The sequence below is a fragment of the Leucoraja erinacea genome, chromosome 2 (genome assembly GCF_028641065.1).
Source record: "Leucoraja erinacea ecotype New England chromosome 2, Leri_hhj_1, whole genome shotgun sequence".
NCBI lineage: Eukaryota > Metazoa > Chordata > Chondrichthyes > Rajiformes > Rajidae > Leucoraja > Leucoraja erinaceus.
This window is the reverse complement of record NC_073378.1, coordinates 128,110,205-128,254,383: the sequence shown is the minus strand read 5'-3', so window position 1 is coordinate 128,254,383 and position 144,179 is coordinate 128,110,205. Positions and strand designations below refer to the sequence as shown.

At 45.1% G+C, this 144,179-nt stretch overlaps 1 non-coding gene across 1 annotated transcript; it reads right to left on the bottom strand.

Annotated features, from left to right (window-relative positions):
* Positions 1-58,771: 58,771 nt before the first annotated feature.
* Positions 58,772-58,845, bottom strand: trnai-aau (transfer RNA isoleucine (anticodon AAU)). Its single transcript has one exon. It is a non-coding gene; the product is annotated as a tRNA-Ile (tRNA).
* Positions 58,846-144,179: the final 85,334 nt, after the last annotated feature.

Below are 144,179 nucleotides of genomic sequence, written 5' to 3'. Positions count from 1 at the left end.
AGGCAAAACACCTCGTAACCTTAATGAGGTAGAAACATAGAAACATAGAAATTAGGTGCAGGAGTAGGCCATTCGGCCCTTCGAGCCTGCACCGCCATTCAATATGATCATGGCTGATCATCCAACTCAGTATCCCGTACCTGCCTTCTCTCCATACCCCCTGATCCCCTTAGCCACAAGGGCCACATCTAACTCCCTCTTAAATATAGCCAATGAACTGGCCTCAACTACCCTCTCTGGCAGAGAGTTCCAGAGATTCACCACTCTCTGTGTGAAAAAAGTTCTTCTCATCTCAGTTTTAAAGGATTTCCCCCTTATCCTTAAGCTGTGACCCCTTGTCCTGGACTTCCCCAACGTCGGGAACAATCTTCCTGCATCTAGCCTGTCCAACCCCTTGAGAATTTTGTAAGTTTCTATAAGATCCCCTCTCAATCTCCTAAATTCTAGAGAGTATAAACCACGTCTATCGAGTCTTTCTTCATAAGACAGTCCTGACATCCCAGGAATCAGTCTGGTGAACCTTCTCTGCACTCCCTCTATTGCAATAATGTCCTTCCTCAGATTTGGAGACCAAAACTGTACGCAATACTCCAGGTGTGGTCTCACCAAGACCCTGTACAACTGCAGTAGAACCTCCCTGCTCCTATACTCAAATCCTTTTGCAATGAAAGCCAACATACCATTCGCTTTCCTCACTGCCTGCTGCACCTGCATGCCTACCTTCAATGACTGGTGTACCATGACACCCAGGTCTCGCTGCATCTCCCCCTTTCCCAATCGGCCACCATTTAGATAATAGTCAGCTTTCCCGTTTTTTCCACCAAAATGGATAACCTCACACTTATCCACATTATACTGCATCTGCCAAACATTTGCCCACTCACCCAGCCTATCCAAGTCACCTTGCAGTCTCCTAGCATCCTCCTCACAGCTAACACTGCCCCCCAGCTTAGTGTCATCCGCAAACTTGGAGATATTGCCTTCAATTCCCTCATCCAGATCATTAATATATATTGTAAATAGCTGGGGTCCCAGCACTGAGCCTTGCGGTACCCCACTAGTCACTGCCTGCCATTGTGAAAAGGACCCGTTTACTCCAGGTCAAGTGAAGAGAGAGTTAGATTTAGCTCTGAGGGCAGGGATGGGAGATTGCAACCTTCATGTGGCCTATCCTGTTTCGACTAATGCAATCAACCCGACGTGCACAAACAAATAGATCAAATAGAACAAGTTGTCCTACAACTTTAGCCTGTGCACGCCATACGCAAGAAGAAGAAGAAGCTCTCAGGGCTAACGGAATCAAGGGATGTTGGGAGAAAGCAGGAACGGGGTCCTGATTTTGGATGATCAGTCATATAAAATTCTTAAGTGATTGGATAAGCTAGATGCAGGAAAAATGTTCTTGATGTTGGGGGAGTCCAGAACCAGGGGTCACAGTTTTAGAATAAGGGGTCGGCCATTTAGGACCGAGATGAGGAAAATCTTTTTCACCCAGAGAGTTGTGAATCTGTGGAATTCTCTGCCACAGAAGGCAGTGGATGTTTTCAAAAGAGAGTTAGATTTAGCTGTTCGGGCTAAGGGAATCAAGGGGTATCGGAAAAAAGCTGGAAAGAGGGAATGATTTTGGATTCTCAGCCATGATCATATTGAATGGCGGTGCTGGCACGAAAGGCCGAATGGTCTACTCCTGCACCTATTTTCTATGACTATGTTTCTATGTTCAAGTTCCAGACAGGCATAAAATGCTGTAGTAACTCAGCGGCGCAGGCAGCATCTCTGGAGAGAAGGAATGGGTGACGTTTCAGGTCGAGACCCTTCTTCTCTCGAACTTCCACAGGTGCACAGTAGAGAGCATGCTGACCGGTTGCATCGTGGCTTGGTTCGGCAATTTGAGCGCCCTGGAGAGGGAAAGGCTAGACTGCCCAGTCCATCATCGTCTCTGACCTTCCTTCCATCGAGGGGATTTATCGCAGTCGCTGCCTCAAAAAGGCTGGCAGTATCATCAAAGACCCACACCATCCTGGCCATACACTCATCTCCCTGCTACCTTCAGGTAGAAGGTACAGGAGCCTGAAGACTGCAACAACCAGGTTCAGGAATAGCTACTTCCCCACAGCCACCAGGCTATTAAACCTGGCTCGGACAAAACTCTGATTATTAATAACCACTTTCTGTTATTTGCACTTTACCAGTTTATTTATTCATGTGTGTTTATATTTATATCATGGTATATGGACACATTTATCTGTTTTGTAGTAAATGCCTACTATTTTCTGTGTGCCTAAGCAAAGCAAGAATTTCATTGTCCTATACAGGGACACATGACAATAAACTCACTTGAACTTGAACTCAGACTAGAGTCAGGATAAAGGGAAACAAGAGATATAGATGGTTATGTAGAGAGACATAGAACAAATGAATGAAAAATGTGCAAAAAAAGTAACAATGATAAAGGAAACAGGTCATTGTTAGCTCTGGGCTAGGTGAGAACAAGAAGCTGGTGTGACTTGGGTGGGGGAGGGATGGAGAGTGAGGGAATACAGGGGTTACTTGAAGTTAGACATATCATTATTTGTACCACTGAAGTAACTCAGCGGGACAGGCAGCAGAGGTGGAAAACCCGGGGTGGGGGGAGGGGGGCAGGGGGGACATGTCCCCCCCCATGTTTTGAGAGGTGGGGACATCATCCCCCCAAGTTTTTGTGAACCCAATTTTAATATCTCCGCTATCCGCGAGGCAGTGGGGGTGGGACTACTGATCCTGGGCGCGATGATTGGAGGAGGGAGGAGTGGGGGGGGGGTGGGGGGGGGTGGGACCGATGATCGAGGGCGCGATGATTGGAGGAGGGAGACGTGGCACAGACCTGCGCCTCATCCGCAGGCAGGATCGATCCCGGCCGGGTCTCCGGCGCTGTCCAGAGTGCCCCCCCCCCACAGGCGGCCAGAGCAGACAGACGCGAGACGTTAACCTGCCTGGGCTTGCGGGAAATATGGCCAGTGTGGAGAAGCAGCGCCGGTATCCCCTCAGTCTAGACAGGGCTGTAGTTAACCCGGTGAGACAGGCAGAGTTGAGCTGCATTTGGCGCTCGATTAAGCCTGAGAAGCCTCGCGAGTGTGTGTGTGAGTGTGCGCATGTGCGTGTGGCCACCAAAGAATTGTGTCCCCCGTCCCCTCCATGTTTTGATAGCGAGTTCCGCTCTTGACAGGCAGCATTTCTGGAGAGAAGAAATGGGTGAGGTTTCGGATCGAGACTGTTCGTCAGGCTGTTTGGGGTCGGGAACCTTCTTCACGTTCCAGACCATTGGCTTCATCCCTGAACCGCGGGGAGGGGGTTCCAAAGTCGACAGCATCTTCGGCAACTGAAAGGAAACAGATTGCAAAGTAGTTAAGCACACTCCATGTCTCCGTCGTGCCCCATATGTTTTCTTTACAATTTCCTTCAGATTATCTCTGCCTGCTCAATACCATGTGAAATCACCTGAGCATTTTGCTGCTGAAATACACAAAGTAAATGCCCCCCCCAGGACCACATCTGCCAATTTATGTTCGTGATCTTTTTCCCCTAACCCTCGGCCTTTTGACTAATTCAGAGTAACAGGGCATGTCATTTTAAAATAAATGTTGCCAATTCCCTGAAAGAGACTGCATTGTATCTTTTTTTATGAGTTCCACATGCTCTGTGTTTAAACGATCAGAACACAGATCTATTGCACATTCTTCTGTCTAAACGCCCCAGTATTTTCAACTTATTCAGGATATTTTCAATTCTCACTTGGGCCGTGATGGCTGACCTCAACTGGGCTGGCCGGGGGATTTCAGTATTTGCGGCAGGAAGACAAGTAAAATCAAGGTTACTGGCCATTCCCAGTGTTGGAGCGTGTGGATGTCTAGTTAAGTCTGTGGCGTGTCCATCAGGGTGGCACAGTGGTGCAGTGGTAAAGTTGTTGCCTTACAGCACTTGCAGCGCCAGAGACCTGGGATCGATCCTGACTCTGTTGTGCTGTCTCTACAGAGTTTGTCCGTTCTCCCCGTGACCGTGCAGGTTTTCTCCCAGATCTTCGGTTTCCTCCCACATTCCAAAGACGTACACGTTTGTACATTAATTGGCTGGGTATAAGTGTAAGTTGTCCCTAGTGTGTGTCGGATAGGGTTAATGTGCGGGGATCGCTGATCGCTGCGGACTAGGTGGGCTGAAGGGCTTGTTTCCGCACTGTATCTCTAAACTAAACAGTCAACTGTCCCATCAGCAGTTAATTGCATAGGCCATTTATTTATTGCTCATATTCTATGTCGCTCTTCTAGGGAGAGGCTAACTGCATTTCATTGTCTCTGTACTGTACACTGCACTGTGACAATAAATTTGAATCTGAATCTAAGGTTGGACTCATGGGAGAGGCAGAGGCAGAGGAAGGTTGGTGTGGAGCCAAAATTCTGCATGACTCATACCTACAGCCGACAAGAAAAGAAAATGGGGAGTAAAACACATTCAGTTCAGTTTAGTTTATTGTCACGTGTACTGAGGTACAGTGAAAAGCTTTTTTGTTGCATGCTAACCCGTCAGCAAAAAGGCAATACATGATTTACAATCGATCCATTTACAGTGTTTAGATGTATGATAAGGGAATAACCTTTAGAGCAAGGTAAAGCTAGCAAAGTCCGATCAAGGACTTATTAGTCCGAGGGTCACCAAAGAGGTAGATAGTAGTTCAGAACTGCTCTCTGGTTGTGGTGGGATGATTCAGTTGCCCGTTAACAGCTGGGACGAAACTGTCCCCGAATCTGGAGGTGTGCGTTTTTACACTTCTGTATCTTTTACCTGATGGGAGAGGGGAGAAGAGGGAGTGGCCAGGGTGCGACCCGTCCTTGATTATGCTGCTGGCCTTGCCGAGGCAGCGCAAGGTAAAAGTCTTGCTATTACAGTTAGCCTTTCCTACACACATCTCTTTCAAACTGAAGAACACTCCAATGGCATCTTCTTATGATGAACTCTCCAAGTGCACTTTAGATATCTGGATGTGCAATATATAGCAAAGCTGCCCCGTTTTACTCTTGCACTCTATTTTTGCTTTTTTTAATTATAATGTTATTTTTTATTGTCAGCTGCATCGTGTGTTTTTACCATGTGCGAGCAAAAGCACCAAGTCAAATTACTTGTACGTGTACATACAAGGCCAAATAATTGATTCTTTTTTTTTATTTTATTTTTTTATTTTTATTAGCAGTACAGTCAATCACATTAATACATCACATATATCTTATTAAATTATGTTGTACCACTTCATTTTTTGAGCTTTAAAAAAGATAGAAATAAAAGAAGTAAGGAAAGTAAGCAAGAATCGTAAAGGTGCAGGAAAGTGTTGGGAGAAGAGAACCCCTTAGAGAAGGAAGTAAAGAAAAGAAATAAGACCCTAGAGAGAAAAGAAAAAAAAAGAAGAAAGGAAAATCAATCGCTCTATTGTAACACAAAACTCCGCAAAAAAGGATATACCAACCGTGTTTTTATTAAAAATTTATTTTATATCCCCCATTACCAGGTCCTGGTAGCCTTTATGTTTTAACTTATTATTGCACCTTTTACTTGTAATAGTTCCATAAATGCAGACCACGTCTTTTGATTCTTTTGAAAATAATTGATTCTGATTCTGATTATCCATGCCTTTTTCTCCAATCTTATAATTGTGTTTTATTTGCTTAATCAACACATCGCTGAAATGGTTTAATCCGTTTTAGAGAGGGTGGGGATCCTTTCAGCGGTTTGTAAAATTGTGCCTGAAGAAAACCTTAGGTTAGACGATTTGTTTCCTTGTGTATTTTGACAGCTGCCTTCGGAAAAGCCGTGCAAATAATTAAAATAGTCATCGAGCCAAATGGCATAGAGGCGGGCCCTTCAGCCCAGCAAGTCCGTGCTCACCATCAAACCCACATTCGATTCTCCCCACATTCCCTTCCGCCCGCCTCCAGTAAGGAGCAATTTGGATTGGCCAATTAACCTACTGACCACACATCTTTGGGACGTGGGAGAAAACCAGAGCACCCGGAGGAAACCCATGCAGTCACAGAGGAAACGTGCAATTTTCACCCCCAGCACCCGAGATCAGAATTGAACGCAGGTCGCTGGAGCTGTGCAACAGCACCGCCATAGTTGTATCACTCTGCTGCCCTTATTGTATGTAACATTTTGATATTGGTGTATGTAGCTGATCTAAAGAACTTGCCACTGCATTGTTTGTGGACAGATTGCATGTTGGTAAAATACGCAGGGGCAAGACACCACACCGGGACCTCACTCCGGGAAAGAGAGAGCAAATGGAATCACTCTCACATGAAATATAGAGGGGTGTGTTACAAACAGCACATTGTCATTTTAACCATATAACCATATAACAATTACAGCACGGAAACAGGCCATCTCGGCCCTACAAGTCCATGCCGAACAAATTTTTTTCCCTTTAGTCCCACCTGCCTGCACTCGTACCATAACCCTCCATTCCCTTCTCATCCATATGCCTATCCAATTTATTTTTAAATGATACCAATGAACCTGCCTCCACCACTTCCACTGGGAGCTCATTCCACACCGCCACCACTCTCTGCGTAAAGAAGTTTCCCCTCATATTACCCCTAAACTTCTGTCCCTTAATTCTGAAGTCATGTCCTCTTGTTTGAATCTTCCCTATTCTCAAAGGGAAAAGGTTGTCCACATCAACTCTGTCTATCCCTCTCATCATTTTAAAGACCTCTATCAGGTCCCCCCTTAACTTTCTGCGCTCCAGAGAATAAAGACCTAACTTATTCAACCTATCTCTGTAACTTAGTTGTTGAAACCCAGGCAACATTCTAGTAAATCTCCTCTGTACTCTCTCTATTTTGTTGACATCCTTCCTATAATTGGGCGACCAAAATTGTACACCAATTGTACACCAAAATTTCCCCAATCCATTTTTTCTTATATTAGCTCTTTGCCTCACTGAGTTTCCTTCTGAGCTTTCTCTAATCAAGCTGGTTCACATTTGTTGTCAACCATGCATCTGCCACCTACTCTTTTTTTTCTTCTCTATTGCTGTGGTCATTCTAACATGGAATTATTGACCATAATTGCAGTTTAGTTTAGTTTAGTTTAGTTTAGTTTAGTTTAGTTTAGTTTAGTTTAGTTTAGTTTAGTTTAGAGATACAGAGCGGAAACAGGCCCTTCAGCCCATCGGGTCCACACCAACCAGCGATCCCCGCATATTAACATTATCCTACACCCACTAGGGAGAATTTTTTTAATTTACCAGGCCAATTAACCTACATACCTGTACGTCTTTGGAGTGTGGGAGGAAACCGAAGACCTTGGAGAAAACCCACGCAGGTCACGGGGAGAACATCCAAACTCCGTACAGACAGCACCCATAGTCGGGATCGAACCCGGGTCTCCGGCGCTGCATTCGCTGTAAGGCAGCAACTCTACTGCTGCGCCACCGTGCTGCCCTCAATGGCCACCGTGGCCAGTTGTCATCTGACCATGACCAGTTGGTTAAAATTAAATCAAGGATCAAACCCAAGACCATTTATGTTGGTGCTTATAGTTTTAATTCATCTCCCTGCCAACTTAACATCCTGAGACCAGAGAGCAGTACTGAACTACCATCGGACTATCTTTGATCGGACTTCACTGGCTTTACCTTGCACTAAAACGCTATTGCCTTGTCATGTACCTGCACACTGTGAATGCCTCGATTGTAATCATGTATTGTTTTTCCGCTGTCTGGTTAGCACTGAACACACGTTTTTTTTCGCTGTACCTCAGTACACGTGACAATAAACTAAACTCTGATGTATGAGGCATGTAGTTCCTGCAATATTGTAACCAGTACATACGTGACTCAATTGAGAGATTGTAATTTTACAATTCAGTACTTTTGATCCATTATAACCTGCAACCTAGACCAATCTCTTTAAATAAAAGTTTCTATTTTGCACGTCATCCAGAGGCATTGCAAAGTGCTTTGTGCAGGCTGAAGTGTTTTGAGTGCGCTAACTGTTATGTGGGTACCGTCCGAGTAGTAGACCATCTTGATGCACTAAAAACATATTTTGTTCCACATTTACAAGGTTAAAAAAAAAAATCATCATATTTCACCGGTGTAAATAATACTCATGAGATTTGGATCATTTGAAGTTATGTGGAAAATGGGCTAAAGCAATTTGCTGTCACCTCTGGAGCACAAAGCGTAGGCATTTCGGAATTACTAGTCATTGCAACAAAAATATCTGAAATATTCGGGGGCGAGCAGCTATCACAACACTTTAACGTCTGTGCCTGTCCTGCAAAATATTCCTGATGGATGATTAATACATGGGCGTCAAACAGCTTATTTCTTCAACAAGAATGTGTTGCATTGATATACTAATGCACTCAAGAATGGACAGTTATAATTGGCCCTGTAGATAACTTAGCTCAGAGACTGTCTGAGCTGTGAGAAATGATTCAAGATATACAGTACTTACTTTTCATTCCCAAATGCCTAACCAATTTCTTCAGTGAAATAGATTGGCAATTTTGCCTCCCACTTGTCCTTTCGCAGCAGATGTAGGGGGTGATTATGTCATCATGTCCTAATGATAAAGGTGGCTTTTTTTTATGGAAGGAATGGTATATCATTAGACAACCACACCTACAGCATTCTCCTGTCAGGCCATAATTTAAAAGCAATTTTATGCAATCTATTCATAAAGGATTCTGAAATGATGTCAATGGGCCAAAAATGTATTCACACAATTCGGAAAAATAGGGAGGTGTAATGTTGAAAATTGACGCAAGCCAGATTACAGCAATTTTACCCAGATTTGTACAGTGGCTCAGCGATAGAGTTGCAGCCTTACTGTGCTTGCAGCACCGGGGACCCAGGTTCGATCCCGACTACGGGTGCTGTCTGTACAGAGTTAGTATGTTCTCCCTGTGACCTGCGTGGGTTTTCTCACAGATCTTCGGTTCCCTCCCACACTCCAAAGACGTACAGGTTTGTAGGTAAATTGGCTTGGTGAAAGTGTCAATTGTCCCTAATGTGTGTAGGATGGTGTCAATGTGCAGGGATCACTGGTCGGCGCCGACTCAGTGGGCCGAAGAGCCTGTTTGCGCACTGTATCTATAAACTAAACTAAATTTCTAAGTGTCCAATTTCCCGGTGGGAAACATTTTTTGCTAAATTGTCATTTCCATGGGACATTTTTTCCAATGTAAAACTCCTCCTGGCTATTTCATTTGTATACAACTTGCAAGATTCCTCTGCTGTGAGATTTTTAACTTCACGTGTCTGAAAATAAAACCGTTCTTATTTACTCAAATGACGAGCGCGATTTAGTGGTTACATGTGCCTTGAAACCATACACTTTAAAAGACTAACCATCAAACTAGATTCCCTGTCTTTTCATGGAGACCAATGTCCTCAATAAGATGCTTGTGATCGTCCACACTGGAATGCTGGAACATGTGAAACATGGAACTGCAGATGCTGGTCTACAACACAAATTCCTGGAGTAACTCAGTGGGTCAGGCAGCATCTCTGGAGAACATGAACAGTTTCAGGTTGGGACCCTTCTTCGGACTAATAGGTGATGTTTTTGGATCAGGACAAACGGTCTGAGGAAGGGTCACCCATCCAATTTCTCCAGCGATATTGACTGACCTGCTGAGTTACTCCAGCACTTTGTGTCAATTCCTAGGCCGACTTATTTTGTGAAAGCTTGTGGCTTTTATATATCTGATCAGCACTGTCCCAGCCTTGATTGTGTTCTTTCCATCAATGTGCTCACAGAAATCATACTTTGTCTATGCTTATTCTCGGGTGAGGGCCCCTTTGCTTCACCACTTGTGCTTGCCTGTTATGTTCAGCACTTACATGTCACAATTCATACAGAAACTTGTTAAATTAATGTAAGTTTGGCTCAGCCACAAAAATGATTAAAAGCCTTCTTACCAATTCCTCAGGCATGCACAATGCTCACCCTTGTTCACCACTCAACCTCCAGACGCTACACTCACATCCCGGCCTCCCCACACCTCCCAACTGCTTCACTCCCCATCTTGCTTTATTCTAGTTTGCATTAGTTGAAGATAGACAAAACAATGCTGGAGTATCTCAGCGGGTCAGGCAGCGTCTCTTGAGAAAAGGAATAGGTGACATTGTGGGTCAAAATCCTCCATCAGAGCCTTCAGCACATGGATAGGGCAGGTTCAGAGGAATATGAGCAGCTGGGACTAGTATAGATAGGTCATGTTGGTCGGTGTGGGCAAACTGGGCCAAAGGGCCTGTTTCCACTCTGTATGACTGACTTTATGACTCTCTATTGATTTAGTCACCTTTTTGGCGACTACATGTGTGACAATATCCATTTAATTTATGCATATGAGCTGTACTCATTATCGCTCATGCTCAGTAAATCAGTCAGTGACCTTTGACTTGGAAATAAATCATTCCTGTTTTTGATTCCAACATGAGTGTGTGTGCAGCCATCTTTCTCTGTATATTATGTACTTGTTTACTTATTTTATACGCAGACAGATATCAAAACATGGTGGCAGTGGTGAAAATGAACATTTGTGAATCAAATAGACACTATGATGATTAGAAAAAATGTTTTGAAAAGCTTTCAGGAATCAATGTTTCAACGTTCAGCGACCGGGCTAGCTGTATGCATGAATGAATGCAGGTCAGTGAACACACAAAGATAAGACGCTGCATGTAAATCAGCGGTGTGGAAGTCAAAGTTTAAAACAACGTGCTGTGAGAGTCTGCTGAAAGATAAAATAAGTTAGTAAGAGCGAGGGAATACGCTGATATTTCAAAATGGCGCAGACCAGTCCATCTTTCCACGTGGCACCTCCACGCAATCTAAAGCTCAAAGAGAACAGGGTGGAAGAGTGGTGAATGTTTAAACAAATGTATGAAAGTTATGCATTGATAACAGAACTGGATAAGAAGGACAAACAGTATCAAAAAGCAGTATTCCTGCCTACTGTTGGGCCAGAGGGCATGTAAATCTACAATACCATAACGTTCGAGACGGTGGCAGATGAGACAGATGTGAAAGTCATCATTGACAAGATGTCTACCATCATCATAGGAGAGACGAATGAAAACTATTAAAGATTCGCTTTCAATAAACGAGACCAGAAACCAGGGGAAAGCATTGAATCGTATGTTGCAGAGCTGAAGGAGTTTGCTAAAACATGCAACTACTGTGAGTGCCTGAGAGAAAGCCTCATTCGAGATCGCATCATCATTGGTATTGTGGACCAACTAGGAAGACACTCCTTCAGAAGAGGAAGCTGACACTGCAAGGAACTGTAGACATATGTAGATCCTTGGAGGTAACAGCGGCAAGAATGCAGGTCATCGACGAAGAGTTGACAATACACAAGGAGGAATGATTCCAACCAAGGGAAAAGTTGATTGAATTTCATTCGCAGAGGAAGAATCAGGGACTAGTCAAATGCAAGTTCTGCGCAAGGACGCACAAGTGTAGGAAGGAGGAATGCCCAGCGTATGGGAAGGACTGCAACAGATGCGGACGACATAACCACTTTGCCTGCTGTTGCAAGCAGAGGAAGGAGAGCATGCAGAAATGGAGTCTGCACAACATCGTAGAGACATCTGACACAATGTCCATTTCCGACACAAGGTCTGTGAGTTGCATTGAGATTAATGCAGTCGGAAACAATTCCTCTTCAGGCCTATTCGCTGAGATGCAGGTCGGCACAGCAGCCATCAAGTTTCAGATTGACTCGGGTGCCAGTGTTAATGTGATTCCCAAGAATCTTGTCCCCAACAAAGAGGACATTAGACGAGAGAAAATCACCTTAAAGATGTACAACGGATCCAACCTGCTGGAGGAAGGTAGGATGAAAGTTGTACTCCGGAACGAGACGACCATCAAGAAGTACCGTGTTCACTTCATAGTGGTAGAGGAAGGCTGACTCACACCGCTCCTGAGCGGGAAAGCTGCACAACAGATGAAACTCATCACGGTTCACTACGAGAACTTCAAGAGCCTGAATGCTGTTAGCGAGGCTGGCTCATTACTCAAGAAATACAAAGATGTAATTGACGACGAAAGACCTGCGAGACTGCCTGGCAAGGTCAAGTTGGTAACTAGGACGGAGGATGTGACCCCATCACAGTGTTCTGCAAAGCCTGTTCCTGTAGCCATGAAAGAGAAGGTCATGAATGGTCTCATGGTCGAGCAGGACTAAAGTCGAAGAACCAACTGAATGGTGTAGCAGGCTGGTCATTACGGAGAAAAATGACAGCACAGAGTTGAGGTTCTGCATAGATCCTAGACCCCTCCATAAAATCCTGAAAAGGGAGATCCACAGACTACAAATCATAGAGGATGTACTCACTGAGCTGTCCAAGGCGAAGATTTTCTCCAAATTCGATCTGAAGTCAGGATACCTCCATTGCAAACTAGATGAGGAGAGCAGTTTCCTAACAACCATGAACACCCCTTTTGGGAGATATCGCTGGAAGAGGTTACCATTTGGACTGAAAGTAAGTGCAGAGATCTTCCAAAAGAAGCTGCAACAAGCCCTAGAAGGATTAGAGGGAGTGGAATGTGCTGCAGATGACATCATCCTATTCGGAGTAGGGGACACCAGAGAAGATGCAGAGAGGAATCACGATGCAAGTCTGCAAGATCTTCTTCAGCGATGCAGAGACAAAGGCATCAAGCTGAACCGGAAGAAGTCGGTAGTGAAAACCAAACATTACAAGGCAGTGTAAACTGCTTGGCAAGATTCCTGCCAATGTTGTCGGACACATCCGCGCCTTTGAGGAGATTGACCCACAAGGAAGCAGAGTGGGAATGGTCATCAGAACATGACATGGCAATGTCAAAGATCAAGGAGCTGTTGACAACGGCACCTATCCTGGCGTACTACACACCAGACGAACAGCTGACCATACAATGTGATGCAAGCAAGGCAGGTCTAGGTGCAACACTTATGCAGTAAGGACAACCACTGTCCTATGTGAGTCGAGCATTGACGCCAACCGAGCAGAGATATGCTCAGATTGGGAAGGAGGCACTAGTAATAGTGTTTGCCCTTGAGCGCTTTCGTCAGTGCACCTACGGACAGAGAGTGACCTTTGAGAGTGACCACAAGCCATTGGAAGTCATCGTCAAAAAGCCTCTGCAAACAGCACCAAGAGGTCTCCAGGGCATGATGATGAGGATGCTACACTACGACATCAAGATCAAATGGGTCAACGGAAAAGACATGCATCGAGCAGATATGCTCTCCCGAGCATACCTCCCTGACACCACAGGATCAACCAGATTCACGTATGTCAACGTAGTTGAGGCCTTGAGCATGGGCGAGGACAAGGTCAAACGCATCCAAGCCCACCCAAGAAGACGAAACACTACAAACAAGTTAAGAGAGTAATCCAAAATGGATAGCCAGATCACAAGGCAGAAGTTCCCGAGGCAGCACAACCGTACTTCAACGTCAGAGACGAGTTGAGTGTGCAAGACGGCCCAGTATTCAGAGGAGAGAGAGTTGTAATCCCTATCACTCTATGCAAAGATATGAAGGAGACTCTCCACACCTCTCACCTGGGAATGGAAGGAACCCGCAGACATGCTAGAGAATGCATTTTCTGGCCCGGAATGAACTGTGATGTGAAACAGTCCATTTCAAACTGTGAAGCCTGCAGGACATAGAAACATAGAAATTAGGTGCAGGAGTAGGCCATTCGGCCTTTCGAGCCTGCACCGCCATTCAATTTGATCATGGCTTATCATCCAACTCAGTATCCCGTACCTGCCTTCTCTCCACGTACGAACAACAGAATCAGAAAGAAACGCTGATGCCCCATGACCTCCCAGATCGACCATGGGAGAAATATGTTTGAGCTTGAGGAAAAGCACTATTTAATCACAGTTGAACTATCTATCTAATTTCTGGGAGATAGACAGACTGTATGACCTGAGCAACAGGACATTCATTGTGAAACTCAGGAACCACTTTGCAAGACACGGAATTCCCAGCACTGTGGTAAGTGACAACGGGACACAGTTCGCATCAGAGGAGTTCGCCAGATTTACCAGGAAATGGGAATTTGACCACTACACAATGTCTCCAAGACATGGCCAAGCTAACGGTAAGGTGGAATCGGCAGACAAGGCAGCTAAGTCAGTGCTGAAGAAAACCCATCACTCCAAGACAGATGTTTACTTGGCAATACTAGAATTGCGCAACACCCCTGCACAAGGAGTGAACAGTAATCCTGCACAAAGACCACATGGAAAGAGAACAAGGACAACACTTCCAACTACATCTAACCTCCTCAAATCACGTGGTGCTGAGATACTCACAGATGAGAGGAAAAAGATGAAGGATTTGCAAGGAAAACAGTCAAAAATCTACAACCAACGTGCCAAGGATCTACCAATCCTGGAAGAAGGTGGTGTCGTAAGACTCAAACCCTATAAACTCGGAGATACCAGATGGCAGAGAGCAACAGTTCAGAGACGACTGGATGAGAGATCATACCAAGTCGGGACAGAATCAGGACTTCTGATCCGACGTAATCAAGTGAATCTGAAGAAGAACGGAGAACTACCTCCACACATAACTCCAGAGAAACCACCAGATGTGGAGAAGACTGGAACACCTTTGCAACCTCAGCTGACATGGAAAAGACCAACACAGCATGCATCACCAGACAAAGATGCAACTCGTGAAACTCATACCACAGAGAAATCTAAACAAAGAACAAAGTGACACAAGAGAGGAAAATGGAAGTGATGCACAGAATGTACACACTGAAAAGAAAGATATTTCTGAAAGAAACGCTATCACAAAGACTAGGGCAGGTAGAGCTGTCAGACCGCCGGAAAGGTACGGCGAGTATGTCACAAAGTAATGTGTTTTGCTGTGATGTACCTACATGCTTATGAGAAGAAAGAATGTGAACATTAATTTATGTTATTGACATGTCACAAGTGTGACTATGATTGAAATTGTGAAATGAGACAGAACAGTTGTTTTAAGTTTACTTTGTTTTGGGATCGTCGGAAATATAATCCCAAAATGTCAAAAAGGAAAGGATGTGACAATATCCATGTAATTTATGCATATGAGCTGTGCTCATTCTGGAACATGCTCAGTAAATCAATCAGTGACCTTTGACTTGGAAAAAAATCATTCCTGTTTTTGATTCCAACATGAGTGTGTGCGCAGCCATCTTTCTCTGCATATTATGTACTAGCTTACTTATTTTATAAGCAGACGGATATCAAAACAACATGTATCACTGATAGGGAAATATGACACACTAACGGAATCTGATGCATCCTGTATCCTAATAATATTCTCCATGATTAAAAGGAGCAGGGTTAATGTTCCACCACAAGTAGTCTCAATGCTTAAGAGTCGCCTTGTCGCATATAGTGCGAGATCGAAGGAAACCTTGAATCCCATCTTCCCCAGTGCCTGGATCAGCGGACCACCCAGTAATAAGAAATCAGTGAGCACTCATTGTTTTCAATGTGCAGTAATGATTTTGGGACCTTTTGATTCACGTTTAGACTCCCGTACGCCCATCACAACATAACCATTACCCATCTGTTAGTATCTGTTAGTATTTGGAGGAGCAGGGCCACATCTGGAGTCCAAGCGTACACGTTCCCTTGTGTGCAGTCAACATCCAGTGAATGCAGCAAGCAAGGAGATCTGAAACCATATGCTGTCTGTCCCAAACCTGCAAGATTTATCTGCGACATTGGAAGCTTATTTGAGTGCCAATGACAAATGGATGCCTTGCAACGAGGTGGGCAGGTTAGTACATGTTTTAGTGAGCTGAAGGCTTAAATCCTAATATTCTGCTGTTTGCGTGATTTAAGCAGACCACATGCAAGAATGGTTTGTCCTTGGCCCATGCCAAGAAGTCATAGGCTTAAAGTAGGCAAAACATCACATCACCTCGTAACCTTAATGAGTTCAAGTGAAGAGAGAGGTAGACTCACAGTAACTCTTAGGGCTAACGGAATCAAGGGATATGGGGAGAAAGCAGGAATGGGACACTGATTTTGGTCATATAAAATTATTTCAGCCATATAAAATTCTTAAGGCATTGGATAGGTTAGATACAGGAAAAATGTTCCTGATGTTGGGGGAGTCCAACAACCAGGGTTCACAGTTGCAGTATAAGGGGTAGGCCATTTAGGACTGAGATGGGGAAAAACCTTTTCACCCAGAGACCTGCGAATTCTCTGCCATAGAAGGCAGTGGAGGCCAATTCACTGGATGTGTTCAAGAGGGAGTTAGATATAGCCTGTGAGGTGAACAGAATCAAGGGATATGAGGAGAAAGAAGGGACGGGGTACTGATTCTGGATGATCAGCCATGATCATGTTGAACGGTGGTGCTGGCTCGAAGGGCCAAATGGCCTACTCCTGAACCTATTTTCTATGTTTCTATGTTCTATGGTTCTACTTCTCTGAAAACACAGGGACAGTGGCACAGTGGTTAACTTATTCAACCTAAATCTAAAGCTGTGGACAATTCATCTGGAGACATGAGTTTGAATTACACTCTGCCCAATGGGAATTTTAGCAGGAAAAAAATGAATACATTTGGAATGATGGAGCTATCGGGAATTTTGTAAGGCCTGTTCAGAGAAGGAAATTTGTCATCCTTACCGTACATGCCCTAACAAGTCAATGTGATTACCTCACGTTGACCTTGAAATGGTTGAGCAAGGCACTCTGTTCAAGGAAATTAAGGTCAAATTAATAAATACTGGCCTTGTTCACCCAGCTCCTGAACACCAATAAATATATAAGAAAGGAGTCCATTTACATCCATAGGCAGTGCCTGCTTTGCACTTTAGGTTAATTTAAAGAAAAAGTAGTCATATTTCTGTAGAAATTGCACTGGTTGTTTTTGTGGCAAATGTGGTTATTTTAGTCTCTAGATTCTTTAGCTGAAGAATCTTCCTCCTTGAACATTTGGATGTAAAATGGAGTTTTAGTTATTATTATCTATCGCCATTGTTCAAACATGTCAGGTGGCACTGCAACAGAGACTTAAAGTGCAGGGGTTTGACACTCAAACATTATTAGAATCAGTGTGCAGGAAGGAACTGCAGATGCTGGTTTAAACCAGAGATAGACACAAAAAGCTGGAGTAACTCAGCCGGACAGGCAGGGTCTCTGGAGAAAAGGAAAAGGTAAATGCTTCAGGTCGAGACCCTTCTTCAGGCAATGGGTCTGAAGAAGGGTCTCGACCCGAAATGTCACCTATTCCTTTACGCCAGAGATGCTGCCTGTCCCGCTGAGTTACTCCAGCATTTTGTGTCTTTTATTGCAAGCAGATTGTTTTTTTTTTGTTTTTTTTTTTATTTTATTTTTATTAGCAGTACAGTAAATTACATTAATACATTGCATATATCTTATTACATTATGTTGTACCACTTAATTTTTTGAGCTTTAAAAAAGATAGAAATAAAAGAAGTAAGGAAAGTAAGCAAGAATCGTGAAGGTGCAGGAAAGTGTTGGGAGAAGAGAACCCCTTAGGGAAGGTATTAGAGAAGGAAGCAAAGAAAAGAAATAAGACCCTAGAAAGAAAAGAAAAAAAAGAAGAAAGGAAAATCAATCGCTCTATTGTAACACAAAACTCCGCAAAAAAGGATATACCAACCGTGTTTTTATTAAAAATGTATTTTATACCCCCCGTTACCAGGTCCTGGTAGCCTTTATGTTTTAACTTATTATTGCACCTTATGCTTGTAATAGTTCCATAAATGCAGACCACGTCTTTTGGAAGTGATCTGCTTTGCCTGCTAGGAGGAGTCTCATCTCTTCCAAGTGTAGTGTTTCGAACATGTTTGAAATCCACATTTTTGTTGTTGGTATTGGAGCATTTTTCCAAAATTTAAGTATAAGCTTTTTTCCCATTATTAGCCCATAATTAAGTAAGTTCTTTTGAAACATATTTAATTCTGGGTTACCTTCCGATATTCCAAAAATGATCCATTCTACTTTGGGTAATAGTTTTGTTTTAAATAATTTTGTAAAGATTTCAAATATTTTGTTCCAGAATTTTGAATTTTTATACAGAAAACAAAAGAGTGCGCTATATTAGCTTCTTGTGACTGACATTTATCACAAATGGGTGAGACATTGGTGAAAAGTTTATTTATTTTAGTTTTTGAATAATATAGTCTATGTAATGTTTTATATTGGATTAGAGTATGTCGTACATTGATCGAGCATTTATGCACATATAGTAAGTGTTTATCCCAGCTCTCTTTTGAAATTTCTATAGCTAGTTCTTGTTCCCAGTCTCTTCTAATATTATCTGTTGTAGGTATTTCTATATTCAATATAATATTATATAAGTATGATATTGCAAGCAGATTGTGTGGAGCAGAATGGATGGACTCCCCCACACCCACTCTGGTGGTGCTGACTGGCACAAGGCAGCCTGTTGCAAGATGGTGCAAGGATGAAGGGTGAGGAGGCACAGTTCTGGAGTTCCTCAGAGAGGAGGTGCATAGCATGAGGGATGGTCTGTGCTGGCATCAGGCGAGGATGCCATCTCGACATGTCCTCCTCCAACCATGGGCAGAAATCCTAGGGTGGGGGAAATGGCCCCCTATGTTTTGAGAGGTGGGGGACAATCCCGCCCCATGTTTTGTGAAACATGTTGCAGCAAAACCGAAGCCTCCGAAGTCGAGTCGCACTCACAACAGCCACCGCAGCCTCTGAAGTCAGCCAGCTCCATGATGGTAAGTCCACAGGCTCTATGGCGGGAGCCCTCAAGGTCGATTCCAGTTGGAGGCTGCCAGCTCCGAAAATCTAGCAGCCCTGGACTAGCTGCAGTTCCAAGGTCAGCTCGCTGTTCCAATGCTATCCTTAATAGTAGCACCGCAAGTCTGCCTACTCTCACCTCTACTTTCTCTACACCAACGACTGCACCTCCACAGACTCCTCTGTCAAGCTTCTCAAGTTTGCGGACGACACAACCCTGATGGGACAGATCATGGATGGGGAGGAATCTGCCTACTGACAGGAAGTAACACAGCTGGTGTCCTGGTGCCTAGGTAACAACCTGGAGCTTGTAGACTTTAGAAGAGCTCCCCATCCCCTCCCCCCACTCACCATAAACAACACCACAGTCACATCTGAAGAAGGGTTTCGGCCCGAAACGTTGCCTATTTCCTTCGCTCCATAGATGCTGCTGCACCCGCTGAGTTTCTCCAGCTTTTCTGTGTAACCACAGTCACATCTGTGGAGTCTTTTAAGTTCCTTGGAACCATCATCTCCAAGGACCTGATGTTGGAACCATCATCTCCAAGGACCTGAAATGGGGAGCCACCATCAATCACAGTCAAAAAGGCCCAACAGAGGATGTACTTCCTGCGGCAGCTGAGGAAACACAATTTGCCACAGGCAATGTTGGTCCAATTCTATACGGCCATCGTAGAGTCTGTCCTCACCTTCTCCATCATGGTCTGGTTTGGCTCAGACATAAAAACAGCTTTTTTCCATGAGTAGTAGCTCTACTCAACCAAAAGTCTGTAGCCTTATTTTTCTCTGGTATTTTATTTCATTCACATGTTTAAACTGTAATGTTTTATTGTTAATGTTTAATGTTTTATGTGTTATTCTTAATGGTTTACTCTACGCCGTGTTGTTACTTACTTGCGAGCAGAGCACCAAGGCAAATTCCTTGTATGTGTACATACTTGGCCAATAAACTTATTCATTCATTCATTCATTCAAATTCACCAACGAAACAAATCCTGTTAACAAATTAATGGCAATGATAAGTTAGAGTATAGGAGTGACATTGAATTTCTGATTGAATGGTGCCAGAATAACAATCTTGCATTCAATGTCAGCAAGACAGAGGAGCTGATTGTTTGACCTTAGATGGGGAAAGCCAAAGACCCGCAAACCTGTTTTCATCAACGTCACCTAAGTCAGTGGATATTTTTAAGGCAGAGATGGACAAATTCTTGATTGGAATCGTGTCAAGGGTTATGGGGAGGAGGCAGGAAAATGGGATTAGGAGGCAGAGATCAGCCATGATTGAATGGGGAGTAGATTCGATGGGCCGAATGGCCTAATGCTACTCCTACTTGTGAACAGGTTGGCAGTGCAGAGAATCAACAATTTCAACTTCATGGGCATCCGTTTCTCTGAAGATCGGTCCTGGGTCCAGCACAGTGATCAGTGATGCAATCATAAAGGAAGCCCATCAATGCTTGTACTCTGGTGAACTTCTACAGGTGTCCGATAGCAATCATATTGACTTGATGCACCATAGTTAGTTTCAGCAACTCGAACGCCCAGTGACAAAGGAGATTATAGAGAGTGATAGACACAGACCTGTCCATCACAAGTAATAACTTCCCCCCCCACCATCGAACAGATCTATCTTAGGCATTGCATCAAAAAGGCAGCCAGTGACATCAAGGACCCATGTTAACCGGGCTATGCTCTCATTTCACTCCGACCATCGAGAAGTAAGTGTAGCTGTCTGTAAACTGGGACCATCACGTTCTAGAATAGCTTCTTCCCAACACCGATGTTGAGGGGAAACCTGGTAGAAATGTTCAAAATTACGAGACGCATAAATTGCATAGATGGTCAAGGTCTATTTTTCCCAATGATAAATGTTGAATACTAGAGGGCATAGCTTTAAGATGAGAGGGGGGAGTTTAATGGAGTTATCGCATTGTCACAGTTTCATAGATCAATCCAGTACAGAAACAAGCCCTTTGGCCCAACTAGTCCATGCTGACCAGCGGTGCTGGCTCGAAGGGCCGAAGGGCCTACTCCTGCACCTATTGTCTATTGACTAAGATACCTATCCGAGCTAGTCCCATTTACCCATGTTGGGCCCATATCCTTCTAAACCTTTCCTATCAGTGTTCATGTCCACCGGATATTTTTTAAATGGTGTTAACGTACCTGCTTCACCCACTTTCTCTTTCAGTTCAAGATGTGCGATGAAAGATTTTTTTTTATAAAGGGAATGTCAAGTCAAGTCAAGTTTATTCGCCATATACACATACGAGATGTGCAGTGAAATAAAGTGGCAATGCTCGCGGACTTTGTGCAAAAAGACAAACAAACAAACAACCAAATAAACTATAAACAGAATGGAACAGAATCACATATTCTTTTACATATTAAATATTGTGGGCGGAAGGAAAAAGAGAAAAAAAAAAGCAATTTAAAAAATAGTAGTAGAGTGGTGCAGTAAAAGTTAGTCCCTGGTGAGATAGGAGTTTACAGTCCGAATGGCCTCTGGGAAGAAACTCCTTCTCATCCTCTCCGTTCTCACAGCATGGCAACGGAGGCGTTTGCCTGACCGTAGCAGCTGGAACAGTCCGTTGCAGGGGTGGAAGGGGTCTTCCATGATCTTATTGGCTCTGGAGTTGCACCTCCTGATGTATAGTTCCTGCAGGGGGGTGAGTGAAGTTCCCATAGTGCGTTCGGCCGAACGCACTACTCTCTGCAGAGCCTTCTTGTCCTGGGCAGAGCAATTCCCAAACCAGATTGTAATATTTCTGGACAAGATGCTTTCCACAGCCGCTGAGTAGCCTTGAATGTTCTGCTGGACGATGGGTGAAAACAGACACGATGGTGGGTTTTATAGCAGGTGCACGTGTATGCAGTGAATTGAGGGATATGGATCAAGCTGTAGGCAGATGGGGTTAGTTTAAAATGGCACCATCACCGGTTCTGACATAGGCTGCTGACAGCCTGTTCTGTGCTGTGTTGTTGTGTTCTCTATAATCCAGGCTGGGACTATCCCGGGGAGCAGTCACTCAGAGTATCCTGGCAAGATGGGGCCAAGCCCTCCAGCAGACCCTGCTCGCCCACTGCTGACGAGCCAAGGCTTCGACCAGCGAGGATGGGCTGAATAAAAAATATGGGCTGAAAGATGGCAGTTGGAGTTTAATGCTGATAAATGTGAGGTGCTACACCTTGGCAGGACAAATCAAAATAGGACGTACATGGTAAATGGTAGGGAATTGAAGAATACAGTTGAACAGAGAGATCTGGGTATAACCGTGCATAGTTCCTTGAAGGGGGAATCTCATATAGATAGGGTGGTAAAGAAAGCTTTTGGTATGCTAGCTTTTATAAATCAGAGCATTGAGTATAGAAGCTGGGATGTAATGTTAAAATTGTACAAGGCATTGGTGAGACCAAATCTGGAGTATGGTGTACAATTTTGGGCGCCCAATTATAGGAAGGATGTCAACAAAATAGAGAGGGTACAGAGGAGATTTACTAGAATGTTGCCTGGGTTTCAACAACTAAGTTACAGAGATAGGTTGAATAAGTTAGGTCTTTATTCTCTGGAGCGCAGAAGGTTAAGGGGGGACTTGATAGAGGTCTTTAAAATGATGAGAGGGATAGACAGAGTTGATGTGGACAAGCTTTTCCCTTTGAGAAGAGGGAAGATTCAAACAAGAGGACATGACTTCAGAATTAAGGGGCAGAAGTGTAGGGGTAATATGAGGGGGAACTTCTTTACTCAGAGAGTGGTAGTGGTGTAGAATGAGCTTCCAGTGGAAGTGGTGGAGGCAGGTTCATTGGTATCATTTAAAAATAAATTGGATAGGCATATGGATGAGAAGGGAATGGAGGGTTATGGTATGAGTGCAGGCAGGTGGGACTAAGGGAAAAAAAGTTGTTCGGCACGGACTTGTAGGGTCGAGATGGCCTGTTTCCGTGCTGTAATTGTTGTATGGTTATATGGTTATATGATGGAGGGCCCACAATTTGAGGAAGGGGAATTGCTCCTTTGCTCAGAGCTACATGGTACACGGCGTCCGTGAACCCCAACAGCTGGAAACACCGGCTCACACAGGAAAGAAAACAAATTCCCTCCTCTCTATTTTCTCAGACTTTATTGATAAAGCCCTAAGCAGACGGAGCGTAGAATGACAGCACAAATAATCTTCATAGTGAGAGGATTTTAGTATAAGAGCAGGGAGATCCTACTGCAGTTGTACAGGGCCCTGTTGAGACCGCACCTGGAGTATTGCGTGCAGTTTTGTCCTCCTAACCTGAGGAAGGACATTATTGCTATTGAGGGAGTGCACCAGGTTAATTTCCAGGATGGCGGGACTGACATATGGTAAAAGAATGAATCGACTGGGCTTATATACGGTATTCACCAGAGGTTCGAAGGATGAGAGGGAATATTACACAGACATATAAAATTCTTAAGGGATTGGACAGGCTAGATGCAGGATAAATGTTCCCCATGTTGGGGGAGTCCAGAACCAGGGGTTACAGTTTAAGAAGGCCATTTAAGACTGAGATGAGGAAAAACGTTTTCACCAAGAGAGTTGTGAATCTGTGGAAATATCTGCCTCAGAAGGCAATGGAGGCCAACTCACTGGGTGCTTTCAAGAGAGAATTGGCTATGGATCTTAGGACGAATGGAATCAAAGGATATGGGGAGAAAGCAGGAACGGGATACTGAATTTGGATGATCAGCCATGATCATATTGAATGACAGTGCTGGATCGAAGGACTGAATGGCCCACTCCTGCACCTATTTTCCATGTGTCTGTTACTAAGTTTGCATGTTACACAAGTTATAGGAGTAAAATTAGACCATTCAGCCCATCATGGCTGATCTCTGCCACCGAATCCCGTTTTCCTGCCTTCTCCCCATAACCCTTGAGACCCGTTTTAATCAAGAATTTGTCTATCTCTGCCTTAAAAATATTCACTCACTTGGCTTCCCCAGCCCTCTGTGGCAATGAGTTCCAGAGATTCACTACCCTCGGACGAAGGTCCTAGTAGTGCAGTGACTAGTGGGGTACGGTAAGGCTCGGTGCTGGGACCACATCTATTTATAATATATATTAATGATTTAGATGAAGGGACTACAAGTAACATTAGGAAATTTGCAGATGACACATAGCTGGGTGGCAGTGTGAACTGTGAGGAGGATGCTATGAGAATGCAGGGTGACTTGGACAGGTTGGGTGAGTGGGCAGATGCATGGCAGATGAAGTTTAATGTGGATAAATGTGAGGTTATCCCCTTTGGTAGCAAAAATTGGAAGGCAGATTACTATCTAAATAGTGCCAAGTTGGGAAAAGGGGAAGTACAACGGGATCTGGGTGTCCTTGTACATCTGTCTATGAAAGTAAGCATGCAGGTACAGCAGGCAGTGAAGAAAGCAAATGGCATGTTGGCCTTCATAACAAGAGGAGTTGAACATAGGAGCAAAGAGGCCCTTCTGCAGTTGTACAGGGCCTTAGTGAGACCAGACCTGGAGTATTATATGCAGTTTTGGTCTCCAAATTTGAGGAAGGACATTCCTGCTATTGAGGGAGTGCAGCATAGGTTCACAAGGTTAATTCCAGGGATGGCGGGACTGTCATATGCTGAGAAATGGAGTGGCTGGGCTTGTATACTCTGCAGTTTAGAAGGATGAGAGGGAATCTTATTGAAACATATGAGATTGTTAAGGGTTTGGACACGCTAGAGGCAGGAAACATGTTCCTGATGTTGGGGGAGTCCAGAACCAGGGTCCACAGTTTAAGAATAAGGGGTAAGCCATATAGAACGGAGATGAGGAAACACTTTTTCACACAGAGAGTGGTGAGTCTGTGGAATTCTCTGCCCCAGAGGGTGGTGGAGGCATTTCTCTGGATACTTACAAGAGAGAGCTAGATAGGGCTCTTGAAGATAGCAGTCAGGGGATATGGGGAGAAGGCAGGAACGGGGTACTGATTGTGGATGATCAGCCATGATCACATTGAATGGCTGTGCTGGCGTGAAGGGCCAAATGGCCGACTCCTGCACCTATTGTCTATTGAAAGATATTCCTCCTCACCTCCTTTCTTAAAGAGCGCCCTTTAATCCTGAGTCTATGATCTCTGGTCCTAGACTCTCCCACCAGTGGAAACATCGTCTCCACATCCACTCTATCTGTGCCTTTCATTATTCAATAAGTTTCAATGAGGTCCCCCCTCAACCTTCTAAACTCCAGCGAGTACAGGCCCAGTGCTGTCAAACGCTCATCACCTGCATCAAATGCCACCTGGTAGTCCCGCATCGCCCATCACGGTCTCCGAACTCGGCCCAAGCCACCACGTCGACGGGACCCGCGGCTCCAGAGTGAGAGAGGTGGGACCCGCCAACAGCCATCGAGAGGGAGTGGACTGTCGAGAGCGAGGGGGACTGTCGAGAGCATAGGGGGACCATCAAGAGCGTAGGAGAACCTGCGCTGCAGAGTGGATGGAAGGTCGCCTCAAGCCACCTGGCGGGTGGGGCACATTGGGGGACACAACGATGGGGGTGGGGGGGCTGAGAACAATGGGGAACCCGGCAGAGGGGTGGCATCGAGAATGAAGGAGAAACCTGGCGGGGGGCCATCATGAACGAAGAGGGGACCCATTGGGGTCCGTCGAGAAAAATGGGGGATCTGGAGGGGGGCTGCCTGCTGCCATATGTGGCGGCAGGGAGAAAATAGCACTAAGATACACAGAAAATGCTGGAGTAACGCAGCGGGACAGGCAGCATCTCTGGAGAGAAGGTATGGGGTCGAGACCCTTCTTCAGAAGATTACACCGATGGGTGTATTTGTGTAATTTTGTCGGCCGGCGCCAGAAACATGGCGGCTCTCGTGTTTTACCTAGACGAGGTCTGCTGTATGATCGTACGGAGTCATGTGCAAAACAAAGCATTTCACTGTACCCACTTTACATGTCTCAATAAAGTATCATTGAATCATTGAATCCATGTACACGGTGCCCTGAGGCTTTGACCCTGGTTCTCAACTCCCAAACCATCAGAAACATTCTCCCTCCACCTCTGCTGCCTGGTCCTGATAGAATTTTATAAGAGGCTATCAGATTCCCCTTTGTCATAAAACCCCAGGTTTAGTTTAGTTTAGTTTAGAGATACAGCGCAGAAACAGACCCTTTGGCCCACCGAGTCTGCACTCACCAGCGATCCCCGCACACTAACACTATCCTACACACACCGGGGACAATTTTACACTTATACCAACCCAATTTACCTACATACCTGTACGTCTGTGGAGAGTGGGAGAATACCGAGAAAACCCACGCAGTAACGGGGAGAACGTGCAAACTCCGTACAGACAGCAGCCGTAGTCGGGATCAAACCCGGGTCTCTGGTGCTGAAAGCGCTGTAAGGCAACAACTCTACCGCTGCGCCACAGTGCCACCCTGTTGTACCATAGCCAGAAGGTTACGAAGATCCAACATCACTTTCTTTTTTTTACTTTGTATTATACATATATATGGATCCTGACATCCCAGCTTTACTAACTGACTTCCACTTTCCAGAATTTATTCACATGAACACCAAAGTCCCTCTGTTCAGACACAGCTTTTCCAATTATGCCATTTAATCTATGTTTTCTTGCTTATTCTCTGCAACAAACATATCATTTCTATCAAATGTAGGTATAGTTGTCACGTCTTCCTGCTCTGCCAGCTTACCTATTATGTCTTTAGCAGTCTATTACAATTCTTCTCTCTATTTATTTCCGTGTCATATAAGTGAAAGCTCACACAAGGATAGATGAAATATTCTTGAATGTAAGTGGGCTAAATCTACATGATCAACACTTCCGCAGGAAAGGAAAGGAGAGGAGTTACGGGAAATGGATCTGTTCAGCCTATCTGTCATTCGTTGAAATTAGCCAAGAAGGAAGAATATTTAACTGTTTATACTTTCTATCGTACTCTTTTCACATGTCATCCAGAGTTATGCAAAACAAGGTTCAGTATAAAGTCACTGGGTCACAGGGTCATATAGCATGGAATCAGGCCTAACTTGCCCAAGCCGACCAAAATGTCCCTTTGTCATCTAATATCCTGGTAGTCGCCAATGACCAACAATATCAATCTTGCAGGTATTGGTTAGAAGCTGAGTAAACGTTGACATGTTCCTCACTTTCCAACTCCCGAAAGATACCCTCCACAAGGCACAAGTCAGGAGCTGATGGAAAATCCTCCACGTGTTTGGATGCTGGCAACTCCAGCAATTAATTCCTCCGTTCTATTCAGATGAAGCAGCCAATTTTATTCTCTTCCCATCCACCACCCTTGACATTCACTTGACATTCACATCTGCTGCATTTACCACCCCCAAGATGCACTGCTGTGACCAGTCAAGGTTTGCTAACTACATCTGCCCTGTTTAGATGGACCAGTAGGTGGATGGAAAAACACACCATCGTTTACAAGTTCCTTTCAACTCATGTACCATCCTGACTTGAATATAATTGTCTGCTCTTTCACTGTTGCCAGGAGCAACCTTGGAGATAAATCTTCCACTCAATCCATGGGAGACCGCAATAATGGAGGCCACTGATTTAAACAACCCAGAGGATACTGTATAGGGATTGAACTGCCTGTTTTGCCTTTTATTCATTTCTTGGCATGGAGACATCACCAACCCATCCAGCAGTTATTCTCCATCCCTAATTTCCCCTGAGAAGATTATGGAAATCCATCTTCTTGAACTGCTGAAGGCATTCCCGGGATACTGAATACCATTGGGATAGGAACAATGAGATGTCTTCAAATCAGATGTAGTCCAGATTTGGGCAGAGCCGGCACATTTTTCCCCCTGTGATTGCTGGTAGAGTTTTAGGGTCCGTGAGATGGTGTTGGAGTCTCCCAGCAAAGTAACTGTGCATTATTATGAGGGTATACGCTTCACCTTCACAGGGCGGCACGGTGGCGCAGCGGTAGAGTTGCTACCTCGCAGCGCCTGCAGCGCCGGAGACCCGGGTTCGGTCAGAAATTAGTCATTGCCCAGCACTTCCATGGTGAGAAAGTTATTTGGTATTTATCAACACTCACCAGAATGTCAAAGTCAAAGTCAAAGTAGCCTTTATTGTTATTCAGACCTTTCGGTCTGAACGAAATTTTGTTGCCTTGCAGTCCTACATATAATAAAAATGACAAAAACACACAATGAACACAACTTAACATCCACCACTGTGAGTTCGCCAGGCACCTCCTCACTGTGATGGAAGGCAAAAGTCTTTGACTCTTCCCTTCTCTTATTCTCCCTCTGCACCGAGGCGATCCAGGCTTCGGATGGTGTGACCCCGCCAGGCGATGGTAAGCAATGTCAGTCAACAGTTTACTTTAGACTCTTGACTTTAGAGATACAGCGTAGAAAGCAGGCCCTTCAACCCACCGAGTCCATGATGACCAGTGATCACCACGTACACTTGCACTATCCTACACACACTGGGGACAATTCACAATTTTACCGAAGCCAATTAACCTACAAACCTGTAAGTCTTTGGAGTGCGGGAGGAATCGGGAGCACCCAGAGAAAACCCACGCAGTCGCGGGTAGAACGTACAAACTCCGTTCAGCCAGCACCAGCATTCATGATCGAACCTGGGTCTCTGGCGATGTATGGCAGCAACTCTACCGCTACACCACTGGGCGGCCTTGAGCATTGGATCTTTCAGTCTGACACAAACACCAGTGGAACAATACAATTATACCTGCCTGAGATCATCACTTACTCACCCAACTAGAGAATGAGTCGAACATAAGTTCACAAGTTCACAAGTTATAGGAGTAGCATTAGGCCAATCGGCCCACCGAGTCCACTCTGCCATTCAATCATGGCTGATCTCCGCCTCCTGATCCAGGATGGGGAGGAATCAGGAAGTGTCACAGCTGGCGTCCTGGTGCCGTAGCAACAACCTAGAGCTCAATGCTCTCAAGACAGTGGAATTGATTGTAGACTTTAGGAGAGCTCCCCCTCCCCTCACCCCACTCACCATCAACAACACCACAGTCACATCTGTGGAGCCTTTTAAGTTCCTAGGAACCATCATCTCCAAGGACCTTAAGTGGGGGGCTACCATCGACTTCACAGTCAAAAAGGCACAACAGAGGATGTACTTCCTGCAGCAGCTGAGGAAGCACAATCTGCCACAGGCAATGACGGTCCAATTTTACACAGCCATCATAGAGTCTGTTCTCACCTTCTCCATCATGGTGCTGGCTCGAAGGGCCGAATGGCCTACTCCTGCACCTATTGTCCATTGTCTATTGTCCATTGTCACTCATTCCTGGAATCAATCTTGCAAACCTCCTCTGGACCCTCTCCAGAGCCAGCACATCCTTCCTCAGATATGGGGCCCAAATTTACTTACAATACTCCAAATGCGGCCTGACCAGCACCTTATAAGACAGAGACTACAGTGCAAGTCGAGATGAGCATGCAACAACACCAGACAAATTTGGTAGCCCTCCATATCATTGCCTTCAACTCAAGCCTACTTTAAACTATCGTTTCAGGTTGAATCAATTATCCACACCGTGTCCAACCACAGGGAGTTCTTCCTCTTGTTCTTGAGGGACCACCCCTCATCACATCCACGGTGACTTTTTAAATTTAATATTTGTATCACTGTGTCAGAATGCCGAACATAAAACAGATGCAGTACAGAACCTGGCCTTTAACCCCTGTAATGCTTGTGCCAAGTCTCCTCTTCCCGCAAGAGGTCCATATCCCTCCATTTCCTTGTGATTTCCGGTACTGATTCCAGTAGGCGGCGCGACTCTCGTCAGCAGCGGCCTCTGCAGCCCGTCCGCGTTTTTATTATTTTTTGTCTATGTTTCTATGTAGTTTTTCGGAGGCTGCTACTGCGGGTCTGGCGGACGGCGGCACCGGGAGCCCGCGGGTCCCTGGAGGGAGACCGCTTTTCAGGGCTCCCGCAACGGCGACTTCTCCCGCCCGAGTTGCGGGGTCGAAGAGCTCCTGGAGCGGGGCCTTACAGCACCGCCCCGCGCGGCTTGGAATGGCCGCGGGACTGCGGACGCACGCCGGGGGCTCTAACACCAAGACCCGGTGTGCGACCTCGCACCACCCGGCGTGGCTTTAATGGCCGCGGGACAATCGCCATCGCCAGCCGGGGGCTTTGACTTTGACTCTGACATCGGGGGGGGGGGGGGGAGAGTGCAGTGGAGAGATAAGTTTTTTTTTGGCCTTCCATCACCGCGATGTGATGGATGTTTATGTAAATTATGTTGTGTCTTGGGTCTATTTGGTTGTAATGTATGGCTGCAGAAACGGCATTTCGTTTGGACCTCAAGGGGTCCAAATGACAATTAAATTGAATCTTGAATCTTGAATCTTGAATCTTGCTTATCAAATGCCACGATTGTATCTGCCTCCACCCCTGTCTAAATCTGTTCTGTCCATCCTTTATCTGTAACCCATACCAACCCACAACCTCAGCACCCCACCTTCCCCACCACACAGTCTACATTTCTCTACCCACACTCTCACCTCAGATTTAAAGGACGTCCTTCAGAATTAAAGGATGTTCTTTCAGGAAGGAGATGAGGAGAAATCTATTTAATCAGAGGGTGGTGAATCTGTGGAATTCTTTGCCACACAAGGTTGTGGAGGCCAAGTCAGTGGATATTTTTAAGGCAGAGATAGATAGATTGTTGATTAGTACGGGTGTCAGAGGTTTTGGGGAGATGGAAGGAGAATAGGGTTAGGAGGCAGAGATAGATCAGCCATGATTCAATGGTGGAGTAGACTTAATTGGCCAAATGGCCTAATTCTACTCCTATTCCTTGCGACTCTATGATCTTATGAGCTGTACGTTATCCCTTTGATGGATACGACAGGTTTAGAAGGATATGGGCCAAACTTAATCAGGTGGGACTAGTGTAGATGGGGCATGTCGATCGGCGTGGGCAAGTTGGGCCAAAGGGCCAATTTCCACGCTGTATGACTGTGACTCCAGGACTCTATGATCCCACTCAGTGGATCATAAACTGGAATTGTGTCGCTCGGTTCCTTTGGCATCACAGTCTGTTCTTCTGATCTTTGTATGATCTCTTGTCCTCCATTTGCAGCATTATCATTTCATGATACAAGAGGGCATCTGCTCCCTTCAGCCCCGGTTTTCTAATGTTCTTGCCAGCAAGGATGAATGAGTCAGGGTATAATCTGAGACAACAAATGTACCATAAACTTAATGTCTTCTGAAGATGCAATAAACTTGTGTGATCAATACATTTTACGGAAATTGACCCTCAGGTAAAAGATCAAGTCTTGGTCTAATTGAATAGTGTAGCAGGTTGAAAGCCCAAATGACCTATTCCTTCTTCTACTTTTAATGGACTGTCTGAAGAAGGGTCTCGACCCAAAACGTCACCCGTTCCTCCTCTCCAGAGATGCTGACTGTCCCGCTGAGTTACTCCAGCATTTTGTGTCTACCTTCAAATTAAACCAGCGTCTGCAGTTCTTTCCTACACTCTACTTGCTATGGTTTCAATGGTCACTTTTCGTCCAAGCTTTAATATTTATTTGCCCAGTGTCCATTTCTTTTTAATCACATCTCACTGTCGGATTAGTAATGCTTGACGATTTTCACCAAATACACAAAGGGACGGTCAGTTGTTGTTCAGCCAGTGAGCCACGCCAAAGATTTATAGATCGGCCGTCTTCATCGATCACTCCGAACAAATTGAGACAGCCACATCATAATTAAGGCCCTTGGCTCAGTTGGTTCAAACAGAATGCAACAGTGATTCGGACGCTAAGGCAGCCACTCCTTGTGTACATTTTGAGGCCATGTCCTCATAGAATGATCATGCCAAGACACGCTGGCCAGCGATATGGATCAGATATACACCCAACCAGAAACAACATAGCAAATTCCACTTTGCAAAGAGTGGCTGTTTTCTTGCTGTTATGGAAACTGCCTCACAAATTGAAAGACTGCATTTGTTATCGCAAGGACAATCAGCAAAAATAATACATCCAATCGTACTTTTAAGTGGAAAACTCTACCATGGCTGCTTTAAGTGAGCAAAGCCAAGCAGCAGCTTAGAGACGCAGAATCTTCAGGTAATTGTGGAGGGATCCGTCTATGTATGTACACCAGTGCTAACCCCTCTCATGTATACTGCCAACATCATAGTGGTTTTGATCAAGAGCATGGCAGTGATCTGACTGACTCACTAATTCTCTATATAACACAAGCAAAATAGCCCTACTTTTGTTTCTAATTCCTTGCTCAGTTCTGTTAGTTTTCCTAACTATTTACTGTACCATAATATTATCCTGTTGCAAACCATGCACTAGGCTGCCCAGATCCTTCTGTGCATCATGCTTTGCAATCGCTCACCAGTTCAATATTGAGATTTTTTTAATCACTTTTCTGAGCAAATTTTCCTTCCACGTTCTACTCCACTTACCAGATCTTTGCCAACCCGCCTAGCCTAACCATATGCCTTTTTTATTCATCTGGGCTTTGTAGGCCTTCTTCTCAGTTCCCTCATGGTCAGCAAAATGTCTGACCTTGCCAATTTGTCACCTCCCACATCTTCAGCTTTTTTATTTTCTGCATAATTCCTTTTGTAGGGCAGCTTCTAAATATCCAAGCACATCCACAAGTTGTTCATAATCCACAGCATATGTTACTTCTTCAAGGAACAATAAATCAGCGAAATATCATTCCCATTTCACAAAGCCATGTTGATTTTGTCCAATTAGTTCAGTTTAGTTTGGAGATACAACACGGAAACAGGCCCTTTGGCCCATCGAGTCCGCACCGACCAGCGAGCCCCGCACATTAACACTATCCTACACACACTAGGGACAATTTCCAATTACACCAAGCCGATTAGCTTACAAACCTGCACGTCTTTGGGGTGTGGGAAGAAACCGAAGATCTCGGAGAAAACCCACGCGGTCACTGGGAGAACATACAAACTATATACAAACAGCACCCGTAGTCAGGATTGAAGCCGGGTCTTTGGCGTTGTAAGGCAGTGTCTCTACTGCTGCACCATCATGCCACCCACTATTTAACTAAACTTCTTTTTTTCTAAATGCTTTGAAATGATAGCATTAATAATAGCCTCCAACATTTTTCGTGTGATAAATGTTCATCTAACTGACAGGGAAGTAGTTTCTTGCTTTCTGTCTCCACTACTTTTGAATTTCCATATTTTACACGCTATTGGAAATCATCCCAAATCTGATTAATTTTGGTAAATTAAAACCATTCCAATAGCTATCTCAAGAGGCACGTCCAGTAAGGCCCAGAGATTAGCCCATCAGGACCTGAAGACCAGTCAACATGCAGCTGCAACACTATTCCTTGGTGGTTAAATTCCTCATTCCCTTTCTGATTGACACTGTACAGCAGTTTTGTGATGTTATTTTGTAACCTCTGTATTGAAGGCCAATGCAAAATGCCTGCATTCATTCTGCAGGAGTGCCCTGAGATTACTGTTGCCTGCAACTCTCATTCTCCAATCCACTTCCTCTTTATCTGTGGCCTTCTACACTAATATAATAAGGCACAACCTAATCTTAAGGAACAGATCGTCATTCTCTGTCTGGGCTCCTTCTAGCCATCGAGACTCAATGTTGAATTCAACAGTCTCAGGTAAAGACAGGGCGAGATCGTTACGCTGAAAAAGACTGGGCAATCGTTACGCTGAACATCTACTCTCTCTCCGCCTTGGCCTATGTGATCTCCCGGTTGCCAAACATATTAACTCCCCTTCACATTCCCACACTGACCTTTCTATCCAGGGCCTCCTCCATTATCAGAGTGAGGCCATACGCAAATTAGAGGATCAGTACCTTATATTTCACTTGGGCAGCTTACAACCCAGCAGTATGAATGTTGGTTTCACTAATTTCAGGTAACACTCTCTCTGCTCCTCCCCCACCCTAGTCGTCCTGCTAGTTCCACTGTTCACATCCATACATCACCTCTTCCACAGCCAACAATGGACCATTGTGGGCTCCACCTTTCCTTGGCCATCGGTGCCGGCTCTGATTTGGTCTGACCATTTTCATACCTCTAGCTTCCCTCTCCCCTGATTCTTAGTCTGAACAACGGTTTTGACCCGAAACGTCCTTCTCTCCAGAAATGCTGCCTGACCCTCTGAGTTACTCCAGCATTTTGTGCCTGTTCTCGGTGTAAACCATCATCCGCAGTTCCTACCAACGCCTAACTAATTTTCTATGCTGGTACCAGAAATGGCCAAATCTAATTAGAGTCACCCATTTCTAATATTGACTCCAAAATGGGGTCTTGACCCGAAACGTCACCCATTCCTTCTCTCCAGAGATGCTGCCTCTCCCGCTGAGTTACTCCAGCATTTTGTGTCTATCTTCTTCGTAACATAGATTCTATCCTTTCTTGCATCATCTGCTGGGAATTTGCTACAATTTTGCATATGACAGCTGTTACTTGTCTGCATTCTTTATGCTGTAGCAATAGGGCAGATGTGGACATCAGTTGTCAATACCTCCACTTTTAATAACACTCACACAGATTCAGGTGATTGCTTTATTAGACAGGTGGAAAATAAAAAAATAAAAAAATTCAAAAAATGCTGAAATTCTGAAATAAGGAGAAAATATACAACAGGCCAATAAGCATTGCAAGAGAGAAGAAAACACGTCCATGTTTCAGGCTGAGTGGTCATCTCCATAGATGCTGCCGGTCCTGCTGAATATTTGCAGCACCTTTTGAGAGTTGTTACTTTGCATCCCACCCAAAACTTATAAATTAAAAAGCTATCAAATGGACTAATTAAAAGATGCGCGGATTTTTGAGAACCTGAATGGAGATATATTCTACTGAATCACTTTTCCTGCTATTTTCTTAGCTACAGGCATTTCTTTCCCAACAACACGGGCATGTTCAGACTGCTTTAATAAGAAAAAAAGATATCCTGAGTGATTAGCTTGGTATTAGGAAGCAACAGATGCAGTCTGGTATTCTCACAATGTTGGTGTGCAGTGTTTTGGCAACAGCCCTGGACTACACTATGATTAAATATATAGAAATAGCCAAGAATCTACTTGTTTGAAGGTTGAATCAGTTAGCTTCTGAACACAGTACTCTACACAGATCGTCCTTCTACATATCTGGATGAAGTACTTGTATGTTTCATAACATGTTGCTTTTCTTCTGCTAGTTTTGTTTTAGTGCAGTGCTTATCCGATTCTCCACCAGATTTGATGTGTTTTACTGAGCTGCCAGGCATCGCTGAAGTGATTCACAAAGTGCTGGAGCCACTCAGCGTGGCAGGTGGCACCTCTGGTGTGCATGGATGGGAGACCTTCATCAGACCGAAGAGTCACGACTCGAAACGTCACCCATCCACGCTCTCCGGAGATGCTGCTTGACCTGTAGAGTAGCTCCAGCACTTTGTGTCTTTATGTTATAGATCAGTTGCAGCTGTTCCATGTATCCACATTGGTGATATGATCCATTTGGTAGGAAAGACCATTGAACAACGTGCTGAGAAAGCAAATCCAGTTCCGTTAGCAATCATGCCAGTTGTTGTACCTGGCGGTGGCTCCATGTCCTCCCCATGGTCCAAACGTAAATTGTTCACAAATCAGTAATGTGGTCATGAACTGAAATCCCCCAGGACCTGTTTTGTGCGCTGTAAGTCTCTATGTCTCCACAACTATCTCTGTGGATTATTAACCAGTAACACATTCCATGGTGATCATGACAACATATTTGCTATTCCATCTCTTCCTCCCCCACAACCTATCCTTTTGGCTTCTCCCCATAGCTGAAGGTGCCAGCCAGCTCTGAATGAAATCAAATCTGCTTGCAGAAGGTTAAATAATAATGTTCAAATTATATGCATCACACGGCCTAAGTTTATTTTAGTTTAGTTTAGAGATAAAGTGTGGAAACAGGCCCTTCGGCCCACCAAGTCCGCATCGACCAGAGATCCCCGCACAGTAATACTATCCTACACACACTAGGGACAATTTTACATTGTGGATACAAAGCCAATCAACCTACAAAACCTGTGCGTCTTTAGAGTGTGGGAGGAAACTGAAGATCTCGGGGAAAACCAACGCAGGTTACAGGGAGAGCGTACAAACTCCGTACAGACAAGCACCTGTGGTCAGGATCAAACCCGGGTCTCTGGCACTGTAATCACTGCAAAGCAGCAACTCTACTGCTGCATCACACTAACCTGTTCAACCTGGCATTCAACCGTTTCGAATCTTGTCAGGGTAGGGAAGGGGGCTTGTTGAAAACTGAATTGTTAAAGCTATGTTGCCAGCATATAAAAGCTAGCAATATCAACTGGTAGCCAAATGTCAGCCTTTAGGTTTGGATGCAGTGTTTCACGAGGTAATTCTATCCCCTCACATTGTAACATCTGCAAGGCTGCCTGCAGAGACAATGATGAAATATGAATGCGGGCATGCAGTAGCAGTGTGTCACTTCATAGTGTAACTAATGGGCTCAGCATCAAGACTGTGATTCTGTGAATCTACACATCCATCCACAGTCTCAGTCTGAAGAAGGGTCTCGACCCGGAACGTCACCTATTCCTTTTTCTCCAGAGATGCTGCCTGGCCCGCTGAGTTACTCCAGTGTTGTGTGTCTATCTTCGGTGTGAACCAGCATCTGCAGTTCCTTCCTACACATCTATCCGCAAACCTGGACTGGACTGAATGTAATGTGAAATAACGTATGAACATTTGCAACACAAAGGCCATATTACAATGCACACCTCTTATATCATAGGGTATAGAACAGTAATGGGCCTGTCCCACTTCGGCGATTTTTTAGGCAACTACAGGCGACTAGTTTGTCACCACATGTTCGCCAGTTGTCGCCGTGAGTAGTCTCCTCAGTCGCCCAAAATGTCGTAGCGTCTTTCCGGTCACTGCTAAATTTTCAACATGTTAAAAACATTTTGGTGACAGTGGGTTTGACGCCAATGAGCGTAGCTTGATTTCTCCAGACGTAGGTGCTGTCGTAGGTGGCCGCCAGGATGACGTCGGATGTCGCCGGTTTTTCGGAGACCTGCTATGACTATGACAGTCACCGGCAGTTGCATAAAAAATCGTCAAGTGGAACAGCCCCATAAGGCATGGAGACAAGTCCTTCAGCACACAAGGTCTGTGCCAAAACTGATGCCAAATCCTCTGCCTGCACGTGAACCATGTACTGTAGTCAAGTCAAGTTTATTTGTCACATACACATACGAGATGTGCAGTGAAATGAAAGTGGCAATGCTCGCGGACTTTTGTGCAAAAGAAAAATAACCAAACAACCAAACAAACTATAAACACAATCATAACACACATATTCTTTTACAATAATAAATAATGGAAGGAAAAACGTTCAGTAGAGTTAGTCCCTGGTTAGTCGGTTTACAGTCCGAATGGCCCCTGGGAAGAAACTCCTTCTCAACCTCTCGATTCTCACCGCATGGCAACGGAGGCGTTTGCCTGACCGTAGCGGCTGGAACAGTCCGTTGCAGGGGTGGAAGAGGTCTCTCATGATTTTGTTGGCTCTGGAGTTGCACCTCCTGATGTATAGTTCCTGCAGGGGGGCAAGTGAAGTTCCCAGTGCGTTCGGCCGAACGCACTACTCTCTGCAGAGCCTTCTTGTCCTTGGCAGAGCAATTCCCAAACCAGATGGTAATATTCCCGGACAAGATGCTTTCCACCGCCGCTGAGTAGAAGCACTGGAGGATCCTCGGAGACACTCTGAATTTCCTCAATTGCCTGAGGTGGTAAAGGCGCTGCCTTGCCTTACTCACGAGTGCTGAGGCGTGTGATGCCCATGTCATATCCTCAGAGATGTGGACTCCCAGATATTTAAAACAGTTCACCCTATCCACAGGATCCCCATTTATCCTCAATGGAGTGTACGTCCTCGGATGATGTGCCCTCCTAAAGTCCATGATCAGCTCCTTCGTTTTTTTGATGTTCAAGAGGAGGCTGTTATCCTGGCACCAGAGTGCTAGATCAGCCACCTCCTCCCGGTAGGCCTTCTCATCGTTGTCTGAGATCAGGCCCACCACCACAGTGTCATCAGCAAACTTAATTATTGAGTTGGAGCTGAACCTAGCCACACAGTGATGTGTGTACAGGGAGTACAATAGGGGGCTGAGGATGCAACCCTGGGGCGATCCTGTGCTCAGGGTGAGGGACTTCGATGTATTCCCTCCCATCTAGACTACCTGTGGCCTGGCGGTGAGAAAGTCCAGGACCCAGGCACACAGGGAGGTGTTGAGCCCCAATTCCATTAGCTTCCCGGCCAGTCTGGTGGGGACTATCGTGTTGAAGGCTGAACTGTAGTCTATGAACAGCATCCTCACGTAGCCCCCCTTCTGGCTGTCCAGATGGGAGAGAGCGGTGTGCAAGACCTGGGAGACCGCATCGTCCGTGGATCTGTTCGGATGGTATGCGAACTGCAGGGACCTCTATTCCCTACATAACCATGTGTTAAGGGCGTCAGATAGCACAATGGGCTAAGAGTTCGGCTGGCGACCGGAAGGTAGCCGGTTCAAATCCCGCTTGGAGTGCATACTGTCGTTGTGTCCTTGGGCAAGACACTTCACCCACCTTTGCCTGTAATGGAATGTAATTACGGCGGCAGGCGCGGGCACACCGCGACGCCCTGTGTCTCCCTTTCAAGGGAGATGCTAAAAAATGCATTTCGTTGTCTCTGTACTGTACACTGACAATGACAATAAATTGAATCATTTCATTTCATTTCATTTTTTTAATCTTAAATTAATCTGTAGCAATCTGTGGTGTGAATTTGTGGAATGGTCTGGAACAGGAGATAAAACTTAGCCCAAACATAATTCAGTTTAAAAAGATGTACAAAAACACTTTTTTAAAAGGATATTGGGATGAGGATAGGTGATTGTGAGTGGGATATTTGTTATACTGATTGTATTGGGAAGGGTGATTATAGAGTGATGGGTTGTATATATGACTAAGATACTGTAGAGTATATGAGGGTTTTTTCTTTTCTTTTTTCTCTCTTTTTTGTATGGCTTTGTAAATATTTGATTAGTGTATAAATGTAAATAATTTGGTGTAGATGTAGCTGCTGGTGTACATATGGTGTACATATAGCTGCTAAATTTGTATAAGATAATTATAAGCAGTTGAATAAGGGGTGGGAGTTTATAAGCTTTGGCTTCTTCCTGCTCCTTTTCGGACACATACGATTTCATTTATTTATAGATATTGTTTATGACACATTCTTGTTTTGTTTTTTGTATGCTGTTTCACACTTGCTTTTTATTCTTTTATTCTGTTCGAAATAAAGAATTAATCAAATAAATAAATAAATAGATAAATAAATAAATGCCACCAAATGACTCTTGAATGCCACCATCTTATCTGTCTTCACCACCACCTCTGGCACCACATCCCAGGCACCCACCATTCCCTGTGTAAAATCAATACCCTGGACATTTACAGCACTTTAAACTTATCATACAGTATCGTGCACCTTTAGAGCATTTTGTCACTAAATAAAATAATCTATCAGGGCGGCACGGTGGCGCAGCGGTAGAGTTGCAGCTTTACATCGCATGCAGCACCAGAGACCCGGGTTTGATCCTGATTACCGGTGCTGTCTGTACGGAGTTTGTACGTTCTCCACGTGACTGCGTGGGATTTTCTCCGAGATCTTCGGTTTCCTCCCACACGCCAAAGACGTACAGGTTTGTAGATTAATTGGTTTAGTGTAAGTGTAAATTGTCCCTAATGTGTGTGGGGTAGTGTTAATGTGCGGGGATCACTGGTCAGTGCGGACTCGGTGGGCCGAGCGGCCTGATTCCGCGCTGTGTCTCTAAACCAAACTAAATCATTTGTAACCAGGAAGCCTTTGGCAGTCTCCGATATTAATTTAAAAAATACAATAGTTCAGGATTACTGTCTGATGTTCTACGGATCTGAGAGCATTTTCAAAGAGAATTTCTTTGTATTTAAGGAATAATATACAATCGCCTGGGTTTCCATAGCTTTTATTACTTGGTGAAAATTCTCTCAGGTTACCTTGAGACTGCCACTGGGTTTCAAGAAAAAATTATTCCAACCCACCATTAGCATTCCTACGGAAGAGCTTTTTCATTTCTATCATCTTTCTGTGTGTGCTCTGTGAAGGTTTTTGATCTTGGTTTAAGTAACGCTAATATGCACTGGCAGTCCCATCCTGGATGGTTATGGTGCAATAATTACAAGGTTGCGTTCATTGTAATCTTCCACGCAATGGGCAGAATAAGCTGTGATGAATGCACACTTGCATGGACCATTATACCTGGCTATGGAGTGGTGCCAGAGAACTGGACATCTCCTAATATTACACGGAAGATAGACACTGGACTAACTCAGTGGGACAACCAGCAACTCTGGAGAGAAGGAAATGGTGTTGTTCTTCAGACTGGTTTAAAAACATAAAATAAACTTGGACATAGGTCGGGAGGGATTGGACCGGGGGGGTAGGATGGAGTCGAGGTACGTGGAAATGATTTCAGTGGGACAGGGGCAGGCAGAAACAATGGGTCTGCCAGGGCAGTTGTGCTTATGGATTTTGGGGAGAAGGTAAAACCAGGCCGTGCAGGGCTGGGGAACGATAAGGTTGGAGACTTTGGACAGCTGACAGCCGGAAGTGATAAAATCACAAATTGTCTGCGAGATTATTACACTGTTAATATTTATATTACACCGTTGTTTAAAAAGGGAGGAAAAGATAAACCAAGTAATTGTAGGTCGGTTAGTTTCATTTCAGTGGGTGGGTGAATTTGTGGAATCTATTCTGAGGCACAACAAAGAATCTTCATTAATATAGATGAGCCAGTGAGGGGAGGCCAGAGGGGTAGTGGCTGGAATAGGGACTCACAGCAGGTGCTGGTCGCTGGTCATTCTCCTCTGCCGGGATCAGAGTCTCTGCTTTCCGTTTGGTGACATCAGCGACATCTCCGACTCCGGGCTGGGCAGGGCTGGGTCTCCGACGCTGAGCTGATGCTTGGGGCAGTGCTGCTGCTTGGGGCTGGGTTGCTTGGGGCAGTGCTGCTGCTTGGGGCTGGGTTGCTTGGGGCAGTGCTGCTGCTTGGGGCTGGGTTGCTTGGGGCAGTGCTGCTGCTTGGGGCTGGGTTGCTTGGGGCAGTGCTGCTGCTTGGGGCTGGGTTGCTTTGGGGCAGTGCTGCTGCTTGGGGCTGGGTTGCTTGGGGCAGTGCTGCTGCTTGGGGCAGTGCTGCTGCTTGCTGCTTGGGGCGGGGCTGCTGCTTGGGGTGGGGCTGGGCTGCTCCGGAAACCTCCGCCGGCCACCCTCAGCTCCAGTAAAGACGCAATGGTGCAGGATGGAGCGGACCGTTCCAGGGATTGACAGGGGAAGAGACTTATCCGCGCGGTGCTGACTAGTAGGAGAAGTGATCGATCTGCGCACCCGCGGATTTTAAGGTTTTTATACCTCACTAACTTTTACGACATTCAACCGATCAGAATGAAACTTTGTGCAATCGCAGCACAGGAGAACCGTGAATGAACTGGCGGAAAATCGTAGCGCTATCGCAAACCGTTTTTGCGCAAATAGAAAGATCGCCAAACCGGAAGATAACAAGATCAGTTTTAGAGATAGATAGATAGATAGATAGATAGATAGATAGATAGATAGATAGATAGATAGATAGATAGATAGATAGATAGATAGATAGATAGATAGATAGATAGATAGATAGATAGATTAACCATATAACCATATAACCATATAACAATTTCAGCATGGAAACAGGCAATCTCGGCCCTACAAGTCCGTGCCGAACAAATTTTTTTTTCCCTTAGTCCCACCTGCCTGCACTCATACCATAACCCTCCATTCCCTTCTCATCCATATGCCTATCCAATTTATTTTTAAATGATACCAATGAACCTGCCGACACCACTTCCACTGGAAGCTCATTCCACACCGCCACCACTCTCTGAGTAAAGAAGTTCCCCCTCATATTACCCCTAAACTTCTGTCCCTTAATTCTGAAGTCATGTCCTCTTGTTTGAATCTTCCCTATTCTCAAAGGGAAAAGCTTGTCCACATCAACTCTGTCTATCCCTCTCATCATTTTAAAGACCTCTATCAAGTCCCCCCCTTAACCTTCTGCGCTCCAGAGAATAAAGACCTAACTTATTCAACCTATCTCTGTAACTGTAGATGATGGCTTCCATTTGGAGAATGGCAAATTGGATCCAAAATTGCCTCTGTGGCAGAAAGTAGAGGAAAATGATTCATGGACATTTTTGCGACGGGAAGCTGTTACCAGCAGGGTTCAGTATTTAGTTCTGAGAATTTATAGCAAGTAGTAACGAGTTAAGCGTACTGTGCACCATAAAGAAATATTAGGATGAAAGAAAATGTGAATTGGTTGACAGGGAGGAAGTAGTATCTACATCGTGAGAGGATTATATATGGTCTGATCATTCGGGTTAAATAAGTTTAATTTAAAGTGTGATGTTATGCTTTCAAGAGCTACAACTAGAAACACAATAAATTGGGCAGATAGTTCAGTTTAGGTTATTGTCACACAAATCGAGATAGAGTGAAAAGCTTATGTTGCATGGTAACCAGCCAGTGGAACAACAATACATGATTACAATCGATCAATTTACAGTGTATAGACACATGATAAAGGAATAACGTTTACTGCAAGGTAAAGCCAGTAAAGACTGATTAAAGATAGTCCAAGGGTTACCAATAAGGTAGTTCAGCACTGCTCTCTAGTTGTGGTAGGATGGTTCAGTTGCCTGATAACAGCTGAGAAGAAACTATCCCTGAATCTGAAAGTTTGCATTTTCACACTTCTATCCCTTTTGCTCGATGGGAGAGGGAAGAAGAGGGAGTGGCCAGGGTGTGACTCATCCTTGATTATGCTGCTGGGCATTGCCGAGGCAGATACCGGGAAGTGTGAAGGAGCATTGGGCCCTGGACATCCAAGAAAAACTGATCCATAGATTTGAGAGTTTGCAGATCAAGATGTGGAAGGTGGGATTAGATTGGATTAGGGCTGGATTAAGTCCAGTCAATGTGATTGATTTTTTTTACATAGGGCACAGCGGTAGTTGCTGCCTTACAGTGCTTGCAGGGCCGGAGACCTGAGCTCGATCCTGACTGTGGGTGCTCTCTGTACTGAGTTTGTACGTTCTCCCCATGACCGGGTGGGTTTTCTCCGAGAGATCTTCACTTTTCTCCCACACTCCAAAGACGTATGTTGTTTAATTGGCTTGGTGTATGTGTAAATTATCCCTTGCACGTGTGGGGTAGAGTTAATATGCGGGGATCGCTGGTCGGTGTGGACTCAGTGGGTGGGCAGGCGGGCGGGCCTGTTTCCGTGCTGTATCTGTACGCTAAACTAATAAAACAAATTGATGGGGACAGTGTGATTGAAGTCATCTGCATGGATTTCAGGAGGGCCTTTGACCAAGTCCCACAAGGGAAGCAGGTCCAAAAGGTAAGAGACCAGGAGATCCAAAGTAAGTTGGTTCCAAAATTTGCTTGGTGATAGGAGGTAGATTCAGATTCAGATTCAGATTCAGATTCAGATTCAGATTCAGATTCAGATTCAGATTCAATTTTAATTGTCATTGTCAGTGTACAGTACAGAAACAACAAAATGCATTTAGCATCTCCATGGAAGAGCGACATAGCAATGATTTGAATAAATAATAATAAGTGTCCGGGGGGGATGGTGATTGGCAGTCACCGAGGTACGTTGTTGAGTAGAGTGACAGCCGCAGGGATGAAGCTGCTCCTGGACCTGCTGGTTCGGCAACGGAGAGACCTGTAGCACCTCCCGGATTGTAGGAGGGTAAACAGTCCATGGTTGGGGTGAGAGCAGTCCTTGGCGATGCTGAGCGCCCTCCGCAGACAACGTTTGCTTTGGACAGACTCAATGGAGGGGAGCGAGGAACCGGTGATGCGTTGGGCAATTTTCACCACCCTCTGCAATGCCTTCCAGTCGGAGACAGAGCAGTTGCCATACCATACTGTGATACAGTTGGTAAGGATGCTCTCGATGGTGCAGGTAGAGGGTGATGTTTGAGTTCTTTCACTGATTGGAATCATGCGACCAGTATTGTACCATAGTACTAGAACCCTTACTGCTTGTTATGTAGCTTTGGAGAGGGTGCAGAAGATTTTCACCAGGTTGGTGCCTGGATTAGAGAGTATTAGGTACAAGGACAGGTTGTATAACTAGGATTGTTTTCCTAGCATCAGAGGCTGTATGAAGACCTGATGGAAGTGCGTAAAATTATCAAAGGCATAGATAAGGTAGATAATCAGAGACTTTTCCCAGGGCGAAAATGTTAGATATTAGAAGCATAGGTCAGAGGGGAAAGGTTTAAAGAATATTGTTTGAGGTCGTTTTTATTTACACAGAGAGTGGTAGAAGCCTGGAATACTCTGCCAGGAGAGGTGGTAGATGCACACATGATAGGAATATTTCGGGGGGGTTTGGGCAGCGCCAGAGACCCGGGTTCGATCCCGACTATGGGGGTTGTCTGTACTGAGTTTGAACGTTTCTCCCTGTGAGTTTTCTCCGCATGGGTTTTCTCCGAGATCTTCGGTTTCCTCCCACGCTCCAAAGTGGTGAATTAGCTTGGTGTAAATGTCGGTGAATTGGCGTGGTGTAAATGTAAAAAGTGTCCCTGTTTGTCCAATTGTCAAAAAATTGTCCAATTATCTGAATGGTGGCTGATTAGGAAAAGGGGAGATGCAACGAGACCTGGGTGTCATGGTACACCAGTCATTGAAAGTAGGCATGCAGGTGCAGCAGGCAGTGAAGAAAGCAAATGGTATGTTAGCATTCATAGCAAAAGGATTTGAGTATAGGAGCAGGGAGGTTCTACTGCAGTTGTACAGGGTCTTGGTGAGACCACACCTGGAGTATTGCGTACAGTTTTGGTCTCCTAATCTGAGGAAAGACATTCTTGCCATAGAGGGAGTACAGAGAGGGTTCACCAGACTGATTCCTGGGATGGCAGGACTTTCATATGAGGAAAGACGATAGACTCGGCTTGTACACGTTGGAATTCAGAAGACTGATCTTATAGAAACTTACAAAATTCTTAAGGGGTTGGACAGGCTAGATGCAGGAAGATTATTCCCGATGTTGGGGAAGTCCAGAACTAGGGGTCACAGTTTAAGGATAAGAGGGAAGATTTTAGGACCGAGATGAGAAAATCATTTTTTACACAGAGAGTGGTGAATCTGTGGAATACTCTGCCACAGAAGGTAGTTGAGGCCAGTTCATTGGCTATATTTAAGAGGGAGTTAGATGTGGCCCTTGTGGCTAAAGGGATCAGGGGGGTATGGAGAGAAGGCAGGGATGCAATGCTGAGTTGGATGATCAGCCATGATCATATTGAATGGCGGTGCAGGCTCGAAGGGCCGAATGGCCTACTCCTGCACCTATTTTCTATGTTTCTATGTCCCTTGTATGTGTAGGATAGTGTTAATATGCGGGGATGCAGACCCGGTGGGCCGAAGGGCCTGTTTCCGTGCTGGTTCATCTCTAAAGTAAACTAAACTAAACTATTAACCACTCTTAGTACAATTACAAGTAGTGCAACAGTGGAGTTGCTGCCTTTCAGTGCCAGAGACCCGGGTTCAATGCAATCATGATTTGTCTTTCTGCTGACTGGTTGGCACACAACAAAAGCTTTTCACAGTATCTCAGTTCACGTGACAATAAACAAAACTGAAACAAACTATCCTGACGATATCCTGACAATGGTGCTGTCTGTAGGTGTCAGAGTTTGTACGTTCTCCCCGTGACCACGTGGGTTTTCTCCGGGTGCTCCGCGGTTTCCTACCACGCTCCAAAGATGTACAGATTTGAGGGTTAATTTGGCTTCAGTGAATTGTAAATTATCCCTAGCATGTGTAGGATAGCGTTACTATACAGGGATCGTGAACTCGGTGGGCAAAAGGGCCTATTTCCGTGCTGTATCTCTAAACTAAACTAAACTAAACTCAGAAGAAATATTTCAAATTTTGTTAATAGAATAATTTAAAATCTTTACCATTAAAAGTATACACATTGTTAAAATACTGTAAAATGATCACGTTTAAAATGATTTAAAATTATTTATTTTAAAGCACTCGTCAACTTGTGCTTACAAAACCCATCACAGAAAATGTCCTTCATTGAAATGAATGGGTGAGTGCTGCCTCTGTCCGATCCATTGTGCAGTACAATGTGTAGGAGGATACCCCATACCCATAGCCAGGGCATCTCTGTCACTTCATGCTCCCACACTGATTTTTAGTTTAGTTTTTTAGTTGAGTTTAGTTTATTGTCATGTGTACCGAGGTACAGTGAAAAGCTTTTGTTGTGTGCTAACCAATCAGCAGAAAGACAATACATTTGTACAATCAATCCATTTACAGTGAATAGATACATGATAAGGGAATAACGTTTAGCACAAGGCAAAGCCAGCAGAGTCCGATGAAGGATAGTCTGTCATCAAAGAGGTAGATAGTAGTTCCGCACTGCTCTCTGTTTGTGGTAGGATGATTCAGTTGCCTGATAACAGCTGGGAAGAAACTGTCCCTGAACCTGGAGATGAGCGTTTTCTCACTTCTATACCTTTTGCCCGATGGGAGAGGGGAGAAGAGGGAGTGGTCAGGGTGCGACTCGTCCTTGATTATACTGCTGGACTCGCCGAGGCAGCGTGAGGTATAAATGGAGTCAACAGAAGGGAGGTCTGGGCTGCGCCAACAATTCGCTGCAAATTCGCTGCAACCTTTATAAGCAGTTCCACAATTTCAAGATATCTGTGTCTACACGAATCCGCTGCATTTATTTGGGAAATTCCAAAGGTGCTGTTGGCATTTTATGAAATTGTAGACTTGCATAGGTTTTCAGGACAGAAGAAATGTCTTTGGCCAAAGAAAAAAGCTATTAAGATGAATCATTCTTCCAGGGTTTCAATCCATCTTTTTGCAGGCTATCAGTCTAGAAGTGCTTGTCCAAGCATATTCCATTTCCTCACAAGGTCCAGGCCATGATACACTTTGCAATATTAAATGTTCTGATTATTTTTAACCATAATTTAAGAATAGAAACTTCAGAAGCTGAGAGAGCAGTGAAAATATTTTGAGAACATTACTTTGCGCCCGTTTTTAAAAGCATCATGGTCAAAATATGATTTCAATGTAATTATTAATATAATATACATAGAATTTATTGTGTGACACAAAACATGATTTTATTAATATTGTGCATACTTTCACAGTGAGAAGTGCAAGGTTACAGGAACTACACATATTTCATATTTCATTTTGCCCCATATTAGCACACATTGTCCCATGAACAATATATAACCAGTGGAGGCAAGGAAATATGGATTGATGAAGTTCTAGTGTACATACTCAATCTATGTCCCATATCTGAGAGAGGATGTGTTGGGTCTGGAGAGGGTCCAGAGGAGAATTGCCAGAATGATTCCAGGAATTAGTGGGTTAGCATATGATCAGTGATTGACAGCACTGGGCCTGTGCTCAATGAGGTTGAGGGGGGACCCCATTGAAACTTACAGAATAATGAAAGGCATAGATAGAGTGGATGTGGAAAGGATGTTACCACTGGTGGGAGAGTCTTGGACCAGGGTTCATAGCTTCAGAACTAAAGGGCGTTCTTTTAGAAAGGAGGTGAGGAGGAACTTCTTTAGTCAGAGGGTAGTTAATCTGCGAAACATTGCCACAGAAAGCTGTGGAAGCCAAGTCAGTAGATATTTTTAAGGCAGAGATAGACAAATTCTTGATTAGAACGGGTGTCAAGGGTTATGGGGAGAAGGCAGGAAAATGGGATTACTGTAGGTGGCAGATTAGACTCGATGGGCCGAATGGCCTAATTCTACTACTAGAACTCGTGAACTTGTGAGATACACCACAGTTTAGTAAATAATTTTTCAAATGAATACTCTTTAACAAAGCAGTCTAAATTCCTTTCAAAATTAAATTTTGCTGAATAATAAATTGAGAAGTTTTTTTCCCATTTGCAATAAATAACATGTAACGTATTGGACTTTACAGTACAATTGGACCAGCAAGAAAAATGGACTCTTAATTTTCTGCATGTGCAAAGTGTTGCATTTTCTGTTTAAAAGATAGGAATTGTGCCTTGACACTTTACTTGTGTCATTCTGATAGATTATGTTGCCATTAACGTAGTCCATCAAACTGTCACAAGCGCTTCACATATCACTTTCTGCACACAGTGTTTTGGTTCAATTTAATTTGTCCACTTTGTTAATTTTTTGAAATATTCTCCGGGAAAAAGGAATGTAAAACAGTTCCATTGTCGCTTCCTCAGCCGGCTTTCTCGAGATTGTTTTAAATGATGCCCGTAGACAGTTCATGGGTTGGTGCTTTGCAGTGTTGAAGAGCCTGATAGCTGTCGAGAAGAAGCTGTTCTTGAATCTTGTGGCCACGGTTTACAGACTTTTAAACTGATGTTTATCTGGCGATAAAAACAAATAAATCCGTATTCTTCCGAAACCGCAGAGAGGAAGTCTGGGCGGATCTTCTGTCAAAGATACAGACAGATTTTTGAAATGTGGGCACTAATACAATTGCAAGAAAAGCACTCAGGACTGCACTTGTTCGACATTCCATTTAAGTATTTTTAACATATTTGCGCCGTGTATCCATTTAAAAGTTTATTCATTCCAATATTTTTTTCAAGTGATTGCAGTAATACCGTGATAATTATTCTTGGTAATTGATATGTTGTGGATAAACAATTATCCAAGATCCAATCCATGTGGGAGACATGGGGCTGTAGGTATTAGATAAGGTGTGAACCTCTCAGGCACAAGCTCCAATTCAATTGCAATAGCTGTGGTAAAGGCGCAATTCACCTCAGGCCACCATGTATGTATTGTCTGTCTAAAGATGCCCCTGAGATGGTGGTGGGGCGACACCTTCTTCAACTGCTGCAGACCTTGTGCAGAATTTACTCCCACGCGGTTTCAGGTAAAAAAAATTACAGCCACTTCGTCCATTTCTCCACTTATTCTTTCTCAGTTTCTCTTCAATTCCCTTTTGATTCATTTCATCGCCCAGTGAGTTGCAGAGGATAGGCATTGTTCGCACACACAAAAAAAATCGCACATTCTCTTTATACAGTCTGCCGACTCTGTTGAGTCTGTCCTCTGGTCCTCAAAACCATCTGTGTTTAAGAAGGAACTGCAGATGCTGGAAAATCGAAGGTAGACAAAAGTGCTGGAGAAACTCAGCAGGTGCGGCAGCATCTATAGAGCGAAGGAAATAGGCAACGTTTTGGGCAGAAACCCTTCTTCAGACTCTGGTAGGGGTCAATAGGGATCCCCAGAATGGTGATAGTAGGGGGTCGATATTGAACAGAAAATTGATATGGCATTGATAAATTCAGGACTGTTGAATTGAATTGATGACATTATTGTCACATGTGACGTCTCAGTTGCATTCTTCGCTTATGTACCCAAGGTATGCAATAGTCGCCACATAAAGGGCATTGACAAAGTTACAAAGTATCCCGTGACAGGTCTACCCTTGTTCTCCCCCTCTCCCTCACCCACGCCGGGCACTCCTTTGTTGTCCCCCTCTCTCTCTCTCTCACGGCGGTCCCCCACCTACGCCGAGCCCTCCTTTGTTCCCGGCGGTGCATCCCCCAGCTCCCACGTGGCCCCCGACTCGCACGTGGCCCGTCTTCGATCACCGGTGCCCACAACGACCGGTGGCCCTCAATGACCGCTGACCCCCACCTCCTCCATGATAGCAGCCGGGTCCCCTCCTGGCGCCTCCATGGAGCCAGCACAGTCCCCATCCATGGGCTCCGTTGACCCAGGCTCCCTCGGCTGCGGGCTCTGCCGACTCACGAGGTTTGCCGTCACATGAGTCTCCAGCTCCGGCTCCAACCCCCGAGGCTCTGACCCTCAAGGCTCCACCTCCTGGGAGGCCTGGGAGATCACCATGCACCTACACGGTACGATCGTTATTTACCAATTAGCAATCCATGCCTAAGTCCACGTTTCACTACATGTTGGCAAAGCCGCCTAATTTTATGCTGAGCTACGAAAGAACTAGATGCTGCTGCCTCAGTGCATCTAAACTAGAGAGGGACACAGGTGGATGGAAACCCTTTTCAGCCTTGAATCTTGCTGAAACGTTAGCTTTGGGATTGTAATTGGCCTGTACCACTTAATCGACTTTTTAGGCGACTGCAGGAGATTATGCAGTCGCCACATGTTCGCGGGTGGTTGACGGGGAGTCGCCTTCATGGTCGTGAGGAGTTCCCGCATTCTGGGAACTAGTCGCGGCCTCATTATGGTCGCCGTGAATTTTTCAACATGTTGAAAAATTAGCGGCGACTAGAATGAAGCCGCCACGGCGAGTAGCGAGAATTCTCGTGCCGTAGGTGGGTCGCCAGGGGGTCCTAGTGGGTTGCCAGTAGGTCGAAGGTTCTCGTAGGTTCTTGTAGGTTGTAGCCGGTGCTGACTGGAGAATTTCATTGGCTCATTGGGAAAAAAATAAAAGGTTAGCAGTAGTTTTCAGAACCAAGGATAACCAACCGGTAATGTTAAATGTCCGCCGAGCTTCACAGTGTATCTCTGGCTTCTTAAAAGATGTCTCCACTCCTTCTCCCCCCCTTCTCCAACACCTCCCCCCCTCCCCCCATTTAAAGGATTTACCCCCTGTGCTTTAGGATTTACCATACACTTGCTTTTCCATCTTTGTGTGTCTGTTTCACCTTGGCTTTGCACCGTGTGAATTTTTTAGACAGCGCTCGCCCCCGCTTGCCCTGTCCCCCGCCTGCATAACAGGCTGGTGAAGGAAGCGATGTGTTTGTGTGTGTGTGTGTTCCACTTGACTGTCGCCGTTACAGTTGCCGGTTTTTCAGGCGACTGCCGGCAACTTGACAGTCGCTGGCAGTCCGCTGAAAAATCACCTAAGTGGGACAGGCCCTTAAGGTAAGGATAGGATCTAGCTCAGTCAGAATGAAATCACCTCTCACCACTAACATCCCCAAAGAATGGTCACCTTGCAGTTGTACTGAAGGGGAGGGGACACTGAATCGAAACATAGACACAAAATGCTGGAGTAACTCAGCGGGACAGGCAACATCTATGGAGGGAAGGAATGGGTGACGTTTTGGCTCAAGACCCTTCTTCAGTCTGAAGAAAGGTGTCGACCCAAAACGTCGCCCATTCCTTCTCTCCAGAGATGCCGCCTGTCCTGCTGAGTTACTCCAGCATTTTGTGTTTATTGTTGGTTTAAACCAGCATCTGCAGTTCCTTCCTATACACACTGCATCTGAACAAATGAGAAAACAGAAGCCTTGAGTGAAGCAGCGTCTACAACTGTGCATTCATTTCAGGGATATAGCCATTCAGTTGGATTGGGTGGAACGGCCATTTAAAGGAAGTCCAATGACATTATAATGGAAACAACGAGGTATGATTGTAAAAGAAGAATTATATGAAGAAGTTGCCCAACCCCAAATGTTGCTATCCATTTCCCTCCACTGATGCTGCCTGGCCTGCTGAATTCCTTCAGCAGTTTGTTCTTTTTGTTCAAGGTACCAGCATCTGCAGTGCCTTGCATCTCTCCGAGATATGATTATACCTGCGCTGGAGATTATTTCGATTGCTATGATACCGAAGCTGAATGCCCATAAGTTCATGTCCATTGTCATAGGTGCAGAATTGGTTCATTCAGCCTATCAAGTCCACTCCGCCATTCGAGCACAGCTGATCTATCTTTCCCCAATTCTCCTGCCTACTCCCCATAACCCCTGTCACCCATACTAATCAAGAATTTGTCAATCTCCACTTTAAAAATATCCATTCACAGTTTCTACAACCATCTGTGGCAATGAATTCCACAGATTCACCACCTCTGACTAAAGAAATTCCTCCTCATCTTCTTTCTAAAGGCACGTCCTTTTATTCTGAGGCTACGATCTCTGGTCCTAGACTCTCCCACTCGTGGAAACATCCTCTCCACGTCCACTCTATGCAGGCCGTTCACTATTGGGTACATTTCAATGAGGTCCCCCCTCTCATTCTCCAAAACTCCAGTGAGTACAGGCCCAGTGCCATTAAAAACTCATCATATGTTCACCCACTCATTCCTGGGATTAATCTCGTAGACATCCTCGGGGACCTCTCCAACGCCAGCACATCCTTCCTCAGATATGGGGCCCAAAACTGCTCACAATACTCCAAATGCAGTCTGACCAGTGCCTTATGATGCCTCAGCATTGCGTCCCTGTTTTTATATTGTAATCTTTTCAAAATAATTGCTAGCTGTATTTTAGCGGATGAAGGAATGATGCCTGGTAATGGCTGGCCCACGCCGCACAAACTTTTCCCATTGCTTTGATAACTTCAGTTTAATCAGTTGTGAGTTTGTGGAGGGGCTTCCCACTGAATGTCCTCTGCTTCATATCAGTGCTTCAGTCCAAAGAAAACTATTAATGATTAAGTGTGCTGCAAGTTCTAACTTTGCCAGTACATGCCATTAAACAATTTAATGAATATAAGAGGTGATCAGCAGGCACACTAGAAAGTTAATAAGTAACTTCCGAAGGCATTTTCTGTCTCAGCAGCCAAAGTGCATTTAGATTTTCTGCCAAATGTGCAACGTACTCGCATAATGGGAATAATAAATATTCATCTCTTATAGATGAATCAAATAATTTATCAATTTAATCCCTTGGAAAGGATGTGAAGAACAATGGTAACATGCCATTCCTCTGCATTAGCTACTTTTATCTATCAGTTTAATTCCTCTGATCTTTGCTCAGAAACTCTTTAATCTTCAATAAAAGTGTTCGCTACTTATTTATGTCGGCCACCGGGGATGGCGTGAGGTTGAAAGGATGTCTGGAAGCCTGGCTTGTTCCTTGCCAGTTCTCTCCACTTATCACTGCATTTATTCGATGGTGTTGTTGAAAGCTTTCCTTCCTCCTTGGAAGGAGCAAAGTGGTGGAACTGGGACAGTTCTGCCACTTCTTCTTCTTGCATATCGCGTTCACAGCCTAAAGTTTTAGGTCAACTTGGTCTATTTGATCTTGTTTGTGCCCGTCAGGTTGATTGCATTAGTTGAAACAGGGTGGACCACGTGAAGGTTGCAATCTCCCACCCCAGTTCTGCCACTGATTCTACCAATAATGCTATTTGGACTGCAATAGAAATGAAGTGTTATAAAATGATTTCCATTTCCACACGGATGTGACAGTTTGATGTTTCTCCAGTGCCTCATTCCTCCGGTAAATCCTCCACTTATAAACGAGAACCTTTGCTACAGAAGGCCGTGGAGGCCAAGTCAGTGGATATTTTTAAGGTAGAGATAGATTTTTTGATTAGTGCGGGTGTCAGGGGTTATGGGGAGAAGGCAGGAGAGGGGTTAAGAGAGAGAGATAAATCAGCCTTGATTGAATGGTGTAGATTTGATGGGCCAAATGGCCTAATTCTATTCCTATCCCTTATGACCTTATGACCTTATAACTTCATGGCCAGAATGAAAGTGTAAGTAACAACATCAAAGAAACACAACAACTTCCAGAGCAGAGCAAGTCCATGATCGGTGCTTTTGCCATTGGACCCAAATAGACCCATGTCCTGGCCACTGAGCAGCGTTGATAGGACATATTAGAGCATAGAGTCATGGAGTATACAGTGTGGAAACAGGCCCTTCGGCCCAATTTCCCCACACTGGCCAACATGTCCCAGCTACACTAGTCCCACCTGCCCACGTTTGGCCCATATCCCTCCACACCTCAACTACCTCCTCTGGCAGCTTGTTCCATCCAACCATCACCCTTTGTTTAAAAAAGTTACCCCTCAGATTCCTATTAAATCTTTTCCCCTTGACCTTGAATCTATGTCCTCTGGTCATCGATTCCCCCACTCTGGGCAAGAGACTCTGTGCATCTACCTGATCTACTCCTCTCATGATCTTATACACTTCTGTAAGATCACCCCTCATCGTCCTGCGCTCCAAGTCCTGGCAACATCCTCGTAAATCTTCTCTGAACCCTTTCAAGCTTGACAATATCTTTCCTATAACATGGTGCCCAGAACTGAACACAATACTCTAAAAGCTGCTCACCAAACTATCTTCACCAGCGCATGAATTGTCTCACAGCTGTGAGACAGCATAATGAAGGATGAGAGGGCTACTGGTGTGAATTCACCACCAAATTTATTACACTTATAATGATGCATATCGAGAGTTTATACACTTATAATGAGGCACCATAGAGAGTACATTGACCTACGGCATCACTTCCTGGTTTGGGAGCTGCAAAGCCTATGAGCAAAACCAACGTAACAGGGTAGTGAAGACCGCCAGCAGGATCATTGGTGCCCCACTCCCTTTCCTGTTGGAGATCTATCAGAAGCGGAGCATCAGCAGAGCCATCTCCATTATTAAGGACCTCTATCATCCATCACACCACATCTTCTCCATTCTGTCATCTGGGAAGAGTTTCAGGAGCATCAGCTGCAAAACCAGCAGGATGCTACACAGCTTCTTCCCACAGGCAATAAGACTGGTTAACGGACTGTGTCCCCTCCCTATACATCATACACCAACACATCTAACCTCGCCCATACTTTGACAGCTAGGCACCTGTCAAAGCAAAGTCACTGTTCGGTCTGAATGTCTGTTTTTATTTCAACGAATAGGCCTATTTTAGATTATGGTAATTATAATTTTTAAGCTATATGTATTTATTCTGTTTTTATTAACTGCACTGACGGGAACTGATTGAGAAACAAATTTTTCATTTCATCTGTGTATGTAAGTACTCAGTTAAAATGTCATTAAAGTAAATACTGAATACTGAATAAGGAGTGCAGAGACAGTTCACCAGACTGATTCCTGGGATGTCAGGACTGTCTTATGAAGAAAGACTGGATAGACTTGGTTTATACTCTCTAGAATTTAGGAGATTGAGAGGGGATCTTATAGAAACTTACAAAATTCTTAAGGGGTTGGACAGGCTAGATGCAGGAAGATTGTTCCCGATGTTGGGGAAGTCCAGGACAAGGGGTCACAGCTTAAGGATAAGGGGGAAATCCTTTAAAACCGAGATGAGAAGAACTTTTTTCACACAGAGAGTGGTGTATCTCTGGAACTCTCTGCCACAGGGGGTAGTTGAGGCCAGTTCATTGGCTATATTTAAGAGGGAGTTAGATGTGGCCCTTGTGGCTAAGGGGATCAGAGGGTATGGAGAGAAGGCAGGTACGGGATACTGAGTTGGATGATCAGCCATGATCATATGGAATGGCGGTGCAGGCTCGAAGGGCCGAATGGCCTACTCCTGCACCTAATTTCTATGTTTCTATGTTTCTATGAGACCATTGGTTGACAGATACAGAGTGCTGGAGTAACTCAGCGGGTCAGGTAGCATCTCTGGAGAAAAAGAATGGGACCCGTACTGTTTCTCCAGTGATGCTGCCTGACCCACTGAGTTATTCCAGCACTTTGTGTCTATCTTCAGTATGTACCAGCATCTGCAGTTCCTTCTGACATATTGGGCCCACTGTGTCCATTCCAGTTCTTATGCCATTAACCAGAAATATATTTTCACACCTGCATATCTTTGAATCTTTGGTTCTGGCAGGAAACATGACTATCGCCTCAGAATCAAAGGATGTGCCTTTAGAAACATTAAAAAAAAATAAGTACAGGAGTAGGCCACTCTGTCTTTTGAGCCAACCCCACCATTCAATATGATCGTGGCTGATCATCCAAAATCTGTATCCCATTCCTGCTTTTTCCCCATATCCCTTGATTCCCTTTGCCCTAAGAACTAAATCAGTTACAAAAAAACCCTGGCACCATTACTAATCAAGAATCTCTCAATCTCCGCCTTAAAAATATCCATTGACTTGGCCTCCACAGCCTTCTGTAGCAATGAATTCCACAGCTTAAAGAAATTGATATAGAAAGATGAGGAGGAATTTCATTAATCTATGGAATTCATTGCAACAGCAGGCCCTGTGGCCCACCGAGTCCGCGCCGACTAGCGATGCCCGCACACTAACATTATCGCACATACACTAAGAACAATTTACATTTATATCGCCAATTAACCTAGAAGCCTGTACGTCTTTGGAGCGTGGGAGGAAACTGGGGAGGACTTACAAACTCAGAGTTACAAACGTCAACCACAGAGTTGACGTGGAAAAGCTTTTCCCACTGAGAGTAGGGAAGATTCAAACAAGGGGACATGACTTGAGAATTAAGGGACTGAAGTTTAGGGGTAACATGAGGGGGAACTTCTTTACTCAGAGAGTGGTGGCTGTGTGGAATGAGCTTCCAGTGAAGGTGGTGGAGGCAGGTTCGTTTTTTATCATTTAAAAATAAATTGGATAGTTATATGGATGGGAAGGGAATGGAGGGTTATGGTCAGAGCGCAGGTATATGGGACTAGGGGAGATTATGTGTTCGGCACGGACTAGAAAGGTCGAGATGGCCTGTTTCCGTGCTGTAATTGTTATATGGTTATATGGTTAAACTCCATACAGACAGCACCCATGGTTGGGATTGAACCCGGCTATCTGCCGCTGTTAGCACTGTAAGGCATCAACTCCACCCCTGTGCTAACGTGCCTTCCTTTTTAAAGATTATTTCGTTTGACACCTGAAATCATAAGATACCAAAAGCAGGCAACTGAAAACGAGGGCTAATGATGCTGTCCTGACTTGGAAAAGAAAATTTCGAAGGTTTCACAAATGTATAGTTTAACCAGGGTTTAGCAGAACCAGACTGACCTGCAGAGTGTCAAATTCAGGCGTGATGGGCCTCAGCATGTTCATGGATTACAAGGTGCTTCTATTGCTCCAGGTGTTACAAAATTAATCAGTAAAAATCAACACAAATTCTTGACCATGCTACTCCTGATGATTGGAAGACAAAACGTTAATTAACTGCATTTTAAGTGTTTAAGTTTTAGAGATACAGCGTGGAAACATGCCCATCGGCCCACCGGGTCCTGTGCCAAACAGCGATCCCCACAATTTAACACTACCCTACACACACGAGGGACAATTTACACTTGGACCAAGCCAATTAACCTACAAACCTGCACGTCTTTGGAGTGTGAGAGGAAACCGAAGATCTCAGAGAAAACCCACGCGGTCACGGGGAGAACGTGCAAAGACAGTACCCTTAGTCGGCACCGAGCTGCAAGTGCTGTAAGGCAGCAATTCTACCGCTGTGCCACCGTGCCGCCATTTGGATTTGAATCTATGGCCATCACCCACGTTGTTCCTCAGTTGATGGTCTGGCGTTGCTCACTGTGTGCGGACCTTCGTCACAAAAACATTAGCCAATCCGGGAAAATGTTCCATCATCTAGCTTCCCAAGGAACCTGGAGCACACCAACACGCTGAACCAACGCTTGGCACCGTTAACCATTACGTTGTTTGCACGGTCACGCCCACACAGAAACACGAGGGAAAGGATGAGTAAGCAGGAGAACAGCCTCAAAACACCAACAGCATTGTTTCATGCAGACTATTTCCCCCTAATTCACATCTGCCGAGCAATTCTTCTGGTAAAATTCATATAGATGCCAAAAATCTGGAGTAAATTTGGACGCAAGCCAATCAGCTGCAAATGTGACATAAATCATTTGATGAGGATTACCGAGGGATTAAATATGAAGTGAAGTGTGAAGGGCAGGAAATGTGAGCTAGACATTTTTATTAGATTACAAATGTATCTCCTGTGGCATTGCTCACAATAAGTCGATCGATGCGTTTTAGCACCAGGGGTGTGCCATCCCATCCTTACCACCCGACCCATCCACCACCACCACACACTCAAGAGGTGGTGTACAAAGAACCTCTGATATTAGAACCTCTGATAAAGACCATTCCACAGTCTCGACCCGAAACGTCAGCCATTCCTTCTCTCCAGGGATGCTGCCTGTCCCGTTGAGTTACTCCAGCATTTTGTGTCTACCTTCGATTTATACCAGCATCTGCAGTTCTTGCCTACACAACTGCAGTTCTTTCCAACACACTCTGATATTGGGTCTTAACCTTCACTAGGGAATCGAGGGCCAGAGGGCATAGGTGCAAGGTGAAGGGGAAAAGATTGAATAGCAATCCAAGGGGTAGCATTTTCCACACAAAGGGTGGTGGGTTTGTGGAACAAGCTGCCAGAGGAGGTATTCAAGAAGGAACTGCAGATGCTGGAAGATCGAAGGTACACAAAATTGCTGGAGAAACTCAGCGGATGCAGCAGCATCTATGGAGCGAAGGAAATAGGCGACGTTTCGGGCCGAAACCCTTCTTCAGACTGCTGCCAGAGGAGGTAGTTGAGGCTGGGACTATCCCATCGTTTAAGAAAAAGTTGGAGAGGTACATGGATAGGAGAGGTTTGGATGGTTATGGGCCTAGTGCAGGCAAGTGGGACTAGGGTAGCTGAGACATTGTTGGCCGGTGTGGGTTTCCACACTGTACCCCTCTATGAATACAATGAAGCCTGCAAGAGGAAGCTGTACTATGCAGGTGTTGCAAGTTTAAGTTGAACCAGAGTTATACAGCATGGAAGCAGGCCTTTTGAACCTCAAGCTCTGTACTTCAAGTTGACACTAACCCTATTTTATTCTCCCCACACTCCAACTAACTCAACTAAGATTCTACCAATCACCTGCACGCCAGGGTCAATCTACAATAGTCCAGTTAATCTTCCAAACCACACATCTTTCGGACGTAGGAATAAACCGCAACACCAAGAGGGAAACCACGTCGTCACACAGCAAACATACAAACCCCACATTGCCAGCTCCCATGGTCACGGCTGAACCCAGATTCAGATTCAATTTTAATTGTCATTGTCAGTGTACAGTACAGAGACAACGAAATGCATTAAAGAAAGTTGGCCCGTACGGGGATCGAACCCGCGACCTTGGCGTTATTAGCACCACGCTCTAACCAACTGAGCTAACCGGCCAATGTACCCAGAGCTCTGAGGCAGCAGCTCCACTGGATTACTCTGCTTCTCTGTCCTCATGGATAAGTGTGTAGGGAGGAACTGCAGATGCTGGTTTACACCGAAGAGAGACTCAAAATGCTGGCGTAACTCAGCGGGTCAGGCAGCATCGCTGGAGAAAAGGTGACGTTTAGTGTTGAAATCCTTCATCAAACTCGACCGAAAAGTCACCATTTCCTTTTCTCCAGAGTTGCAGCCCGATCCGCTGAGTTTCTCCAGAATTTTTGTGTATATCTCTTGGATAAGTGTTCAGGTTTAGGGGGTTTAAAGTCAGGGAGCAAGGTTTACTTGCAATGTGAAAAAAACTAATGCCTATGAATTTCCCCCCCATATTTGGTAGGCTACATGCGTGCTATGTCAAAAGAGAAGTCACCAAAAACAAAATGAGAACATGCTTTGAGGAGTTGTTATTTTAGTTTACTCCCCTTTAAATACCATAGAACCTGACCTGTCCTTGTTACTTATTGCATTTGGAACAGCAAGGGATTAGTGTGCTAGCCGTGGGAAATGACTCAGCGCTGAGAAAGTGGTTGTTTCAAGGTAACTTTATGGGAGTGGGAAGGGGAAGCGCCAGTAAGCAGGTTTAGTTTTGTTTAGAGATACAGTGCGGAAACAGGCCCTTCGGCCCACGAAGTCCGTGCTGACTGCCGATCCCCGCATTCTAACACTATCCTAAGGCCAATTTACATTTATACCAAGCCAATTAACCTACAAACCTTTTTCATCTTTGGAGTGTGGGATGAAATCGAACATCTTGGAGAAAACCCACGCAAGTCACGGGGAGAATGGACAAACTCCGTACGGACAAGCACCCGTATTCAGGATCGAACCCTGGTCTCTGGTGCAGCGAGGCAGTAGTTCTACTGGTGCACCACCTAAGGTAGGGGAGATAATAGAACATTGAACTGCGGAGGATACTCACCTGCCAGCAATCAGGTGTGGGCCACCTCCTGTGATAAACAGCAGCCATCAGGTTACTAACCAAGAGATCTGTGAACTGCAGAGATTGGCCTTCACAGAAGCTTCGATTTAGTTTAGTTTAGTTTAGAGATACAGTGAGGAAACAGAGGGGGAAACTTCGGCACACCTAGTCCGTGCCGACCAGCGATCCCCGCATATTAACACTATCCTACACACACTAGGGACAATTTTTACATATACTAAGCCAATTTACCTACATACCTCTACGTCTTTGGAGTGTGGGAGGAAACCGAAGGTCTCGGAGGAAACCCACGTAGGTCACAGGGAGGTCGTACAAACTCCGTACTGCCACCACCCGTAGTCGGGATCGAACCCAGGTCTCCGGCGCTGGAAGCGCTGTAAGTCAGCAATTCTACCGCTGCACCACCATGCCGCCCTGTACTTGGAATGCTGTGGTAAGTTGCATCTATATAATTAAAAGTCTAAACTTGACCACTTCCAGTTTGCACTGTATATTGATTTTAGAAAAAACGCGACCACTTACGGCTGTGATTTTTGGCCACCTTAGAGTCTCCCTCCAGCTGTCAGGGCCAGAGGATTTTTCCCATCGATGAAAACTAAAAGACTTATCAACTAAAAAAGGTTGAGATTCTCTCTCCTGTCAATCATGCCATGAAGGCCACGCCCCTTCCGGTGGGAGGGGAGGAGCTATAAAACCCGGAAGTGTGGCCGTGGCTCAGTCTCTTCAAGATGGGGATGGGGAGGGGGAGGGGAGGGGGGGGGAGGGGGGGGGGGGGGGGGGGGGGGGGGGGGGGAGGGGGAGGGGGGGGGGAGGGGGAGGGGGGAAGGGGAGGAGAGGGGGGAGGGTCACGACTCAGTCTGAGCTGGAAATCTACAGAACACTGACCTGTGGGTGCCCTTTATGTGTTTTTAAACTGTGCCTTTTGCAACTGTGCCTTTTGCAAACGTAAAAAACGATGAAAAATTGATTGTCCACCAGCTCTACCTTCTCTCTCACAGTCTCTCATCTGTTTTCGGCAGAATTTCTGGCAGTTTCTGAGCTGCCAGGCTGCCACGCCTGAGTTACTGACCAGTTAGGCCTGAGTTACTAACCAGCTAGGCCTGAGTGACTGAGTGATTGAGCTGCCAGCCCAAGAATCCATTTGGCCCACAATGTTCCTTTGCTCCCCCCCACACTGGCCAACAATCTTGGAATTGGTGGAGATGTGGAATATTGCGTTGGGGGACCAGCCCTCCCATGTGAACATGGGACCCAACGGGGCCCACTTAGTGTAGTTATCTATATAATTAAAAGTCTAATCTTGACCACTTCCTTTTTTCGCTGTATATTGATTTTAGAAAAAATGCTACCACTTACGGCTGTAATTTCTGGTCATCTTTGAGTAAGTCCTACTCCGCTCATCAGGGCCCAGAAGTGTGGACATGGCTCAGTCTCTGCTAGATGGGGAGGGGGGGGTCACGACTCTCAGTCTGAGCTGTGAATCACCTGAACATACTGAACGTCTACTGAACTGTGAGTGTGGTTTTTATGTGGTTTTTCTGGTGGTTGTCAGGAGGTTTTTCTGGTGGTTTTACCCTGCTTCAAATGGTATGAAACTGCATTTGAATTTAGTGGCCTTGCACCCTGCTTGAAATGGTATGAAATTGCATTTGAATTTGGTGGCCTTGCGCCCTGCTTGAAATGGTATGAAACTGCATTTGAATTTGGTGGCCTTGCACCCTGCATAAAATGGTATGACGCCTTGCACCCTGCACTTGAATTTGGTGGCCTTGCACCCTGCTTGAAGTGGAAATGAAACTACATTTGAATTTGGTGGCCTTGCACCCTGCTTGGAATGGAATTTCAAGGAATAGCCATGAGTCAACTGCCAGCCCACTAGCTGTGAGTGACTGAGCTGCCAGCCCAAGAATCCATTCGTCCACATCGTCCATACTAGCCCTCTTGAAACCAGTCCCTTTAGCCAACAACACCCATACTAGCAGCTTAGAAATCCCCCCCCCCCCCACCCCCCGGCCACCAATATTGGAATTGGTGGAGAGGTGGAATATTGCGTTGGGGGACCAGCCCTCCCATGTGAACATGGGACCCAACGGGTCCAACTTAGTCTAGTATAAATTAAAAGTACAGAGAATAATTTTAACTCAAAAAAGAACATCCCCTGCTAAGCTTCAAATCACAGAGACAGAAAAGACTGCAGATGCTGGAATCAAACTGCTGCAGGAACTCATTGGGTCAAGCAGCATCGGTGGAGGGAAATAGACAGACAATGATTTTGGGTCAGGAGCCTCAAAAAAGACCCTTGAACTTTGACCCAATGACATTCAAGAGAGTCAATTTAATCAAGAGTCAATTTAATTGTCATTTGGACCCCTGGAGGTCCAAACAAAATGCCGTTTCTGCAGCCATACATTACACACAAATAGACCCCAGACACAACATAATTACATTTTACATAAACATCCATCACATAGCTGTGATGGAAGGCCAAAAAAACTTATCTCTCCACTGCACTCTCCCCCCCCCCCGATGTCAGAGTCCCCCCCGGCTGGCGATGGCGATTGTCCCGCGGCCATTGAAGCCACGCCAGGTGGTGCGAGGTCGCACACCGGGTCTTGGTGTTGGAGCCCCCGGTGTGCGCTCGCAAAGTCCCGCGGCCATTCCAGCCGCGCGGGGCAGTGGTGTCAGGCCCCGCTCCAGGAGCTCTTCAACCCCGCAACACGGGCGGGAGAATTCGCCGTTGCAGGAGCCCCGAAAAGCGGTCTCCCTCCAGGGATCCGCGGGCTCCCGGTGCCGCCGTCCGCAGACCCGCAGTAGCAGCCTTCGCATCGGCAGCAGCAGCAGCAGCGGCAGCAGCGCTCCTCCACCGCTCCACCCGCTCCGGTCTCGGCCAGCTCCGCGACGGCAACGGTGAGTCGGCACCAGAGTCCCCGGCTTCTTCCCGTTGGAGGCCGCTCCTCGTTGCGGCCTCAACGACACCTGAGACCCGACGAGAAAAGGTCGGGTCTCCAGTGCAGGGATAGATTCAAAAGTTTCCCACCCCATCCCCATCCCCCCACACACACACCCCAACATAAAATAACAAAAACTACATAAAAACACAGACAAAAAATAATAAAAACGCGGACAGGCTGCAGAGGCCGCTGCTGGCCAGAGCCGCGCCGCCTACCGCCGCCTCCCCTCCACAGATGCTACCTGGCCCGTTGAGTCTCTCCAGCAGATGTTTATTTTACTTCAGATCACACGTTATTAGCTACTTCGAGCATATTGAACTGCGAATTGATTTCCAAGGACCAAAGTTGCAAACATTCATCCCAATTTCTGTTAGGCCCACATTAACAGACAGTGGCACATTCAGTTCAAAACATGCTAAAAATTATCTTGAAACATTTCCTTATCAATCAAATTTGTGGAATTAACTGTTTCTTTCCATGTGTCATGCTATGAGTTAATTTCCCCCTGAAGCAAGCACCACTGATCAGGATTGCCTCAGGCCAACCCAGAGACCTGGATGAGCTTTTCAGCCCAATTTTGGTTGCATTAGTAAAAGCAGTAAAGATAAACTCAATATTGCTTTCTGTTTATCTTCGTGCATTTTTGCAAGCAGCAAACTTCTGGTTGGACGTGTGTATCCACACCTTCTGTCCACCATCTTGGCACCTTAGTAATATAGAAACATAGAAAATAGGTGCACAAGTAGGACATTCGGCCCTTCGAGCCAGCACCGTCATTCAATATAATCATGGCTGATCATCCAGAATCAGTACCCCATTCCTCCTTTTTCTCCATATCCCATGATAAAGGAAACACGTTTAGTGCAAGGTAAAGCCTGTAAAGGCCTTGCACTAAACGTTATTCCCTTATCATGTGTCTGTACACTGTGAATGGCTCGATTGTAACTGGATGGCCTACTCCTCCACCTATTTTCTATGGTTCTATGAATTGACTTCATGATCCAGAGTGGGGACATGGTTGGAGAGGATCATGGTGGTGCAGCGGTAGAGTTGCTGCCTTACAGTGAATGCAGCGCCGGAGACCTGGGTTCGATCCCGACCACGTGTGCTGCATGTACGGAGTTTGTACGATCTCCCCGTGACCTGCGTGGGTTTTCTCCGAGATCTTCAGTTTCCTCCCACACTCCAAATACCTACAGGTTTGTACGTTAATTGGCTTGGTAAATGTAAAAAAAAAAAATCCCTAGTGGGTGTAGGATAGTGTTAATGTGCAGGGATTGCTGGTTCTGTTTGTTCTGTAGCATGCAATTTTGAAGCATTATTTATCTTTTAAACTTTAATTGGGTGGACCTTATGCAGATGTTTCCCCAGGAGTGAAAATCTAGATCCAGGGTGAATTGTTTGAAGATAGGACGAGGATGAGAATGAATTTCTCCTCTCAGTTGACCATGAACCTTTGGAATCCTCTTCCCCACCAAGCTATGGATGCTGAGTGAATGAGCCACCCTACTGCTCACCTTCTACCTTGTTTGGATGGAGAGGCTTAACTCAGTTGACCCTGCACGAGTTTCCTATGAGGCATGAGAGAAGTACGTGCCCAGAATACCTTGTCGCTATCAAAGGCTTTTAACATAGCAGCAGCAGTTGGCCATTCGCACCATAGAACCTTCTGCATTATTCAAGGCTATCTCAATGCCATACAGCTGCTCCCATCCTCGTATCCTGTGATCCCTTCAATACCCCCAAATCTCCTACCACAACCAGAGAGCATTGTTGAACTACTATCTACCTCATTGGTGACCCTTGGACTATCCTTGTTCTGACTTTGCTGGCTCTATCTTGCACTAAACGCTATTCCCTTATCATGATTGTAATCATGTATTGTCTTTCCGCCAATTGGATAGCACGCAACAAAAACTTTTCACCGTGACAATAAACTAAAGTGAAATCTATGATGTTCAGTTATTAACGCAATCAATAACTGGGCCTCTTTTCACTTGGAGTTAAATACTTCAAAACATTTACCACTCTCTGAATGAAGAGCTTTGTCCTCATTTCCATTCCCAAATGGTCCACCTCCTATTCCAATATAGTGACCCAGGGTTTTAGCCGCCTCAGCCAGAGGAAGCGTCTTCCTTGCATCAAAGACTCTGAAAAGAATGCATACTGTAGTAAGGTAGCTTCTCATTCTTCTAAATTCTTCTAAACAAATGGAGGCCTTGCCTACTCAGCCTCTCCTCCTATGACAGACCTGCCATTCAGGAAAAAATCAAGTGAACCTTCAGCCAAGAGAAGCAGACCAAGATTGTACACCATGTTCCAAGTGTGATCTCTCCAAAGCCCTCATTTTAGTGCAGTAAGATGTCTTTACTTTTGGATTCAAATCCTCTGCTTTCAAATGCTTCTGCAGAGCTGACACATTTAAAAGCTCTTCAAACAGGATTACATAATCTAACAAAACATAAAAGAAATAAAATCAATCATAAATGCCCTATCCATAAAAATTGGTTAAAATGGCAAGAAAAGTTAAATTACTTAAACCACTTACCTGCACGTACGTTTTTGCACAGGTCCTGACAAAAGATTGGTAAATTAAAACAGTCACTGTTTTTCTTTCCACAGATACTGTTTAAGCAGCTGATTACTAGAACCATTTTCTCTCCTTGTTTTTACTTGGGCTAAGCCTCATTCAAATAAATGGTGTTTATTTTAGTTTTAGTGTAGAGATACAGCGCGGAAACAAGCCCTTCGGCCCACCTTGTCCGTGCCAACCAGCGATCCCCGCACATTAACACTATCCAACACACACTAGGGACAATTTTAAATTTATACCAAGCCGATTAACCTACAAACCTGTACGTCTTTGGAGTGTGGGAGGAGACCAAAGATCTTGGAGAAAACCCACGCGGTCATCGGGAGAACGTTCAAACTCTGTACAGACAAGCACCGTAGTCGGGATCGAACCCGTGTCTCCGGCGCTGCAAGTGCTGTAAGGCAGCAACACCACCACTGCGCCACAGTGCTACCATGTGTCGCGTTCTAAGAGTCATGGAGTTATGGTTCTCGCCGTGAAGAAGGACCCATTGGGCCGCGGTCTGCAGTGGGGAAGCTCGGTAGCCACCAAGCTCGACCCCTGAAGACCGGAGATTCGAGGAGGGGGGAGTCGCTGGTGACGACAGACGCTAGGAGTGGGCCAGTCGGAGAGGAACCGGGGTATTGCCTCCAGAGCCTTCAATGTCTGCTGCAGGAGGTGCCACTGGAACACAGAGGCGATCGGGTGAGGTTCACGGGTCGAGCCAATCGAGGGCGACGGAGGGGTGCCTGGAGCTTACCCCGGAGCTTACCTGGATCAGGGCCGCTGTACTAATCCAACATGCTGGCCGGACTGTGGAATTGAGACTTTCTTTTGAAAATGGTGCCAAAATATGACAATGTTTGCAAGAATTTCACTGTGTAGTGCATATGTAACAATAGAGTACTATTGAACTCTCCTATACTGCCTATACTCTCCTGACCTTTCAGACCCTGTTTTACACTAATCTTGCATTAACCCCATTCTATTCTCCCCACATTCCCACCAGTTCTCTACAGATTTGACTATTCAAGTTGATGTCAGTTCATTGTCAAAGATAGACGCAAAAAGCTGGTGTAACTCAGCGGGTCAGAGAGCATCTCTGGAGAAAATACATCAATGACGTTTCGGGTCGTGACCCTTCATCAGACATTGTCACGTGACTCGCGTCTATTTTACATTTATAGAGAGAAAAGACTTTGCCTTCCATCACACTGGGTTCACTGTGATGGATGTTTGTGTGAATTTAATTGTGTGTATGTCTGTAGGACATTGTCTTTGTTTGTATGGCTGTGGAAACAAAATTTCGTTTGAGTCTCACTGGGGCTCAAATGACAATAAATTTGTATTGTATTGTATTGTATTGTATTGTCTATTGCCACGTGTTCTGAGGTACAGTGTAAAGCTTTTGTTGTGTGCTCAGCTTATAAGTTCGTAAGTGAAATGGGCCATTCGGCCCATCAAGTCTACTCCACCATTCAATCATGGCTGATCTAACTCTCCCACTCAACCCTATTCTCCTGCCTTCTCCCCATAACCCGTGACACGTTCCGTATTCAGTCACGTATTCAGTTACACATTTGGGGCAACTCACAGTGGCCAATTATGCCACCAACCTGGGCAATGCGGGGAACTCAGGGAAAACCCTAGGTGGCCACAAAATGCTGGAGATGTCGGGTCAAGACCCTAAACTAGAAAAAAAAAGAAAAACAGAATCTGAGCTGCAAAGAATTTCAACAATTTAAGTCCCTGTTTGTCGTCAAGTCCGTTCCACCGTATAAATGTAAAATAATTTTTATAACGGTTGGAGAGGGGACAATTTATGTCGTAGGAAAATGTTGAATGAATCTTCCCCAAGTCTTAAAAAATTTAACCAAGGGTTCAACAATGTCACTAGATATGCCATTTATTGTCACTATACATGTACAGTGAAACTGAAAGCTGCTCGTACTCAGTGCATACATACAATTTAGCACAACAAACAAGAAACAGAAAAAAAAACAGAAGGGAGATGGGGGGGGGGGGACATATATACATATATCATATATACATATATACAGATGGAAGTCCGTGTTGGGCGGTGTAGTCAGTGCATGTGTGAATTTGAATTTATGGTAGATATAATTCTCGGAAAGCAACTATTCCTGAGTCTGTTTGTCCTGGATTTGATGCACCTATAGCGCCTTCCAGAGGGCAGCAGGTCGAACAGTCCAAACGCAGGATGGGAGCTGTCTTTGATGATCTTCTTTGCCCTGCTAAGGCAGCGGGAGGTGTAGATGTCCATCAGGGAGGGGAGAGGGCAGCCAATGATCCTCTGCGCTGTCCTGGTTACCCTCTGAAGCCTCTCCCTGATAGATATCTATATCTATCTATGTCACTCCTGATTTTTTTCTAAATTTAAACATGATATCATTTCAGAGTACCAATGGAGTGTGGTGGGAGAGTTAGAGTCTTTCCATTTAAATAAAATAGATCTTCGGGCAATTAATGTGGTAAAAGACCAATCAGCCGATGGGCGGAGCAGGACAAATGAATAGAATCTAACATTGGTAGCACAAAAATTGCGGTAATAGGATGAAGTTGTAAATCAATACCGAAAACTCCAGAAATAGTATCAAAAATGTCTTTCCAATATTTTTCCAAAATTGGGCAGGACCAAAACGTATGTGTCAGTGAGGCCACTTCAGAGTTACATCTGTCAGAGGTAGGATTTATATGGCCATAAAAGACCCTTCTTCAGACCTTTTTATGTGGCGGGGGAGAGGTTAGTGTAGGTAAGGGGAGTAGAAACGTTGGATGATTGATGGCACGCCGGCATTGGAAATAAAAAGGTCTAAAGAGGATAAAGGGCCATCTATCTTTGATTTACAATAAACCAGCATCTGCAGTTTTTTCCTTAGCATACACGGGCATCTTGGTCAACATGGATTAGTTGGGCCAAAATGCCTGTTTTCATATTAAGCGTAGAACAGTACAGCTGAGAAACAGGCCTTGCATCCCACAATATCCATTCTGAACATGATGCAGTCAATCTAATCTCCACTACATGACCCAGATCCTTCCATTCAATTCAATTCAATTCAACTTTAATGTCATCGCACAAATACAAGTATGAGTACAACGAAAAGGCAGTTTTGCGTCAGTCCGTAGTAGTTGTGCATAAAGAAATTTTAAAAAATAGAAAGAGAGAAGATACAGAATAATCAAAAAATACAGAATAATTAAACAATGGGGACGGTGGGACTGGAGAAATCTATCGGCGGGACTCCGAGTTCAGCAATGTGATTGTATTATTGTAGAAGCTGTTCCTCATCCTACTAGTACGTGACCTGAGGCTCCTGTACCACCTCCCTGATGGGAGGAGGGCAAACAGTCCATGGTTGGGGTGTGAGGGGTCTTTGATGATCTTCCCAGCCCGTCTCAGACACCGTTTTCGGTGGAGGGCATCCATGGCAGGGAGCGGGGCACCGATGATGTGCCGCGCGGTTTTCACCACCCGTTGTAGTGCCTTCCTGTCCGCAGCAGTGCAGCTGCTGTACCATACCGTGAAGCAGGTGGTCAGGATACTCTCTATGGTACAGCGGTAAAAGTTGGTCAGGATCCGGGGGGACTGCATATCCCTGCATATCCATGTGCCTGTCTAAAAACCTCTTAAAACCCACTCTCGTGTCTGCACCACCCACCACTACCCGTGGCAGCGTGTTCCCAGCATAGACCATTCTCTGTGTAAAACACCTGCCCTTTAAACTTTGTCCCTCTCGCCTAAAGGTTATGCCCTCCAGTCCTTGACACTTCCACCCTGAGAAAAAGGTTCTGACTGGTTTCCCTGTCTATGCCTCTCATGATTTTATATGCGATCACATTGCCCCTAAACCACTGACGTTCCAGAGAAAACAATCCAAGTTGTATGACTGTGCATACTAAATGAGAGATGAGCTAACCAGCATGGAAGGGATATCCAGCAGAGTTCCAGGGAACTGAAGAAGGGCTCCGACCCGACACGTCACCTATTGCTTTTCTCTGGAGATGCTGCCTGACCATTTTGTGTATGATTTACACCTGCATTGAGAGTCTTTCTCCAGCAGTTCTTCACAAGTTCATAAGTTACAGGTTCACAAGTTAGAGGAGTAGAATTAGGCCATTCGGTCCATCGAGCCTACTCGACCATTCAATCATGGCTGATCCCTGCCACCTAATCCCATTTTCCTGCCTTCTCCCCATAACCCTTGACACCGGTTCTAATCAAGAACTTGTCTATCTCTGCCTTAAATATATGCACTAACTTGGCCTCCACAGCCCTCTATGGCAATGAGTGCCACAGATTATCTACCCTCTGACAAAAGAAGTTCCTCCTCACCTCCTTTCTAAAAGAGTGTTGTTTAATTCTGAGGCTATGACCTCTGGTCCTCGACTCTCACTCCAGTGGAAACATCCTTTCCACACCCACTCTATGGTCCTGGTCCCTCAACACCTCCAAGCTGATCAAAAAGGCACAGCAGCGCCTTTACTTCCTGAGGAGGCTCAAGAAAGCCCACCTGCCCCCCCGGATCCAGGAAGGCACTACAACGGGTGGTGAAAACCGCGCAGCACATCATCGGTGCCCCGCTCCCTGCCATGGATGCCCTCCACCGAAAACGGTGTCTGAGACGGACTGGGAAGATCTTCAAAGACCCCTCACACCCCAACCATGGACTATTTGCCCTCCTCCCATCAGGGAGGCGGTACGGGAGCCTCAGGTCACGTACTAGTAGGATGAGGAACAGCTTCTACAACAATACAATCACATTGCTGAACTCGGAGTCCCGCCGATAGATTTCTCTGGTCCCTCCGTCCCCATTGTTTAATTATTCTGTATTTTTTGATTATTCTGTATCTTCTCTCTTTCTATTTTTTTTTATTTCTTTATGCACAACTACTACGGACTGACGCAAAACTGCATTTTGTTGTACTCATACTTGTATTTGTGCGATGACATTAAAGTTGAATTGAATTGAATTGAATTGAATATCTGTGCCAATACCTTTTCGTAGTTCTCCAAGGAACAAAGAGCCAGAGTTGACCCCCGGGCCCACCAGCTACATTTATGGCTGATGCAGACAAAATTCTAGACTGCATGAGAATCGAGAGTTGTGGGGATTAAGCAGGAAAGTGGATTTGAAGCTGATAGTCAGATCTGTCTTTCTGACTGGCTCCAAGCGACTATATGGCCCCTTATGATTCCTACTGGATGGATAGGGCCATACTGCACCTGTCATGGCAGAGTTCCTTTCATTCTGATCTAGGGCGTTCGAAATGAGTAAGTTTATTCAATGTATTAACAAAGTACAGATGGAACAAATCGGTGCAGAGTGAAACTTATCCTTGCTCCCCCAGCTGTTTAAGTGAGGAGTTAAATGGAATTTAATAGCTCATGAGAGAGCGTTCATAATCCAACCAGAGTCAGTCACATTCTGTACTCGGTGCCGGTACATCCTGTTGGAAGAAAATAGTTGTCCCTGCGATTGTTATCTGCTTAAGTTATTTGGATTTTATTTACAAAGCATCAGACTGCCTTGAGATTCATGTCTGCATTGTGTTCTTTTGCCTGAGAAATTGCCAAACTGGTTTGGCACAATTTTGCAGAATTTAGAAAGACTGATAGTCAATGTGGAAATAGAAACCTTGGTATTATGGTGGATATTTAACACAGGATGAAGTCCAGACATTACCTACTGTAACATATTTCAAACTAAATCGATGCTGAAAGTTTTAATCAGCGCTATTAAACAGGAATTATATCCCGGGAGGATGTAAATGCTTGGTTTCATATGACATTCATTATTTTTCTCTTTCTTTCTCTGCAGTTTCCCCAAAGCTTCCAACTTCAATGCGTGTTCTTAGCCAACAAAGCAAGCAACTAATGCACACTTTCACTCCCACCCTAAGTCAGCATTGCCTTGCGACCTGTCCCACAGTGAAATGCTCCGTGGCTGACCTAATAAATATTAATTGCCCCACAGTCTATTTTACGTGGCCCATAACTTCTTAAGCAGCATCACGGACTCCGTCTGAGTGTTATATAGCCGATAATAACAGTTGTGGGAATCATAACTTGTTCTTTTCTCGTTTTTCGACCATCCTGACTAGTTGCTGACTCAAATGTGGAAGAGAGTGACCTTGTTGACTAGTCCACAATACATTTCCACCATCTTCCACTTTTGAATTAGATCTCCAGCAATGGCAGAGTTTTCTTTTAATTTGCCTCTTCAGCCCGTCCCTGCTGGCCGACATCCAAATAAACAGAAAGGAGAGCTTAAACGACATTCTTTTCACTGGATGGTATGGTACGATACTTTATTTAGCACATGTACCGAGTTATCGTGAAATTCATTTTTGTACACAGTTCAGTACAAGTATCACTATACATAAGCACTTAGATACATATTAGATAAGCATCTCAGATACAGTTCAAATGTATGGTACACACAAAATGCTGGAGTAATTCAGCGGGCCAGGCAGCATCTCTGGAGAGATGGAATGGGTGACGTTTCGGGTCGAGACCCGTCTTCAGTCTCGACACGAAATGTCACCCATTCCTTCTCTCCAGAGATGATGCCTGTCCCGCATTTTGTGTCTATCTTCGATTTAAACCAGCATCTGCAGTTCTTCCTGCACAGTTCAAATGTATAGCAGTAGTACATTAATACAGTAGGATTCTCCGTGGATTGTCACCTTGTCGTGAGAACCTTGTGTGGACCTGAGATCCTGAGAGCGATGCCGTCTGGAGCTGTGCTCCTGGTAGGGCCACCCGTGGCGGTACGGTCAAGAGGGAGGTCCTTGACAAAATAGTCCAACTCAATGTTTCAACACGGGTGGAAAGCAGGCGGAGGATGATGGCTGACTTTTAGTGGAGCATAGAAACATAGTAACATAGGTGCAGGAGTAGGCCTCAGTTCGCCCCGAGTCCCAGAGGCACCGCCATTCGACTATGATCATGGCTGATGGGAGATTTAATAATCAAGGCCCTGCCTTTTTTCCATACCCCAGTAACCCTTTGCCAGGCCCAGAATGTGGGTTTTAGGTCAACTGGCTATACAAACCGTGGCAGAGAAGCCACAACTCATCGGTTCAGGCAGTATCTGTGGAGGGGAATAAACAGACGGACGATCTGCAATCTGTCCTTCCTCATTTGGAGACTCTGCATATTTCGGAAAAGACAGGCCATTCTTCTTCAACATCGGGACTTCTTCCTGCATCTATTGTTCAACCCCTTAAGAATTTTGATGCTGCTATGACCCCCCTGAATTTCTGAATCCTACCGGAAGATTGAGGGGGGATTTATATTACAACAGCTGGGAAGGCTCAAGTATTCAGCAGCAAAGGGTCTCAGTCTTCTTGGATTCCATGCCATGGATCCTGACCAAGATCTACCAAGTCTATAATGGCTGGTAGGTGAAGGATGCTACGTTTCAATGTGCACAGGCGTCCTGGTGAGTTTCATACTCTGTCGAATGACCGCCGATGATGATGAAGCCCACAGCAAACGATTCGTCTGTTTCCTTTATCCGTCGTAAGTGCGGGATCCATGATCTGTCCATGAATTTGTCCTGGCAGCATTCAGGGTCTAACTATCACCATATATATTGGTCTGAGCTGGTTTCCTGGATTTCCCCTTTCTGAAGAGAGGGCCTCAAATAGTGTTGCACTCACTTGTTCCTTTTGCAAAGCAGGGAGCTATGCTGCCTGAGAGTAACACTGCTGACTAATCTCCAGTTGCTTTAGGGTGTCTATCTTTGGTTTAAAACAGCATCTGCAGTTCCTTCCGACATCAATCATTCACGTTACCGCTACCAGGCACGGAACTCGCTATCAAAATATGGAGGGGACCGGGGGACAGGGGGGACACAATTTCTCGGATCAGGACATTTCTTCAGACTTCTTCCATTCCCTCCACATGCGCACACACACGCGCGAGGCTTCGGAGGCTCAATCCAGCGCTAAATGCAGCTCAACTCTGCCTGTCTCACAAGGTTAACCTACAGCCCTGCCTGGACTGATGGGACACCAGCGCTGCTTCTACACGCTGGCTGTAAACCTGGGCCATATTTCCCGCAAGTCCAGGCAGGGCTGTAGGTTAACCTGGCGGGACAGGCAGAGTTGGGCTTGGTTTAGCGCTGCTTCTCTGCGCTGCCTGTGGGCCTGGGAGCACATCTCCCGTCTGACTCCCGACGTCTCTGGTCACCCGTGGGGGGGGGCAGTCGGGTGGGGACGGGACATGCCGGAGAGCCGGGATCGATCCTGGCTGCGAATGAGGCGCAGGTCTGTTCCGAGAGTGTTTTGGCACGTCTCCCTCCTCCAATCACCGCACTCTATCCTCAGTCCCACCCGCCTACTACTCCTCGTGACTCCAATCCCTCCTCCAATGATCGCGCTGAATCATCATGTCCCGCCCACATCTCTCTCGTCCAATCAACGCCCTCGATCATCAGTCCCACCCCCACTGTCTCGCGGAAAGCGGAGATTTCACCGGATTACAAAAACTGGGGGTGATCGTCCCCCACCTCTCAAAACAGGGGGGGGGGGGGGGGACATGTCCCCCCTGGAGCCCCCGGGATTTCCGCCCCTGGCTGCTACAGACTCATTGGTCGGCAAGACGGGAAACCCGCCTGAAGGCTAGTCGGACGGCGTAAATCGAGAGGAAGCTGGAGACGTCGGGCGCTAGCAGTGGGTCGGTAGGAGGGCGAACTGGGGTAATGACTCCAGTGCCTTCAAGGTCGGCTGCAGGAGGTGCCCCCGGGACACAAAGATAGCCGGGCGAGGAGTGGGAATTAGGTTTGCGGGAACTGCTCTGTTACATTGGGTGCGCTGGCCGACTGGACTTTAGACTTTGAATCATGGTGCCATAAATGGCAGAGCCAGCATGTGTAATCTATTTCACTGTGCAGTCACGTATACGAGAAACAAAGCAGTAATGTACTATTGAACATTGCCCAACTAACGATCGGACCAACTGCACAATTATATGTTGATCTGTCTGACAATATTTTCACCATGTTTCCCAGCAAGAATAATGGTTATTTCATCAAAGCACAAAGGGCTGGAGCAACTCAGAGCAGAGGCGGAAAACCTGGGGGGGGTCAGAGGGGACACGTCCCCTCCATGTTTTGAGAGATGGGGGACATCCCCCCCAAGGTTTTGTAATCCGGATTTTAAAATCCGGTGATCGAGGGCGGCGATTGGAGGAGAGAGACGTTGGTCAGCAGGCAATGGGGGCGGGACATGATTCAGCGTGATGATTGGAGGAGGGAGGAGTGGGGGGGGGGGGGGGACTGAGGATAGAGCGCGGTGATTGGGGGAGGGAAACGAGACACAGACCTGCGCTTCATCCGCAGCCAGGATCGATCCCGGCCGGATCTCCGGCGCTGTCCTGTCCCCTCCCGAGTGCCCCCCCCCCCCCCCCCCCCCCCCCCCCCCGCCCCCCCCCCCCCCCGGGTGGCCAGAGAGGTCGGCAGCAAAGATCCTCCGCTATAGGATCTTTGGTCGGGAATCAGACGGGCCAGCGCAGAGAAACAGTGCTAAACCCAGCTAACTCTGCCTGTCCCGCCAGGTGAGATTACAACCCTTCCTGGACATGCGGGAAATATGGCCAGCGTGCAGAAGCAGCGCTGGTGTCCCGTCAGTCCAGACAGGGCTGTAGTTAACCCGGTGAGAGAGGCAGAGTTGAGCTGCATTTAGCGCTGGATTGAGCCTCCGAAGCCTCCCGCGCGTGTGTGTGAGCGTGCGCATGCGCGCATGGCCGCCAAAAAATTGTGCCCCCGTCCCCTCCATGTTTTGATAGCGAGTTCCGCTCTTGACTCAGAGGGTCAGGCAGCATCTGTGGAGGACACTGATAAGCGGTTTTCGGGTCTGAAGAAAGGTCCCGAACCAAAGTCAAAGTCAAAGCCTATTTTATTTGTCACACGCACCTGAAGGTGCAGCGAAATTAATTTGCCAGCAGCGACACACTTAAAAAAACACACAATACACAATAACATTTAACACAAACATCCACCACAGCATTCTTCACTGTGGTGAAAGGCAACAAAGTTCAGCCAGTCCTCCTCCTTTGTTCACCCGTGGTCGGGGCCATAAACCCTCCGTAGTGGCCGGATGTACACGCCCTCTCGTCGGGATGATCAAAACTCCGACGTCGGGATGGTCAAACACACTCCGCACCTTGGAGGTCCCGAATTGGCACATTTCTACAAGAGACCGCAGCTTCAGGATGTTATAGGCCGCAGGCCGGTGGTCGGAGCTCTTCTCTGGTGATCCCCGGCAAGGGATCCCAGACTCCGGATGGTGAGTCCACGCCACATCCGCGGCTAGAAGCTCCGCAGACCACAGCCCCCACGGTGCCAAAGTCAGCAGGCCAGCGATCGGAGCACTCCTCTCTGGCGACCCCCGGCAAGGGTTTGCTTGCTTCGTGATGGAAACGTTCACGCTGCGCCTGCTGCTAATGCTCCGGGTAAGGCCGCTCCAATCCATGCAGTTAGGCTGCGAGAGAGGCAACATGGAAAAAATCGCCTCTCCGTGGAGGAGGCGGCCAAAAACAGTTTCCCCCTTTCCTCTCCCCTATACCCCTCACACAAGACACACCGAGAGACACCTAAATTAACATTAGACACACCAAAAAAAACAAAATAAGTCAAATATAACGAACAGGGTGCTGGCAGGGCAGCCGACTCACAGCGCCCCCACCGACCTATCGCCTATCCATGGCCTCCACAGATACTACCTGACCAATCTGATTTACTCCAACACTTTGTGTTTTGCTTGAGATTCCAGCATCTGCAGTGCCTTGTGTCTCAATGTCTATTTAAATGGTTACTATATTAAAGAACAGAGTCTCCCACATCCCTCGTGGTAGTTCTGCTCACTTGCTTCAACGCTATGCTAAGGAAAGGCAGTTCCCAGAAATGTCTTGCTGGCCTCTTTTGGAATAAAACCACAAATGTTTTTTTCCCATTGGTCCAAGAGGCAGAAAATGTTACACTTTACCATCTGTAAGCAAATGAATATGAAGGAGGTGGTTATGGCACATCTGGTATAACGCTTAAAGGACAAACAATAAGATTCAATTCTTCTCCATAGCCCTGCTGCATCCAATATTCATTCATTACAATTGACTGAATTACAATCAATGCAAAACATTTTAGAAATGGGAGATAAACAATCTATCCTTTATCAGTTCAGGTCACTCCCTATCATCGGAGAGTTGCTCCATCTCCCTAGATCCAGGGTCATTGGCTTCAAATGCCATCATAGTTCCTCTGAATCTGCTCCTCCATGGTGTGACAGCATACAGCTAAATTAAGAGCGTAGGCAAATATTTGGAAGATGAGATGTGAAATATGGGGGAATAAATCATTCTTTCAGGAAAAAAATAGGAAGCCAAACATTTTCTGCAGAAGGCAATCTAGATGCCCTTGTACATGAAGCACCAAAAGTCCGTGCCAACCAATGATCCCTGCACTATCCTACACACACCTGGGACAACTTACATTTATACCAGGCCAATTAACCTACAAACTTGGACGTCTTTGGAGTGTGGGAGGAAACCGAAGATCTCAGAGAAAACCCACGCGGTCACGGGGAGAACCTACCAACTCCGTACAGACAGCACCCGTAGCCGGGATCGAACCCGGGTCTCCTGCACTGTAAGCGCTGTAAGGCAGCAACTCTACTGCTGTGCAACTGTACTAATTCTATGGTTGAATGGTTCAATGGTATTTCATTGTCACATTTACCAAGGTACAGGCGGTCCGCTCGCTGGCCGTTTGTTTCTTGTGTCTACCGCTGTCCAGCTGCCATATTGAATCCCTTCACCCTCCTCTCCAGCCTCGGGCACGAGCAGGGAAGGGTTTGGAGGTTTGCCCCTTGGCAATGGGTTTCCCGGCTCCACAGCGGGCAAGCCTGGCCTGATGCCGGGTGATAGGCACGGTACCACTGTCTGCCACATGGTTAGAAACTAGGTGCAGGAGTAGGCCATTCGACCCTTCGAGCCAGCACCGCCATTCAAAATGATCGTGGCTGATCATCCAATATCAATCCCCCCCTATCTGCTTTCTCCCCATATCCCTTGATTCCTTGAGCCCTAAGATCTATATCTAACTCTCTCTTGAAAACATCCAGTGAATTGGCCTCCACAGCCTTCTGTGGCAGAGAACTCAATGGTTGATTCTACACCGTCAAAATTAGGAAGACACAGTACCTATCCCTAAAGGAATGGAATATAGATGTTGGAAATTATTGCTACAGCTGTACAGGACATTGTTGAGACCACACCTGGTGTACTTGGCCTTTTTATTTAAGGGGAGATTTACCTTCATTGGATGCAAAGAAGAGATGATTCACTAATTCCTGGCACAAAGAGACATCTTGAGGGAAAAGAATGGGGGGTTTAGGCCGACAGTCTGTGAAACGTAGAAGAGTGAGAGGTGATCTTTTTGAAATATGAAAGGGGGGAGTTGAAAGCATAGACAATTTGGCTGATTCCCAAATTGAGGGAATCCATAGCAAAAGTGACAAAGTGTGCAGGAAGGAACTGCAGATGCTGGTTTAAACTGAAGATCGACACAAATTGCTGGAGTAACTCAGTGGGAGAGGCAGCATCTCTGGATAGAAGGAATGGGTGATGTTTTGGGTCGAGCCCCTTCTTCAGACTGGTCAGGGGAGAGGGAGATTCATAGATAAGGAAGTGTAAGGTGTGAAAATGGAGATCAACGTGGATGGAGATCAAGGTAAATGTGAAATAGATCATTGTTAGCTCGGAGCAGGTAACAAGAAAGCAAACAGAGATAAAATGTAGTCGGAGACAGTCAGACTGGTCAGAGAACTGGGAAGGGGGAGGGATGGAGTGAGAGGGAAAGCAAGGGTTACTTGAAGTTAGACAGTCATATAGTAGTGCATATAATAGAGTTGCTGCCTCAATGCACCAGTGACCAAGATTTGATCCTGACTCCTGGTGCTATCTATGTGGAGCTTGCAACCTCTCAATAACCCCATGGATTTCCTCCACATACCTCAATGTCCTTTTCATTTTCCAAAGGCTTGAGGGTTGGTAAGTTAATTGACCCCTGTGAATTGTCTGTAATGATTGGTAAAAGCCTGGAAGGCTTAATGTGAATACAGGGATTGGGAATGTATGTGGATAAATAAGAGAATTAATTAAAAAGGTAGGTTCTTCCTTTAAACGCCTAACACACAAAAACAGGGTGCGGCACGGTGGCATCACAGGCTTTGATCCTGACTACGGGTGCTGTCTGTGTTGGGTTTGTATGTTCTCCCCATGACCGCGTGGGTTTTCTCCGGATGCTCCGGTTCCCTCCCGCATTCCAGAGACATGCAGCTTTGTGGATTGATTGGCTTCTGTAAATTGCCCCCCAAGTGTGCAGGATGCGAAAGTGGGATGACGTGGGACTAATGGTTGGCGCGGACTTGACGAGCTGAAGGGCCTGTTTCCACGCTGTACGCTGTACGCTGCATCTCTAAACTGCGCCGTACTAAGCTAACCATCAAGCTGCCAATGTTGGACAAAGGAGTGAACTAAAGATGGACCTGAAGGCGGACGGACAGGTGGGCTTAGGGAGATGGGTCCACAACTTGCATCGATAGCTGGAGGCATGGAGAACCCTCTGCTGGATACCTGCGCTCTGTTCACCATGGCCAACTGGAGCTCCCGTTTCTCACCATTATCATTCCCACACCAATCTGTCTTGTCCTCCCCTGCCAGAGAGAAACCAAAAGCAAACTAGAGGGATATACCTCCTATTCCACCCGGGTGGTCTACAACCCAATGGCATGAACATTGTTTTCTCCAATTTCAAGTAACCTGCTCCACCTCCGTCCATTTCTCCCTCCTTCTGATCTACCCAGATCCGCTCACACATCTCTTTCTTTTCAACCCAGCCCCCTATCACTCATTTTCTTTCCCGCTTCTCCCACCCACTCCATTTGCTTCGCATCCACACTCGGCTTCCACTCAGTCCCCACATCCCACCACCCCCCCTCTTCCCTACCACTACCTGAACTACTATCAACCTCATTGGGGACCCTTGATCAGACTTTACTGACATCATCTCACACTAAATGTTATTCTTGATTAGCACAGGTGTCGGAGATTATGGGGACAAGGCAGAAGAATGGGCTTAGGAGGGAGAGATAGATCAGCCATGATTGCATGGAGGAGTAGACTTGAAGGGGCCGAATGGCCTAATTCGGCTCCTATCACTTATGATCTTACGACCTTCCCTTACCACTTATCTATACACTGTAAATGGCTCAATTGTAATTGTGTATTGTCCTTCCGCTAACTGGTTAGCACGCAACAACAGCTTTCTCTGTACCTCGGTACACCTGATAGTAAACTAAACGAAAATAAACTATTAAACTAAACTAAATTAAACAAAACTAAACTATTAAACTAAACTAAACTAAACAAAACTAAACTAAACTAAACTAAACTATTAAACTAAACTAAACTAAACAAAACTAAACTAAAACTAAACTAAACTAAACTATTAAACTAAACTAAACTAAACTAAACTAATCTAAACTAAACTAAACTAAAACTAATCTAAACTAAACTAAACTAATCTAAACTAAACTAAACTAAACTAAACTAAACTAAACTAAACTAAACTAAACTAAACTAAACTAAACTAAACTAAACTAAACTAAACTAAACTAAACTAAACTAATCTAAACTAAACTAAACTAATCTAAACTAAACTAAACTAAACTAAACTAAACTAAACTAAACTAAACTAAACTAAACTAAACTAAACTAAACTAAACTAATCTAAACTAAACTAAACTAAACTAAACTAAACTAAACTAAACTAAACTAAACTAATCTAAACTAAACTAAACTAAACTAATCTAAACTAAACTAAACTAAGCTAAACTAATCTAAACTAAACCTTGGTAGACACAAAATGCTGGAGTAACTCAGCGGGACAGGCAGCATTTGTGGGGAGAAGTAATGAGTGGCGTTTTGGGTCGAGACCCTTCCTCAGACCCAAAGCGTCACCCATACTTTCTCTCCAGAGAAGTTGCCTGTCCCGCTGAGTTACTCCAGCATTTTGTGTCTACTTTCGATTTCAACCAGCATCTGCAGTTCTTTTCTAAACTACACCTTTACCATCTATCCACCCTACCTCTGTTATTTGGTTCCACCATTCACCTTCCTTGCCTATTAGATTTATGATTTACCGCCTTTGTTGCCTGTAGCTACGTCCGCAAACGTCCGCTCCATCCATTGATTTCCCACAGCAAACACTTGTTACTGAAGATATCATCGTTGTTGAAGAAGGAACTGCAGATGCTGGAAAATCGAAGGTAGACAAAAATGCTGGTGAAACTCAGCGGGTGAGGCAGCATCTATGGAGCAAAGGAAATACGCAACGTTTTGGGTCAAGACCCTTCTTCAGACAAAAGCTTTTCACTGTACCTCGATACAGTGAAGAGTCTCAACCCGAAACGTTGCCTATTTACTTCGCTCCATAGATGCTGCCTCACCCGCTGAGTTTCTCCAGCTTTTTTGTTTACCGAAGATATCATAGTGGTGCGGTTCCACACTGAGTTACCATGAGAAAGGGCCTCTATGGGTGGAAGAAAACCTGCTCCAAATGTTTAAACATTTGCTGAATCGGGATTTGGTACGAAGCAACTAAGGAAAGAAGACCTGCCCTAATGGATCCTTCATTCTGGGAAGTTTTGCAACATTTCTGGCCTGCGTTGTTAATTTTCCATCTGGTTCACTCATTTATTTCCTCAACAATGTCACAAACATTCGAGCCAGCAGATGGTATTCATGTTATCACGTTATTTTGCAGAACATTACAATGAGCATTACAATGCTCTGATGAGCCAGTGCAATCATGGAATGAGAATTGACATGTAAAATTCTTTAATTACACCTCTCAGCTTTGCTCTGCCTTCAAGCTATTGTTGGTGGTCTGCAGTGAAAGTATTTGAATATTCCGCTCTGTTCATCGGGTGTGACAAGCCTTCACTGACTGCGAAAGGTTCCTCTCTTCGGCACTTGCAGTGAAATATGTTTCAGAATGTGTGCTTTCGTTACAAACAGCGGATTACTTTAAAAACATGTTTCTGCTGTTGCTCCAGGGGGATTGACATAGTTTTTGAAATCCATATACAACACAAATGAAGATAGACACAAACAGCTGGAGTAACTCAGCGGGACAGTCAGCATCTACGGAGAGAAGGAACTGGTCACGTTTCGGGTCGAGACCCTTCTTCAAACAGGTCTCGACGCGAAACATCACCCATTCCTTCGCTCCGAAAATGCTCCTTGTCCCGCTGAGTTACCCCAGCTTTTTGTGTCTATCTTTGGTTTTAACCAGTATCTGCAGTTCCTTCCTATACATACAAAACAAACGAGTGCCATTTATTCACTGAAATGAAGGCACAAACTCATTACCGTTCTCCCCCCACCCTATTCCATCTCCCCACCACTCACTACCTATCCATATCGATTTCTGCAGACAGGGATTAATTTAACTTGGCATCAAGTTCAGCTCAAAATATTATGGGCAGAAAGGCCAGCTCCGTTACTCTATTTCCGTTTTTCTCCTCTGGTTCACCTTTTCTAACCACTTGGCCTCATCCACCCCCATCTGGTTCCATCCACCCATCACCCTTTACATGGATAGGACAGGCTTGGGGGGATATAGGCCAATGTCTCTATTGTAATCATGCATGTCTATAGCTGAAGGAGCTGCTCAGGTTGACCAGTGTGTCATGAGGGAGTGAGCTGTATTGTCCAAGATGCTCTGCAGTTTGAGGAGCATCCTCCTTACTGAGAACACCTCCCATTAATCAGATTTCACTCCCAGAACTGAGCCAGCCTTCCTGATGAGCTTGTTGATTCTGTTGGCGTGTCCGTGGCCTTTATGATTTATGCCCTTCATGAGTTTAAAAGATCATCTCTTCGAGGGATAAAGTCCTAGCTGCCCAATGTTGCCCTACATAGAAACATAGAAACATAGAAAATAGGTGCAGGAGTAGGCCATTCGGCCCTTCGAGCCTGCACCGCCATTCAATATGATCATGGCTGATCATCCAACTCAGTATCCCGTACCTGCCTTCTCTCCATACCCTCTGATCCCCTTGGCCACAAGGGCCACATCTAACTCCCTCTTAAATATAGCCAATGAACTGGCCTCAACTACCCTCTGTGGCAGAGAGTTCCGGAGATTCACCACTCTCTGTGTGAAAAAAAGTTCTCCTCATCTCGGTTTTAAAGGATTTCCCCCTTATCCTTAAGCTGTGCCCCTTGTCCTGGACTTCCCCAACATCGGGAACAATCTTCCTGCATCTAGCCTGTCCAACCCCTTAAGAATTTTGTAAGTTTCTATAAGATCCCCCCTCAATCTCCTAAATTCTAGAGAGTATATACCAAGTGTATCCAGTCTTTCTTCATAAGACAGTCCTGACATCCCAGGAATCAGTCTGGTGAACCTTCTCTGCACTCCCTCTATGGCAATAATGTCCTTCCTCAGATTTGGAGACCAAAACTGCACGCAATACTCCAGGTGTGGTCTCACCAAGTCCCACCTACAACACAGTCCCTCGGGTCCTGGCAACATCTTCATGAATCTTTTCTATATTCTTTCCAGCTTACTGGCATCTTTCCTACAGCAGTGTTAGTCCGTGGGCCAGAGGGGCCTACCGTGTACCCCCCTTATGACCCTACTTCTTGGGTGTCATTTTCTTCATTGGTATCTCTTCTGTTGGAAAAAGGATGTTCCCAAGAAAAAAACTCATTTGGACTTTTTTTTTTGAAATGTTTTCTTATTTCAATATATGTCAAAATTGTGTTTTTTTCACATTTTGCCCTCTTTCTTGGAGTCTGTGAATTTGGTACTTGCAATTGAATCTGTTTCTTAGTAAAGATACATAAATAATCCACTAAATTACGACCATATCATCTTCAACTGTATGAAAATCACCAAGCTCTGCCAGAGGTTTCACAAATTTGTTACGCGATTTCATCAGTTTGATTGGCTTGACTTTGCCGATTCCTTCGAAGGCACTTGTTGACTCACTGCCTGAAAACGCACGCATGCAGTCCAAGTAATGCTGAGCAGTATTCTGAGGAGGACTGCTTTGCAAAATGGGTGACATCTATTAGCCTTTGCCTGTTGCCTCTCCCTGTGTCAAAGAACACTGTGGTGTCTTGAATGTTGTTTGCATAATGAAGCAATATGAAAAATATAGCATTGTCTGGGCTTTTGACTTGTACGTGGTCATGTCCTTGGTGTTGTCATGTCATGTCCTTCCGGTGGCGCTGGTGCCAGCAGCCTCCACCTACAGCCCGGAATCTTTTTGTTTTTTTGTTTATTTAGTTATGTAAAAGTGTGTTTTTTTGTGTTTTTTTGGTGTTTTTATGTGGGGGAAGAGGCACGGTGCGGGGGATATCGTCCTTCAGCCACTTGCTGCTGAGGACGGGACTATTATTCGAGTCGCGTCCTCGCCCCCCCCACAGCGGCCTACCTACCTGGATTGGCGCGGCCTTTCCTGCCGGGATCGACCGGAGCTCCAGCAGCGGCGGGACAGCGCTGAAACATCGCGGGGCTGGCGATGCCTTATCGGGGGTCGCCGTCTGGAGCCCGGAGTGTTGGACCTGCTGCACCATCATCTTGGAGCTGCGGTTTGCGGAGCTCCCAACGCGGGCGGCGTTGATGGACAGTGAGGTCCGGGCCGCTGAGGAGGAGGATGTTCACCGTCGGGGTTCGGCGTCGGCGTTCCACCGGCCCGGCGTGAGGGCCTGAACATCGGGCCACCCGGGGCGGCGACTGCGGGTGCTCGGAAGGCCCCGTCCACGGATGAACACGGAGGGGAGGCTGGCTGGACTATGGTGCCATCCTCACCTTGGTGCCATTTATGTTATGTTGTGTCGTGGACTTTCTGTGTTTGTGCTTTTTTTCAATTCAATTTCAATTTTATTTTTAATATGTTTTATTATTTATTTATTATTTATTTATTTATTTATTTATTATGATTTTTTTTTTTATGATATTGCCTGTAAGGGAAATTCATTTTGTTGTCTCAAATTGAGACAATGACAATAAATTTGAATACAATACAATACATGTCCTTGCTCTTTGCCATAGTTGCAGTGTTGCAGACCCACGAGTCTGTTTCTTCTTGGTTTGGCTTCAGGGATTGAATCTCAGACTGCAGTGTCTCTTTCCAATTCTGAGAAGTAAAAGGTGTGGCCTCTCCTTCCTTAATGAAGATCACCTTCCTTCCATGTAGCCTCGTGGCCATGTCATGCTCACTCCACACATCAAGAAGATGTTCAATGAGCTGTTTCTTGTTCTCATCATTGGTCAAGAACTGCTTCCAATCTCTTGGTTTTTTGGTCTTTCCTCCTTTGATTATTCTCTTCTCCGCACACCCACGCCGTGTCCCTTCACTTAACTTCACTGAATCTGGTTTGTACATATCGGTACTGAAGACTACATCATTAGACGACAATGCATTGATGATTTTGATGCCAATCTCTTTGAAGTTTGCAGGAATCTCTTTAAGATAGTAGAATGCAGCATTGCCATCTTCCACTATCAATGTCTTGTTACTGGCAGGAGGTTGTGAATTGTCTTCATCTTTCAATAGGGAGTGTAGGCCCTTGGATTTATCAGTCTTTGCAACAAAGTTGTCTGATGTACCAATGGAGTAGGGTACAGAGGTTAGAGAGTACCTCATAATCTCCCGTAGATTGAGTTGACTGCCAGAACTTTGTGCTTTGACCATCAGTTGAAAAGCAATATCTCCTTGTTGTTTGTACTCTTTAACCTTTCGTTCAGATGTTTTCAGCTTCACTCTTTTCTTTGTTTCTGCCATGGTTTTGAGCAGGGGTGGGGAACCTGCGGCCTTCCAGGCCATCCAGGCCATAAGTGCGGCCTTTTGAATGAATCCAAACTTTATAGAACAAATCATTTTATATTTATTAATATGTTTTTGTTCGTCTTTTATTATTTTTATTTTAATCTTAAAATGAACGTATTTAAAATACCAAAGAGTAAAAGAAGATTCTACGAAATAATTATCCCCGTCTGACGGCCACAATTAAAACATTATTAAGTCATGAGGGCTATTTTAACAAAATAATGTACATTTTGAAGTATATCTAATTGAAGTTTCTTGGATGCGGCTTTATTAAATTACAGCTGACTTAACGCGGCATTCCAACATGAAAAGGCTCCCCGCCCCTTATTTGGAGAATGCTGTCCTTTTTCTCAAGTCACTCTCTGATGAACTTCTCTTTCTGTTCTTTCCCTGTGGTAACTTGGCTCGGACAAAACTTTAATAACCCATTGTCTGTTATTTGCACTTAATCAGTTTATTTATTCATGTGTGTATATATTTATACAATGGTATATGGACACACTGATCTGTTCTGTATTCATGCCTACTATGTTCTGTTGTGCTGCAGCAAAGCAAGAATTTCATTGTCCTATCAGGGACACATGACAATAAATTATCTTGAATCTTGAATCTTGGTAAGTATTTTTATGACATCTTTCTCAATTTCAGCCGGAACATGTGCACCAGAAGAGAATACATACAACCCAGTCTTGTTATCTACGTCAACAGGATTCAGGAAGTTCTTTACAGCATCAATGGCTTTCTTTACACATGCCTCACTTTTCTTTCTCTCAGTTGGTTGTTGATCTCTGTGTTTCCTTCCGCGATTGGTACCAGAAGTCATGTCTGCGAGGCTGAGAGTTGCAGAGAGAAAGTGTGCCCTTTCTGTTGAAGTTTGAACCCATCTCTGATAAGCACTGTGATTCTTCAAGATGCCAGAGAGCCCAACACCACTACCACCACCTCGAGATTTGCCATGCTTCATGATCGAATCCTCAATCGTTTTGTCAACAGCACATCGATTTCTTGGTATGCACGGCCTAGTGATGGGCACCTCTTTCAAGGAAAGCCTGGGCACCGGGATGTGATTCTTCGGTAGGTCAGATAGCAGGAGTAATTGTGACCACCTAAGGTGAAGAAGAGATCGGGCATAAGAAACAGACAGTGCAAGTACAACGGAGTGTTGTTCTCTTTCACAGACCTAATCAATGAGAGAACAATCCACGCAGAGTCCATGTACGGCAACCAAAATTGTGCAGTCTTCCCGAGAGATCCTTTCCGAACATCAGCTTTGAAGCTCTCATACGACTCCATCAATGTGTTGAGATCTGCATGGGCCATGACTTCAGCAAGTGCCTACTTTGTTGGTGATCGGATTAGCTCTTGAAGGATGCCCTTTGATTCCTCTGGTATATCGGACAGCACTGCATCTTTTCCAGCCATAGACAGGAATTCATCAAGAAAGAGCCTCTACAAGCACTCCACCACCGTCTAGCGGCAATGCAGACTTCTGTCGGAGTTCTTTCCTCTCATAACACCTTTCATAGAACCAGTAGACATGAGTCCCAATTCCAAAGAAATCCTTCCATTTCCTTTCGAAGCATTTCGAAGTTTGCACAAATGACATGAAATGTGCCAATCAACACAATGTGTTTCTTGAACTTTGCAGGATGACTCCACATGAGAGGATATGCCTTCATGCAGACACCCAAGTCAAATGTTGTAATGACATATTCTTGGCCAACCTCATGACTTGCTTCTTCAGAAGCTCATAAACACTCTTGAACTGTATTAAATTCCGTGATGGGATAATTGATCACAGGATAATAGTCAATTGTGGTCACATTTGAAGACATCTCACCTGTTTCTGAGACAACTCCATCCCAAGCTGGAAGCTCTTGACGTTTCTCACTACTCGGCCTTTCATTCCTGGGCCTCCTCTATGGCCAGAGTGAGTCCCACCGCAAATTGGAGAAGCAGCACCTCATATTTCGCTTGGGTAGTTTACACCACTGTGGTATGAACATTGACTTCTCCAATTTCAGGTAGTCCTTGCTTTCTCCCTCCTTTCCCTCCCATTCCCAGCTCTCCCACAGCCCACTGTCTCCGCCTCTTCCATCCTTCTTCCCGCTAATCCCCCCCCCCCCACCCACACCCCCACATCAGTCTAAAGAAGGGTCTCAAGCCGAAAGGTCACCTATTCCTTCGCTCCATAGATGCTGCCTCACCCGCTGAGTTTCCCCAACATTTTTGTCAACCTGAGGAGCACCTTCAGCAACAAACTGGTTCCACCAAGATGCAGGACAGAACGAAACAGGAGATCCTTCACCCTGTGGCTATCAACCTTTACAACTCCCCCTTCTGTCATGGGGTAGACTGAGACTACCCCCCCCCCCCCCCCCCCCCCACAACCACCACCACCCCCCCCCCCCCCCAATCCTTTGCACATCCCCCAAGCCTTTCCACTCTTTGTGCTTTGTGTATTTTGTGTTTTTATGACTGTTCATACATTTTATGATCAATTTCCTGTTTCCATGCTGTATCTCGAAACTAAATTAATATGCAGCATCACAGCTTGGCGTGTTGTCAGGGAACATTAATACATATCAAAGATAAGATGTAAGGTCTTTTTTTAAAAAATATTTTTATTTATTTGAAATACAGTAAATTACAATAGTACAAGCCAGATATATCTTATTACATTTATTGTACCCCTTCATTTTTTTTTAGCTTTAAGGAAAGATATAGATAAAGAAAGTAGAGAAAGTGAGAGAGAGAGAGAGAGAGAGAGAGAAAGTTGTGTTGGTGTAAAAGAGTGATCAATGAGAGAAAAAAAATGACCCATTGGTTAGAGAAAAGAATTAAGAAATAGACCCTAGAAAAGAAAGGAGGAAAAAGGAAAAAAACAAAAAAACCAAAGCTCTATTATACAAACCATGCAAAAGGGATATACCCTGACTCATTGTCACTTTACATGTATCCACAACTTTTATCTTGTCTATTTTTACCGTTTTTAATCTTATATTTGCTTTTAAGATCGATACACACTGGGTGTGCTCGCAGAAATCTATGTTGTATGATTGCTTATCAGTACATTGTCCTGTCTGTATGTTGAGCCACGTCAAAGAAGATTTTCTGTTACGACAGACAATAAAGTTTTCTGAATCTGAATCTGAATACCAACTTCATATTTTTCCTCCCCCCTTACCAGATCCTGACACCATTTCTTTTTTGAAGTACTGATGCACCTTATTCTTGTAGTAAGTCGATAAATGCAGACCACGTCCTTTGGAAGTGGTCTGATTTGCCTGCAAGGAGGAGCCTCATATCTTCTGGTGTAATGTTTCAAACATATTTGAAATCCACATATATGTTGGTATAGAAGCGTTCTTCCAGAATTTAAGTATAAGCTAGAAGCAAGGTCTGAATGTGTTATTCTTGGATTCACAATGAAGGTTGCATTTAGGTGTGCACCACATGGAAATAATTCAGTGAGCTGTTTTTTCAAGCTGGATTTTATTCCTTACACCATCACACAACACAAAGGGACAAGCAGCATTCTCCAATTTGCAGTGCAGGGTTGCTGCAAGATTTGGCAAAACATTGTTGATATTCTTGTGTGACCGACAGAATAGGCTGCATAAATGTATTGGATCGCGCTGTCTGCAATTAGAGAAGTGAGTCATGTCTAGCCCAGTGATACAGTACTGCAGGACAATTCAAATCTGTGGGAGAACAAATTTACTCAGTAAATGCACGCAGTGTACAGGCTTTAGATTGAATTGCATGTTATTATGGAAACAATTGGTGGAGGAGGGACGGTAGATTACAAACTTACTAACGATGACAAAAAGTGGCTTCCAAACTGCCAGCCAGCCAGCAACTTTCTGATGAGCAATGGAAAGGTATCTGTGTTTAACCATCTTTCCACCTAATGTATTTTGGCTTAAAGTAGAGGAGCCCCCACTGGGATTCCTCCCTGCAAGCTTTCCTGCTAATTAAAATGTGTCGCACAATCAGTCACCACAATGCTCCTATTAACAGGACAATTAACTCTTGTTTGCAGAGCAGCACTTTGTCTATTTGCAAGGGAACATGTGTTAATTATTCTTGTCAGTGAGGTGCAAAATAATCATTATCACTTAATAACTAAGCTTAAACTTCTGCCGCTTCTTGTCATCCTGCTGGGAATTCCATCCGTCCATCCTGAGTGATGGAAAGTTATTTTTTTCTTTATCTTTTAATCTTATTTCGGTCGGGGTCACAGATTTGGCAGGTGTAGTCACAAAAGTCTCGGTGTCGTTTTAACGTGTGGGGGGGATGGAATGGAATGTTGCAGGTGATTGCTGGATTGCCAGTCGAGCAATAAAATGGAGAAACGAGGATTTGCAGACGAAATGTGTAGGTAGAAACTGCAGATGCTGGTTTAAATCGAAGGTAGACACAAAACGCTGGAGTAACTCAGCGGGACAGGCGGCATCTCTGGAGAGAAGGAATGGGTGACGTTTCGGGTCGAGCATAAACGAATGATCGCCGGTCGAGATGGACTCGCCGGGCTGAAGGAACTGTTTCCATAGAGATGTGAATGTCTCTCAGTCCTGCACACTAACGAGCCCCTTTCCCACCTCAAGTCAAGTCAACTTTATTTGTCACATACACATACAAGATGTACAGTGAAATGAAAGTGGCAATGCCTGCGGGATTGTGCAAAACAACTGAACAACAAAACAGAACATAACAGTACCAGTATTTACATTTTAGAAAAATAAAAAATACACAACACAACAGTAAGTTAGCCACTGGTGAGATAAGAGTTTACAATCCTGTGGAAAGAAACTCCGTCTCCTCCTCTCTGTTTTTGCAGCGTGACAGCGGAGGCGTTTGCCTGACCGTAGCAGCTGGAAACAGTCCGTTGCTGGGGTGGTAGGGGTCCCCCATAATGTTGCTGGCTCTGGATCTGCACCTCCTGGTGTATAGTTCCTGCAGGGGGGGCGAGTGTAGTTCCCATAGTGTATTTGGCCGAACGCACTACTCTCTGCAGAGCCTTCCTGTCCTGGGCAGAGCTGTTCCCAAACCAGATCGTGATGTTACCAGACAAGATGCTTTCTACAATCCCAGAGAGTAGGACTGAAGGATCCTCAGAGAGACTATGAATTTCCTCAGCTGCCTAGGGTGTTAAAGGCACTGCCTTGCCTTCCTCCCCTCCCTTTTCCCACCTCCACACCATCAACTTCATCTGCACCACTGCTTTGAGAAAGCTTCCAACTTAATCAAGGACCATTTACACTCTGATCAAATGGTCTTCAGCCCATTGGGCAGTAGATACAAAAACTCAAAAGCACGTACCATCAGATTCAGGAATAGCCTTTTCAGACTTCAGCTGTTGTCAGACTACTAAACGGGTGTTCCCTGAGTTGTAATGTACTCCTTGGTTCTTGGTTTCTTGGTCCTCCAAAATATTCCAAATGGAATTTAAACTGGAGGTGGTGAAGGGAGGGCTTAAGCCAGAAAGGGTTATTGGAAAGAAAGAGCTACTTTAAATTTAGTTGCATCTGGTAGGGTGACTATAGTTGGGTGGAGATTATTCCATGCTTTAATTGTGTGGGGGAAGAACAAATTGCTGTACACATCTGTCTTTGTAGCTGGGATCACAAATTGGATCGAATGCCCTCATCTGCGCCTAATTGGTTTTAGATTTGGAGTAAGTCTTGTAGTCTATGTCGAGCTGACCATTTAACATTTTGTAAAAACAGGTCAAACGGTGAGCTTCACGTCTGTCTTGGAGAGGGTTCCACCCCAGAAAATTGGTGTTTGGTGACCATCCAACCACAGTCCATTGTGGACCTTGCACTTATTTTTCTTTAACTGAACTTTCTCTGCAACTGGAACGCCTTTTCATTATATTCTGCTCTTTGGTATTTTTCACTTTGCAATAATTGTTGCACTTGTGTACAACTTGATTGTACCCATTTATAGTATGATTTGACCGGATAACACGCAACAAAGGTTTTCATAGTATCTTGGTGCACGTGACAATAATAAACTGATACTCGTACCAATAGTAAACATTGATTTAGCTGGAGAGCATACTACTGCTTCAACAATTTATTTGAGGAAGTGATAACCCAAGTGAACTGTGGTAAACTCTACGACGTTATACACCTTTCCTTAACTTCCAAAAGCTCTTGAAATATATCCAAATGAAAGGCACTTAATTAACCACAGAGCTGTCAGAACTCAAGATAAGCCTGGAAATGAATAAGAGAAACCAGTTTGGAACTTGGAAACAATGCATTCTTGTTCGAGTGGTTATGTCAGGACAGGATTGATGAGTTGTTGCGTGATCTATCACTGTTTCCCAGTTTATATTTGGATTTAAAATCTCGTTGCTCAATCATCGAATGTTTAGATTTGCTTTTCTTATTCTTGCACTAGATATCGATGTTCCTGACCAGACCAGTAAATGCTCACCCTCAATTGTTCACAGGTAGCTGTCATCCTGAACCATTGCAATCCTTGGCTGAAAATAGGTTGTGCTCCCAAAATATACTCTATTCACGATATTTGCAGTCACGCAACACAGAACATCTCACTGTCATTTTTCACTGTGCCCAGCATATTTGGAAACAATATGATTCACATCAAGTCAACAGTTTTTTTTTCCCCAAACTTTCCACCGGTGACAAGTCAGACAAATTTAAACTTGCAGCCCAGCTCCGCGGTGCCATGTGTTAGGAATGTGGACTTCCCCCACAGAGCCTTTTAGGCCATTCCACCCCTTCAGCACGTCCCTCAACACATCGTGTACAGTTGGAATGTACCAGTCTGCAACCCCTAGTTTAGTTTAGAGATACAGCGCAGAAACAGGCCCTTCGGCCCACCAACCAGCGATCCCCGCACAGTAACACTATCCCTCACACACTAGAGCCAATTTTACATTTACGCCAAGCCAATTAACCTACAAACCTGCACGTCTTTGGAGCGTGGGAGGAAACCGAAGATCTCGGAAAAAACCCACGCAGGTCACGGGGAGAACGTGCAAACTCCGTTCAGACAGTGCCCATTGTCGGGATCGAACCCAGGATTCTGGCACTGCAAGCACTATAAGGCAGCAACTACTGCTGTGCCCATGAACAGTTGTGAACAGCTCTTTGCAATGGAAAAGCAAAAACAGATAACACTGGAAATACTCAACGAAGAATATTCTGACCTGACGCATTGACTCTGTCGTCTAGGAAGGAACTGCAGATGCAGGTTTAAATCGAAGATAGACACAAAATGCTGGAGTAACTCAGCCGTCCAGGCAGCATCTCTGGAGAGAAGGAATGCGTGACGTTTTGGGTGGAGACCCTTCTTCAGGTGAAGAAGGGCATTGCCTCTGTCCCTCTTCCCACACATGCGGTCTAACATGTTGAGTATTCCCAGAATTTTTGTATTTTCCCATAAACAATAACAACGGCTTGTGTTTATACAGTGCAAAACACAAAGCGCTGGAGTAACTCAGCGAGTCAGGCTGTATCTATGGACAAATTGGACAGGCAACATTTTGTGTTGGGATCCTTCTTCAGACTAATTGTAGGGGAGAAAATTGGAAAAGAAACAAGGGAACACTGACTAGCAAATGACCTGTGGGTTCAAGTGAGAGGGGTTTGGTTGCTAGATGGGTGGCGTATGTGACAAGTTACCTCTCATAAGATCATAAGGAATAGGAGTAGAATTAGGCCATTTGGCCCATCAAGTCTACTCCACCATTCAATCATGGCTAGTCTATCTCTCCCTCTTAACCCCATTCTCCTGCCTTATCCCCATAACCGCTGACACCCGTACTAATCAAGATTAATAAAAACATAGAACCATAGAAATTAGGTGCAGGAGTAGGCCATTCGGCCCATCGAGCCTGCACCGCCATTCAATATGATCATGGCTGATCATCCAACTCAGTATCCCGTACCTGCCTTTTCTCCATACCCTCTGATCCCCTTAGCCACAAGGGCCACATCTAACTCCCTCTTAAATATAGCCAATGAACTGGCCTCAACTACCCTCTGTGGCAGAGAGTTCCATAGATTCACCACTCTCTGTGTGAAAAAAGTTCTTCTCATCTCGGTTTTAAAGGATTTCCCCCTTATCCTTAAGCTGTGACCACTTGTCCTGGACTTCCCCAACATCGGGAGAAATCTTCCTGCATCTAGCCTGTCCAACCCCTTAAGAATTTTGTAAGTTTCTATAAGATCCCCTCTCAATCTTCTAAATTCTAGAGAGTATAAACCAAGTCTATCCAGTCTTTCTTCATAAGACAGTCCTGACATCCCAGGAATCCGTCTGGTGAACTTTCTCTGCACTCCCTCCTTGGCAATAATGTCCTTCCTCAGATTTGGAGACCATCTCCATTTATCTCTGCCTTAAATATATCCACTGACTTGGCCTTCACAACCTTCTGTGGCAAAGAATTCCTTTAAACTTTCCCCCTTTCACCTGAAAACTAAAGACTAGAAATGAAAAGAAGACAAAAGGGCGTTGGGTAAAAAGAGAGGTGGAGTGAAGTACTGCCAGAGGGAATGATATAGGTAGAAGGGGACTGGGAAAAGAGGGGTGGTATGGTGGGAGATATGAGTGTGCACCTGGGTTTTGGTGAAGTGGGGGGAGGAGAGGCGCTGGGATGGTTGAAGCACCAGAATGATTTATATATTACCTGCAACATAGATAAGCAATCAGTCAGTGGCTGTGGTTAAAGCAAGTCTTATGGGAGCAGAGAAATAATGAGAGATAGAGGCAGAAAAATAAAGCCCAAGAACAGGCCCTTTACCATATCAACCTTGCTGCCAAATCAATCCGTCCCTCTCCCAATTTCAGGGACTGTTTCTGCCCTGTTGTGATCAGGCAACTGAGCGGCCTCACATCAGCTAGATTGCGGTCCTGACCTCTTATCTACCTCACTGGTGACCTTTGACCCATCTTTAATCTGACTTTATCTTGCACAGAATGTTGTACCCATTATTGTTTAGGTCTGTGCACAATGTTCTAAATGTCACCAAGCCAATATTTAATGCAGCTGCAATATAACTTCCTGACTTTTATTGTTATTGGGCTATTATTGTGAAATGTACCGAGTACCAGTCGTACCAGCCATAATCATACCAGTCTGGGACTCGACCCAAAATGTCACCTATCCATGTTCTCTTAGGGATGCTGCCTGATCTGCTGAGTTACTCCAGCACTCCGTGTCCTTTTGTGTGTTAAACAGCATCTAGAATTCTTTATTTTTAAATCATACCACATATGAGTACACTCAAGCCATACACAAGTACAACTGTATATAGAAAAATGCCAGAGTGTAGAATATAGTGTTGCAGTGTTATTGCACTATAGCTACAGAGAAAGTGCAGATAAAATAAAGGTTCCAGGGTCCCAATGAGGTAGGTTGGGAGATCAGAACCACAATCTCGGGGCGGCACAGTGGCGCAGCAGTAGAGTTGCTGCCAGATACCGGGGTTCAATCCTGACCAACGGGTGCTGTCCGTAAGGAGTTTGTACATTCTCCCCACGACCTGCGTGGGTTTTCTCCGGGTGCTCTGGTTTCCTCTCACACTCCAAATGCGTACGGGTTTGTAGGTTAATTGGTTTTGGTAAAATTGTAAACATTGTCCCAATGTGTGCAGAATAGTGTTAGTGTGCAGGGTTCATTGGTCAGCGTTGACTCGGTGGGCTGAAGGGCCTGTTTCCACGCTGTATTTCTAAACTAAACCCTTGCCTCATGGGAGGACCATTCAGTAGTCCGATAACAGTGGAGAAGAGTCTATTCCTGAATCAGGTGGTGTGTGTTTTCAAGCTTTTGTAACTTCTGCCCAAGAAAAGTAGGAATGATCAGAACATAAATGCTCCTTGATATTGTTGGCAACTTTCCCAAGACAGCAGGTAGTGTAGATGAGATTGATGGGGAGAGGCTGGTTTGTGTGATGGACTGGGCTACATTCATAACTCTCTGAAATTTCTTGCGGTCTTGGGCAGAGCAGTTGCCAAACCAAACGTGATGCATCCGGACAGGATGTTTTTTACAGTGCATCTGTAGAAGTTGGCAATAGTCTTTGGTTTTTTTGTTTTAGAGATACAGGCCTTTTGGCCGACTGAGTCTCCGCCGACGAGCGATCCACATACACTAGCAACATTCAACATACTAGGGACCAAGAGCGGAACTCGCTATCACAACATGGAGGGGACGGGGGACACAATTTTTTGGCGGCTGCCTGCCCATGCCCATGCACACACTCACACGCGCACACACACACACACACACACACACACGCGACACACACTCAATCCACACAAATGCACACACACTGCACACACACGGTTAACTAACACACACACACACACACACACACTCCACACCATATTTCCCGCATACACATTATCACACACACACACGACACCTGCGTGTCATGGTACACACATTGACAGGCACACACACAGGCAAACACAGCAATGGTATGTTACACACACACACAAAGGATTTGAGTATAGGAGCAGGGAGGTTCTACTGCACACACACACCACACCTGGACATTGCGTACATCACCAAATCACAAGGACACCATAGACAGTGCACAGACACACACACATTGACACAGGACTGTCTTATGCAGAAAGACACACATACACAGAATTTAGAACACACACATCATACACACACACACACACACACAGGCTAGACACACATTGTTCACACACACGTCCAGGACACACAGCACACACACGGGAACATCCTTTACAACACACACAAGACACACACACACAATCACACACACTCTGCCACACAGGGTACGAGGCCAGCATGGCGAAGCTTCGGAGGAGTTAATCCAGCGCTAAATGCAGCTCAACTCTGCCTGTCTCACCGGGTTAACTACAGCCCTGCCTGGACTGACGGGACACCAGCGCTGCTTCTCCGCGCTGGCCATATTTCCCGCAGGTCCAGGAAGGGTTGTAAGCTCACCTGGCGGGACAGGCAGAGTTAGTTGGGTTTAGCGCTGTTTCTCTGCGCTGGCCCATCTGATTCCCGACCATAGATCCTACAGCGGAGGATCTTTGCTGCCGACCTCTCTGGCCATCTGCGGAGGGGGAGTACTCGGGTGGGGACGGGACAGTGCCAGAGACCCGGCCGGGATTGATCCTGGCTGTGGATGAAGCGCAGGTCTATGCCACGTCTCCCTCCTCCAATCATCGCACTCTATCCTCAGTCCCACCCCCCTCCCTCCTCCCTCCTCCAATCATCGCGCTGAATCATCATGTCACACACCCATTGCCTGCTGACCGATGTCTCTCTCCTCCAATCGGCGCCCTCGATCATCAGTCCCACCCCCACTGTCTCGCGGAAAGCGGAAATTTCACCGGGTTTTAAAATCCGGATTACAAAAACTTGGGGGGGATGTCCCCCACCTCTCAAAACATGGAGGGGACACGTCCCCTCTGGCCCCCCCAGGTTTTCCGCCCCTGCTAGGGACAATATTTTTACAATAATACAAAAGCCAAATAACCTACAATCCTGCACATCTTTGGGATGTGGGAGGAAACCGGAGTACCCAGGGAAACCCCACGTGGTCAGGGGGAGAATGTACAAACTCCATATTAGACAGCACTTGTAGTCAGGATCGAAGCCGGGTCTCTGGCGCTGTAAGGCAGCAACGCCACTGTACCGCCGTTGGAGTCGTTGGAGACATGCCTAATTTCACATCGTTTTGAGGATGTCGAGGTGCTAGTGTGTTTTCTTGGCCATAGCTTCCATGTGGTTGGTACAGGAACAATTGCTGCTGGTGGTTACATCAAGGAACTGAAAGCTTTTGACCATCTCCCCTTCAGCACCATTGATGCTGACTGCGACATGGGCACCACCTCGTTTCCTGAAGTCAATAACTAGGCCTTGCGGACATGGAGGGAGTATTTGTAGTCTTGACACCATGCTTCAAAGCTCCCTATACCTTCCCTGTATTCCATCTGGTGATTGTTTGCGGTCCATCTCACTGGTATCTGCTCTGCCCAAGATCACTAGAACTTGCCGAGAGTTATGGATGTAGCCTAGTCCGTCGTACAAAACCAGTCTCCCTCCATCTATTTCATCACATTTTACATTGCCTCGGAAGAACAGCCAACATAATCAGGAACCAAAGATAGACACAAAACGCTGGAGTAACTCAGCGGGGCAGGCAGCATCTTTGGAGAGAAGGAATGGGGGACTTTTGGGTCGAGACAGGACCCATTTATACCCTGGTTATTCCCTCTTCTCCCGTCTGCCGTTGGGCAGAAGATACAAAAGTTTGAAAGCACATAATCCAGAATTAAGAATAGCTTTGTCACTGCTATAATCAGATTACTGAATGGTTCTCCATAAACTAAGGGTGCAATTCCAATCTGCCAACCTACCCATTGAGGCCTTTGAACTTTTATTATATCTGCACTTCCTCTGTTGTTGTAACGGGATAACGCAACAAAATTGTACACTGAACTCTGATTTTTTTCTCTTGGGCACTATCTGTTGTACTTGTCAATGGATTAGTTGTACTCATTTGTCCTATGATTCATTTGGCTCAGTCTGAAGAAGGGTCACAAACCGGAACGTCACCCATTCCTTCTATCCAAAGATGCTGCCTGTCTCGCTGAGTTACTCCAGCATTTTGTGTCTATCTTCGATGTAAACCAGCATCTGTAGTTACTTCCGAAACAAGGTTTTTCACTGTATCTCAGTACACATTGTACGGTGGAGCAGCATTAGAGTTGCCGCCTTACAGTGCTTGCAGTGCCAGAGGCCCGGGTTCGATCCCGACTACGGGTGCTGTCTGTATGGAGTTTGTACGTTCTCCAAGTGACCGCAGGGATTTTCTCTGAGATCTTCGGTTTCCTCCCAAATACGTACAGATTTGTTGGTTTATTGGTTTGGTATAAGTGTGAGTTGTCCCTAGTGTGTTTAGGCTTGTATTAATGTGTGGGTCAGTGCAGACTCGGTGGGCCTGTTTCCGGCGCTGTATCTCTAAACGTACAGATTGTTTTTAATTCCAACAAGTTGAATTTCAACGGTTAATGTCTTCTTGGTTGAACCAAAAGGGGGAGCTCATAAGTGTGAGTTGTCCCTAGTGTGTTTAGGCTTGTATTAATGTGTGGGTCAGTGCACACTCGGTGGGTCTGTTTCCGTGCTGTATCTCTAAACTAAATCTAAACTAAACATGACAATAGTAGACCAATACCTCAATGATGCTGTTTTTAATTCCAACAAGCACCTTGAATTTCAACGGAATAGTAATGTCTTCTTAAGGGCAACTTGAACCAAAAGGGGGAGCTCATTTACCCCAGTAGTTTCAGTGCGGAAACACATTTAGGGGCGACATTTAGGAAAGCCATCTAGGGGCGCTGCACTGGCTGGCAACAGCCTCTGCCTATAGCCTGTCTGTTATTTCAATCTTTGTAACCAAGTGGGCTTTCTCCAGGTGCTCCGGTTGCCTCCCACATTCCAAAGACGTGCGGGTTTGTAGGTTAATTGGCCTTTGCAAGTTATAAATTGTCCCTAGTGTGTAGGATAGAGCTAGTGTACGGGTGATCGCTGGTTGGCACAGACTCGGTGGACCGCAGGGCCTGTTTCCACGCTGTATCTCTAAATTAAACTAAATGACATAAGCCAGGGTGGTACCCGCTCAGGAAGGGATGCAGATGGCCTTCAGATTCACAATAACTGGTGACTCAAGGTGATGCTCCATGGTCTACAGGGGCATCCGCCACAGCCAGACATAGATACAGATTTTATCCACGAGCCGTAGCTCTAAACAGGTAAAAGTCTGGAACCTCTTTTTACTCTGGTACTTTATTTTCACATGTTTAAATTATAATGTTTTATTTTTAATTGTCTGCTGTATATCGTGTTTTTATCCTTTTGCGAGCAAAGCACCAAGACAAATTCCTTGTATGTATACATACTTGGCTAATAAAATGTTATTCCATTTTTTTATCCATTTAAAGTTGCACAGAGAACACCATTAGTGCAGAGAACTTATCCAGAGCACAAGAGCGTTTCACAACTTCAGATACCCGGTCAAATCTGTTCATCATCCACAATTCAACTGGGGAGCAATTCCATTCTATTGCAAATTGATCTTTAATCAATTTTAAAAGCAAACCTTTGAAATTAATTCAATAATAGCTGAAATGTATTTTTAATGTGTGATTCAGCAAAGAATTATACCGTATATATATTTTTGACAGTAACTTCAGTCTCCTGAAGAGTCTCCTGAAGAGTACCCGCGGTCTAGGCATAAACTCAGGGGCGACCGTGCCTTTGCGGTTGCAGCTCCTAGACTGTGGAACAGCATCCCTCTTCCCATCAGAACTGCCTCCTCCATCGACTCCTTTAAGTCGAGACTTAAACTCATCTCTACTCCCAAGCCTTTCTTTACGTCCTCTGAGCGAGGGCTATATGTATGTAGTGATGTTTGTATTTAATCCATGAACCACTGTTGTATAACGTTAGTACCTCCACCAATGTAAAGCACTTTGGCCAACAAGAATTGTTTTTTAAATGTGCTATAGAAATAAAAGTGACTTGACTTGACTTGACCTGAAAATATTATCAAATGCAGAACAGGTTTTTAAAACATTGAGACGTGTTCCATTTACATAAATTAACGGCGCTCAATTAAACCATGTTTACTGATCTGATGATCATGCCATTGTTTCTTTATCTAGCAATACAGAATGTTTGGAATTTTCTTTCAACAGACCCATTCATATGGGAATAGCAAACAACATCGATGTATCGCGGAAGAGGCTGCTAAAAAAAGATCGAGGGAATAAATTGACAGGAAAGTCTGGAATATAAATTTCATCCAAAGACATCGTTTTTTATTTTTAGGTCTGAAAGTATATTGAAATGGCAGGAAGTTTGGAAACTCAATCAATTTGAATTGAAGTAATACATGTTTAAGACAAAGTCTCCTAAATGTGCTGCTTCCAGGGAATCCGAGATTAAATTTCTCCACATGCCTTCTTAGTCCTTGTGACAATAGCAACACTTCCTTTTGGGCTAATGGTTCCTGAGCCTTGTCTATTGTTTGCTGATTAACTGACCCATTCATTACTTAGACCACTAATAGCACCCTCTTCATAGTTCTCCTGCATTACTGTAAGCAATAATGAGACACAATTACAGCTCGCAGCAATTCTCAGGCCGAACTCGTACTTAAAAGCACTTTTCTCCCTCCAAACTGAATGAGAGTCGTTTCAGAAAAGTGGTTAAATTCACTTCATTGTAGAGCACTGTCAAAGAGTTTTTGTTTGGAAAAAAATGTATTTATTTGAAGCTGCCTAATAATTAGGATTGTAAAGAGTGGAGATTAGATTTGGGGAACTGGTTTCCAATTGAGATGGATTGTGGAGACAAGAGGTGGACGTGCAATTTAATTACGAGAAAAATAAAGAGGTTGGTGGAGAGGGAAAGATATGAAGCCGAGCAGAGCGAACACAGGAATCGTTATCCTGACCTAAATTAACTCGACAGTTCAGAGGAAAAGCAATGAAAAGAATGTAAAGTTTAAAAAAATGAAAAGGCAAGAAAAAAGTCAAAAATGTCATTAACATTAAAAATGGTAAAATAGGATGGTGGAGTAGTCAGAATTTATCATTCTGTCGTGCAAGAACTACCCAAGATCTAGAGGGCGATACAGTATGGCAGCTGGTGGAGCTGTTGACTCGCATCGCCAGAGACATGGGTTCGATCCTGGCCAAGGGTGCAGTCTGTGTGGAGTTTGCACGTTCTCTGTGTGAGTGTGTGGGCGCTCTGGGTTTTTTTTGTCCCACATCACCAAAACATGCTGGTTTGTGGGTTAATCTGCCGTCTGTAAATCGCCCTCCCTGTGTGTAGGGAGTGGCCGAGAAAGCGGGATAACATAGAACTAGTGTGACAATAGTCAATAGACAATAGGTGCAGGAGGAGGCCATTTGGCCCCTCTAGACAGCACCGCAATTCAATGTGATCATGGCTGATCATCCCCAATCAGTACCCCGTTCCTGCCTTCTCCCCATATCAAGATACATTTAATTATCACATGTGCCAGATGGCACAGTGAAATGAAATTCCCATACAGTCATACAATAAAAACAAATAAAGAACACACACTATAGAATTTGACATAAAACATCCCCACACAGCAGAATCAAAGTTCCCCACTGTGAGGGAAGCACCAAAGTCAGTCTCGTCCTCCACTGTTCCTCGTGGTCAGGGCCTCCCCGTGCCCTCTAGCTCTCTCTTGAAAGCATCCAGAGAACCTGCCGCCACCGCCCTCTGAGGCAGAGAATTCCACACACTCACCACTCTCTGTGAGAAAAAGTGTTTCCTCGTCTCCGTTCTAAATGGCTTACTCCTTATTCTTAAACTGTGGCCCCTGGTTCTGGACTCCCCCAACATCGGGAACATGTTTCCTGCCTCTAGCGTATAGTGTGGATGGATAATCGATGGTCGGCGTGGACTCGGTGAGCCAAAGGGCCTATATCCTTGATGTATCTCTAAGCTAAAGATGGGGCATTTGTGTCATCAGACTATGCTGCAATTTATGCACAACTCATACTTTCTCTAGCTACAAACATAAAATGCTGGAGTGATTCAGCGGGTCAGGCAGCATCTCTGGAGGATATGGATAGGTGACATTTAGAGTCGGGACCCTTCATCATTACTCATTACTCATGTGTTAACAAAGCCCCTTATCTTCTACTGCTTTGTGCTTGGCCAGCCACCCTGTAAATATATTATTCACTTCATCACTCCCGATGGCAGTGAGTCCCATGTCTTCACCCACTCTTTGGACACAGATGTTTCTGCTGAAGTTATTCGATTTCTTGGTGGCTATCTTATAATGATGGCCTCTAGTTATGCTTCTCACCCCCACAAACAGAAGCACTCTCTCGGCATCTACTCAATATAAACTCTTCAAAATTTAAAAGACCTCCAGTGGTTCACATCACAATTTTTCTTTCTCGAGAGAAAAGAGATACAGTCTTTGCTGATTATATATATTTCATACTTCAAGTATCATCTCTGCAAAACCTCTGTACCGAGCCTCTATATTCTTTTATAAAATGGTGGCAAGCATCACTTGCAGAACTGTAAGTGCAGTCGAGCTATGGTTTGGAGCAGGTTTAGCACAACTTCCTTATGCCCCTGTCCCACTTAGGAAACCTGAACATAAACCTCTGGAGACTTTGCGCCCCACCCAAGGTTTCCGTGCGGTTCCCGGAGGTTGCAGGTGGTTGCCGGAGGTTTCAGGTAGTGGAAACAGGTAGGGAGACTGACAAAAACCTCTGGGAACCGCACGGAAACCACTGGTCAGGTGGGGGGGGCAAAGTCTCTTCAGAGGTTTCCGTCAAACTAAATCTAAACTAAGTGGGACAGGGTAAACCAATACTTTTTGATTCATAATCTTTTTGCAGAAGTATACTACTGCAGTTGTACGGCGCGGTGAGACCACACCTGGCATTGCGTACAGTTTTGGTCTCCAAATCTGAGTCATATGCCATACAGGGAGCAGAGCAGTTCCAGAGACTGACCCTGGGATGTCGATCCTGACTACGGAAAGACTAGACGTTTGTATAGAGTTTGGTACGTTATCTCCCAAAATTCTTATGACCGCGATGGGAAGATTTTCCTCCGAGGGAAGTCCACCTTCGGTTTCCTCCCACACTTTAAAACCAAAGACGTACAGGTTTTCACACAGAGAGTGGTATCTGGCTCTGCCACAGAGGGTAATTGTCCCTATTGTGTATATTTAAGATAGTATTAATGTGTGGCGACCACTGGTCAGTGTGGACTCGGTGGGCCGAAGGGCCTGCTCCCGCGCTGTATCTCTAAACTAAATCTAAACTAAACATGACAATAGTAAACCAATACTAATACCTCAATGATACCGTATTTAATTTCAACAAGCACCTAGAATTTCAACAGAATAGTGATATCATCTTAAGGGCGACGAATAAAAAGGTGGAGCTCATTTGCCTCAGTGGTTTTGGGGTGGAAACACATTTATTCCAGAAATTCAGCCAGCTACCCTGATCTGAGCTACCTGTTGGGGATCGCTGGTCGGTGTGGCATCGGTGGGTCGAAGGGCCTGTTTCCACATTGTACCTCTAAACTAAACTAAACCAAACCAAGGAAATGAACTTCAGCTCTTGGTCTATTTTTAAGTTCACATGGCCGAATTAATGCAAATATAATAATGTATTTTAATTTGTTAAACGAGGCTGGGTTGGCAGAGGGGCTGTGGCAAAAAGGTTGTATGCCACAGCGTTTCTCAGCATCAAAACAAAGTTCTGGAGGAACTCCGTGGGTCAGGCCACATCTGCGGAGGGAAATGGATAGACGGCGGCTTGTTGGGTCGGGACCCTCCTGCAGACTGATGGAAAAGGAAGGAGAAAGCTGGAAAGGAGAGGTGGGGCTGGAGCAAAGCCAGGCAAGTGATAGGTGGATACAGGTGAGGGGGGTGGGAGTGGAAATAGTGACAAAGGCTAGCGGTGATATGGAGACAATAGAGTGTTGGATAAGGGAAGAAGAGGAATGTAATCTAAAACCGGAGAGAGATACGTGTGTGGAAGGGGATAATGGGGAAGGGGAAGAGGGGGCCTGAAAGTGGCTCTGTTTTTTCCCCTCGTCCATAGAAACATAGAAATTAGGTGCAGGAGTAGGCCATTCGGTCCTTCGAGCCTGCACCGCCATTCAATATGATCATGGCTGATCATCCAACTCAGTATCCTGTTTCTGCCTTCTCTCCATACCCCCTAATCCCTTTAGCCACAAGGGCCACATCTAACTCCCTCTTAAATATAGCCAATGAACTGGCCTCAACTACCTTCTGCGGCAGAGAATTCCAGAGATTCACCACTCTCCGTGTGAAAAAAGTTTTCCTCATCTCAATCCTAAAAGATTTCCCCCTTATCCTTAAACTGTGACCCCTTGTTCTGGACTTCCCCAACATCGGGAACAATCTTCCTTCATCTAGCCTGTCCAACCCCTTAAGAATTTTGTAAGTTTCTATAAGTTCCCCCCTCAATCTTCTAAATTCTAGCGAGTACAAACCGAGTCTATCCAGTCTTTCTTCATATGAAAGTCCTGACATCCCAGGAATCCTTCTGCTTATCTCCCACCCCTCCCAACCCTTGAGTCCCCAATCTTGTCTATTTCCCCCCCTCCCCTTCTCCTCCCCAATGTTCCTTTCCATCCACGTCCCTTCCTTCGGTATTACATTTAATTCCTCCTCTTCTTTTTCCGTTAGTTCATTGTTCTTTCTTCATTCTGCACTGGACCACTCTGCACTGGACAGTAAGTACTTATATGACAGGCTGAAGAAGGGTCTCGACCCAGAACGTCACCTATCCCTCCTCTTCAGAGATGCTGCTTGTCCCGCTGTTTGTTACCCCAGCATTTTATGTCTATCTTCGGTGTCAACCAGTATCTGCAGTTCCCCCCTACCCACGGATGACAGGCTGTTGATCATCAACAACTTGGCATTCAACACCTTCATCTCCTCAGGATCAAGCTCAGAGAACTGGTCTCTGCTTATCCCTGTATAACTGAATCATCAATGTACTCATCTGCTGACTACAAACAGTATGAATTGGCAACAGCCTTCTTCCCTCAATAAACATCAACACGGGTGCACCTTAAGGCTAGGTACTCAAGCCCCTCTCTCTATACCTACGTGTAGTCAAGCACAACTCCAATGCCATCTTTGAATTCACCAACTATATCACCATTGTTGGAGGAATAATAGGTAACGATGAGTCAGAGTGCGGAAGGGAGATTGAGAATCCAATTGAATGGCGCCAGAAGAACTACCTTGCTCTCAACGTTAGCAAGACCAATGGAGATGACCGTTCACTTCAGGAAGGGAAAAGACTGAGGGGACGAAGTGTCTGATTTCGAATGTTCATATTTATAATCACAAGGGTATAGTGTGCATGCACTGCCAGCAACATAATGAAGATTGAAAGAAGTAAGGTTTGCAAAGACATCACAATCTGGACAACAGCTCAAAAGAAAGGTCTCGACACGAAACGTCACCCATTTCTTCTCTCCAGAGATGCTGCCTGTCCCGTTGAGTTACTCCAGCATTTTGTGTCTATCAACAGAGATCCACAAACCTGTTTTGATCAACAGGACGGCAGTGGTGAGAGTCAACAGTTTCAAGTTCCTTGACGTGCATATCTCTAAAGATCTATTCTGGGCACAGCACATCAATATAATCACAAAGAAAGCTCATCTAGATATTGAGAATCTTGTGACCTGGTGTTAAGACAACTAACCTTTCTCTCAATATCAGCACAACAGAGGAGATAGTGATAGAGAAAGCAAAGCGGTACACATACCGAATGTAATGACAGTGCCAAAGGAGAGATGGTTGAAAACGTTCAGTTCCTCGGAGTAAACATCACCAGCAACTTGTCGAGTTGGACCACCCGTGTGGAAGCAATGGCCAAGAAAGCACATCGGTGCCCCTATTTCCTTTGAAGGCTTTGGAAGTTCGGCATCTCCTGAACAACTTTCACCAACTTCTACAGATGCACTTTGGAAAGCATTTTATCGGGATGCATCACAGCGTGGATCGGAAACAGCTCCATCAGGCAAGAGGCACAAAAGTGTGAAAACACACATCTCCAGGTCCAAGGCTAGTTTCTTCCCAACAGTTATCAGGCAACTGAACCATCCTATCAACAACTAGTGAGTGGGCCTGATCTACCATCTACCTCATTCGAGACCCTTGGACTATCTTTAATTGGACTTTACTGGAGTTTATCTTGCATGAAATGGTATTCACTTCATCATGGGCTCGATTATAATCACGTATAGTCTTTCCGCTGACTGGTTAGCATGCAACAAAAGCTTTTCACTGTACCTCGGTACACATGACAGTAAACTAAACTAAATTAAACTTATCTAAGTCTTAACTTCCTTATGGGATTAAGGAGATACGATATGTTAATGAATACTCCATCAAAGGTATACAGTGGAGAGAATGCTGCTCTCGCACCACGGAGGTGGCTGGAGCAGGTCTGGCAGCGCGTTAGTGGAGATGATGCCACTGACCGACGGACAAGGATGGACATGTGGAGTGAGGACGCCGCTGACAAGGGAAGGAACAATGGTGGACCCAGCATGGGGGGACCACCATAGGGGAGGGGGGGGGAACCAATGGATAATGGAGAACCCGGCATGCGAGGACCACCATGAGAGAGGAGGGTGGGGGGAAGAACAAATGGGATACTGGCGGGGGGAGCGGCGGGGCTGGGGGGGGGTTGGTCCATTTATTATCTAAATGGTGGTCGATTGGGAAAGGGGGAGATGCAGCGAGACCTGGGTGTCATGGTACACCAGTCATTGAAGGTAGGCATGCAGGTGCAGCAGGCAGTAAAGAAAGCGAATGGTATGTTAGCTTTCATTGCAAAAGGATTTGAGTATAGGAGCAGAGAGGTTCTACTGCAGTTGTACAGGGTCTTGGTGAGACCACACCTGGAGTATTGCGTACAGTTTTGGTCTCCAAATCTGAGGAAGGACATTATTGCCATAGAGGGAGTGCAGAGACGGTTCACCAGACTGATTCCTGGGATGTCAGGACTGTCTTATGAAGAAAGACTGGATAGACTTGGTTTATACTCTCTAGAATTTAGAAGATTGAGAGGGGATCTTATAGAAACTTACAAAATTCTTAAGGGGTTGGGACAGGCTAGATGCAGGAAGAATGATTGTTCCCGATGTTAGGGAAGTCCAGGACAAGGGGTCACAGCTTAAGGATAAAGGGGAAATCCTTTAAAACCGAGATGAGAAGAAGACCGATTTCACACAGAGAGTGGTGAATCTCTGGAACTCTCTGCCACAGAGGGTAGTTGAGGCCAGTTCATTGGCTATATTTAAGAGGGAGTTAGATGTGGCCCTTGTGGCTAAGGGGATCAGGGGGTATGGAGAGAAGGCAGGTACGGGATACTGAGTTGGATGATCAGCCATGATCATATTGAATGGCGGTGCAGGCTCGAAGGGCCGAATGGCCTACTCCTGCACCTAATTTCTATGTTTCTATGTTTCTATGTTGTAACTTTATAACCGCCCTTTATGGGTGACTATTTGCATACCTTGGCAAGGTATGCAACCAAAGAATTTCACTGTGACTTGGCACAAGTATTCAATTCAATTCAATTCAATTCAAATATTAAAGTCAATATTGATGAGTTGCATCATGGCCTGGTTAAGGAAGGCAAACGCCCAGGAACAAACGAGGCCCCAGAGAGTGATACAATGCCTGGACCATCGCGGGAACTGACCTTCCCACTATCATAGGATGCACTGCCTCAAAAAGGCAGCAAAAGGATGTTCTTTTAGGAAGGAGTTGTGGAGAAATTTCTTTAGTCAGGGGGTGGTGAATTTGTGGAATTGTTCGCCAAGAAAGCTGTGGAGGCCAAGTCAGTGTATATTCTTAAGGCAGAGATGGATAGACTATTGATTAGTACGGGTGTCAGGGGTTATGGGGAGAAGGCAGGAGAATGGGGTTAGGTGGGAGAGATAAATCAGCCATGATTGAATGGCATAGACATGATTGGCTGAATGACCTGCTTTCTGTGCCCTCTCAGGCAGTAGATGTGGAGTGAATGAATAAGGGGCATTTTGGGACGTGGACCATCTTCAGACTGAGGACATGTTCGCAGCAAATTTATCTCCTGAGTTGGAGATAGAGAAATCAAGAGAGAAAAGGGAAGTATCAGGGATGCACCACATACATGTGAGAGCAGGGTTTAAATTGGATATCAGCATATAGGGTGGACGGCAGTATATTTAGTTACCTCCTGTAAAAATGCAATCAATTTATTCAGACAGATGTCCCCTTGATAAATACATTCTGACTATTGATGCTTAGTCGTTGCCTCTGCAGTACAGATTAATCTTCCCCCTCGGAATATTTCTCAATAATTTCATTGCCACTATTTCATTGCTGGTTGAGAGTTCCAATCGAGAGGGGTGACACAGTGGTGCAGCGGTAGAGTTGCTGCCTTACAGCGCCAGAGACCCGGGTTCGACCCTGACTACGTGTGCTTGTCTGTATGGAGTTTGTATATTCTCCCTGTGACCGTGTGGGTTTTCTCCGAGATCTTCGATTTCCTGCCACGCACCAAAGACATACAGGTTTGTAGGTTAATTGGCTTTGGTAAACATTGTAAATTGTCCCTAGTGCTGTGTGGGATAGTGCTAGCGTACGTGGTGATCGCTGGTCGGCGCGGACTCAGTGGGCTGAAGGGCCTGTTTCGTCGCTGTATTTCCAAAGTCCAAACTGAAGATATGGTGAGATGAGAGATGTTTTAAAAGAGGGACTGCAGGAAGGAAAGCGTTCGAAAAGCACCGGCCAATGGGTATGTAGATGAAAAATAAGTAAGAATTTTTTTAAACTGGTGTGAACACATTCCAGTATTTTCCAGCCGCACAACTGAAATTCCCAGAAATCCTACATTCCCCGGAGTGGCTGCCGAGGCATCACGTTGCAGGATCACATCCAGGAACCTTGGGTTTCAGATGCTGTCAGGAATGCTGTACACTTCCAGCAAGACCAAAGGGAGAAGGGTCTTGGAGAAGATATCGTGCCTAGGCAGATGTATATTTAGAGAGTTAGCCTGAATCAGCAATAGCAGTGGATGGAGAAATGCCATAGCTTCGGAGCACAGCTGAAGACACAACACTTGGTATCGCTGAAGTCGAGAAAGGGGAAAGGGAAGAAATAGAAAAGCTATGGCTTACATCTGAAAGGCCGCAGGAGGTGATAAAAAAAATAAATAGTAACGAGGAGTTCAAATTACACTACTACGCTTTTTAAGTAGGTAATGATATTTTATTTCTGAATGTTGCTGGTCATTTCACTTGGGAGGAGTGCTCACACAACAGATGCAGTGCAATGGTATTTTCAAAATTATTTCAAGATGGTAAACGATAATCCGGACCAAATATTGCTCCCCCCATCAAAAATAATCGGAAATTTTGCAGCTTGGTGGAGATTAGAATTTGATGGTGTTTGCTAAACTTGTTGAAAAAGAAACTGCCTCTTGTTCAAGTTTGCAAGAATCTATCTCCATGTTTTCCCCAGCTGCCTTTGATGTCCTTGGGTGTCATTCCAGTTTCGGGCCGAGGAGATCAGCTTTCAGAATCTGCCAATGTTATGCACGAGGCAGTAACTGGCCAGACCTGTGGAGACAAAAAGTGTAGGAAGGAACTGCAGATGCTGGTTTAAACCGAAGTTAGGCATAAAATGCTGCAGTAACTTAGCGGGACTGGCAGCATCCCTGGAGAGAAGGAATGGGTGACGTTTCGGGTCGAGACCCTTCTTCGGACTTCAAACATTTGTATATTAGGGACGACAGATGGCGCAATGGGCTAAGTGTTCGGCTGGCGACCGGAAGGTAGCCGGTTCGAATCCCGCTTGGAGTGCATACTGTTGTTGTGTCCTTGGGGCAAGACACTTCACCCACATTTGCCTGTGTGTGAATGTAATGTAATTATGTGAAGCACTTTGGGGGGACGTCAATGCAAGTTGACTAAAAATGTGCTATATAAATAAGATTATTATTATTATTATATAAATAAGATTATTTTATTATTATTATTGCACTGACAGATTTTGTTTTTACATTTGCACCAAAATGACATTCCTCGTTGTACGTGGTTCAATCTGATGTTAAAATTAGGTGGGCCAATCCGCTGGCCAGTCTTTGTCAACATCTTTAATGCCTCACTTCACCATCACCCCCAAAAAGCAAAGAGACAAGCTCAATGACTGTCACCCAGAGCCATTGACAATGACCATTTCTTCCACACCCTCTCCTAAACCTTCACACCCTTCCTGGAATGTGGGAACCAGAACTACATACAAAATTCCAAATGTGGCCTTGTGGCCTAATCAAAATGCTGTGCAGCTGCAATAAGAGTTTCTCCCTTTATTGCTCAACACACCAACTACTGAATGTGTCCATGTCATTTGGCTTCATGACTACCCTATCTGCTTTTGTTGCACATTCAGGGAATTATTTAATTGCATCCCAAGATCCCTCTGTGCATCAATGCTCCTAATGAGCCCAGCACAAATTGGAGGAACAGCACTTCATATTTTGCTTGGGTAATTTGCTTGGGAGAAACTAATAACCAATCTGTATTCATGCGTGCTCCCTTGCAGAAGTTGTTGTAACAGAATAAAATATTCTACAGCGCAATGGTGGGAGTGGGCAACAAGTCGACTTGGCTTTGTGTGGCATCATTCTGTTGTTTCCAGGCCTAACCATGTTACTCCCAGAGATGGTGGTGGCCCGGTGCGATCCCACGACACGGTGGCACAGGGGGTGGCACGGGGGTGCCATGGTAGAGTTGCTGCCTTACAGCGCTTGCAGCACCAGAGACTCGGGATCGATCCCGACTGTGAGTGCTGTCTGTACAGAGTTTGTACATTTCCCCCCGTGACCTGCGTGGGGTTTCTTTGAGATTTTCGGTTTCCTCCCACACTCCAAAGATGTACGGGTGTGTAGGCTAATTGGCTTGGTGTATGTGTAAATTGGCCCTCGTGTGTGTAGGATTGTGTTAATGTGCGTGGTTCGCTGGTCGGCACGGAGTTGGTGGGCCGAAGGGCCTGTTTCCGCGCTGTATATCTAAACTAAAACTAAACTAAAAAAAAAGATGGGAGATGGCAATGACTTGTCTCTGAAAGCACCCTTCATCAATGGCCAGTTTCGATAGGAGATGAGAAACAGAAACAGCCGCTTATTCCTTTCCCGCCATTCAATAAAACAGCCGCTGATCATTTGTGTGGCTCAGTGCCACTAAGTCCATATCCCTTGATTCTTCTAATTATTCCAAATCTTTCTTGAATATGTTCTGAAACTGTGACTGAGCCGTTTCCAAAGATTCACTTTCATCTGGGTTAAGACATTTCTTCTCATCTCATTTCCTGAGCTACCAACCCTTATCATGGGAATGTTATCTTGGTGTGAGTCACCAGGCCAGGACACAAGCGTGCCCAAATCTACCTGCCCTCCAGACCCAACAATGCATCTATTATGCAATTCACAAATGATGACCACAACATTATTGGTCTTGTGGCAGCTAAAGATGTTTTGCTTCACTACTCCTTTGAGGAAGAAATCAGCTTCCCTTATGTGTAGGAAGGAACTGTAGATGCTGGTATAAACCAAAAGTAGACACAAAAAGCTGGAGTAACTCAGCCGGTCAGGCAGCATCTGTGGAGAAAAGGAATAGGTGATGTTTCGGGTTGAGGCCCTTCTTCAGAATTCCTTTTCTGTAGAGATGCTGCCTGACCCGTTGATTTACTCCAGCTTTTTGTGTCTATTTTCTTCGGTTTAAACCAGCATTTGCAGATGCTGGAATCTTGGGCAAGGGTTTGCTTTGTTTCTTCTGAAGAAGGGTCTCGACATTAAACGTCACCTATTCCTTTCCTCCCGAGATGCTGTCTGACCCGCTGTGTTACTCCAGCATTTTGTGTCGATCTTCAGCATTCCTTAGATTCTGTAGTCTATATGTGACATTGGAGCAAGAGGGATTATTGCTTTACACTGGCATCGATGCCCACATCCTGAAAAAGAATGGTTTAAGAAATATATGTTTTTAATAAACTTCAAGCATAAAACAGGAAAAGCTATTTCAACACAGTGTGACCTGACACATTTTGGTACGAAAGATAAGGACGCCACAGATGACACAGAAAATTAGACACGAGTGGAGGAGAGGCGCACAAAGACTCAAATGACAGTTTAATGACCTTACAATATGATTAGGGTGCATTTAAAAAGGGACAGAACTGAAAGTTCGAGAGGTTATGTTAACGCAGTTAGGGCAGCACAGTGGTGCAGCGGTAGAGTTGCTGCCTTACAGTGCCAGAGACCCGGGTTCGATCCTGACCACGGGTGCTGTCTGTGCAGAGTTTGCATGTTCTCCGTATGACTGTGTGGGTTTTCTCCGGGTTCTCCAGTTTCAGACACTCCAAAGACGTACAGGTTTGTCGGTTGATTGGCTTTGGTAAAATTGTAAATTGTCCCTAGTGTGTAGGATAGTGTGAGTTAGGGTTGCCAACTAGGGCTGCCAACTGTCCCGTATTAGCCGGGAATTCCCGTATATTGTGCTAAATTGATTTGTCCCATACGGGACCGCCCTTGTCCCGTATTTGACCGCTACGACTCGGGTTGAGGGGACTGTCGGGTCGGAGCTACGCGTCCGGCCCCGCCTCACCCGTCCCAGTGTAGTGCAGCCCATGGAGTGCAGCAGTAGTGCCTCGCCCGTGGCCCCGTCGGTCGGCAGCCCGGCCAGCTATCCAACCTTCGGACTTTTGCTTACAGCCGACACCACCACCACCCTTCCTTCTCATGGCCGATCATCGGTACATGAGTTGGATGGGGTGCCGGACTCTGTGCGTAAAGTCCGGCGCCCAGACCAGAACTCCTCGGCTGGCCCGCTGGCCGGGCTTTGTGTGCAGTCCAGCACCCGGGCAAACTCATCATTCACCCAGCCATGGCCGAGTCGGTCAACAAATTGCCATCGGGAATGTATCCATTTTTTTGACCTTTTGTCCCTTATTTGGGAATGGGAAAGTTGGCAACGCAAGTGTGAGTGTACGGGGTGATCGCTGGTCGGCGCAGACTGGTGGGCTAAATGGCCCCGTTTCCACGCTGCATCCCTAAAGTCTAAAGTAAAGTCTAAAAGTCTAGATCATACTTGGTGTATTACGTTTTTCACACAAAGAGTGGTGAATCTCTGGAACTCTCTGCCGCAGAGGGTAGTGGAGGCCAGTTCATTGGCTATATTTAAGAGGGAGTTAGATGTGGCCCTTGTGGCTAAAGGGATCAGGGGGTATGGAGAGAAGGCAGGTACGGGATACTGAGTTGGATGATCAGCCATGATCATATTGAACGGCGGTGCAGGCTCGAAGGGCCAAATGGCCTACTCCTGCACCTAATTTCTATGTTTCTATGTTTCTATATCAAATCATCATGTTATGAAAAATAATAAGGACATTCGAGAGGTTGTAAAAAAAATAAATGCATACTACCAGGCATGCCAAGTTGGAAAGAAAAGGCTGAAGGATGTTTTAATAGAAGCTTGACTTTCTTTCACATAGTAGATACAAACAGGGTGCTTCCATTTGCATTAAAAAGTTAAACTTGCGATATTCATTGTAAGATTGTTCTCTAAAGATTAAAGAGAGAATTCAGAAGAATAGTCTTCACCCAGGGGGTGTTAAGAATGTGGCTCACAACTGAATAACGTGAATTTATTAAAGTCAGGCTAGAAAACGGTTTGTGGGAGGTGCAAATCGAGGGTTATATTGATGGTGTTAGATGTGGAAGACTGGGAAAGGATTGAATTCAGAAATCTGCTGGGAAGAATATCGGATCTGAAGTTGGTAAGTATAGTGGGTAGCATTTCATCAGAAGTGGCAATGTTTGGCACAGTGGCAGGCGTTGCTGCAGAAAAATTGAAGAGTTGACTATGTGATAGCATAGATGTACTCTAATAAACAGATGGCTTGAGATTTTCGTCACAGCTTTAAAGCCCTGTTGTCAGTCATCTTAAATCTGTTTGTGAAAAACACATAAAGATGAAGACCTTCATCAGCGTAGTTCCTGGAACAGTGTTCCTCTGCATAGTATTCTTTAAGATTAAGGAAAGGGGAGGTGCAACGAGACCTGGGTGTCCTTGAACATCAGTCACTGAAAATAAGTCCTCCCCCCTCGACTCCATTCAAGGACCCAAGCAGTCGTTCCAGGTGCGACAGAGGTTCACCTGCATCTCCTCCAACCTCATCTATTGCATCCACTGCTCTAGATGTCAGCTGATCTACATCGGTGAGACTAAGCGGAGGCTGGGCGATCGTTTCGCCGAACACCACCGCTCGGTCCGCAAGAACCTACCTGACCTCCCGGTGGCTCAGCACTTCAACTACCCCTCCCATTCCCCATCCGACCTCTCTGTCCTGGGTCTCCTCCATGGCCAGAGCGAGCAACACCGGAAATTGGAGGAACAGCACCTCATATTCCGCTTGGGGAGTCTGCATCCTGCGGGCATGAACATTGAATTCTCCCAATTTTGTTAGCCCTTACTGTCTCCTCCCCTTCCTCAGCCCTCGGGCTGTCTCCTCCCATCCCTCAGCCCTCGGGCTCCTACTCCTTTTTCCTTTCTTCTCCCCGCCATCCCCCATCAGTCTGAAGAAGGGTTTCGGCCCGAAACGTTGACTATTTCCTTCGCTCCATAGATGCTGCTGCACCCGCTAAGTTTCTCCAGCATTTTTGTGTACCTTCGATTTTCCAGCATTTGCAGTTCTTTCTTAAACACTGAAAATAAGCATGCAGGTACAGCAGGCAATGAAGAAACTGTGGAATTCTCTGCCACAGAAGGCAGTGGAGGCTGTGAAGAAAGCTAATGGCATGTTGTCCTTCATAGCGTGAGGATTTGAGTTTAGGAGCAAGGAGGTCCTACTGCAGCTGTACAGGGCCCTGGTTAAACCACACTTGAAGTATTGTGGGCAGTTTTGGTCTCCTAATTTGAGGAAGGACATTATTGCTATTGAGGGAGTGCAGCGTAGGTTCACCAGGTTAATTCCCGGGATAGCGGGACTGACGTATGTTAAAAGAATGGGCCGACTGGGCTTGTATTCGCTCAAATTTTGAAGGATGAGAGGGAATCTTATGGAAACATAAAATTCTTAGAGGATTGGACAGGGTAGATGCAGGAAAAATGTTCCCTGCTTTGTTCCCCCCTCCCTCCTCCTGGCGATCCCCCCCACGCCAGGTCCCCATTGTCCATTGTTCTACCTCCCTCTCCATTATCCATTGTTCTTCCCCCTTCCTCACGGCAGTTCCCCCACGCTCCCATCGACCGGCAACCACAGAAGGGTGCAGGAAAAATGTTCCTGATCTCCGCATGCTCAAGAATAAGGGGTAGACCATTTAGGACTGAGATGAAGAAATACATTTTCACCCAGAGAGTTGTGATTCTGTGAAATTCTCTGTCACAGAAGGCAGTGGAGGCCAATTCACTGGATGTTTTCAAAGAGAGAGTTAGATTTAGCTCTTAAGGCTAAGTGAATCAAGGGTTATGAGGAAAATGTAGGAACGGGGTACTGATTTTGGATGAACAGCCATGCTCATATTGAATGACGCTGCTGGCTGGAAGGGCTGAATGGCCTCCTCCTGCACCTATTTTCTATGTGTCTACAAACACTCCTCAGGCTACAGTCAGGTGTCCCTGGCAGGAGATCGCCAGAACGATGTACCTGAAGAAATGGCAGTATTAGAAAGCCTGTACTTTTATGCCCCTGTCCCACTTAGGAAACGTGTAGGGAGACTTTGAACAGAATGGAAACATCTGGAGACTTTGCGCCCCACCCAAGGTTTGCGTGCGGTTCCCGGAGGTTTTTGTCAGTCTCCCTACCTGCTTCCATTCCCTGCAACCTCCGGCAACCACCTGAAACCTCTGGGAACCGCACGGAAACCTTGGGTGGGGCGCAAAGTCTCCAGAGGTTTCTGTTCAGGTTTCGTAAGTGGGACAGGGGCATAAGGATGTAAACAAATGACCATGCCAACTAATAGATTGAATTGAAAAGTACAGCATGGAAACCGGCCCTTTGGCCCACCAAGTCCATGCCGACCATCAACTGCCCGTTCATTCACACTCATACCATGTTGTCCCACTTTTACATCAACTATAGGCAAGTATTAACCTACAAGCCTGGACGTCATGGGGACGTGGAAAGAAACTAGATCACCCAGAGGAAACCCAATGCAGTCACAGGGAGAATGTGGAAACTCCACACAGACAGCGTCCGAAGTCTGGGTGGAACCTGTGTCCCTGGCACTGTGAGGTAGCAGCTCTACCAGCTGCATCACTGTGCCTGTATCTAATTGTCTTACTGCCCAAAGGGAAATTACTCTACTGCTCCTGTGGGCCAACCGATAAATGTATGACCTTTCATCGCACTGAGTATGGAACGTAGATGCAGCAGTAGGCTGGTCGCAGAGAGACTTGGCACAGATCAGCCTGGAGTTATTCCTGAGGCCAGTGGACTGAAAATGCCTGTGACCCTGAACTCCACCCGCACAGCAGTCAAGCCACACATGTACAGTTGTAATTGAGGTTGCAGAAGGTCACAGAGCAGTTCAGGGGTTGGTCCTTCAAAAAGAAGATAGACTCAAAAATCTAGAGTGGCTCAGCAGGTCAGACAGCATCTCTGGACAAGTGGAATAGGTGGCGTTTCAGGTCAAAACCCTTCTTCAGTCTGATAGTCAGGGGGAAAGGAAATGAGAGATATAGATGGAGATACAGAGAAGTGTAGAACAAATGGATGAAAGATGCAAAAAAGTAACGATTATAAAGCAAAAAGGTCATGGAATAAGCCCTTTGATAAGCACTTACAGAGTATAGACACAAATGCTGGAGTAACTCAGCGGGACAGGCAGCATCTCTGGAGAGAAGGAATGTGTGACGTTTTGGGTCGAGACCCTTCCTCAGACAAGTCTCGACCTGAATCATCACCCATTCCTTCTCTCCAGAGATGCTGTCTGTCCCGCTGAGCTACGCCAGCATTTTGTGTCTACCTTCGATTTAAACCAGCATCTGCAGTTCCTTCCTACAGTTACAGAGAAACATGGCTTAGTGAAACATGATCGATCCATGAGTGAAAAAGATCTGTTGTTTTTCAAAATACCGCTTGCTCTATAATTGATGTCATTTGTAGGAACATTGCACCAGAAAGAAAAAGGTAAGGTGAGCCAAAATCCAACCAAAAATTCAGAGGATTAATCTCCCGATGGGCTGGAAGACACCCAGACTCAGCCAATTTTCAACTGCACAGCAAGACTTTTTGGGAGGAGTTGTGTGAAGGAACCTCTAGCTGACAGTTTCATGGCCTCTACTTTTCAATATGACTGTTCCCTTGTGGGAAGGATTGGATCAAGGACTCACTCCTGCTTTGTCAAATAACCGATCCGACTAAATTGGCAATGTATGTTCTCATTGTTGTTATTCTTAGTTTAGTTTAGTTTAGTTTAGATTTGTTGAGTTCAGTTCAGCTTAGATGAGCAAAGTTTAGTTGAGCTGCATTTAGTTGAATTGAGTTGAGTTTAATTTAGAAATACTATGTGGAAAAAGGCCCTTTGGCCCACTGAGTCCGCACTGACCACCAATCCGCGTACGCTAACATTTTCCTACACACGAGGGATGAGTTTACAATTTTACCAAAGTCAATTAACCTACAAACCTGTACTCTTTGGTGAGTGAGAGGTAACTGGAGCACCCGGAGAAAACCCATGCGGTCACAGGGAGAACATACACACTCTGTAAAGGCAGTACCCATAGGCAGGATCGAACCCGGGTCTCTGGTGCTGTGAGACAGCAACTCTACCACTGCACGACTGCGCCGCCCAATTCTTAGTTTAGTTTATAGATACAGCCAAGAAACACCCACTGGGTCCATGCCGACCAGCGATCTCCACATACACTCGTTCTATCCTCTGCATTAAGAACAATTTACTGAAGCCAATTAACCCACAACCTGCATGTCTTTGGAATATGGGAGGAAACCGGAAAAACGCGGAGAACATTCACACAGTCATAGGGAGAACTTACAACCCCCCATATAGACAGCAGCTGGAGTCCGGATTGTGCTCGGGTCTCTGGCGTTGTGAAACAGCAACTCTACCACTGCACCACTGCGGTAGATGGGATCTGAAGGTAGACAAAAGTGCTGGAGAAACTCAGCGGGTGAGGCAGCATCTATGGAGCAAAGGAAATAGGCAACGTTTCATGCCGAAACCCTTCTTCAGATGCGCCAGATGAGATCTGAAGAAGGGTTTCGACCCAAGACATCACCTTTTCCCTTTCTTGAGAGATGCTGCCTGACCCGCTGAGTTACTCCAGCATTTTGTGTCTATCTTAGATGAGGTACATAGAAAATTATTTCTATGCCCGAGATGAGGTACATGGAAAATTATTCTCACAGAGAATTCTTTGTGCCAGAGAGTTGTGGAGGCTGGTTCACTAAAAGCATTTAAAGAGAGGGAAAATACATTTTTAGAAATTCAGAGACTGATGACTATGGAGATCCACATGAAGGAAGAGTTGGGGTTTGGCATTGATCAACCATGATCACGTTAAATGGCAGTGCAGGTTTGAGGGACCAGGTAGTCTATTTCACCCCTTATTTTCTTGTGTTTAGTTTAGTTTAGTTTGGTTTTAGAGATACAGCGTGGAAACAAGCCCTTTGGCCCACCTAGTCCACACTGACCAGCTATCCCCATACATTAACACCATCCTATACACACCAGGGACAACTTACATTTTATACAAAGCAAATTTACCTACAAGCCTGTACGTCTTTGGAGTGCGGGAGGAAACCACAGATCTCGGAGAAAAACCACCCGGTCGTGGGGAGAATGTACAAACTCTGTAGTTAGGATCGAACCTGGGTCTCCGGTGCTGCAAGCGCTGTAAGGCAGCAACTCTACCACTGCGCCACCCTTTGGAATGTGGCCTTTGGAACATTGATCTTAGTCTTGAACGTTCCAGACACTTGAATGTTTACCTTGTATTTCCATACATGCCCAAACCGCAACATATAACTGAGGCTTATCGTATTGAAATTTACCAAGGACTTCATCGAGAACAACCATCTAATTTAGCTGGAAGAGACACATTGCTACATTGAAATATGGAATTGGTTCACTCTTGCTAGCCAGTAAATTGCAATCTTCCCGGCATCATGATGACATGTAACATAGAAAACCACAACAGCTACAACAGATGTGGGTGGTACGGTGGCGCACCGGTAAAGCTACTGCTTCACAGCTCCAGAGACCCGGGTTCGATCCTGACAACGGGTCCTGTCTAGACGGAGTTTGTACATTCTCCCTGTGACGTGCATGGGTTTTCTCTGAGAACCAACAGTTTCTTCCCACACTCCAAAGTGTAAAGGTTTGTAGGTAAATTGGCTTCGGTAAAATTGTAAATTGTCCCTAGTGTGCGTAGGCAGTGGCGGACTGGGTCTAAAAATATTGGTTGCCAGGAGACAAAGGGGGCCCACTTCATCAGGGGCCCACTTGATATAGGGGGCCCACTTCATCAGGGGCCCACTTGCCATCGGGCAAGCTGACACCCTGGCCAGTCCGCCACTGTGCGTAGGGTAGTGTTAGTGTGCGGGGATCACTGGTCGGTGCGGCCCCGGTGGGTCGAAGGGCCTGTTTCCAGGCTGTATCTCTAAACTAAACTAAACTAAAAAAAGCTCAGCCGGAAACAAGAGCAAGACACAGACACTTGAAACCTTCAAATAATTTGGAAAGAACACCATAAACTGTGCCGGTGAGAGATGGTGCCCAGTGGAGGTTGTGCAGATCTAGCAATCGGTATCTCTCAAAAAAATGTCGCCATTACTATAAACAGAAAGTCTGGAGAAGGGAGAAATAGTGTCGTCAACTCCAGTAGCAATTCAACAGCGCTTGCAGTGCCGGAGACCCGGGTTTGATCATGACCACGGGTGAAACGCAGGTCTATATACACACAGCAGCTCAGCTGCTGAGAATGTTTATCACGAGTGACCTATGACCTGGGCATGCACAGTTGAAATACCGAACTCGCTTACAGCCTACTCAACCTCCCCCTATAGCTCAGACCCTCTAGCCCTGGCAACATCCTTGTAAATTCTCTCGACACCCTTTCCAGCTAGACAACATCTTTCCTATAACATGGTGCCCAGAATTGAACACAATACGCTAAATGCGGCCTCACCAACGTCATATACAACTGCAACATGACCTCCCAACTTCTATACTCAATACTCCGGATGATGAAAGCAAATGTGCCAAATGTCTTTTTGACCACTCTAGCTACCTGCGACTCCACTTTCAAAGAACCATGCACCTGCACACCTAGATCCCTCTGCTCTACAACACTCCCCAGAGCCCGACCCTTCACTGTGTCGGCCCTGCCCATGTTAGACTTTCCAAAATGCAACACCTCACATTTCTCTGCATTAAATTCCAGATACTGGTGCACAGAAGTGCTCCACCACAACTGGACACCAGCTATCACCAGCAGACCAGCATCAGGCCAGAAGCTGGCTTTGAACGATAATCAGGCAGGCCTTGGGGAAATTGCACGGGGACCGTATGCTTAACTTTCTGCAAAGCTCAGCTGGCTTCGCTTTGACACTTCAGCGGCAGGGTGGAAAATAAACACTACCATGTCCTTGTGTTACTTTCCTGGAACTAGGATATTCGCTGTCATTGGAGCTGTTCAGAGGAAGCACTACTCATCGTTTTACTCGATTTACACCTGTCTTCAGCATTTGATGTTGTGACTGGGAGCCAAAATCGGGCCAATGTTCCACGTGCCGACACTGAGCTATCTCATCGTAATTTTTTATTAGTTTAGAGATACAGCGCGGAAACAGGCCCTTAGACCCACCGAGTCCAAACCGACCAGCGATCCCCCCACACAGGCTCCGGTGGATCAGGGCGGGCGGGGCGGGCGCGCTGGCTGGGGATTCAGTGCCGGGGGGTCCAGGCCGCGGCCTCGCACCCGGGAGACAGTGACTGGGCCTAGGGTTGGCGGAGCTCGGGGAGCTGGGCCTGGGGTTGGCGGAGCTCCATCTCCATCTCCATCTCTCTCTGTTCTGTCAAATAGTGAACAATGACTGCGGGATAATGTACACAGACACAGTCACTTCCTCCCACCCTCCATAACCCCTCTCCCCTCCCTACCTCCCTCCTCTCCCTCTATCCCCCTTCTCCCCTTATCTCCCTTCTCTAAGATGGCGGACTGCGGGGGTGATGCGCCGTTGTGTATGGCTGCTCCTCCTGCAGTCCGTCCTTTCTCCCTTTTTTTTTTTTATTTTTAGTCCTGTCCGTGGGAACTTTTAATTGGAAGTCTTCTTTTATGTGGTGGGTGGGGGGGGGAGGGGGAGAGGGAAACTGTTTTAATCCCAGTCCTACCTGGTCGGAGATGCGGTTTTCTTCCGAACCGCTTCTTCGTCCTCTCTGTGCGGCCTACCATCGAGCTGGAGCAGCGCTGGAGCGACGATTTCCTGCCGGGATTACAGCTTCGCCGGCGGTGCAGATGCTGGGACACCAACACCAACACGGAGCGGGCGATGGCTTATCGGATCGCCTTCGGGTAAGCTCCGGGGCACTGGGAACGCCGACTGCAACATCGCTGAGCTGCGGTTGCAGAGCGTCCAGCCGCGGGCGAGCGGCACTGGATTTCAACACCGCAGGGCCTGGTGTCCGAGTTCGCCAGTGTCAGAGGTCCGGCCAGCGCGGCCTGTGAACTTTGGTCATTGCAGTTTTCGGGGAGGAAGCGGCCGCTTCAGTCCAAGCCGCTGAAGAATGTTCACCAGACGCCGATGATCCAGCTTCGCGGCAAGAGGGCCTGAATACACCGGGTTGGCTGAGGAGGCCAGATATAGGCCCCGACCTCAGGTGGACTATGAGGGGGAGAACTGGATATTTTTAGTGCCTTCCCTCACAGTGAATTCTGCTGTGGGGGGACGTTTCATGTTGATTTCTATAGTGTACTGTTCTGTGTCTTTTTTCTCTGTTTCTCTTTTTTGTTTTGTATGGATTTATTGACATTTGATCTGTTCAATTAATTTAATCAATCTCTGTAAAGCACTTTGGTTCAAATACTGGTTTTGTTTAAAAGTGCTATATAAATAAACATTATTATTATTATTATTATTAACACTACCCCACACACACACACGGAGCAATTTACACATGCACCAAGCCTGTACGTCTTTGGAGTGTGGGAGGAAACCAAGGATCTCGGAGAAAACCCACGCGGTCACAGGGAGAACGTACAAACTCCGCACAGACAACACCCATAGTCGGGATCGAACCCGGGTCTCCGGCGTTGCAAGCGCTGTAAGGCGGCAACTCCACCGCTGTGCCACCATGGCCGCTTGAAATATTTCACAATTATGACAGGAACATTTTGTCTCATTCATAAGGTCCAGTCCAATTAATGTAACCGAGAGGAAGAGCGTTAGTGTCCAGAGATTGTGGTTCAGAACGGTCCCAGACCATTGCCTGAAGAAGAAAGGAGCAAATATTGCTTGGAAAGGGATCATTGGGCAAGACCTAAAAATGAGTAACTTCGAGATTACTCCAGGTGGTGTGTTTTCAATATCTCTGTATTTTTGTTACCCATGCACTGCTTTAGTTAATTAATCTCTCCCGCTCCACATTGTCACTACATTCCTTTTGTTTACAGTTTAGTTTACAGTTTAGTTTAGTTATCACGTGTACCGAGGTACAGGGAAAAGCTTTTGTTGCGTGCTAACCAGTCAGCAGAAAGACAATACGTGATTACAATCGAGCCATTTACAGTGCACAGATACATTATAAGGGAATAATGTTTAGTGTAAACTAAGAAATGTTGTTGTAGGAATAGAGATTGATGAGTGTGGAGCGATTGTAATAGGAGTGTGCAGATCTGCTTCAATGGCCAGCACGGAAATAATCACCTGGGTTAGGCACCATCTTGGAAGCATCTTGGGAGTTCTCTCCACCCTTCCCCCTTTCTCTGCATTTTAAAGACCTGTTTCTTAAGGGGTTGGACAGGCTAGATGCAGGAAGATTGTTCCCGATGTTGGGGAAGCCCAGAACAAGGGGTCACGGGTTAAGGATAAGGGGGAAATCTTTTAGGACCGAGATGAGAAAAACATTTTTCACACAGAGAGTGGTGAATCTGTGGAATTCTCTGCCACAGAAGGTAGTTGAGGCAAGTTCATTAGCTATATTTAAGAGATGTGGCCCTTGTGGCTAAAGGGATCAGGGGGTATGGAGAGAAGGCAGGTACAGGATTCTGAGTTGGATGATCAGCCATGATCATATTGAATGGTGGTGCAGGCTCGAAGGGCCGAATGACCTACTCCTGCACCTATTTCTATGTTTCTATGTTTTCTCCTTAACATTTTGTGATTAAAGGTCTTTGACCAAAAATGTTAATTCTACTTCTCTTTGCGTGGATGTGATGTGATCTACAGGGTATTGTCAGCATTTTCAGATTTATATAGTTTGAGTCACATACAAGTGAGTGTAACAATGAGGCCTACTGCAGATGTATGTGTTTCTGCCGGAGGGAAGTGTCCTTCAATTCTCATAATTTCTTATGAAAGTAGCCAAGCAGTCCATCCACTTCTTCTTGCATATGGCATGCACAGCCTAAAGTTGTGGGACAGCTTGTCCTATTTGATCTTATTTGATTGTGCACGCCAGGTTGATTGCATTGCAGGCCACGTGAAGGTTGCAATCTCCCACCCCAAACGGTCCATCAAGTCCATAGCGACTCTGGAAGCAATATCATCAATCTCAGTCGACGTTGTTTATCTGTTATCTCATCCCTTACAATAGATAATCCATTCGCATGTTTCTGCCACACACCAACAAAAGGAGACAGATACAAGGAACTGCAGATGCAGGAATCTTGAGCAAAACACAAAGTGCTGGAGGAACTCGACGAGGTCGGGTAGCATCTGTGGAGGGCACGGGCAGGCGACATTTCTGGTCAGGAACCTTCTTCAGACTAATTGTGTAAGGGAAGGGGAGGGGGGAGAAAGCTGGAAAAGAGAGGTGGGGGCCGGACAAAGCCTGGCAAGTGATGGGTGGATACAGGAGAGGTGGGGGGAGGGTGCTTTGCAGATGGGAAAAACACGATTAGAGTGGCCAATTCATCCAACAGCGTGTCTCTAGGATGTGGGAGGAAACTGGAGCTGCGAAGAAAGACCCACACAATCACAGAAAAAACCTGCAAACTCCACACAGACAGCAGTAGAAAAGAGGAGGTGCTGGAGCTGAGAGGAAGCAGCACTATTAGCTGCACTGTTGTGCCCCATTTTGGTCATTATGGGGGCGTGGGAGTTGGTCAGCTTTGGTTGTTTTAAGGTGCTTAACAAATAAAGTTATTATTATTATTATTATTATTATGGGGGCGTGGGAGTTGGGCAAAGTGGATGAATTGCATCAAAACCAGATCGATACCTATATCAATTTGGTCTGAAAAAGATGCAAAGTGCTGGAGTAACTGAGCGGGTCATGCAACATCCCTGGAGAACATTGATAGGCAACGTTTCATTTAGTTTAGTTTAGGAAGGAACTGCAGATGCTGGTTTCAACCGAAGATAGACACAAAATGCAGGAGTAACTCAACGGGACAGGCAGCATCTCTGGAGGGAAGGAATGAGTGACGTTTCGGGTCGAGACCAGCATTTGTTGTCTATCTTTAGTTTAGTTGAGTTTAGTTTAGAGATACAGCACTGATACAGGCCCTTCGCCGACCGAGTCCACGCCGACCAGCGATCCCCGCACACTAACACTATCCCACACACACACAAGGGATCATTTTCAATTTATACCAAGCCAATTAACCTACAAACCTGATGTCTTTGGAGTGTAGGGGGAAACCGGGGATCCCAGAGAAAACCCTTTCGTCCATGTTCATTCTGTCTATGTCCTCACTCTCCAACTTTCTCCTCTTGGTTCCAACTTCAGCCACAGTTCTGACATACTTTTTACAGCTTCTTTTATTTGTTTTTTTCCCTCCCTCCAAATGTACTCATTAACCTATTAAATGAGTAATACATTCCATAAACATTGAAATCACCTTGACACCACGGATCCAAAAGGTGGCACGCCTAATGCAGGCGTGGGACAAATGTAAATAGGTATCACATTCATCATGAGTGAGGTACTGTAGGTTCGATGGGGCCCGATTCTGTGCATTCTGTCAGTTTTCAGGTTCAGTTCTGTCTATTAAGCTTTTCTTGCATGCTAGCCAGTCAGCAGAAAGCCAATACATAATTGCAATCGAGCCAAATATAGTGTATAGATACATGATAAGGGAAAAACAGTTGGTGCAAGGTAAAGCCAGCAACGTACCAATCAAGGATAGTCTGAGGGTCACCAAAGAGGTAGGTGGTATGTGTAGGAAGGGATTGCAGATGCTGGTTTAAACCGAAGATAGACACAAACTCAGCGGGACAGGCAGAATCTCTGGAGAGAAGGAATTGGTGACGATTCGGGTTGAGACCCTGCTTCAGACATAGTAGAAGTAGTTCAGCACTGCAATCTGGTTGTGGTAGGATGATTCAGTTGCCTGATAACAGCTCAGGCTACTCGTTCATCCTGCCGCAACCATGGTTCTATCATTCGATGGCAACACCCCAGATAAGCATCGAAACTTCCCATGAGCTGCTAAGCCTCTGTTCAGTGTGTTTTATGCTGAAACATATCATGCAGATGCTACAGGCCATTAGTGAGGTTTGATAGCCTTGATTGGAAGAGGATTTGATTACAAGAGTAAGAATGCCCACTGTAACCTTTATGCCCATCTATATCAATCCCATATGCTCACAATCAGAATGCATCCTCCAACACCTTATGTATTTGTGTCTGTCTGAATGACTCTTGAATGTAACAATTATATCTGATTCCCCCACCTCCTGTGACAACGTGTATCAAATATCAACAATTCTCCGTGCAAAAAACTTGCCGCTAAGATCACAAGTAAGTCCCCTTCATAAGGCCTTCAAAAGTGATAGGAGTAGAATTAAGCCATTAGGCCCATCAAGTCTACTCCGCCATTCAATCATGGCCAATCAATCTCTCCCTCCTAACCCCATTCCTCTGCCTTCTCCCCATAACTACTGACATCTGTACTAATCAAGAATCTATCTATCTCTGCTTTAAATATATCCATTGAATTTGCCTACACAGCCTTCTGTGGCAAAGAATTTCACAAATACACCATCCTCTGATGAAATAAATGTATCCTTGTCTCCTTCCTAAAAGAACGTCCTTTAATTCTGAAGCTATGACCTCTAATCCTACACACTAGTGGAAACATCCTCTCCACATCCACTCTCTCCAAGCCTTTCTCTATTCTGTACATTTCAATGAGATCCCCCCTCATTCTTCTAAACTGCAGCGAGAACCATCAAACGCTGGTCATATGTTAACCTACTCATTCCTGGGATCATTCTTGTAAACCTCCTCTGGACCTTCCCCAGGGCCAGCACATCCTTCCTCAGATATGGTGCCCAAAACTGCTCACAATATTCCAAATGTGGCCTGACCAGCACCTTATAGAGCTTCAACATTACATCCCTGTTCTTGTATATAAGCCCTCTCGAAATAAATGCAAGCATTTATAGGACGCCTCTCACCTTAAAACTCTGCCCTCTTGGGGAAAAAGATGCTGACTCCCTACCTTATCTATGCCTCTCATAATTTTGTACCTCACTCCAGGGGAAAAAATGCCCAGATAAGCTACTGATGTCTCCAGCCAGGGACTCAAAACCAAAGCAGTCCTTGATCTTCTAGCAGGCCTGGTCTGAAGAAGGGTCTCGACCTGAAATGTCACCCATTCCTTCTCTCCAGAGATGCTGCCTGTCCCGCTGATTTACTCCAGCATTTTGTGCCTGTCTTGGTCTTCTACACACTAACCATCCAGCCCACCTTTTAGGGAGCATCAGTATTAGAAAGATTCACTGGTCCCAAAAATACACTGCCCAAATGTGAATTAAACAAATCAACCTGAATTTCACCCAAATGTGAATTAAACAAAGTAACCTGAATTTCACCCAACAATCAGGGGCATGTATAAGATAGCAGATCCTCCGTCTGTGCTGGTTTATGTTGTTAGTTCTTCAGAAAAGAAGATCCCAGTGTTTATGGAATTAACGAGCTAAAGGTGGATTAATTCACAAGGTGCACACTTCATGACCTCATGGTGCTAACACTGCATGGGGCCAGGCAAGAGGCTTTAACAATGCGCACTTCCACTTACGACTGATTAACAGAAAACCAAGAGCAAATAAATAGCGGGATGGTTAATGAAAAAAGACAGCTAAGAGGGGATAGAAGCAATCTCTCCAAAATTGAAACAGTGTGACGTGATTAAGGTTAGTGGAGACTTCCTTAGAAAATTAACATTGAATCACATTTATGTTTGTTTTCCGAAGGGATAATTTAAATCAAAATTAAGATCAGAGGCTTGTTTTTCTTTCCTTACTATAATCTGAGGAGGAATGCAAAGTTTGCTCTAATGATTTTAACTAAAAGCTTCAACTTAACAAATAAACTTTAACTTAAAGTTAAGGCAGTTGATTAAATACAAATTAACAAGCGATCTGGCCAACATTCCTATGTTGTTTGGAAAGTGGAAATGATTTATAACTTGCTGCAAATCTTGTGCTCCCGCTGCTGCTGTGTGATTTAAGATGGAATGATTGGCAGCCCCCTGAGCTTTGCTGAAGTAGCCATTCTTCACATGTGAGCCCATATTGCAAATGTCATCATGCCATTTGGCAACTGGAGCTTTGTACCTGAGCTCAATCACCAGCATTGCCTGCAATGTTGCTGGTTGGCAACAAGGTGTGTAAACAATTCTCCTTCCATTTAATTCAGTGGGCCACGTATTTAGTTTTAAATTTTTGTTATTATTAAGTGAGTCTCACCTCTTATTCTTTTTAACAAATCACAAATGAGCAACATTACATTTGGAAAAAATCCTCTGTTTTTAGGAAGAGATCCACTGTGCGTACTGAAATAGAGTCATAGAGTGATACAGTGTGGAACCAGGTCCTTCAGGACAACTTGCCCACACTGGCCAACATGTCCCAGCTACACTGGTCCCACCTGCCCGCGTTTGGTCCATATCCCTTCAAACCTGTCCTAACCATGTACCTGTCTAACTGTTGCTTAAACCTTGGGATAGTCCCAGCCTCAACAACCTCCTCTGGCAGCTTGTTCCAAACACCCACCGCCCTGTGTGTTAAAATGTTACATCTCAGATTCCTATTAAATCTTTTCCCTTTCACCTTAAACCTATGTAGTCTGGTCCTCGATTCACCTACTCTGGGCAAGAGACTCTGTGCATCTACCCGATGTAATCCCCTCATGATTTTATACACCTCAATAAGATCATCCCTCATCCTCCTGCGCTCCAAGGAATAGAGTCCCAGCCTTCTCAACCTCTGCCTATAGCTCAGGCCCTCTAGCCCTGGCAACATCCTTGGAAATCTTCTCTGCACCCTCCAACATCTTTCCTATAACACGGTGCCCAGAACTGAACCCAATCCTCTAAATGCGGCCTCACCACCGTCTTATACAATGGAGCAGATTAGGGCCGCATATCATAGGCTAGTCAGATCACATGAGATCCAGGGTGAGATAGAGAATTGGATACAAATTGTGTCAGAAGGAACTGCAGATGCTAGTTTGCATCGAAGATAGACACAAATTGCTGGAGTAACTCAGCGGGACAGACAGCATCTCTGGAGAGAAGGAATGGGTCTCGACCCGAAACGTCACCCAGACCTTTCGTCCAGAGATGCTGCCTCTCCTGCTGAGTTACTCCAGCATTTTGTGTCTGTCTTTGGCAAGTGCAAGATGTTGCATTTTCGTAAGTTAAATGGTAGGGACTAGAAAGTGATGTCAAAAAGGGAGATCGAGAGGTGCAAACAAAGTAATAACTCCGGTGGCGAAGGAGGCATTTACCACAGTTGCCTTCATTGGATAAAGTACTGAGTAGAGAATTTAGGATGGCAGGTTACAACTGTACAAGTCATTGGTGAGACTGGACTTAGGAGTAATATGCATGGTTCTAATCATCCAGCTATAAGAAGGATGTCACTAATCTGGAATGGTGCAAGAGTCAAGAGTCAAGAGATGTTTTATTGTCATGTGTCCCAGATAGGACAATGAAATTCTTACTTGCTGCAGCAAAACAGAATATGTAAACATAATACAGAACAGGAGATACAAGTTCAGTGTGTCTATATATCATAGACCATATATACACAATAAATAAACAGATATAGTGCAATAATAATAGACTGTTATTGTTCAGAGTTTGTTTGATGTCATGTTTAATAGCCTGATGGCTGTGGGGAAGAAGCTGTTCCTGAACCTGGATGTTACAGATTTCAGGCTCCTGTACCTTCTTCCCGATGGCAACGGTGAGATGAGTGTGTGGCCAGGATGGTGTGGGTCTTTGATGATGTTGGCTGCCTTTTTGAGGCAGCGACTGCGATAGATCCCTTCGATGGTGGGGAGGTCAGAGACGGTGATGGACTGGGCAGTGCTTACAACTTTCTGCATTATTTTCCACTCCTGGACGCTCAAGTTGCCGAACCAAGCCACGATGCAACCGGTCAGCACGCTCTCTACTGTGTACCTGTAGAAGTTCGAGAGAGTCCTCCTTGACATACCGACTCTCCGTAATCTTCTCAGGAAGTAGAGGAGCTGATGTGCTTTCTTTATAATTGCATCAGCGTTCTGGGACCAGGAAAGATCTTTGGAAATATGAATGCCCAGGAATTTGATGTTTTTGATCCTTTCCACCATCGTCCCATTGATATAAATGGGATTGTGGGTCCCTATTCTACCCCTTCCAAAGTCCACAATCAGTTCCTTGGTTTTGAGAAGATTCACGTGGATGTGACCAGGGCTGGCGGTCTTGAGTTGTATGGACACGCTGGATAAGCTTGGTCTTTTTTCCCTGGAGTGTAGAAGGCTAAAGGGTGACCATATAGAGATATATAAAACCATGAGAAACATAGAAAAGGTGAATGTTCACAATCTTTTTCCCAGTATAGGGGGGGGTCCAGAGCTAGAAGGTAGAGGCTTGAGAGGATGGGGGGAAGATTTAAAAGGCATATTTTTCACACAGACGGTGATGGGTGTATGGAACGAGCTACCAGAGCAAGCTGTAGAGGTGGGTACATTTACAAATGTTGAATATACTTTTTGAGAGGTACATGTACTGTAAAGGTTTAGAGGGATATGTGCCAAACATAGGCAAATGGGACTAACTTAGTTAGACCTCTTGGTTGACATGGATGAGTTGGGCCAAAACGCCTGTGTCTGTGCTGTACAACGCTATGGCCTTATTAGCTACAGTTCACACACATGGTTGATTTTGACCTAAACTGAGAGATGAGCATGAGATCAGGATTGAGAGATTGATCGATACCCATATTTGAAAAGGCTGCTGAGATTCCATGTAAACTCAGTGAGTTTATTTTGTCACCATAGCGCTAGTAACCAATGTAAGTCGTTCCTTTAGGAAGGGGATGAGGAGGAATTTCTTTAGTCAGAGGGTGGTGAATCTATGGAATTCATTGCCACAAAAGTCTGTGGAGGGCGTCAATGGATATTTTTAAGGCAGAGATAGATAGATTCTTGATTAGTTGGGTGTCAGGGGTAATGGGGAAAAGGTAGGAGAATGGGGTTAGGAGGGAGAGATAGATCAGCCTTGATTGAAAGGTGGAGTGTCCTTGATGGGCTGAATGGCCTAATTCTGCTCCTATCACTTATGACCTTATGAACCTATAAGTCCTGGGCACAGTGGGTCAATTACAGCATCAGCATAACCATAATATTCCTCCAATAGCGAGGATTCAAGTCCTGAGTGGGTCTGTGAGTGTTGATTAATTTCATAGTTACCACCTTGGTTACCAGATGTTAACAAGCGAATTGTGGACACAGCCCAGACCATCACACAAACTAATTTCCCCTCCATTGACTCTATTTACACCTCACGCTGCCTCGGCAAGGCCAGTAGCATAATCAATGACGAGTACTATCTAAATGGCGTCAAGTTGGGAAAAGGGGAAGTACAACGGGATCTGGGGGTCCTTGTACATCAGTCTATGAAAGTAAGCATAGAGGTACAGCAGGCAGTGAAGAAAACGAATGGCCTTTATAACAAGAGGAATCGAATATAGGAGCAAATAGGTCCTTCTGCAGTTGTACAGAGCCATAATGAAACCACATCTGGAGTATTGTGTGCAGTTTTGGTCCCCTAATTTGAGGAAGGACACTCTTGCTATTGAGGGAGTGCAGTGTAGGTTTACAAGGTTAATTCCCGGGATGGCGGGACTGTCATATGCTGAGAGAATGGAGCAGCTGGGCTTGTACACTCTGGAGTTTAGAAGGATGAGAGGAGATCTCATTGAAACATATAAGATTGTTAAGAGGCAGGAAACATGTTCCCGATGTTGGGGGAGTTCAGAACCAGGGTTGGGGTTGATCTATCAACACCCCTACCCCTCACCTGAATCCACCTATGACTTGCCAGAAATTGTCCTACTCTCACCCTTCTTCTAGCTATCTAGTCACACCCCCCCCCCCCCCCCCCCCACCCCCACACCACCACCACCACCAAATCACTGAAGAAAGGTCCTCACCTGAAACGTCACCTACCCATAATCTCCAGATACGCTGCCTGTCCCGCTGGGTTACTCAAGCATTATCTGTTTATCTGACCAGTAGAACATACAGATTCAGATTCAGATCAGATTCAATTTTAATTGTCATTGTCAGTGTACAGTACAGAGACAACGAAATGCATTAGACAACGAAATGCATTAGACAAGTACGAAATGCAAAACGCCACAGTTTCATCAGTGGCGTTTGCCCAATTATCTTGTCTCCAAAGTTGTGGCAGGCTTGGCCACTGATACTGGCCTGAATCCTGACTGGATGGAGTTTAAAAAAAAAACAGGTTTGCACTGGAGTGTGCATCAATGCTGAAATATGCACCGGGATCACAGATGGACATGAGATCAGGATTGAGAGTTATTGATCTAAGCACATACTTGAAAAGGCCGCTGAGATTCCATGTAAACCCGGCAAGTTTATTGAGTCAGTAGTTGAGTAATACAAATAACAAAGGTCATACATTGGCTTTCTGGTCTATGTTGCACTATCTAATTTAAACAGGGTGTCGTGGCATAAAAGAAACTTGTGCATTTACATAGTATTTTTCACAGCCTCTGGGTTTACCAAAGACTCAGTTAAATACTTTTGACCTGCAGTCACTGCAAAGGTGCACCAACTGGCTTCCGCTCTTCCTGAATTAATTTGTGTAGGAAGGACACGCTGAGTTACTCCAGCTTTTAGTGTCTATCCTGAATTAAATTGACTGTTAAGTTCTGGTGGGAGGACATGATCCTGAAGCATTAACTCAGTTTCCCTTTCTGCAAGCGTTCCAGCGTTTACTGTTTTTCTTTAATATATTAGTTGTTAAGTTACTGGATTTATAGCTAAAGGGCTGGGTGACTTAATAGCAGACATGACCTCAAATCCCAACCTGACAGTTGTGGAATTTAACTCCAATTATTTAAGTTAAAATGGAACAAAAAAAAAAGCTGCTTTAAAATGGCAGGGTTGTCTTTAAAAAAGCATCTGCTTTTCTAATGTCCTTCAGGAAAGTGAATCTGACATGGTTACCATCTGTCTTGCATGTGATTCAAGACCCACAAGTTCATTACATTTTTACTGCTCTTTGAAATATTCATGGGTCAATTACGCATGGGCAATGTCCATAGCTTGGACGGCACGATGGCGCAGCGGTACAGTTGCTGCCTTATAGCGCTTGCAGTGCCAGAGACACGGGTTCGATCCCGACTACAGGACCACGGGTGCTGTCTGTACGGAGTTTGTACGTTCTCCCCATGACAATGTGGGTCTTCTCCGAGATAGAAACATAGAAACATAGAAATTAGGTGCAGGAGTAGGCCATTCGTCCCTTCGAGCCTGCACCGCCATTCAATATGATCATGGCTGATCATCCAACTCAGTATCCCGTACCTGCCTTCTCTCCATACCCCCTGATACCCTTAGCCACAAGGGCCACATCTAACTCCCTCTTAAATATAGCCAATGAACTGGCCTCGACTACCCTCTGTGGCAGAGAGTTCCAGAGATTCACCACTCTCTGTGTGAAAAAAGTTCTTCTCATCTCAGTTTTAAAGGATTTCCCCCTTATCCTTAAGCTGTGACCCCTTATCCTGGACTTCCCCAACATCGGGAGCAATCTTCCTGCATCTAGCCTGTCCAACCCCTTAAGAATTTTGTAAGTTTCTATAAGAAACTTCTATAAGTTTCTATGAGATCTTCAGTTTCCTCCCATACTCCAAAGAGGTACGTGTTTGTAGGTTAATTGGCCTGGTTAAAGTATAAATTGTCCCTAGTGTGTGTAGGGTAGTGATAATGTGCGGGGATCGCTGGGCCGAAGGGCCTGTTTCCGCGCTGTACCTCTGAACTAAACTAAAGCTGGTGACCTCTATACCATGTAAATTAATGACTGGAAACGTGTTATAGAAATTGTCAAGGAAAACCTGATCACGTTTCTGCTCCAGTAACACCAAGCGTACATTTGTGTGCATATTAGGTAAGCATAGGCAAGATATGACTCGAAAGGTTAACTGAAGATGAACTCAGCGTGACCTGCTGAGTTACTCCAGCAGTTTGTGTCTTTCTGTGTGCCCCTCTCATCTTAAAACTATGTCCTCTAGTGTTTGATTTTTTTTCTTCATCGAAAAAGATTATGACTCTAATCCAACCCAAAACGCTCACCGCCACGTATCCTGTTCTCACCCTCACATATCCACCAACTTGCATAGGAGACTGACCTTGTAAAGGTAGATACAATCATGAGGGGCAGAGGTGAGGTGAATGGTCACAGTCATATCCCCAGGGTAGGGGAGTCTAAAAACTAGATAGATTTAAGGTGAGAGTGCAATGATTTAAAGGGGACCTGAGGAGCATGAGGATGGTGGATACGTGGAAAGAGGTGCCAAAGGAAATGGTAGAGTGGGTACAATTATGTTTACGAGACATTAGGACGGGTACATGGATGGGAAAGATTTAGAGGGAAGATAGACACAAAATGATGGAGTAACTCAGCGGGACAGGCAGCATCTCTGGAGAGAAGGAATGGGTGACGTTTCAGGTCGAGACCCTTCTTCATACTCAAGGTTCATTTATGAACTTTCATTTATTTAGAAACAAAGATTAATTTATCAATAGTAGTTATTTTGTTGGCATAATCAAGGCTATCTGTCACCCAGTTAACATGGCAGTACCAAGGATTATCAGTAGCTGCTTGTTTTCTTTCCACATGCTTTGATATCCTCATATATTTGTTTCTCAAAGATTATTTGGAAGCAATAGTCAATGGTGTCGCTAATTTTTTCACGTGAAAAATATTCTAAGCCTGCATTACATATTTGTTGATCAGTTTTTCCATGGAAAAACTCAAACATATTTTAGACCTTAACCTTTCTTATTTGTGCTTATGCAAATTTTCTACATATTCGTCCAATGACATTTTTTTAATAATAAAGTATTAAATCCACAAAACATCCAAATGCCAATCCTATAAATTATTATGAAAGCAGCATTTTATGTTGCTCGTGAAATGATGAAAAACTTGGTTGTTACTTAAAATCAAATACAATTAATTGAACTGAAATTGATTTGGGCTGAAGATAGATTCAAGATGCTGGAGTAACTCAGCGGGACAGGTAACATCTCTGGAGAGGAATGTGACGTTTCGGGTCAAGACCCTTCTTTTGAACTGTTGTCCAGATTGTGATGTCCTTGCAAACCTTACTTCTTTCAATCTTCATTTTTTTTTTTTTGCAGCAGCAGCAGCAGTGCATGCACACTAAACCCTTGTGACTGTAAATATGAAAATGCTAAATCAAGAAAGAGGGCTTCATCCTTGTGGGGGGAGCCAAAAACAACCCTGATTAGTTCTGCTTGGTTTAGTCAATCTTCTGAACTGTTCAAATTAATGACATGGAAATTACAGCCTCAGATTAGAGAGCAGTCATTGTCTTTCTCAGTGCATGTCCAGCTTCAATTGGCTATCGTCTAAAAATGGTATCCCTTATTCCCTTTCAGTTAGTGACATTCGTGTCAACTATTAACCACAAAAATATCGTGAAGTCACATGAGATAGCAACAATTCATTTGAGTGCGCGGAGCAAACTTCAGTAACCTGACAGGCCGTCGTACAATTTTGATGCGTCAGTTGTCTTGTTTTATTGATTTACAGTTACTTTTATCCTATAACTATCAATACATTAATGGAACAAACATAAGGGGCCAGCTAAATACAGATGCATCTCTGCTTAGAATAATACATTCATATCGCTGAATCTTCATACAACTTGTTCCTCACCCGCTACCTTCCGAATAGAGGGATATGGATCATGTACAGGCAGATGTACATGCAGTGAATCTCTGGAACTCTCTGCCACAGAGGGTAGTTGAGGCCAGTTCATTGGCTATATTTAAGAGGGAGTTAGATGTGGCACTTGTGGCTAAGGGGATCAGGGGGTATGGAGAGAAGGCAGGTACGGGATACTGAGTTGGATGATCAGCCATGATCATATTGAATGGCGGTGCTGGCTCGAAGGGCCGAATGGCCTACTCCTGCACCTAATTTAAAAAAAAAACTAAGCACAACTGTGCGAAGGGCCCATTTTTATTCTGTACTGTTCTATGTTCTAAATGCCAGGATAATCAATTTCACGTACAAACTACCTGCACATTTAGACCAGTGAGGAACATTGTTACGTGTGCTTTGCAGATTTTGGTTCTCTAATCACTGTGGTAAGACCATTTATTCAATACAAACATGCATTAAGTTTATGTTAGGTGACAATAAGCTGAGCGGCACGGTGGTGCAATGGTAGAGCTACTGCCTTACAGCGCCAGAGACCCGGGTTTGATCCTGACAATGGATGCTGTCTGTATGGAGTTTGTACATTCTCCCAGTAACTTGGGTGGGTTTTCTCCGAGATCTTCGATTTCCTCCCACACGCTACTGACATACAGGTTTTTAGGTTAATTGGCTTGGTATAAAATGTTAAATTGTCCCTAGTATGTTAGTCTGCAGTGCCCATCTTCCGACACGTTAAGCAGAAAACAATAGGCTGAGGTAGAGAAATAAAAGAAAATGCAGGAAACCCTTAGAAGATCAGGCAGCATCAGTGGAAAAGGAAACGGATATTGAAGACCATTCATTCAAATTCACATTCCCAGCATCAACATTTCTTTTGAGTTTCATCTACAATTCAGTGAGACACAATTTACTTTCATTGCATAGCTGGTGTAGGGTCTGGCAAAAGAAGCGTGCCTGCCTGATATAAGCCGTCTTCCTTGAAGAAAAGATGGGAGAAAAGGTAGAAATTGCCTCTGTGTGCCACCACGGGAGGCAACATAAGTAAACGGAGAATGGAGGTTGTGATATCAGGTGCACACACCATGCCACTAAACTCCATGTCGGGTTTTATTGAGGTGGTTGCATGGAAACCAGTGAGAAGGAACACCTGCACATGACGGCATGCATCCAGGGGAAGGCAGTCGTGACGGACATGGAAGGCAAGCATTTTCCTCAAGGCCACTTCTTGTGCTGTTCTAAAAAAGCAAGTACATGAGCCATGTTTCCACCATCAGAAACCAAGGTGTGCATTGATGTTGAGGCAGGGTCAATGGGCCACAGAGTGGGTGCAAGTTAGGGCGGCACAGTGGTAGAGTTGCCGCCTTACAGCGCTTGCAGTACCGGAGGCCCAGGTTCAATCCGGACTACGGGTGCTGTCTATACGGAGTTTGTACATTCTCACTGTGACCGCGTGGTTTTTCTTCAGGTGCATTAATTTCGATACCATACAATATGATACGATAGATCTTTATTTATCCCAGGAGGGAAATTAATCTGCCAACAGTCATAAAAACACAAATTACATGGAACATAAAATTAAAGTGACGAGTGGAAAGGCTCGGGGGTGTGCAAAGATTGGGGAAGGGGGGTGGGGGTTTGGTCCTACCCCACGACAGAAGGGGGAGGAGTGTAAATGTCAATAGCCACAGGGAAGAAGGATCTCCTGTGGCATTCTGTCCTGCATCTTGGAACAATTAGCTGTCCTAATTTGTACAATGTATTTCACAAGATGTAGGTAACCCTCTTCCTTTGCCTGAGGCCTGACCTACTCTGCGAGGTGTGGTCTTGCTGATGTGCTGGCATCTTCCGAAATGGGTAGCTCCATGTGACTGCAGCTCTCTCTACTTTAGTTTAGTTTAGTGATCCAGCAGGTAAACAGAACATTCGGCTCACCGACTCTGCACCAACCAGCGATCACTCTATACACTAGCACTATCCGACACGCTAGGCACAATTTACAAATTTTACCCAAGCCAATTATCCTACAAACCTGTGCGTATTTGGAGTGTGGGAGGAAACCGGAACACTCGGAGAAACCCAAGCAGGTCACAGGGAGAATGTACAAACTCAGTACAGACAGCACCCGTAGTCCGGATCGAACCTGGGTCTCTGATGCTGTAAAGCAGCAACTCTACCGCTGCGCCATCGTGCTGCCCTAACTGGTTTAACATAACCTCATAACCCGCCCCTAATTGTGCAAATTATGCAAATGTTATTCTTGCTGGAAACTCCGTATTTGTCAGCTGTCATCTCAGCAGATGGACACAAGCCTTGCTCAACCTTCAGCTGGGTTTTCATTTGAGCTCGTACTGCAGTCACTATCTTCACAAGTTCACAAGCTAGAGGAGTAGAATTAGGCCATTCGGCCCATCGAGTCCACACCGCCATCAACCATGGCTGATCTCTGCCTCCTAATCCCATTTTCCCCGCCTTCTTCCCATAACCCTTGACAACCATTCTAATCAAGAATTTGTCTATCTCTGCCTTAAAAACATCCACTGACTTGGCCTCCGCAGCGTTCTGTGGCAATGAGTTCCACAGATTCACCACCCTCTGACTCAAGAAATTCCTCCTCATCTCATTCCTAAATGAACGTCCTTGTATTCTGAGGCTCTGCCCTCTGGTTATTATTGTAGGAGACTTTGTAGAGGATGTGGAGCAGCAAACATTCCAAAGATATGCAAATTGACCATTGCGCATTGCCCTGGCGAGTGCTGGTTACATAAGATCAGAAGCTCATAAGTGATAGGAGCAGAATTACGCCATTTGACCCATCAAGTCTACTCCGCCATTCAATCATGACTGATCTATCTCTCCCTCCTAACCCATTCTCCTGTCTGCTCCTCATAACCCCTGACACCCGTACTAATCACAAATCTGTCTATCTCTGCCTTAAAAATATCCATTGACTTGGCCTCCACCGCCTTCTGTGGCAATGAATTCTACAGATTCACCACCCACTGACTAAAGAAATGTCTCCTCATCTCCTTCCTAAAGGACCATCCTTTAATTCTGAGACTCTGCCCTCTGGTGCTAGACTCTCCCACTAGAGGAAACATCCTGTCCACATCCACTCCAGGCCTCTCACTATTCGGTGAGTTTCAATGAGGTCCCCCCACATCCCTCTAAACCCCAGCGCGTGGAGGTCCAGTCATCAAATGCGCATTGCGTGTTAATCCACTCATTCCTGGGTATGATACTGCAGAATAAAACGTTTCTGAAGCAAATTGATGGGAATATGGAAAATTTATATGTTATAGTGAAAATGATTGGGGAGTAAGATTACTCCATATGCTGGGATAGATCTGATAGATCAAAATAGCCTCCTCTTATGTGGTAAGGTAATGTGGAAATGGGAGCAAAAATGCCCTTAAGAGATGTTGATTAACCAATAAATATTGAAACCAAGCTGTAGGACTTTTATAATGAACATAATCAATGTTCTGGAAACACTCAGAAGGTTAGTTCTGATGAGGAGTATTTGACCTATGCACTGGCCTGTGGAAATAAAATGTATTTATTTTCCAGCAGTTTATGGTTTTATTTCAGATTTCCAGCTTTTTTGATTTTCATTTGTGAGGGTTTTTATGTCCACCCACAATAGCGGTTGTAATCTCAATTTAATATCGCAGCTAAAAGCCGGCTTTCACAACAGTGAAATGCTGGCACGTCAAATTTGGCTGTCAGTCCATATGGAGATCTGACCCCCACAGCCTTTGAACTCATATGTGAGACTGATGCCACTGAGATCACAAACACCAAGTTAAAGGTTTACAAACCAGTTAATGTTAAATTGAATGGCATACGCAGTTCACTGAAGACACAGTCAATTTTAAACGGAACTTTTGCAGATATTGAGTTTTTTTCTCTTTAGTTGCTTTTCCAACCTATTGAGCAGAAACGCTGCAAGGGTAAATCCACGGGATGGAACACCTAACTTTCAGAGCAAGCAATATGTCATAACTTTTCAATATTCTTCTCATAAGCTGCAATTCCTGAATCCAATGAATACAAATTAGTTCAGATACTCATGATTCCTTTTTGATACAGTTTTAGATGGAATTCGATGCATATTGATCATTTCAGCTTGGAAGTAGAAATGTCAATAATCTGGGACAATGTGAGTGCTAATCCTAACGCAGAGCTCTCCACTCAAAACTCATTTCCCAATTCCTCCCCCACACTTTTTTGATAATGTTCTTCTTAACTGACCATTGCTGTTTAATTAAGGTGATTCATTGCAAATCCAGATCGTTGCTTCAGTCAAGTCTTCAATTTTACTCGGAATATGTGGGAGTGTAGAATGTCAATCTGCAATCAAATCAGTCAGTTTAGTTTAGTTTAGACACAAAATGCTGGAGTAACTCAGCATCTCTGGATAGAAGGAATGGGTGACATATCGGGTTGAGACCCTTCTTCAGAGTAAGAATCAGGGGAGAGGAAGACAGATAAGGAAGTCGGAAGAAGGGCCTTGAACCAAAACATAACCCATTCCTCCTCTCCAGAGATGCTGCTTGTCCCTCTGAGTTACTCCAGCATTTTGTGTCTATCTTTGGTGTAAACCAGCATCTGCAGTTCCTTCCTACATGTGTTGTCTGCCGCACTGCAAAGCCTCCTCAAGGTAGACCTACTTCGAAGAAGTTCTACTCTCTCCGACGAGAGTTCTGCAACATCCTCTCTCGCTGCTCCCCTTCCTTACCTCTGTGTCTCCCTCCCCACTGACTCTCAGTCTGAAGAGGTGTCTTGACCCGAAAACATCACCCCAGAGATGCTGCCTGGCCCACTGAGTTACTCCAACATTCTGTGTCTATCTTTGGTGTAAACCAGCATCTGCAGTTTCTTCCTACACAAAGTTTAGTGTAGAGATTAGAGATGCAGAGGGGGTAACAAGCCTTTCAACCGACCGAGTACACTCCGACCAGCAATCACCCGTATGCTGGGTCTATCCTGCACACTAGGGACAATTTACAGAAGCCAATTAACCTGCAAACCTGCACATAGAAACATAGAAAATCGGTGCAGGAATAGGCTATTCGGCCCTTCGAGCCTGCACCGCCATTCAATATGATCATGGCTGATCATCCAACAGTATCCTGTACCTGCCTTCTCTCCATACCCCTTGATCCCTTTAGCCACAAGGGCCACATCTAACTCCCTTTTAAATATACCCAATGAACTGGCCTCAACTACCTTCTGTGGCAGAGAATTCCAGAGATTCACCACTCTCTGTGTGAAAAATGTTTTCCTCATCTCGGTCCTAAAAGACTTCCCCCTTATCACTAAACTGTGACCCCCTTGTTCTGGGCTTCCCCAACATCGGGAACAATCTTCCTGCATCTAGCCTGTCCAACCCCTTAAGAATTTTGTAAGTTTCTATAAGACCCCCCCTCAATCTTCTAAATTCTAGCGAGTACAAGCCGAGTCTATCCAGTCTTTCTTCATATGCACCTTTGGAATGTGGGAGGAAACCCAAAGAAAACCCACGGAGTCACAGGGAGAATGTAGTACAAACTCCATACTGAAAGCATCTGTAGTCAGGATCACATTTATCTATCATGCACTGTTGTTAGTTTGATTATTTTATTGTCTCCCTTACCATAGAGTTATGAAGGGTGTGGGTTAACATCCCATTAAGTAAACAAAAAGATATATTCCAGGCTGATATCATGTGCACCATTATCAGAACATCATTCTTTGGAAGAGATGTTGACTTTATGGTCCAGTTGCTGATTCATGGACACTATAAGAAACTAGCTGAGAAAATGTAGGAAGTTCCCTGGTGACCAGGTTCTATATTCAAACAATACAAAATTAATAAATATTTATCTCATTGCTGTACACCAAATAGATTGTAAGGTCATAATAATCGTATGGTTATAGGTCATAAGTATTAGGAGTAGTATTAGGCCATTCGGCCCATCAAGTCTACTCCGCCATTCAATCATGGCTGAGTATCTCTCCCTCCTAACTCCATTCTCCTGCCTTCTCCCCATAACCTCTAACATCCATGCTAATCAAGTATCTATCCATCTCTACCTGAAAAATATCCATTGACTTGGCCTCTACAGCCTTCCGTGGCAAAGAATTCTACAGATTCACCACCCTCTAACTAAAGAAATTCCTCCTTTTTTTTAACCAAAAATAATTTTAATCAATTCTTTACAAGAGTAATATTTCCAATACAAAACTACCCACTGCCATAGCACAAAGTAAAACAAATATTGTTAAAGGGACGTGCGTTTATTCAGACTCTCCCACTAGTGGAAACATCCTCTCCACATCCACTCTATCCAAGCCTTATATGATGCATCGTATAAATTAATCTTTCTCCTTATCACTTTACTTTGTGAGTTAGTTCCCTAAACTGCACGTGGACAATGTATGTGTCAGGGAGAGCTACTAAATGAATGCCACCATAAAATATATTTTATTCTCAAGTCAAGGATATAAAATAATCTATGACAGTATTACAACAGGTTCTCCTTTCATGTTTCCCTTCCGGATTTTTTTGCAAACTATCCCCTTTGTTCAGAAATAGGATTTTGAAAATGAGAAAGCCATTTAATTGAGTTTGATCTGAACCTAATCCTCCCATATGAGTTTTACGATACGATACCATACAGAAGTAGGAGGAGTTGTACAGTTTGATAGCCACAGGTTTTGATACCAAATGGAGTTTCCCACCTGCTATGCTGCCTAATCTCAGCTACCTCAGAATGCAAACTGAACCTTTTGGGTTGAACTATGGACTATTTGATGGCAATAATTAATCCAAACAAAGCTGGGGAACAATCCACATATATCACTGGCCTCGTCTCATCCTGAAAAAACACATAACATTTTAACCTTAGAGGACTCAACTCTGACTACACTGCAGAAAAGCTTTTTCAGAGGTTTACGTTGAGAAGTCTGGAAAGTTTTCCATTTTACCTAATGTATAAAACAATTCAGTCCAAAACCAAGTTGTGACCCTAAAGCAGGAAATCCAGTATTGATCTTCAATCTACCTTTAAATCAACAATTTTATTACATTAAAAAAAACTTCCAGTCTCCCTCTTATCTCGTGTTCCTTCCTTGAGAGTCCCAAAATGACTTACGGGAGCACTAAGACTGATATTAGTTGATGATTGGTATAGATGAGCCTGTTTAAATAATAGAAGAATGAGGGAGGGAACCGCATTGAAACATGCAGAATAGTGAAAGGCTTGGATAGAGTGGATGTGGTGAGGTTGATTCCACTAGTGGGAGAGTCTAGGACTACAGGTCAGAGCCGCGAGTTAAAGGACGTTCTTTTAGGAAGGAGATGGGGAGGAATTTCTTGAGTCAGAGGCTGGTGAATAGGTGGAATTCTTTGCCACAGAAGGCTGAGTAGGCCAAGTCAGTGGATATTTTTAAGGCAGAGATAGATAGATTCTTGATTAGTACGGGTGCCAGAGGTTATGGGGAGAAAGCCGGAGAATGGGGTTAGGAGAGAGAGATAGATCAGCCATGATTGAAAGGCAGAGTAGACTTGATGGGCCGAGTGGCCTAATTCTACTCCAATCACTTATGACCATATGACCATGAAGACAGACACACGAGACTGCAGATGCTGGAATCTTGAGCAAAATGTTGGAGGAACTCAGCAGATCAGGAGCATCTGAAGAGGGAAGGGACAGGCAATGTTTGAGGTTCAGACTCACATTCAAATAATAGGGCTTATTTCTTTGCTTTGTAGCAAATGTCATAAGATCATGTGATAGGGGTAGTATTGGGCCATTCAGCCCATCAACTCTACTTCGCCATTCAATCACAGCTGATCTATCTCTCCCTTCTAAACCCATTCTCCTGCCTTCTCCCCATAACCCCCGACACCCTTCCAAAATCCTACCACTCGGTAGTGTTACAGTTTCTGTCATAATGTGAGAGTCATTACTATCTGAAGAAGAGTCTCGACCCGAAACATCACCCATTCCTTCTCTCCAGAGATGCTGCGTGAGTTACTCCAGCTTTTTGTGACTGTAGAATATGTGTCTGCAACATATCAATGCAGAAGTACTTGGGTGGAACCAGCTATCAAATCCACTCTCCAGGCTAAAAAGTGTAGGTTTGTTAAAAATATTGCTTCAAAGATTAAGACGTCAGGAATCAAGAGTCTTCTGTTGCTCCTGCAAACTGCAATGCCTTGCTATTTTTGCGCTTCCACTAATGTTACTAACTGTGTAGTAATATGTCTGAGCAGCATGGCTCCTATTAATCACAGGCAATGGATTATACCAGCATGTTTTACAGTATTCAGGATCATTAACCTAAATCCTTTGTAATATTTCTGCAAAAATTAAAAATTAAAGGAAACATTATGGTTCACAGTCACTTGATTTCAGTTGGAGGGAGTGCAGCAGAAAGGTTTTTTTTAAAAATTGGCTCCTGACCACAACATTGAGTAAATATATTTGTTTTAATCTTAAACACATGGGTGCAGTTAACTATTCAGAATGCCCAATTTTAAGCTATATTTGTGCTCAAGATATGTTTACTAGCATGCTTCTAAACTCTAATAATATAACAAGACTCTGGAGATTTCAGACTGAAATGTTGCTCTGAAAATTTCAGCAGCTTTTTTGGAAGTTTGGAAAAAAAAATCTGTTCTATTTATGCGCTGGGAGGTTGCAACAAAGAAAATAAAGATGTCATATTCGGATAACCTCGGGACCCTTAACCTAACCACCCAAGCTGCCCAATTACATGCTCGGTCAAGAGATGTCTGCTGTTATTTTGCGCTTTCGGAAGTATAACGATATAATGGGAACATGTTTT